Here is a 144,179-nt window from a genome sequence, read left to right on the forward strand (position 1 = left end):
TATAAGTTAACTAAATTCGATGAAAAGTCAAGAGATGTGTAATAAAAAGATGTAACTACTTTAAAAATAAAAGAAAGGAGAGTTCATTTCAAAAGGGAAAGAAAGAAGAGGAAGATAAGATAGGAGTAAAAAAGGAATAATAGAAGAGAATTATAATATCGGAGTCGTGATCTTGCATCCTACAGAGTAAAATGATAAAAGAAGAAAATATTCTAATAAAATAAAAAGTAATCTAACAATATGACAATATGTATATCATATGTATGCTTTGTGTATAATTTGTATCTTTATACTTTGGGTATGCTTATTATTTATATTTTTGATGTACTCCATGATGCCAAAGATATGAATTTCTACACAAAGTTGATGAAAGATCAAAATCAATTTGATGTCCTTATAACGAGAATTATGTAGTAGACCCATAGGCATTCAATTTACTTGAGGGTAAGCAAATTTTTGAACGGTGGATTGTAATATCCCCATTTTAAGATACAATTTTAATAATAATTAAATTAAATAATATTATTGCATAAATAATTATAATAGAATCATATATTACAATTAGCGTTAATATATTAAAAAAATAAGAAATGGTAATAAAATATTATCATAATATATAAAAATAAGTAATAATATAATCTATTATCAATAAAATAAGATCTCAAAATAAATAATAATAAAATTACAATAGATGAATAAATAAATAAAGTTAACAATAAAAGCTAATTATAAAAAGTAAATAAATAATATAATACAAATTAATATAATTTAACTAAATCTAATGAAAAGTCAAAAGGTGTGCAATTAAGAGATGCAACTTCTTCAATATAAAAGAAGAAGTAAGAGCTTCCATTGAGCACAAGTCCCTAGGAATATGAGAGTCAATGCACCTAAAAATCAATTTGAACAAATGACAGTATTTTGTTGGTTGATTTAGTTATGCAAAATATTGTTTGAAATTTGTTACTTTTGTTGTTGTGCAATACTTATTTATATATATTACCTCATTTGAATTATAAATTTTAAAAGTAAAAGTTAATTATAATGTAAGATTTAATCTAAGGGTCCGTTTGGTTCCTAGAAGATGACAAGAATTGGCTTTTTCAAAATTTGGATTTGAAAATTTTTGTGTTTGTTTCAAAATTGGCAAAATGGAATTAGCATATCGGACTTCCAATTTTGCCTCAAAACCAGGTTTTCAACTTCCTACTAGCAAGTAGGAATTGAAAATCAAAACCTAGTTATATTTTTTAAGCAGTGTAAAAACAATAGATTGGACTACTTTTTGAAATTTGCCTTCAACTCTAAGCTTGCACATAAAAATGTGTCTTCATATACATCTTCCAAGTGAAACAAACAGTTCAAGTAAAATCACAAAAATTGGAATGAAAATTTGCAAAACCTTGATTTGGCTAAACCAAAATTTGTAGAAATCCAAGTTTTTTAAATTCCATGAACCGAACGGACCCTAAGTGAATGAGTAAACTAAAGATGAAATTAGTTCATAGGGATGTGTGACAACTCAATCATATTGAGTGTAGTGAATATGTTATCTATTAATGTATAAAAGTACATCATATATGTTCTTTACAGAGGATACTTAACAAAAATTACTACTACGTGCTAGATCAACATCTGTTTTTGCAGTCCTCTATGCTACTCAATGTACCAATTAAGGATTTTGTAGAGCTAGATCTTTGGGATCGTTATGTCTTGATGGATCAACATAAAGTCCCCATACATGGGATCTTCCTCCTTCATAAACTAATGAGAAAGAAATGTTATATTTGTATTGCAATATAAGTCTGAGCATGGAAAAGATTTCATACAATGCTTGAACATAATTTTAGATATCAACTTCTACACTCAATCTGGACATTTTATTAAAATAAATATTTATAAAATTGCTAGCTCATTTCCAGAAACTTACTTAGGAAAAAATATTGTCCATTATATTGAATTGTTCATTTAGGTGAGGCCGATATTAAATTGTTTATTAAGAAACTAATGTTCCTTGATGAAATGTGGAAAAGTTGGGGGTATTTTAAAAATCATACTGTTAAACAAAAGAATCAAATTGCATGGGAAATATAGACATCTATGGTTTTCAATGTTCCTACTCTAATTTGTTGAAGTACATGAAAATAAAATTAACATTTTTTAGTGCAAACGCCTAGTGCATGGATTAGTTCCAGTGGGGAACGTGACATGTTTATAGCGTTGGGAGGATCTTTTCCAAGGCACCTTTGTACACAGCTAGTTGTTGCTTTGCTTTGCTTGCTCTTCATTTAAATGGAGAGCAAGCAAGCTTATCCCTGTTTATCATCACTTTTATTTTTTATTGTTGCTTGTATGACTCATTTTTAGGCAATTCACAGTGCAAAACAAAACTTGATGATATTTCAGGATCAACAGATTGAAAATTTTCATTTTGTAGTGTTTTTTAATGTGTATTTGTGAGTTTTTAGTATTGATTTTTGAATTGGAAGGAAGATACATTGAGCCAAAGGGGAAAAACCAAAACAATGAAGTAGTGAAGCCCACATTGTCTGCCTTCAATTTTTCAGTCATGTCTTCCATGTGGACCAATTTTTGGCCAAAAACCTCCATTCTCTCATCTTTAGCTCAGCTCCTAGGAATGCCTCTGTTTGATGTGTGCAGCAAGCCCTGTGCAATCTCCTTGCCTTCTTTGTGTTTCATGTGGAATGTGATGATTGATAGCCATAGTTAAAGACTCTCAAATCTCAAGCAAATTAAAAATAACAAATTTTTATTATAAAAAGATAAACAAATACAAATGTCAAGTACAATATAAAATTAGTTTACATCTTCCTCTTCCCCTTCCCAATAGCTCTAATAAAAATTATAGGAGTGGGAAGGGATATTGCCCTAGCAGTCCACTGTGGTTGTTGTTGTAGTTGTGTCTCAATATCTATCCTAGATGTAGTTGTTGTTGGCGCTAGCAATGACTCCTCATTGTCTATATCCTCACTCTCACTGCCCTCCTCTTGAATGTCATTCAATCTCGGTGCAAAACGACCCTCTTTTGAATCAGTATTTTTTTCAAAAATCTCTTTGAATCCACTAGCAATAAATCTACAAGGCTTCCCACCAATAGTGGCATGTTGTGATGGTTAAGTTGTTAAATTGTTATCCTTGCCATCAAAGTTCAAATCTAATGGGGATGAGGTCCCTCGTTTGTGGCCTCACTGGTTCATAGCTCTAGGTCAAAGCATTTACCCCTTTTTTAAAAAAAATCTACAAGGCTTCCCATGACTATTTCTCTCCACCAAACCCTTCTCCTCTCCTCTAAAGGCTACAAATTTTGAAATGGACCACTAAATGGTATCTCATTGGGTTGCTCGTGAGATTTTTTCAACTTCTCGAGAGAAGTATGTCACTTCTCGACAATATCTCACCAACTTCTTAGCGAGAAGTTACAAACTTCTCGACTGAGATTTTGGCACAAAAAACTTGTATTTTCTCGCCAATCCAAACTTCTCGCGAGAAGTTGATTTATCAGCCACTTATCGGCATTATTTTGAACTATGGTTTCAATAACCCTTACTCTTTTAAATGATATTGTTTTAATAACATATAAACATCATTTTGTAGAGATCAAAGTCAAGATTATTCTCATATAGAGTTTATATTGTTTTAATTAGACATAGTATATTGTAATTAAAAAAATACTACAAATATGTATTTCAATTTTTTCTCACACATTTTCAATTGGAAATGTCTATTAAATACAAGTTTTATACCAATTTGTGTCTAATTACTAAAGAAATAAAATTATTTCAAAAAAGTGATGTTTCAATAACCCTTATTTTTTTAAATAATTTTTTTTAATAACATATAAACACCATTTGTAGAGATCAAAGTCGAGATTATTCTCATATAGAGTTTATATTGTTTTAATTAGACATAGTATATTGTAATCAAAAAATACTACAAATATGTATTTCAACACTTGAGAAGATGTTGATTTTGAGTAAGAAAATAATACTAAATTATATATTAAAATTTTGAAAAGAATATGACCTTTTAGATGAGAGAGTCATTTTCAAGAATGTATAAATTTTATTTTGGTTAGAATAGGTTGTTATTAAAAATGTGGTGGGAGATTAAAACTATCAATTTCGTTTGAGTTAAAATTTGAATTGTTATAAAAGATAAAATATAAGTCAAAAACCAAATTTTATTTTTTATTGAACTAGCTATATATGTCATCTATAACATAATTTGAAATCAAAGGTTAAAAAGTATTATTTTCATATAGTTTTGTGGTGGGAACTAGACTCCTAATTTTTAGTATTTTTCAACAACTAAAAAATTATATTTAAAAGTTAGAAAAATATATCAATTCTTAATCCAAATTATTATTAAAAATAATAGTCTTAAACTTTGTTAAGTTCTACACATTTCACTAGTTTACTTCATTTTCAAATTCTAAATAATAATACCACTTTTATGTCATTGAAGCTGAACAGTTATACTTTTGTTAACCTTTTCTTTTATAAAAGTGTGACACAAATTTGTACTTTAACCCCCAGAACCTTCGATTGTATCGAAAGCATCTTCAATTGCTTCCTTAGTTGATTTCTTTCTGCCTTTGTGTCTAGGCTCTACTAAAGAGTTGATTTCTTTCTGCCTTTGTGTCTAGGCTCTACTAAAGACTACAATCAAATTTACAGCAATGTTGTGCCTCTTAAGAAGAAAAGCCAATAGCTAATAGACCCAGAGTCCTAGCTGATGTGTTGTGTAGAGGCAGCTACTAATCCATCCTCTACCTCCACCAATTGGTTTTACAGTCCACTGGAATTTTTTGGAAAAATAGAATGTTTGGGGAAATTTCTAGAATTTTATTATTTTTATTTTTCAATCAAAAAAATAATATAACCCTTGGGAAAATTAGAATTAGCCAATCAGAAAAAAGAATTTATGATTAGAAAATAATTTTAAAAAATAAAATACTATAAAAATGTCTCCAAACCTTAGAAATTTAAAAAGATTCACTAGTAGACTAGCCAGTAGCAACCAGGAACATTAGTTTCCTACCTATATAACATTAGTTTCATGCCTATATAGATAGGTACTAACCCCATGTCCCCATGTAGCTACTTAAGTGCTATTTCCGCTTAATTTTAAGTGGCAAGTGTGTTCTCATGCAATTTGTTAAGTGAAGAGAAAGAATAAATTAGAATCTTTCTCTATTTTAGTGGAGCAGCCATAATTTAGGAATTGAAATTAACCCCATCAAGCCTAAAATTTGATGGTCATATTGGTCATTTTTGCATTTTTGAACTGTATATGATATATTGAAAAATTATAAGACCATATGAATTGATAGGCTAATTTTTTTTTAAATCGTCAATATAACAAGTAAATTTATTACTAAACCATCAATATTTGTTATAGGCAACTTAATATTTTATTTAATAATATACATAAATGTGATTTTATAATATTTTTAATATATATGTATGAGAAATATATATTATATATGTTTCTTCTTTTTATTGATGTTTAAATATGTTTATGTTTTGATAATTGTATATTTATATTAATTTAGAATCATGTTGAAATAGAATATAACGAATTTTAAAATTTTATTTTTATAGTTTACAATATTAAATATGTTTCTTTATATTATTTGTTATATAATTATATTAATTTAAAAATTCTTTAAAGTAACATATATGAACTTAGAAACTTGTTTCTTTTATTTGAGATTTATATATATATTAATAATTTATAGCTATAAATTATTCATAGAGAATTTTACATATATTACTAACTAATTTTTGTTATTTTCTAAATTATAAAATATTTAAATTTAAAACTGTCTACTAAATTGTTTTATAACAAAAAATATTGATAACCATTTTTTTCTTGAAACGTAAAATGAAAGACATGGAAAAAGTTTAGCTCATTAAAAAATCATATGAGAGGCAAGGACGGCCGTTAGATTTCAAGCCTGAACCCCATGTCCCCATGTGGTTGCTTAAAGTCTTATTCTTATCAATTTTAAGTAGTGAGAGTGTTCCCATGCATATATTTAATTAGTGGGAAATGATAAATTGGAACTTTTTCCTATTTTCGAGCAGCTACTCCTTAAAAATGAAAAATAGGCTACGAAAAAAAGGGGGCTAAAATAAGCAGTTGCTGCTTATTCAGAAATAATAGCACAAAATCACTTATGGCACCACAAATGTATTTCACTCTTATTTTTCCTCCCATTTTTTCTCTCTATATTTTAATTTTAAACTTTATTACCAATAATATAATTCAAACATTCTATTTGTGATGGCTGTTAAAAATATAAGAAGTAAAATTTAATGATCATGGGGCCATTGGCTCCACACATTCCTCCCCAAATGTTTGAGGAGTGGCTGTTGGCCAAAATAAGCTTAGGAGCCTCATCTGCCCTAAGCAAACAAAAAATATGATAGGTTGAACACAAGCAGCTTATTGGAAAAAAGTAATGTAGCTTCCCAAATTTGTTTCCCTTCTTTTTTTATTACCATCATTTTACTATGACCTTTTTGTTAAAAACAATATTGTTACTAACTTTATTGAAAATGCAGTTATAGATAAAATAAGCAGTCAAATTTCCTAAGCATGGGACCACTAGCTCCACAAAATGTTACTACAAAAATTGAGCAGCAACTACTAGTCAAAATAAGCTTAACAACCACATAGGAACCTACCCTAATAGTAAAAGAGAAAATTAGATTTATTGAATTGGTCAGCAAACGTTCAATTGAATAAGGTCCAAATGAGAAACATTATGGCTTTGAAAAGCATCAGTTATATAAACACACTTCAATGTCTATGCCACTCAACCTAACCTACACAACACTAACCCTGGGGTCCCATGGGGGGGGCTTGGGCTCTATATTTAAGGAGCTGGAGGTCCCATGATAATATTTTTGGGGGGCTAAAGCTTAATTTCAAATCTTTTCCTATTAACTAGGAGCCCCTACTTTTTAGTTGAGCGGATGCAAAAGTGGGGGGGCTGGAAATAGCTCCTACTATTTAGGGAAGAATTCTGCCACTTGGCAAGAACCTACCTTTCATTTTCCCTCTAAATTGAAATCATCCTACCAAAAATTCTAAAAACAACAATTTATATTTTTAATATTTCCTTCAATCTAGGAGCTAATTTTTTAAAGCAAATTTAAATGTCATGCCCATGCGACCACTCCACTTTAAATTTTCCTAAAAAAGTTAGGCGGCACCCGCTCTATTTTTAAGCAAGCGGGTGCCCATGGGACCCCAGCCTAAGAGAGGTATTCATGATTGGAATTGTCACTCAAGTTGCAATGCTTCCTTACAACCATGCATTTCCTCTCTTCCATATCAGTTGAGAACTTCACTAATTACTTACGTGTGATTCATAAACATTCTAATGGATTGATAGTAAATATTGAGATATCTTAAGTGTCCCTTCATTATTGCATGTTTATGAATACATCAGCGACAAATAACCATGATCCATTTATTTCTAAGAGATTGAGTAGACAATTATTGGAAACAAGGAACACAACAATACTCCTCGCTACCATGCATAACATGGACATATTCAATGAAACATGGATAAAATGAAGTTCAGATGGCAAGCTTTGTAGCGATGTATACACGACCAAGGCTTGGATCCTGAAATCTTTTTGCGTGTTGGTGTTGATCAGCAAATTGTAGTACATTATAGTTCAGATAGATGATAATAATTTTTGTGTCTCTTTCAATACTTACACAGTGCACAGGTCGTATGCCAATAAAAAGGAACTGGTATACCTGATGTCCAAATAGGCAATTTACTGAATCGGCTGGATTATTTGACATCGATCATCAACAATGTAACTCCATAATTATATTGTAATACAAGTTCTAATTCCATTCCCTACATTTCTTTCCCTCCAGCAATGGATTATGGTTTGTTTTCATTTATCCCTCACAAAAGAAAATATTTTTCAAACATGACACTATCGATCCTTTGATTCCATCATGCATTTGCATGTTTGATAATCAATCTGTTACGCATTGTCTTGCTCAAGTAATTGATACATTGAACATTTTTTAGCTCTTACTGCAAAAAGTTCAATATGAAGTCTAAAGCACATTGATCTGTCTTGTTCTGCTGCTCTTTGGCATCAACACGGGCGGGTCAGGGAATGTGGGCAGGAAGAACATGTCGTTTTGGCCTCAAACCAGGAAGCTGGAAACCTATACTGGGTCACATCCAGGAACCTGTATGACTAATATGCTGCTCTACTTGGTTAACATTTTCCAGACATAATTTTTGTCCTAAATGCTAAACCCTCTCTTGATTGGAAAAAACCTTTCTGTTAAATGGTTTCTAGAAGATTTACAGCCTATGGTGAAACTTTGTGCATTATCTATTGTTTCATTGACAAATGTTACAGCTTTTCCCATATTTACTCTCCTCTCTGAAAATGAAATACTTTCAATATCCTCAACAACTGCTTCCCTCTGATGAATGCCAGTTCGCTACTCAAGTAAATGTTTGTATGTATCAGGATCCTGTTTGTTTCCTCTTTGCCAATTAACGAACCCTCCCTCCTGGGTGTGTCTGTTCACTGCTGTATCAGTTCCCCCTACTCTAGTATATGGTACATTTTCTATATCCAAGCCACCAGCAAATTCTTCGTGCTTGGCTTGTGCATCATTTGAAACGTGAAAATGAGTGTATGGCCCTACACCTGCACAGATGCACCACATTTGTAAATAAATATGTAATACTATCTGATTCTTTTTAAAGAACAAGAGTCAACTACTGAAGAGTTTAATAAAAATCTAGGAAGTATATATCTATCCAAATAGACAGAAGAATACATTGTACTTGTTTTTATTTCATTTCAATCTTGATATGAAGACTTCGAACAAATTTGATATCAAGGTAATCAAGAAGAAAACACTTGGTTAATTTCAAATTTGCCCGTGCAACAAGCAGGGAACTAAATCTTCTGAACAAGGAAATCCAGGTCATTCTGTTGATATGGTCAATTGTGGAAAAAAAATTCTCTGAAGACTATATAGCACAGATTTCCTGGTAAACTAGCATGAAACCTACGGGTCCTGCTAGAACAGCATTCCCAGTGAAATGTCTTGAAATGCAGCAACAGATACCAATGTGTACGAGGTTCTACACAAACATTAAGCCCATGAAATTTGCAATTCTGAATTTCTCAGGTAAACAACCTCTCTACGCAAACATTACAATGTAGCAAAGGAAGTTATTTTGCTGTTAACTGTCATGCTGTATGTTTTCAATGCCAGACTTTCAAAACCAGTTTTGGGGATATATTTATCTTTGAGCCTTCCAGGCAGTTGCGACTTGTTAGAATTGTAATGCTTCAAAAATTGGGGAAAATCAGAAAATTTGATTTTTAATAATTATGAACAGCTTAAGAATATCACAGTTATCATAAAGGTAACAAGATGAAAACACTATTGTAATAGTTGTATGTCCCGATGCCTATGATTTGTTCTTGGTCATTCATGGGCATAAATGTAATCTCTTGCTTTCTTATTTCAATTGATCAAAGATAAACAAAGTTGTTTTGTTGAGAAATGTGTGATGACTTTTGCATTCTAAAAGGCTAGTCCATAACACCATATGCCAACAAGCTATCATTCTATTCATAATCCTCTATATGGAATTATCAAAATCCTGAATCAAAACAGATAACCAATTATCATAACCAAGGGACACGATAAATTCCAATGGAAAAAGACATGGTAGCATATTGAAAATAGCATCTTTCTCACTTCCTTTGGACTTGAACTTGTAAGTAATGTATCTTCTCAATCAATGAGATTGAGAATAACAGATGAAGAAGCAGCAATCATTATTGATGATAACATGGGCAAAAAATATATCAATTGGTGACCTCCCAAACAACTATAATGCCAATAGAATTGAAGCTAAACCAGAAGAATGAAGACCTATGAAGCTAAACCAATTGTTTCTTAGATATTTGTGTTCTCTCATTTCAATAGTTAATATGCCTTCCCAATGCTCTCCCGATTCAGCTGTTTTCCAAGCAATATTGCACAATCTTGGCTTTTTCCAAAGACTCAAACTTGGCTAACTTTGCATGTAATTCTTGGACGCACAACATTTGTGTCTCTAGATTTTCTCCAACTATATGGATTTGAATTTTCATTCATAAGGTTAGTTAATTCAGAATCTTGCTTGGTTGCTTCTTTATTACTAGCCCGCATGTCCTTCTTCAATTGATTCTCCATTGCCTGAAATACAACAATCGTATCTAATTGATCTTGTTCATTATATCCTGCAGCTTCCTTCTGTGCCTTGATTCAATCCATGTGGCTGCTCAACCCAGAGATTTTATGAATCATTATCACCTAGTATCTTTGGATGTTGAAAGAAGCGGCTAATGTTATGACTACTTTCCTTAAGGATCCAAGTAATGCAGGAGCATCTAGGGGTGTACAAACAATCTTGCATCCCGTAAATAAAATTGTTTAATCTTGTTAGAGTTAGGGGGAATAAATTTTAATGCAAGCAACTACAGGTCTCCATGTACCTAGGCAAGCATCCAAAGGACATTGGGAGTTGAAATTATTTGACTTTTGTGGCTTTTCTAAAGGCAAGTGTAAACTTTATGAGTGAGCACATATTTCTATTACTTCTATTGTAAAATCAAGAATGTCCCCATCTTGGCCTGGATTGGGGAAGGGGAAAAATCACAGAAGAATCTTGTGGAATGGACACCTTTTTAGGTACCCACTTTGGAAAATTGAAGAGACACCACCTTAGGCACCCTCTTGGGGAAGTTGATGAGCCATCTATTGGCTATTTGCTTCTTTTATTGATAGTATGTGTTGTACATCAAAAGGGGGCATGGGATTTCTAAGAGACACAAGACGACTGTAAATTGGAACTTCAGCTAGTTATCTCTTGGGGAAGTTGATGAACCATCTATTGGCTATTTGCTTCTTTAATTTATTTTATGTGTTGTACATCAAAAGGGGACATAGGATTTCTAAGAGACACAAGAGGACTGTAAATTGGGACTTAAGCTAGTTATGTATTCATCCAAAGTTGAGTAGATCATCCATAGTGGAGTGGATCATATAGAGTTGAGTGATCATTCGAACTAGAGAAGAATTTTCCTTCATTGTATAGTTCCAGCTTGGAGGACTGTAACAGCCCATGAGGCTAAGCACTGTGATTTCTGAATATGTGTTTCATTAATAGAAAAATCAGTTATTTCTATTCTGCAATTTCTATGCGATTCATTTCTTATGCTATGAATGGATATTAGTGGAGTTACCATTTATCAAGTGTAACAAAGCATGTGTTTGGTAAGGGAAGTACCCTTTATTTGTGGTTTCAGAGCATGTGTTTGGGTGTGTGAGGGGAGTTCACTAACTTAGCATGTCATTCTTTATCCACAATGTTTGTGTCTATAGCTTTTCTCTAACTATATGGATTTGAATTTCAATTCATCGACTCTTTTCTCATGTTAAAACTTTTGTTCAAGCAGGTTAGTTAGTCCAGTAGATTATTTGTTTGCTTCATTATTTTTAGCCCGCATGTCCTTCACTTCAATTTTTCATTGATTCTCTCAATTACCGGATTCGTCCATATACCCACGGATCCGGATTTGGGTCCGATTCGGATCCGGATCCACGTATGGATCCGGGCAAGATCCGCAATCCTGCCTGTGGATCCGTAAGGATCCGCACTACGGATCCACAAGCAAGATTACGGATCCTGCCCGGATCTTCGAGGATCCACGGCAGGGCCCAAATAAAAAAGCAAAACAATAGACCCAACTTCATTTTTTAATGTTTTTTTTTTCCTAAAGGCCCTAAACCCTAAAAACGACCCTCTAAATCACAATGCAAGTTCATTTACTCTCTATTTTGCTCTCTCATACTTGCTAGTTTGAAGTAAAGTGCTTGGATTCGAAGGAGATTGGTTGTGGAGCTTCAAATACCTTGCAAGAAGTGTTTAAGGTATGCATTTCAACCATATTCTTGAGTTCTTTCATAGATTATTGATTTATTTTTAGTTTTCCAAATTTTCAAATTTTTGTGTAAGTGTGAAGCATGGTTTTCTTTCATTTTTTTTTCTAGATTGCAAGAATAGAACAATGAGTAGTCAAGGCTCAGTGGGTGGGGGTGGGACTGCATCACCAAGCTTCAAAATTGATAAGGGGTCTCCTTTATGGAGACACACAACAAGAGTCGCACAATGTCCTGGGGGTGGGGCATGCATATGGAAATGTAATTATTGCAACATAAACATAGAAGCTCCTATTCCCTAGTGAAACTACATTTTTTGGGCCTTGTGGGGGAAGGAATTCACATGTGTCAGGGTAGTGATAAGAAGGGATTACCAGCTGCACAAATAGCAGCGTTAGCAAAAGAGCAAGATGATGCTGATAGAACAGTTGCAAAAGCAAAACGTGGTGCTTCCAAAAAAAAAAATACACCAACACCATCATCCGATCAAACAAACACAAGAACACATCATTTTTTGCCTATGCCAACTACAAATGATGAAGATGAAGACCCATCTCCACTCACCCGCAGGAGAGGCCCACTGGATAGGGCATTCCAAAATGAAAAGAGAGACATTGCTGATCACAAAATTGGACATTGTTTAATTGCAAATGGTGTTTCATTTAATTTTGCTAGATCACCTTATTTTAGGGAGATGGTGGAAGCAATAAATGATGGACCCCATGGTTACAAACCACCTGGTTATGAGAAGTTGCGCACTACCATATTACATGATGAGAGGAAAAATGTAGAGGCTCAACTTCAACCAATAAGAGATTTTTGGGTTCAATCGGGTGTGTCTATTATTTCGGATGGGTGGAAAGATTGTAGAAACCATCCATTGATCAATATTATTGTTGTATGCCTTAAGTGGGCAATGTTCTTGAAGGCAGTTGATTGTGAAGGGCAAGTGAAAGATGCAGAATTTCACGCATTCTCATTGATGCCATAGAGTCAGTGGATCCTGATAATGTTGTCCAAGTGGTCACGGACAATGCAAAAGTTTGCAGGGCTGTAGGGATAATTGTAGAGTCTAAATATGATCATATCTTTTGGACACCATGCACCGTCCACTCTCAATTTAGTGATGAAAGCAATTAGCACCGAAATAGATTGGGTGAAAAGGATATATGAGAAAGCTGAAGAAATTCAAATGTTTGTGACAAATCACCACATGTCACAAGCAATTTTCAGGAGTTTCTCGGACTTGGAGTTATTGAAGGTAAATTTGTATATTTAATATATAATTGAATATTATTGGATTCCACAATTATTAATTTTCGTTGTTGTTTACATTAACATGTTTTAATTTTTAAATCTATTACTAACTTGAGTTTAACATGTTCTTAGGTTGCTGAAACCCGCTTTGCCTCTCACACAATCGTCTTGAGACGACTTATGAAGGTAAAAGAAGCATTGAAGCATATGGTCATTAGCCCCCAATGGGGCGTTTGGAAGAATTCCAATACAACAAGGGCCTTAAATGTGAGAAGAATGATACTAGATGAGGATTGGTGGGGTCTTGTGAGTTGTGTTGGAAATCACCGATCCAATAATGGCAATGCTTCGCTTCGCAGATAGTGATGAACCATGCCTTGGGGATATTTATAATTCCATGGATATTATGCTGGAAAAAATTAACATGGTAAGTTTTACGCTCTTTTACAACAATTTTTTATTTGAGAGATATCTAGATTCTAAAGTTTAAATTGAAATATTCACTAATTATAATTATTATTCATATTTCATATCCTAGGTCATACAAAGGAGGGAGAATGATCCTGAGGACACCCTTTACAAGAAGGTGAAAAAAATTGTTCATCGTCGATGGAACAAGATGACCACACCTTTGCACCTCCTTGCATATGCTCTATCCCCGAGGTACTGTAGTTCTTATCAAATGTTTGTGCTTATTTTATCCAATGTTTGTGCTATTGATATTTGATAGTGTTCAATTGTCTTTTGTTATCCCCAGGTACTATAGTGCAGATGTACTTCGCCTTCCAGGTAGAGTGCCACCATTTAGAGATGCAGAGGTTGCAGATGGGTATAAGAGGGCACTAGCTAAGATATTCCAAGATCCAGAGATTTGGGCAATTGTGAGGAGTGAATTTGTTGCTTTCAACTCAGGTGAGGATTTCCACCCTATTGCCATAGCAGACCAAAGCAGGATTGGTGCCATCAAATGGTGGTACCTTCATGGGCAAGCCTTCACATACCTCCAACCTCTTGCCATAAAGGTCCTATCCCAAGTAAGTTTGTAAAATTAAGCTTAAGGTTAACATTCTCAATTCCTTGAATTTATTATTTAATTTATTTATCTTGATTTTTGTATTGATAATTTTTAATTTCTCTTTAGGTTGTCAGCTCTTCTGCAGCTGAGCGGAATTGGAGTACTTACTCCTTTATCCACTCAGTCAAACGCAACCTGTTGGCTCCAAAAAAATCAGAAGACCTTGTGTTCATTCACAACAATTTGCGCTTGTTGTCACAGAAGGATTCTAAGTACAAGAAGGGGCCCAAAAAGCTTTGGGATGTAGCACCCGAGACTCCTGATTTAGATATGACCATCCAGGATCTTGCTAGATCCACTTTGATTGATGTGGATGATGAGGAGGAGGATTATGAGTTAACAATCCCCTCTACTACTAGTGGTTTGGGTTCCTCTACTGATGCATATGCAACACTTGCAGCTCATCAATACCCCTCTGATGCGGATTTTCTTGAAAATCCATTTGATGATTAAATCAAAAACTTTAGTCTTGACTCTTGACTCTTTTATGAGTAAATCATGTTACAAACTTTAAGTTTAATGATCTATATTTTGAATGTTACAAACTTTCACTTTCAATAATTCAATGTGAATGTGTTGATTTTCTTTATAATCGTGAAAATAGATTAATTATCAATGTCATTGATCAAGTATACTAGAGTCGTAGATGCATACTAGAATCATAGATTCATACTATGAAATGATTTAGTTTTAGAATTATGTATATTTATGTTATTTCTTAGTATATAATATGCATATATATATATATATATATATATATATATATATATATATATATATATATATATATATATATATATATATATATATATATATATATATATGCACGAATCCTCCACGAATCATAATTAGGGAAAAAAAATTCCGAATCCACGGATCCGATTCACGTGCCCGAATTGGATTCGTGTCACGAATCGGCAACTAAGTTGATTCTCCATTGCTTGAATAGTGAAATACAAAAAAATCGAAAAATCATAACTAATCAATCCTGTTCATTATATCCTGTAGCTTTGTTATGTGCCTTGATGCAATCCATTTGGCTGCTCAAGACAGAGATTTTATCAATCATTACCACCCAGCATCTATGATTGTCGAAAGAAGCAGTTAAACTTATGGCTACTCTCCTTGAAGGGTCCAAGTATCATATACAAAACTAAAATAACTTCTATGATGAAACCTGCAATACAAAGCCTGCTCATTTCAAGAAATATTATTCGAATTACACAAGATTACATAAGACAGCTTGAACTCATTTAAGATTACACAAGAAAGCTTGAAACCTGAAAAACAAAATCCAATTCGTTTGGTTGCTGGAATTCAATAGGAATAGGAATGGAAAATTAGAATTGATTTTGTATTTTTCGTTTGGTTAGCGGAATGGGAATGGAGAATAGGAATATGTATTCCCATTTTAGCCCCAAAATGAGGATATACCCATTCCCAAAAATACCTGTTATTGGAATGGAGAATAGGAATATATCAATGTTATTCTTCCTTATACTCCTAAAACTCTTCTCTCTGCTCGCCCATAAAATAAATTTCTTGGCATTCTGCCCCTGAATCTGCTGCTTAGAGAAATGAAGAACAAATCTGGAGGGAAATGGACAATAAGTACAAGATTCAGCTTGAGGAGAAAGAGCCAACAAGAGAAAGAGGCTCAGGTTTACCCTCTCATCCCCCAGCAACTCTCATTTGCATGTTAGATTGCCAAGCCCTATAGGCCTTCTCTTGTGCTCAATTTGGCAACCATTAAGGAGGAAGATACCTCAAGAATGCCTTCTTTGCAATACGAACACCATGGAGATCTTGATCCGACCAATACCCCCCTGTATTTTCCCAAGGGAAAGAACAGATCTCACACATTTCATTTTCAACGCTATGCAAAATTGATGTGGAAGGTGCATGCCAAGAAATTCTAGGTCAAGCTCAACTACATGTTGCGATTCTTTAGAAAAAACGAGCATCTTTCATGATTTGGCTTTGCTGATGTGTATACGAGGTCCTCGGTTCAAACTTCGTTGGTAACATGTAAATTCAAAGGCAAGTTGGTTGATGTAGCATCTTTGAAAATTAATACAAATTCCTAATTAAATTTTAGAGAACCAAACAAGACTGAGATTGCCAGTTTCCATTCCAATTCTCCATTCTCATTCGCATTCCAATTTTCCATTCTAATTTCCTATTCCTATGCTTGTAACCAAACAGGCCCTTAAAGTCCGAAAATGGTATTTGGTCCCATTTTAACTTATTTAAAAGAAGATTGCAAAGCCAAAAAGGCATACTTTGGACAAGCGCGTGACGGCATGCAACTAATTTAAAATATCAAAAATCTTATGCCTTGGGAACTTGTTCCTAATTGAGAAAAGACTAAGCAGTCTATGGTCATTCCAAAGGCTAAATGGCACATCCTTCATTGCCCAAACTACACATGCAAGGAATGATGACCCTTATCTCCTTTCTTGAATAATTTCAACCTTCAATTTCTAAGCATCCATACTTGTAAGAAATGAGTACCATGGAATCCTTCATGGATCAGACAGTTGCATATTACAGTTCTCTATGTGAAAGATGCCTCTAGCTCCTAAAAGACTGCTATATACTCATGGAGTAATTTTTGAATATCTAGTTTTGGGCTTTGTAATCAAAAGAATTGCATCCATGAAATACAAATGAACTATGGAACCAAAATGCCTTTTCTTTAGAAGTTTATATATCTAGCTGGAGTCAACAATCTTGATTTCCTTTGTAAGTGAGGATTTGATCATAAACTTACAAATACCACATTTGAATGAAAGGAGCCTATCTTGATGTTGTTGGAACTGTAATGTCCCCCTCTTTTTAGCCTCTCAATGGAGTTCTTAGCCTTTCATTCTTTGAAGGCTAAGTGGATAAATAAGGTGAAATAATTAAATTAATTTCTTATAAAGTCATTAAATAATTTAAAAATTAAAAGGCGACTTTATATTTAATTAATTTAATTAAAAAGTGATTAAAATAAATATTAAATCATAAGTCACTAAAATAATATTATATTATATGGAAAAGGGCATCTTCTAGAAGCACAACTAATTATTGTTGGAAAGGAGGAAGCTTTTAGAAAAGTGCAATAAAATAATATTTTATGTTCTTCTAGAAGGGGTGAAGAAATAGAACAAATATAGGAGAGAGCCTCATTGTAGGGCATCCAGATTTGATATTGACATTTGCTTGTGCACTTGTGGAGCCAAGGGTTTCTGCGGGACATTTCAATCATTGAGAACAAGAATTCTCTTTGATTGGCAACTTTGAGGCTGTGAAACTATCAGCTGATATTGTTGCATTTGTTGGAGGTGATATTTTAGTCATCTCATTGAAGCTTATTGAGTTTTTGCAGCAATTCATGAAGAAGATACACTTCAGATTTAAGGGTCATTCAATGCCCTCATTTTATCTGCACTTTGGAAGGAGTTAAGTAGCTAATTCGGAGGCATATTAGGAAGTTTATACCCATCTTCTACAGTGCCATTGCTACAGGAATTGTGAATAGCGGTATCGCTACAGTGGTCGTGAATAGTATTGCTACAATGCTGTTAACAATACCGCTACAGTGCATGACAAATTCTGATTAGTTTTAAAGCTGCCTACCAATCTCAGGTTCCCTTCATTTTATGTTTATGTATTATCAATTTTGAAGTTTGAAATATAATGTTAGTTTGCATGCCAACTGTTTGACATAATGTCACTTGGCTGTAAGTGTTAATTTGCATTGAATAGATGTCATATATTGCATCAAGAAAAAACAAAAAAAAGAGTTGCATTTCATGTTAGGTGTAGACTAAGCAGAAGAGAAGTCATTTTTCAGTCATCCTATGATATTATAAATCATTTTTCTTATTCTAAAAACAAATTGAAAATAAAATCAGTCATATATCCCTCTGCTATACAAGTATTTGACAAAATTTCTAAAAGCAAATATAGCAAGTTTCAATCAGATTTGGATAGGGATATTACAGTGGTACCAGAGCTTTCATCCTACCATCCTGTGATCACTCAAATAGCAGATGAGTGCAAGAGAAATCAGATGTTATAACAGGGAACAACGGAGACAACAATATCAAAATCCTTAGGTTGAAGGGGATACATTCTCAGAAGCATTAAGAGAAAGAGATACCAACAAAGCAGTTCAAAATATAGCAGACGAAGAAAATAGGGATGCAAGAGCTGAAAGGAAATTTGATACCATGCTTGATATGATGTCACGCTTATTAGCAAAAATGGATCAGCAAGCCATTCAAAATCAAAACACAGTTGAACATAGTGGAGTTAATGAAGAAAGGTCTATACATCGCACTGAAGATACTAGAGAATTAGCCTCTAGACCTCTTTTTCCCACCTTTACACCAAGAGAAGAACAACCACATGCTACTCCAGCTGTTTCTTTTGGAGATGAAGCTAGACAGGCCTACTTGGAGTATACCACTCTCCCTCCTAATATGAGAGAAATATGGACATTTGATCAATTCATGAAACAAAGAAATAGGAGAGGAGGAAGGAATGATCACTATGCTCCAAGAAATGACTATTAACAAACACTTGGTAAGATTTCCATGCCTTACTATGATGGAAGTAACAAATGCACAGCTAGGTCTTGGGTTCAAAAGCTTGATAATTATCTTTCTTTAAGACCAATGCCTGAAGAGGATGCCATAAGATTTTCCACACTACATCTTGAAGGAGCTACTCACGAGTGGTGGTATCATGGGTTAGTCACTCTTGGACACAACTTTATCACTACATATGAGGAGTTTACCAACAAGTTGATTGAAAGGTTTGATGTCAAAGATGCTGAGGTGAGTTTCTGTGAATTGGCACAACTAAAACAGCATGGTTCCCTTGATGCTTATGTGAATGACTTCCAACAGTTATCGGTCATGGTTCCTAACATCAGTGAAAGAAGATTGGTGGTCTTATTCATGGAAGGATTGATGGAGCCATTGAAGGGTTGGTTGAAAGCTTTCGATCCTCCCTCACTACAGGAAGCAATGAAGAAGGCACGAAGCATGGAGTTCACTGCCCCTACCAGCAAGTTTACATCAAAGGGAACATTTTCCAATCGTGACAACAAGAAGTTTCCTAAAAAGGAGGACAAAGCTAAAGGTAAGTCTACTTTCTCGTTTGACCGTGAGACTCTTAATGATTTAAGGAAGAGGAAACTATGCTTCTATTGTAAGGGACCATATGATATTAACTATGATTGCCCTATGAAACCTAAGGGGAAGTCAAATCGTGCAATGTGGGCACTAATTGAAGATTCTGATTCAGACCAGCAATCTGAAATTAATGATTTAGAATCAAAAAAATCAGAACATGATGAAGAATTAGAGGAAGAAGTGAAGTTTAAAGAGGCTCGTCTCACAAGTATTCAGTGAGAAGGGTCTTTTAGGATGCGAGGGGTTCTTGCTGGTCAAAAGATTATTACCCTTCTTGATACAAGTGCGACACACAATTTCATTGATGCTAGGCTTGTTGAGAGGCGTGGTATACACACTAAGGAGTTTGAGGGAATTCGAGTTAAGGTTGTTGATGGTTACACTCTTAGGTGTGACAAGATGATTTCAAATTTGCCGATGTGCTTGAATAATTATAAGTTCAAGACAGATTTTTATGTGGTGAACATGGGAGACACAGATATGGTTTTGGGAATGACATGGTTACATGACATAGGAATATTCACCCTCAACCTTCATAAGATGGAAATGAGATTTGAGGTGGATGGAAAAACTCATGTGTTGAAAGCACTTAGAGACACTAGTTGCAAGACTATTTCTTTCAGGAAAATGGAATGTCTCTTGCATCATGACATGGTTGAGTGGGCAGCAGGTTGTGTTTTGAAGCCAACACAGGAAGAGCAGCAAAACCCTGTTTATCCTCCTAATATACAAGAGTTGAGGATCAAGCATGATAAGGTCTTTAGCAAGATTCTACCTGGTAGACCTCCAAATAGAGGGATAGAGCACATCATCGAACTGGACGAGGGTGCTAAGTCCGTGATAGTCACTCCCTACAGGCACCCTAAGCAGCTCAAAGATGAGATAGAAAAAACTATCAAGGAGTTGCTAGCTATGGGGCATATTAGACCAAGTAAGTCACCTTTTGCTTCATCAGTAGTATTGGTTAAAAAGAAGGATGGTATTCTAAGGATGTGTATTGATTATAGAATGCTTAACAAGAGAACAATCAAGAACAGATATCCCATTCCAAGGATTGATGAGTTGATTGATAAATTGCATGATCTGAGATCGGGTTACCACCAAATTCGTATGAGGGAAGAAGATATTGAGAAGACAACTTTTCGTTGCCATTGTGGACATTTTGAGTTTGTGGTTATGTCGTTTGGGCTAACCAATGCCCCTACTACATTCCAGTCTACTATGAATAGGGTATTTCATTCACAGTTGAGGCAATTTGTGTTAGTCTTCTTTGATAATATCTTGGTTTATAGCAGGACATGGGAAGAGCATCTTGCACATCTTGACATAGTTTTGGGTATTCTTGGTAACGAATCTCTATAAGCCAAGGAATCTAAATGTGACTTGGGCATGATAGAATTATTATATTTGGGTCACATCATTAGTGCAGAAGGAGTTCGGATGGATCCGAATAAGGTCAAGGCAATTGTTGAGTGGCTTACTCGGACGAATCTGACACAACTTCAAAGATTTTTGGGCTTATGTGGATTCTATCGCAGATTTGTCAATGGGTATTCTCACCATGCAGCACCACTTACAGATTTGACCAAGAAAGGGGCTTTTGTTTGGACTCGTGACGCATAGGAATGCTTTGAGATGTTCAAGCGACTTATGACTACTTGCCCAATGCTTGCATTGCCTAATTTCACTAAACCCTTTGAGTTGCAATGTGACGCTTCAGGAGAGGGGATTAGAGTTGTCCTGATGCAAGACAAACATCCAATTGCATATGAGAGCAGGAAGCTGAGAGGTCCTGAGAGGAGCTACAGTATATATGACAAGGAAATGTCAGCCATTATGCATGCATTGGCCAAGTTCAGGCAGTACTTAGTGGGCAGTAAGTTCATTGTAAAAACAAACCATAATAGCTTGAGACATTTCCTTGGGCAGTGGGATCTTAATGGCCGTCAACAGAAGTGGGTAAGCAAGTTGCAATCTTATGACTTTGACATTTTTTTTGTCAAAGGTTCACAGAATATAGTCGCTGATGCCTTGTCTCGCCGACCACATTTGAGCTCTATGGTTGAGGTTTCAGAGGATTGGAGTCATTTGATTGTGGCAGAATATGCTAAAGATTCTTGGGCTTCATGTCTTATTGATGGGTCACTGCAAGATGATAGGTACAAGGTGGTGAATGATCTTATCATTTACAAGGGGAGGATCTTCTTGACTCTAGGATCAGAAGTAAAGAACATAGTATTGAGCTCTTTTCATGATTCACCATTGGCAGGCCATCCAAGGTATTTCAAAACCTATCGACAGGCTCTGGAGAAGTTCACTTGGAAGGGACTAAAATCTGATGTTCTATGATATGATAGGGAGTGTGTTGTTTGTTAGCAGAACAAACAGGACCATACATATCCTGCAAGTTTATTACAACCACTTCCAATTCCAGACAAGAAGTGGGAATGTATATCTATGGACTTCATCATAGGGTTGCCAAAAGTGCAAGGTAAGGATTGCATATATGTGATGGTTGATCGCTTGACCAAGTTTGCACATTTCTTTCCGATCACTATTTCATATTTAGCCACACAGGTTGCCAAACTATTTTTTCGTGAGGTGTTTAGATTGCATGGATTATCACGAAACATTGTTAGTGATTGAAACAGTCAGTTTATGAGCAATTTCTGGCATGAGCTTTTTAGATTGTGTGGGGCCGAGCTTTCTCCGAGTACTAGTTACCACCCTCAAACAGATGGACAGATGGAGATAGTCAACAAATGGGTGGAAGGGTACCTCAGAAATTATATTGCTGGGGAGCAAAAAGGGTGGGTTAAGTGGATATACCTTTGTGAGTACTGCTACAATACCACTTACCATCTTTCTATTCAGATGACACCATTCATGGCCTTGTATGGTTATGAGGCTCCTAGCTTTCTTGATTTGCTGATGAGTGATAGTAGAGTGCCTAGTGCTGGAGACATGTTACAGGAAAATCAGGATATCATGAAGGCTCTTCGTGAAAACATCCGGAAGGCACAAAACCAACAAAAACAGTATGCAGATCAGAAGAGAGTGGAACACTCTTTTGAAGTTGGGGTCATAGTGTATTTGATGTTGCAGCCCTAAAAACAGTCTACTCTCAAGAAGAGTGGTGCAAAGAAGCTCAAGCCGTGATAGTATGGACCCTTCCAAATCATTAGGCGTGTGGGTGAGGTGGCTTACAAGCTAGAGTTTCCGGCGGACAGCAAAGTGCACAATATTTTCCATGTATCATGCCTCAAGAAGGCATTGGGACATCATCTGGTTCCTTCTACAGTTCTACCACCCTTAGATGATGAGGGTAAGTTGATTTTGATACCAGAGGCTATATTAGATTTTAGAGAGAAGCAGTTCAGAAGCCGTGTCATTAGAGAATATTTGATTAAATGGAAGGACCTACCTATTGAGGATGCTACATTGGAGAGTGAAGAGATTCTGCAACATCCAGAGTTGAGATTGCTTGGGGACAAGCAATTTCCAGAGGGGTGGACTATAATGTCCCCATCGTTTTAGCCTCTCCATGGAGTTCTTAGCCTTTCATTTTTTGAAGGCTAAGTGGAGAAATAAGGTGAAATAATTAAATTAATTTCTTATAAAGTCATTAAATAATTTTAAAATTAAAAGGTGACTTTATATTTAATTAATTTAATTAAAAAGTGACTAAAATAAATATTAAATCATAAGTCACTAAAATAATATTATATTATATAGAAAAGGGAATCTTCTACAAGCACAACTAATTATTGCTGAAAAGGAGGAAGCTTCTAGAAAAGTGCAATAAAATAATATTTTATGTTCTTCTAGAAGGGGTGAAGGAATAGAATAAATATAGGAGAGAGCCTCATTGTAGGGCATCCAGATTTGATATTGACATTTGCTTGTGCACTTGTGGAGCCAAGGGTTTCTGCAGGACATTTCAGTCATTGAGAATGATAATTCTCTTTGATTGGCAACTTTGAGGCTGTGAAACTATCACTATCAGCTGATATTGTTGCATTTGTTGGAGGTGATATTTCAGTCATCTCATTGAAGCTTATTGAGTTTTTGCAGCAATTCATGAAGAAGATACACTTCAGATTTAAGGGTCATTCGATGCCCTCATTTTATTTGCACTTTGGAAGGAGTTAAGCAGCTAATTTGGAGGCATATTAAGAAGTTTATACCCATCTGCTACAATGCCATCACTACAGGAATTGTGAATAGCATTATCACTACAATGGTCGTGAATAGTATTGCTACAATGCTGTGAACAATATTGCTACAATGCATGACAGATTCTGATCAGTTTTAAAGCTGCCTACCAATCTCAGGTTCCCTTCATTTTATGTTTATGCATTATCAATTTTGAAGTTTGAAATATAATGTTAGTTTGCATGCCAACTGTTTGACATAATGTCACTTGGCTGTAAGTGTTAATTTGCATTGAATAGATGTCATATATTTCATCAAGAAAAAACCAAAAAAAGAGTTGCATTCTATGTTAGGTGTAGACTAAATGGAAGAGAAGTCATTTTTCAATCATCCTATGATATTAAAAGTCATCTTTCTTATTCTGAAAACAAACTGAAAATAAAATCAGTCATATATCCCTCTGTTGTACAAGTGTTTGACAAAATTTCTAAAAGCAAATATAGCAAGTTTCAATCAGATTTGGACAGGGATATTACAAGAACACATTCCTAATGAATAGAACATTAAGCACCAAGAGCTCCATATGCACCATAAAACTTATCCTTGAAAATACAATCATCCACTGTAAACTCCATTTTACTTAATATACCTAAACATGAATCTTTCCATAGCCTAGCTATCAACATAAAAGTCATTGTACATTTAAGTGACCATTATGAGCTCAATGTTAAATGTTTCCTAATAAAAAGTTTTGAGATATATCTACGAATGCACATCAAGGTATATAGCATAGTAACAAGAATCACGGCAATTCACGCAATTCGATTCAACCCAAACGATTTTTTGTGAATCGGTGAATCAAATCAGCGATATAGAGTTTATAAATTAAGTTACTAAATTTCAAGGGTTTTTTGAATTTGCCGATTCATGGCCAATTCACAATTCAATTCAGCCTTGCCAATTCCAATCCGATTCCAATTCTCGTTACTTTGGTACTATATAGTGATCACCAAACCCTCCAAATCAATATGAAACATTCTAAGACAACTCAAAAGGACCTTTTGTGTTCAAATGGCCAAAACTTTATTAATATTGGAGAATTACAATAATAAAAAGCACATTTTCTAACTGTAAGAAAACTATTATAGGCGCACCTGAGTACTCAAGTGCACTATTGACATGCCAAAAGAGATTCCAAATCAGGTTTACCTCACACTAGAGTTGTTCTAAGTCCCCAAGACTTCTAACGAATTAATTGATCCTATTCCTAATAAATCTAGATCAGAATTTTAACAACTCAATCGAATTTCTAATTGTAAACTAAACTATTAAATTTATAGATTCTTACCTATTATGGTGATAGATATTACAAATTGTAGCACTAAAATGGTCCAAATTCAATGGTATTAAATACACCATCTTCATAAATGGGAGATGGGATAAATTACAAATCATTCCCTTGTAAAAACTACTGCCTTCACTTTAACTAAATGTAGGATGAGAAACTCTGAAACTGATGTTAAAAGACGCACGGTATGACTGAATGTTGAAGCTAAAATGATCTCATAAGTGTCAGCCAAGGCATGAATGTCTACCAATTCAATTGCTACAAACTATTGCTCCCCTATGAAATAATCAATACCTATCTTTTTGTCTCAAAGGTAGGAGCAGAACACTCAAAGTACTTATCTCACCACAAGGTTTTCTATTTTGAAATTGTATAAAAGTGGTGTTCAATGACTATAGTAAAGATAAGTGAACTAGCATTCACAGTAGGTTAATTTGAAAAAGAAGCATTCCACAAATAATATGGAAGATGATGTGAGACCAAAGACAACAATCCTTAAAGACATACCAAGCCACCGTTAAGAATAGAGGGCAAGCATTAAGCAAAGTTGAACGCAATCTGATTATTATTGTTTTCATAAATCTTAATAAATCAACTTCAAACCTGAATAGGATTTCTTGCAGCATAAGCTTCACAAAAACTTCCATTACATTCTATATGAGTATAAGGTGCTTATTTAAAGCTTTTTAATAGAAAATCTATGTATGCACAAGGAACTCATTAATAATCTCTAAGAGAAGCTTACATGATTGAAGAGGTGAATGAGGAGTTCTTCCCATGCATCGAGATATTTTTCCCTGAATTGTAGGATCAATGCGTTGTCAAGATAAATTTGCCCGCACTCCAATAGGGATTGGGAATTTTTGCCACTGTACTATAGAAGATCAGACTACTTTGAAACCAAGTACTTGGTTATTTGTAATCAACATTTCCCTTCTCATCTCATGCAACATATATTTTTTGTTAATTTGCTTTGAAGATCGATACTCTCTAACTAGATGATGTTCGTATAAGAAAAATCCCATAGCCGAATAGTGGAATTATTTGGCAAAGATGCCAAAAAATTAAAATGAAAAACAATGCACATTTTGAGCCACATGTCATTGATATCCTTTTGCACATTCTTCAGTTGTATTTAGGCACATGCCTTTAACAAATGCAATTGTTTGACTTAAAGTTGATGAATGATATGTTTTTTACTTTTTACTCATTCTAAAATATAAACTTCACCTTGGATTAATAAGCTGAAAGCATGTATTTCCATTTGTAAATTGTTATGATTGTTTTATTGCAATTTGCAATTATTATTCTTATTACATATAAGTAACAAATTAATGCATTCAATTTGCGTGTATCAAGTAGTGTTGAGGACCATCAACCAATTGAACTTGACACGATCAATCCTAAGTCAAAATGGATAATTGATGCATAGGTTCCATTTCATGAAGACGACTGTTATCTTTAGAACACCCAATATATTTCATGAATAGTATTATGTAATGTCCCCTTTTGAGACCACCTTATATTTTTCCCTAAATTCAGAAATCAAAATGAAGCAAATAGCAAAACATAGCTAGAGATATAATCCTTACTGAAGAATAAGATAAGCCTGTTTTCGAAACCACAACAATTTAAGAGATTGTAATCAGATCGTCCTACTGTAGATACGATTGCCTCTGCTATAGATATGTTTGCTTCTGCTGTAGACATGATTCCTTTTGTTGTTCATCCCCTATATATCTGTATCGATATATACATTCTTTCTCCATTCTGCATATGGTCCTCTTCAAGTCTGCATATTCTCCTCTTTCAAATCTGCATATACCATATTCATATGTCTACTGTTATACTTCAGATGTCTGCTCTTCTAAGACCAATTGTTTATATCTTCTTCCTCACAAAATCTGGATATTTTCCTTTTCTAGTAATTGTTGTGGATTTGATGATTGTTTTGATTAAGTAAAATCAGGTTTTGATAGGACCTAAAACCTTTTACAAAGAGTGAAGCATATAAGCATTAAAAGACCAAAAGAAGCTATGCACCAGCAACCATAGAAGAAACAACCAAAAACAAAAAACCCTTTAACAAAAGGGGCAAAGAACAGAGACAGCAGAAAAACAAAGGAAAGACAGCAAAAGAACAGCTAGAAAGTCTTCAACAGGTCCACTGCCTGATTAGCCAAAATCTTCATTTTGACTGTGGATTCAATGATTGTTTCTTTGATCTTGTTGATTGATTGTTCACTTGATTTCTGAGGTATTAATGATTGATGAATGAGTGATAAGTCATCCTTTAATGCTTGGAATGACATTTACTTTATACTTTATTTGTGAAATGGTGACAATCTTTCATATGAATTGAGCCACCATTTTTTATTGTTGTCTGAGAAAAATATATTATTCCTGATTTTCTTTGGATGTCTTCCTCCAATGCAATCTTCTCCCATCTACGTCTTCCAATGTGAGGGAGAGTCACACCTCTTCATCATTTCTACCTCTTTACAATGGTCACAACCTTTCATAACTGCTACCCTTTGAGAGTCACAACCATTCATTATTTCTGCACTTTGAGAGGGTCACAACCTTTCATAATTACCACCTTTTGAGAGAGTCACAACCCTTCAGCATTTCTACCCTTTGAGGGAGTCCACCCTTGCATAATTACCACATTTTGAAAGAGTTCAAGCCCTTCATCATTTCTGCTTTTCTAGAGAGTCGCAACCTTTCATAATTACAACCCTTCATCATTGCTGCTCTTTGAACCTTATTTCTTTCATTCCTTTCTTCTTCTCCTAATCTTTCTTGATTCCTATGCTCCATATTTTCTTTGTTCCTCCGTAACTCCTTTCAATAAAATTCTCTACTCCATTTTTATATATCATGTTTGAGGGAGTCACAACTTTTCATCTCAAGCCTTTTGACCCTTCATTAACTTAAACTATTTTTAACTATGTTTTTTTTTTTTAAATTTTTTTTTTATATTCTCTTATATTTTAAATTTAGTATACTTGTTTATTATTGAATACTATTTCGAAAAGGGGGCATTACACATTTGAAAATGTCATGTCCCCTTTTTAGTGACATGTTATTTTTCAGTGAATTGGCCTATCATGGACTCTCGTAGGCAGAGAGTCATTCTGATGATAATTTGGGGATTGGATGGTCTTATTTGCTCTTGGAGAGATGGGGTTTATTATATTTTTATGCGGGGCCAAAATATTATAATTTTGAGTTGAGTTGCACTTTTTATAAAAGTGCATTATAAAGGGATTTCATAAGAATATTTTATAGATACTTCTAGAAGTTCTTAGAGGCTTCTTAGAAAAGTGAATAAATAGGGTGCTTGGCCTCGTTTTGGACATCCAAGTTATGAGTTTACATTACTTTTCTCTTTGAGCATTTGTGGCACCATCTTGGTCTGCAGATTGTCATTTGATCTTTGGGAATGGAGTCTCCTAAGGATTTGCATAACTAAGGAGGTGAAATATCCTTTGAAGGGTTGCACTTTGGAAGTGGTATTCAGCTACTTCAAGTTGGGCTTATTTGGACATTTCCAGCAGGGTTCGATTTTCAGCCTGTACATACATTTTTGCTCATTTCTCACAGTTGGCTGGGAGTTTGATTTTTATTTTCTGGGAGAAATTTTCTTGGAGTCTGGCAATTATTTCTACACCATTTTCAGCACCTTTCAGCCCAGCATTTATTTTTGCCAGGTGCCATACCAATCCGTACATGTACGGTTGTACCTGCAAGCCATACAGTCAGCAAATTGGAGGGCAATTTGGAGTTGCATTTTCATCATTTCGTCTTCAGCATTCCGTCTCCAGCATTTTCTCAATCCAGGTTCTTTCATTTCAGTTTGTAGTGCAAGAAATTCTCAGTTGCATTCAGCCAATAAGGGTGGGTTTGTAATGTGCCATGTTGTAATGCTTTGAGTTGATAAATCGCATATCATATGTAGAAGCATTTGATTATCTTTGAATGAATATATTGGCACTATTTTGCATCAGTTATTGAGTAGATTTGTTGCACAAAATTTCCTTTATTCAGCAATTTTACTTTCAGCAGTATATTTAGTTTGCATGCCAAGTGTTTGACAAAATTACACAGTTCAGTATTAGTGGTTATTAGTGGCCTATTGGGTAAGGGTCCTTATAAAAATAATTAGGATTGTACTACATAGTGTTGATGTGAGTCTTATGCCACTACAACATGCAGAATCAAATACTCAACATTCAAGGATGAAACACCAAATACGAAATCCTCTCTTGAATAAGGAAGCTCATATGCTAACAATGTATATAAATTGTGCAATCAAATGAGATGACCCCAAGGTTCCTTTTATTGTGGACTTTTACTCAATAATAATGATGTGATATGTTAAGTATCACAAAGGTACTTGCATTGTTTATTCAATGAACATCAACCACTTCAAACACCTCCAACCAAACAAACTACAAAATATAATGATTAAGGAAGATCTAATCTACTCCTCAAATGCAAGAGATAAGGAATGTCTTTGTGACTCTACTAGACTTAGTTTAAGCACCGACATCAACCAAGCTAATGGAGTATCCTATGGGTAAATTTGGGTGTTCAAACTATTATCATTACACCATCCATCGACATGTATCAATGTGTAAAAAATAACCAAATATCTTCCATTCATCTACTTCTACATAACATGAAATATAATCCTACACCAAGTGAGAAGTTGTAGAAACCATGCAATAATCCAAACATCACAACATTCAACATGAAAACCAACAATGAAGAAGGAATAATTTTTATAGTATCATGGCAACAATTTCCACAAGTCTCTCCATTACAAACGAGAGGAGTGGGGTTTTGTACAAGAGCCCCAAATATAATGAACATCCAAGATCAATTTGAAATCAATGGCCTAGATTAACTCATAAAAAACCCTAATTAGGGTTGCTATAAATATTAAATGCATAGCTTAAAAAAATGAGGCACGACCTTGTGGGCCAATAAGAAAATTCAAAAGGAGAACCAATAGTGAGATGCTTAGTCATCCAACAACTCATCCTCAAGAATTAAAATGTTTCTTTCTCTTGCAATCTTTATTTTAATTCCACTTCCTTATCGTTAGGAATTCTTTATTGTTTTTGGAGTTCCTCCTCCTAGATGCCTAGACCTTGTGGTAGTTGAATTCTTTGCACTTGGACCTTTATTGTTTGAACTTTAGGATTCCTTGACTTCTTCATCTTCAAACTTGATCCTCTTGATTTGTGGAGCTTATTCATTTTCCTTGCTTGTGAATCTTGTTCTCAATCCTCATGGAAGGTTAAACTTCATTCTACCTTGATCTCTCTAAACCAATCCCCCCCATTGCTTGGGATTCCTAGTCGTTTTCATCCTTATGGGGATCCTCCCCATTGAACTCATCCATGAACTTAGTATTGATACCTTGATTTCCTTGGAATGAGTAGTTTCTTCATGTTGATCCTAGACTTGTAATTTTTATGTTCTTAGATGTTTGAAGATGACAATCTTCCTTATTTGTCGCCCTTTCCTCCTTGCATGTTTGATCATCCTTGTGCGGTGAAGTCTTGTTTTCCCAATTGTTTGGGACATTCTTGATACCTTTGTCCTTTACCTGCTTGCCTCAAAATCCTTTATCTTGATCCCTCATAGTGACAAATTGGAGCCTCTAACAACTTGTCCTTAAATCGAATCTTGTTTGATCTTATGGAAAAGTGATGTGAATAGGGGCAAGTTGATCTCCCTGTAAGATAGTTCTTATTCTTCAAGCATTTAATCAAGTGGAAAGTTGACTTGCTATAAGGACACATCTAAGTTGCTGGTTTGGATTCAATATTGATATTTGGGTTTGAAATTTGTTCAATTTTTTTGGGGGGTGGGTTCAAATTTGTTTTGGGATCATCTATACAAGAATATGTTTTCTTTAAAATATATATGTGCGTGTGTGTGTATGTATATGTATATGTAGATATATGCAGCAGAAAATAAGTTCATACACCACTATGCTAATAGTAAAGCAACATAGCAAAATACACCACTATATATATATATATATATATATCTTTTAGTCCAAATGATGTATGTTTTACCTTTCTCGCCTTTGTAGTGGTCCATTTTAGGCTTGGAGGATTGGGTTGACTAAAATAGACCAAAAATACTTAAAAGTAAACCCGCAAATTTGTGAATTCGCCATAAAAATGGCAAAATTCGTGCCGGGTTCATCTGACAGAATTTGGGCAGACTGAAAGTTTGCAGCAGACTTTTACAAGACAAGGACCAGACTTTGGAGTTGCCACGGAAGAATTTGGTAACATAGGGACACATAAATGTCATTATAGCCTAGTCCCCATTTTGCACACCTTAGTCTCTAAGTGGAAAATCAACTCATATAGGGACTTTTTGATTTACTCAAGATTCTCTTGATTGTTCCATCCTTGTCCTTGCTTATCAATGTCTTGTGCAATCAATCCTACAAAAGATAAACAACATGAAACTAATGATCTTGGAAGGAAATTGGATTAGGAAATTAACGTCAGACCCTTAATTTTTTTTATTCTACCATGAATTTGGAACTTTATAACTTAAAAAATCGTATTTGAAGACTGCAAATGAAATCCAAAACCAAGTATGAGAGTCCTAAAGTCTCAGGACAAATCTGGAAATTAAATCTGAGGACTAAGTGTGAAAACTAAGTCTTCAAATAGGCATCATCATGTTCGCAATTTGGCTGAGGTAAGTTGATAGGAGTTGTCATTAATGGAAACATTATGGTGTAATAAAGTTGCTAAAAATATGTATTGAGTTTGGAATTGATTAACCAACAAAATTGTTGAAGTATCAACCAGAATCACAGGGCATAGTACGACAGTTTAATTCAGCGAGCTTCAAAGGGATCAAGTATAAGGCTGAAAATAGGAGGGAAGTTAGTTATGACTGTATAGATGCTATGGTTAAGGCCGCTGAACTTAATGATGTGTTTTGCATATGGTTTGGTTGAATATTCTAAGGACAGGTTTGACATTTCAGAATCAGAGTATACGGCAAAGTATTGGCAAATTGGTCAAGGAATTGATTTGACTTATCAAATCAAGAACTTGACAAGGTAGGGACAACATCCTAGATGCTAACCCTTAGCTAGCAGATTATAATTTTGGGTTTTGGTAACGTGTGACCAAGTATAAGGCCGACAATTTAAAGAATTCAGTATAAAGGGAGAAACTTTTGTTAAGCGAAGTTGTCAATTGTATTGTTATGATATGATTGCTATATGCGCACTTTATTGACATAGTATAGATGCAAGGTCGATGGTTAGAGCATGACAGGCAATTGTGTGTATGTTTTGATGCAAGGAACTACAAAGGACTGATCATATATTGAAGATATCAGGACAGTCAAAGTTTTGGTATTATCCTGTACTACTTGTAAAGTTGTATATGATTGTAGGAGCAGTGAGTTCACCTTCTTTTTGTAATTAGAGCTCCTAATAGGATTGAAGCTTCTAACAAGGCCTAGTCCTCTAACAAGGACAAATACACTATATGCATGTAATTAGACTCCTAACAAGGTCAACACCTTTCACAAGGTACTTTTGATCAATGGATCATTTTGTGGGTACCATACCCACTGGGGTTCTCCCTTGGCCAGGGTTGTCCAAGTTAACAAAATATGGTGTTATGAGTTTTCTTTATGATATGTTTGTTATTGCTTTTCACTTTACTCATTTATGCAAGTTTAAGGTTGGTAGCCTCTTAGTATTCCCTATTTCTAACACATCAGGCTGTTATGACTTCAAAATTATGATCAAATTGACTCATTTCAACCTCCAAATGTACAGATCAGACCTCACTACTTATTGTACAAACTCTGATTTTCTTAGGATAGACCTGCAACTTGGTCGAAATATTTATAAATTAAATCAGATCTCATGACAAATGCAGCCCTATAATCAACTAAATGCCCTTGACAATAGCATGAAGGTAAAATGTGAAGATACAACATTTTTCCATAAGCCAAAATTCTGATATTCCAAGGACACACTCTGAACACACATTTTCCTTGATGATTTATCCTCAAAATCCAGCGATTTTGTGCAAGGGTGACTCCTTAACAATCAGCAGTGATCTCTGATGTGGTTGGACAACTTAGAAATTTTCTCTGATTTTTTTGGAGAAAATTGTCCCACCTCGAAAAATTTCAGACTTAGGTTTGAAAACACGTACACTTCCAGCCCCTTCGTTTCTCCGATTTGATTTTGGAACCTTGCTTTCACCCTTTAGACAACCTTTTGGATTTCCCTTTGGGATTCAAAGAAAATTCTGATTTTTACATCAGCGACGTTGCTATATAAGTTTTCTTGATCATGGCTGATGACTTTCTTCATGCATGGTTTGATTTTCAGCTCTCCTTTCCTTGGACACTTATCAACTCCTGAGCTTGTGATATTGCTATCAGGATTTAACTGTGTAATTTTTGAGTCAAACTTATTGACCCATATTACATGAGTAGTGATTCACACATGAATCCATCTCCAATGAGAACAAATGGAACACTGAGCACCCATTGGATCTAGGTGATGCTCATAGAGGTGAAGCACTAGGACTTCTTGAGAGGTCACCCATCCCAATACTACTCCAACTCGAGCGCGCTTAATTACAGAGTTTCCTCCATCATTGTCATCTAATTAAAATCAATCCATCATCTACTTTGTACTTCCTTATTCTTGTTGAGGGAAATTTTAAAGGAGTTTTTAGTTGAAATCTCACCCCCACATCCAATGTGGAATAAAAAAATATTACCTTGAAATCAATGTGGTGGTAATTTACTTAATTCTCCTTTGTAATTTCATTTTATTTCACTCAAAGAGAATATTGACTAGCTTAGGGACTCCAAAGTACTTCAAATTTGTCTTGTTCCCATTTAAATAATCTTCCTTGTTCATAAAGGGGAGAATCGACCCTCATAGGGACTAATATAATCCCAATACTTCACACTTTCACTTAACTCAAAGGGAAAAATGACCCTCGTAGGGATAGGGAAACTTCACATGCATAAGGGTGAGTGGAGATTCTTCATCCATCGGGATTTTCATCACTCCCTAGCTCAAAAATATTTGAAATATGGGATTGGTGGAAAAAGCATCTTCATAGGGACAAAAGCTAAATCCTTGTCCATAAGGACTTTACAATTTTCTCAAACTTTTCCAAGTCTAGTGGAAAATTAATGCACATCGGAACTCTTTTTGCTCTTGCTTTTGATATCCAAGAGAGGAAAAGTGACCTCCATAGGGACTAGTTGTCCAACATCTGGTTTTTTTATTACAAATCTCTCCTCGTGGGTAGAAAAATGACCTTCATAGGGACTTTCATGATTTCTCAACTATTAATTCTATTTCCATAATGACAAAGTACATTTTTGGAGGGACATTCTATTTCCATTAGGACAAAGTAAATTTTTGGGGTGGAGACTCTATTTCTATTGGGATAGAGTTCATTTTTGTAGTGGAAATTCTACTTTCAAAGTGCAGTTTTATGAGGAAAAGTTGATTTTCATAAGGATTTTGCATATTTTAAGTATGTAAAATCAATTTTTATAAGGATTTTGAGGCCCATGTATAAAATATGTCTATATAAGGTATTTTGGACTATTTTACTAGCCAAAATATCAATGCATTTAACTAGAGCCGCTACAACTTGTCCTAATGAAACCATAACCTTGACACTCTATCTACACTAGCAAATTGAAAACTTAGTCACTTGGTCACTCCTTAATCCTTTTGAGCTCTAAACAGTAGCATCAACTATCAAAACCTAACAACTATGAGCGAAAGAGGGGGTCGCCATTTGCAATGGGGCGAAGGTGTGAAAAAGTTAGGTCTAAAAAAGTAGCAGCTAGCCTCATTAGCTCCAGATATTTGTTTCTTTGAGTTTACAATCTTGTAGCTTGATATTAGTATTTTGTGGTATGGATTGATTTTGAGCATTAACCTTGAAATTGACCCACCCAATATTCATTTATGTAGTGTACATTATAATCAATGATCTAAAAATTAATGAGAAAAATCTATATTTCAAAATTTATGATGTACTCTCTATCTCTATCTCTTTGTGCGTGTGCGTAGGTGCACATGAACAATTCGAATGACTTTAAACATTAAAGAAGATTTTTTTTTGTAGCTCAATATTTGTATTTTATAGTTTCTAATTGATTTTGAAGGTTAACTTTGAAGTTGACCAATCTAGGTAAACATTATGTAGTGTACTCAAAATAAAAGATTGAAATAATCAACTGAGGTATGCCCCTTTAACTATGTAATAATATAGGACTATGGTCCCGGGCAAAACTGGAGGTTTTCTTCTCTGTTATTTCCTACCAGTGCCCATTTGAACGGAGTTACTTTATTGTATTTTTATTATTATTAATATAATCAAGGCCTCTGCCGTTTGTTGATAAAAACAAAAACAAAAAACATTATGTAGTATGCATGATAATCAATGATTTGAATATGAATGATAAAAACTACATTTCAAAACTCATGGAATACTCTCTCTATCTCTTTGTGTGTGTGCATGTGCATCTATGCAATTAGGAGGTCTTTACATATTAAAGAAATCAATTATTTGTCTTTTTTAATTTCCAATGTTTTTTGGATTCATAATAGTATTCTGAGAAATTGAAAATAACATTATCATTTTGGTTTGCAAAGATATTCCTCAAAAAGATATTTGTTTCTATGATCCAAGGGAAGTCAAAATGTTCCTCATGTATCATACAATGATAGTCAACAAACACATAAAAGAATAATAAGAAATCCTAAACCTTTTATGGGGGCACAAGGCTCCCCAACTTAAATATGTATTATTCCATACTCTCTTACCCAAAAATCACGTCCACTATGAAAAATCCTCAGGGCTTAATTTGGGTTTGGCAATACAACACCTCAACCTCATTGGGGTTGTAACACCCACTTTTTACCGGGTGTTAACTAACAACTAACATATCAAAGAAATACAGTTATTACTTATTTTTCATAGGAAAACAATTATATCAGTTATGTTCATGTGAATGAGATTAACAATTAAACTCAGTTAAACAAAATTTTCATAACTAAGAATTGAAAACATCATCAATGAATGTACTAAGGAAATTAAATTCTACATACCATGGAATTTCAGATCGAAATCAATCTAGGAATGCTTCTGCAAACACCCAGGTCAGTCCACAAATACCACTATATCCATATCAAATGATGATTTCCGTTTAATACCACTTATATCAATTAGGGCATTGATTACCATTTGATCATATAGGGCATCACAAACCACTTTATCAATTAGGGCATCAAGTACCACTGTATCATTTAGGGCATCAGATACCTCTTTATCAATTACCATTAGGGCATCAAATACCACTGTATCATTTAGGGCATCAAATACCACTGTATCACTTAGGGCATCAAATATCACTATATCAGCTAACTGTTACCAATAAATGTTTGAATGCTCAACTTATCTTTATCAAATGCACATCTTGATATCTTGTGGAGAGGGGAAACATTGTCAGGGGCTTAACCACCCAACCTCGGACCATAACTTATCCCCACACAATCTTTAACGAAAAAGGCCCTCCCTACCCAAAATAGACATGGAACACCTTGTCATCCACTAAGCATCCTAGTATCTAATCACACCACTCGACTTGACAGCAGGAGAATACAATAAACATGATCATGCATGAGCTATTAAATGATTCCTTTTAAAAATGATAATCATCATTATGTCATAATTGGTTCCATTTCATGTTATTGCAGATTATTTTCTCTCACCTCTTCACCCTTTTCCATGGCTAAACAGTCGGTGAGTCCTAGGTGTTCGGAATTTTAGAGCAACACAGCTCTTATTGTTGATCCTCAACTAATGTAAAAATATTATATGTTTCCAACTCATCACAATCTGTGATTCGAAGAATGTTATCTCTAAGACTTGCAGAATAAATATCATTGATTCTGACTTTCAATGGTATAAATAGAATATGGTAGCATGTCACGGATACTTGGCGTTATTCATCTTAACTGATGATATTATAAACAAGGATAATTTGCTTCATAATCCGGAATTGTATCTTACTGCTATAAAATCAGACTACAGTAATAACTGATTAAGAAAATATAATGCCATGCTTGGATTTTTGGTTAATCACATTATCTGGAATAATCTGAAAGGAAGAATGGAGTTTTGCTGAATGTTCAGCAATCCGCCTCAAAAAGATCTTGATGCTAGTTTCCAAATTTTATAAATTCAACATATATCTATAACTTGCAGCCCCTAAACTCTATTTCTTCTTTGAAAATCTGGATATGGTCAATTGAATGGCCTTAGTCTCAACGCGCTTCAGATCTTATCGTAATTGTTTAATAATATCCTCCACAAACTTGGGCTTGTTTGAATATAACATACAACTGATGAAAATTGCATTGCTCTGCTTCAACTCGATCTGCCATTCAAATGTTTGGAATCTAAATAGCTTGAGAATGGAAGTTGGGTGCCAGAAAATAGAAGTTGGGTGCTTGGAATAAAAAAAAATACTGCCCTCTGTCTCCTTCAACCTCAAAATGTATAATGAATAATGTGACTCCTTGGCTTCCAAGAAGCCGTAACATAAAAGAAATGTAATGGCTCTAGGATGCCAAATAAATGTCCCAAGTGTTCAATCGGTTTCAAATAAGAAAAAGAATAAAAAGGATGGAAGAATATTTGAAGATTATAATTTGAAAAATATTATGGTTTATATTTATCTACATACACGTAGATATATTTGTGAGGTGGCATCATTTTATTATAAGAAAATAATATTTTAGTGTCACTTTATTTATATCTATGTGTACGTACATAGGTATATATTATAATAATATAGTAAAAGATCATTTAAAATCTTTGGAGGTACATATTATATTAAATTATTTTAATTAAATTATTTTATGTTTTAAATTATTTATTTAATAGCTCATGTGGTTTCATCGATTGTATCCTGATATTCAAGTCGCTAGGTCCTCAACCCATTTGCCCAGTGATGGTGATGTTCCTATGCCTAATTCTTTTCTGACAATGCTTCCACCCCTTCGACGTGCTTCCTAAAAGGAAATTCTCCACAGTTAAATCATATTACCAATCAAGTTATTTAATCATAAATAATCATAATGGCTAACCGCATTTTCAATTCCATGAATTCATGATAAATAATCAACTAGCATATTATCTTCACATGAAATTATAACTACTAACCATCTTACCATTTCACAGTATTATAACCAATTAAATTGTCAACTGACTTCATGTGAACCTCAACAGCTATATGAACATTTTAAATTAAGTCAAAATTGGGATGTAACAGGGGTCACCAACCCTAAACCCCACTATAGTTTTACAAAACAAAAAACTGTGCTACATTAGATGGAAAAGAAGCATATTTTTCCTAGGTATTTTCTATTTGAATCCCGTGTAATTGAATTCCATTTATACTTTTTGGTTTGCTCAATCAATCTTGATTATAAATAATGCTTACAATATAAACCTTTTGATATATCTTAACATTTATGCTTTGATAGTCGACATTGAATTATCAATTATCAAAACTGTTCTTAATTTGGTTTTTTATTTTATAAATTATGCGCAGATTGTAGTATCTCATATCTATACATTAGTCGTCCCTAAAACCTAGGAAACAATTTTCCCAGCCCTTGCCCCTTGATCCTAAATCCTAGTGAACAAACAGATATCATCATTGTCATTTGAGATTATAAAGAGTGTCAAAATATGGCTCTTTAGTTTTATATACTCATTTTTATTACGAATGTACCATGTGCTCACTTTTATTTGTTATGCAATGTAGATCAATAAACCCCTTTATACATTGAACAAAGTAGACACCAATAAGATTACACTTAGCTCATTAAAAGAATAATCGCGCAAGAATTTCAATGTCATTTGACAGCAATAAATAGAAGTCCAAGAAAACTCACTCATAAATGGTTATGGTCTGTTACAAAGTTCATTTGTTTGATTAACTGTTTAGAGAAGATAAAGAAAGTTTTGGGTTAAGATGTGGTTGTCTATCAAGACCCAAAAAAGTACTTAGGTGGCACCCAGGGTTGAATACGGTTACATATCCATGTTCCTTTCAAAGCATTCCTACACACAAAACATAACCATGGGTGTCATGTTTTCAGTCTGCACAAAAATCATGGCTTTCAAAAGGTGGATGACTAAATGACCCCTGAAAGAGCAATTTCATTTTTGTCAATAGTAGTCACAAAACCACCAATCTACATAAAGATGCAGTTTTGTAATTGCTAAAGCAGTTGGAAAACCATTGGGGCCATTAAAAAACTGTTGCTTTGCACAAAGGGCCACTTTTGTGACAATGATAGGAATGAGATGTGAAAAGAGAATGGAAAGGACCATCAATTGGAGGATTCAGAGCAAGCTAACAACACCAACCACATAGAGTGAGAAAGAAACATTCAAGAAAGAAAATCCATGTGATTGTACAACTCTATGTTGCTGAAGCATTAAGCCAGAGAGTACTAAGAACATAGGAAAAACATGGAGTCAGTTTCTTGTGCTTGTATTGTTTTCATATTAAGGAAAAGCTTGGAAGATGTGCAATTTTCCACTTCCAAATGGTTTTCTTCTTCTTGAGGTTTCCAAGAAAAAAGTTGAATATTTATAGGCTTTTGCTAGTTTCTGGCTTTCTTTCCATTTAGACTGCGTACTCTCATTCTAAATTTGTGAAGAGTTCCATTGTCACTTGAATGGAATTTTAAAAAAAAAATTATTGCTAAGTTACACAAGCATAGTTGTGTAGACAATTGTGGACTAAAAACCCTTTAGCATGAAAAATAGAACAAATTAAAAGACCAAAGCATGTTTATTTCACTGATACACAATGATGCATTGTGCATATTTCCATTCATAACAAGAACTAGAATTATGAGCGATGTAACTTACCATTTGAATCATATGGAGCTGGAAAAAACTGCCGATAGCATACAGTAGCCATAGTCAGGCCTGTGAGGTTGAAAGGGGCAGTAAGGCAATATAAACATTGTTGGCATTAAATACAAACCCAACATGGTATTAATAACATGTATTATCTCCATAGCAAAACGTACACACCTAGAAGAGCTCCTGCAAATACATCCTGCCAATGGTGCCAATAATCGTCCACTCGCGAAATAGCAACAAGGATTGCAACCAAAAGAGGAAGAAAAACGATGCATAGCTTTGCAGCATGGCCTTTGCGATCAAATATATCAAGCTTTGCAGCAAGATACAGAGAGAGGAAACCCAACCCTGAAAATGACCCTGCAATTAAATTTATTTGCAACACATCAATCTGTACATCTTAGAACAAAGATTAAGTAACCTTGGTAATGCCACAAACTTGTTTGCAAAATAAACATTTCCAAGTTGTATGGTTCATCAGTTTTGGACCAAGGACCCATAACACTTTAAGTAACTTCTCAAAGTATGCCAAGAAATAGTATCACAACAAATAAAGATTAAATAGTCGAGTATATTAAATTGATCATAAGAGGACAAGAGGAAGTTACTTGAAGAGTGGATTTCAATTACTCTCCATAGTGAAGAGGAAGTTACTTTAAGAGTGGATGTCAATTACTCTCCATAGTGTCTCATTGGAAGGGTGGGTGTCTACTGCTCTCAAAGATTCCAACAAGGTTCTGACTAGGTTCCCAGTCAATCAAATAAAGAATTATCCTCTAGAATGGTTTTGGATCAACGAATAGGTTATATAGAAGGAATATATATTTTACACCATCTAAATGTTCCTTTAGTATCTGAGGTAGTATAATGAGCACATCAAACAATACAGGGATCATTTTTCTTGAATATGATTTTTATAAGCAATATGATCGTTTAAAGTAGGATTTCATCATTCACATGTCATCTTCATTAGATTTCGTGCTGATTATTTCCAGACCAATTGGAACTCTTTTTGCCAATATTCCTGTTGAAATTTGTGTCTTAATTTATCTAATCAGTGGTGTAACTGCTTACTATTTGCATCTTACAATCAAAATCCTAAAGAGAATCTTAGGTATCTTCTAAAATTTAAGGTAAAACAGGTACTTACCTAACAAAAATCAATTTTATATGTGTCTTTGGTAGTTGAATCTGAATTTGGGAGTATATGGGAGGGACTCTTTAGTGCCGTACAATCTATGTTGAAGCCTCTAGAATTATATTTAGAAAGGAAAAAATTAAAAAACGATATTCAATTGGATTGGATAATAAGATTACCTTTGTGTAGGTGGAGATTATTGAACAAGGTCAAGTAAGAGGACTCCAACATTTGATCACTTTATATGACAACCCAGATCATAAAATGAACTAACATATCTAAATCTCCTATACCCACAAAATACAGCCAAAAAATAACTGGAGTTGCTCACAACATATGCATTCCGATGGTACCAAAATGCTCTCGATGTGGATGGCTAGGTCTGGAAATGTCAAACAGCAGAAAAGCGCTACAATAAAGGTAGATTATAGCTTTTACAAATCCCAATGGCCACCCTTGAAACCTCACATGGCTCTTCAAGAAGTGGTACAGCTGGCTAGGAGTGGTACCGCTTGATAGGGAGAAGATATAGCCAACAAATAGGAATAAACCCTCTTCAATCTCCAAATTTGTTCTCTTCAAATCTGATATATACCAAGCTCTAGAAGTCTGATATGCAATCTTCAACATGGTCAGATGTGACATTTGAATGAAATTGCCAAACATTCTCTAGATTGTATCCCAAAACAACATAAAGAATGTTGCCTGCAAGGGTTTTTGTCCTCACAAACTAAAGATGAAGAAGCAATTTCCGCTAGAACAAAAGAAACATCAAAATGAAAACTCCACAAGTCTCTTTTGTACTCTCTCCAAGAGGGTTGACTCCTTCCCCCCAAGGAAATTAATTAAATAAAGTTGTTTCCTTTGTTTCGCCAAAGTTTTATTGAATTAAACTAATCGTATATTTAAACTATTTCACTTTTTAACTGGCTCCTTTTATTGTCCTTAATCAGCTAAATTAAAATATCAATAAAATTAAATCTTTATTTAACTTATTGTTATTTAATTTAAAGTCCTTGGTAAATAACAAAGTTCGAGATGATCATCAAAAGTAAACCCACTGACAATACTGTAGATATTAAGTATGCCAACTAACTCTTTTGGTGCCCATAATTGACTTACTAAAAATAGTAAGCATAGGAGAATTAACCTAAAAAGCCTCCAATAAAGGGTTCTACACTCGTCATAACTATCTAAACATGAAACTGCTCCTGATAATATCTCCAAGATCCCCTAAACCCACTCATTAGCCTATGGAAATCAACTGAATAGAATAACGATTCCACCATGCTAAACTAGCTTAGGAAGGGGATATTACAATCTCCCCTTCCCAAAATTGCTTGTCCTCAAGCAATCTCAATTATGGGTGTTGTAAAACTTGTTCAGTCTCTCATGTCACATCTACTAACAGCAAGTTCTTCCATTTGACCAAATATGTGGTGTCCCCCTCAAAACAATATTAATATTTGAACAAATTTCTCTATCCTTGTAAATTTGTGTTTGGGCACATATGGATGTGAAGGATTTTAATTTTTTCTTTGAAGTTTCCATAGTCATGTGAAATTTGCACCCAACCGCAATTTGTCCTTTGTCAAGAATTTCCAAACTTTGGGATTTTCCTTTACAATGTTCAATATGTGTTGAGAGTGCACATCCGACCCCTTTACAAAGTCTCTTATTTCCTTAAAATTAATTGACCCTTTCTAGTTTGCACACTTCACGTATTTTGGCCTCTATTATAAACTTCTTCATTGCTTGATAATTCCTTGACTATGCTGAAGTTGCGTCCTAGGAACACGTGGAGGTTATTGGTGAAATTTCTCCTTTGCTTTGCAATCCATGACATGTCCAAAATGGCACCCTGAGCACACACGGGACCATATGATGGAATTCTTCATAAAACGTATCCCATGCCTTAGTGTAAAATGCATTGGGTGCATATGAGGGGGTATGGTGGATTTTGTGAACCTTTCAGTAGCATTTCTATGTGCATGTGGATTGGCAATAGGCGCATTTGGAACTCTTTCGTGGATGCCCTTCCCTAAGCGGATGTAAAATGACATTGCTAATGGAGGCCCATGGAGTATCTTTCTGTAAAGTTTATTACCAGATTTAGATGATTGCAGAATTTTGTTGCAGGTACAAACAATAACACCAATGTTTTTGAATCGCTTCCAGAATCTGCAAATGTTAGTGCAGTAATAACAAAAATGAAGTATTATCGAACTCAAAATTATCTTCAATCCTTTTGGAGTGCTTGCATTAATAGATTTCGATGCCAAGACTACATCGGGCAGATTGGATAAATATCAATGGAAGGGGTGTGGGATATTACAATAATAGATAAGTCGTCTATTATTAGTTAATGGTTATCTATTGTAAATATCTAGTTAGCTTTAGTTTTCATTCGTTTTTTTCTTTCTCTAGAATAGAATATTTCTGTTCTTTACGATCGTTTCCTAAGGAAACATCATTTCATTCTTTTGTATAAATTGACCATCTGGTCTCTATTAATAACAAGCAAGTATTTACCAATTACTTCCGTAATATGGTATCAGAGCCAATACTTCAAGTCTTTTTGAAAATTTTATAATTTCTTTTTGAAATTATTTGCTTCAAAAATTTTGGAATTATTTGTGCGATTTCTCGAAAATCCGTCTAGGGTTTTCCGTTTTTTGTGAAGAATTTGTGTGTTTACTATCCTTTTTTCGCTACTAAAAATCACAAAAAACCAGAGGTTCTTTCTACAACTCACGAGCTCCAAAATCGCAACTAGAACAAGGTTTGGTGGTTTTTGTTTTTGATGTTTTAACCTTTGCAAATCATGATTGGAACATGTTCGTTTCCACATAGTCGTCCGTACGATTTCCTACTTGATCTGAAATTGCAACTCGTGCCACAACTGGTGCCCTCGTTTTCTCAAGTTGCTTTTTCTTTTGGCCACATTTTCTACTGAACAAGCACCATTCTTTGTGTTCATCTCTGAAGCTGCGATCTGGAACTCAAACCGACGGTTTTGCCTTCAGAATCGTCACTTTCTTGGCCTGCAAACACCATTGTTTTGCCATTTCGACCTCCATGGCCGCTGACTGTATTTTTTTTCGAAACCCTAAATTTTGAACTTGAAAAAAAAATTGATTTCAGATTCTTGATGGGTTTTTTGAGAGCTCAACTGGGTTGTCCATTTTTCTGGGTGCCTCAATTTTCGAGCCAGTAGATCTAGAAAATGACAGCATATTCCTTTTGGGTCTTTCAAGCTCTCTTCTAGGTCACTCTCCAATTTTTCTAAGTCTTCCATTTTTTGCCTCACAAAACGTGCCTTCACAGATTTTCATAGTTTTTCATTGAAAAATCTGCCATGGCATCTCTAACAAACATTCTACTCGAGCATAACTCCAAATTCAATGGTTGAAATTATGGCACCTAGAAGTAGCAGATTATCGCAATTTTTTAATATTGAAACATTGATCAACTTGTTTTGGGTGTTACGAAGCATCCAACTTCTCCGAGTCCTGATCAAGATACATGGGATTTGAATAATCAAGAGGCAGTGATGCTTCTCAAATTATCCGTGGCTAATGATCAGCTTTCTCAGATTCCATCTGGCAAGACAGCTGTCGAGATCTGGACACATCTCAAAGGTCTTCATGAGACTTCTGACAAAAGCAAAGCCTTCTTTCTCAAAAACACTTTGTTTTCTATTGTCATGGATGAGCACACCTCACTCCAAGCACACCCGAATCAGATTCAGGAAATCCGTGATCAGTTACTTGCCATCAGTCGCAAGATGGAGGAAGAGGATATTGTGGTTATCACTCTTCAGAGTTTACCAAAATCCTATGAGCATTTTATCGAGACTCTCAACATCACATATTCTGATGTTGATTTTAAGTTCACTAATCTCTGCACATTGTTGCTTCAGCAAGATTGGTGGAAACAACAGTTCGGTAGTAGCTCCAGTTCCACCTCCACAAAGCAAGCCTTTGCTAGGAAATCCTTTCAAAAGGATAAAGGCAAGTTTCAACAGCCATCTCAGCAGAAGTCTTCTACTCTAGCATCAGATGATTCTCGAAAGAAGAACATTCAGTGCAACTACTGCCACAAGTTTGGAAACATGAAGGTTGAATGTCGGAAATGCTTTGCTACACAATCTAAGCAATCAAGTTCGCAGCCCAAAGCGAACAGTGTAGAGCACACTGAGTAGGCAGAATCTACCTTTTACAACTTCATGGCTAGAAGACCTGCAGATCATGTGAAGTTATTTGCCTAGTACATTGATTCAGATGCCTCTCGTCATTTCACTCACCGCAAAGACCAGTTTACTGACTACCAACCTTATTCAGACTTTGCTATTTTTGGTGGCAAAGAAGAGTACACAGTTGTCGGTAAAGGCAACATTCAAATTCAGTCTATTTTACCAATTACTTTCATAATATGGGGATGAATGGCCATGTCTCCAATTGGAGACATGGACATTCATTCTCACACCCATTCATTGTTAACTAATGCTCATGATTAGTTACTATCATAAACACAGTTGTAGAGTGGAAATATCACTCAAGTTCACAGAGATATGCTAATCGTACAGAATAACACAATTGAGATACATATAAAGTAAAACATAGAATGTACCATTAATACCACAATACCAGTAGGCGAGGAAATGGTTTCTTTTATTAATATCAAAAAAATGTGTACATTGACAATATTCCAAGTACTTATAGAAGGGTCGGTTGGTTGGAAACCAACCGACGCATTCCCTCACCTCCTAACTACCCAGCCCAACTAGCTTTAACAAGTACTAAACATAATAGTTACTTTATTCCGACTACATCTATCCCCTGCCCCCAGAAAAAAGAATGAAGACGACTACTGAACAAGAAAACAACAAAAAGAACTTTGACTTCAAGAAAGATGGGAGGACATCCCTGTAGCTCGAAGCTCCTCGTAGCCATTACAAATCCCTTTCAGTTATTTTTTGTTTTGCCCGAACAATTTGCAGTACCCTTAAAGCGTCCATCTTCTTGGCTTCCAATGTGGCGATCTTGCTTTCCAATTTAGCTTTCTCTATTTTCCAAGCTTCCTGCATTGCAAATTTCTCGGCTTCCCATTGACTTTGAAGATTCTGCTATCCCCATGCTTTAGCCACGCTTTTTTCTGTGCCATTTTCCCTTTGCTTTTTGTCATCTTCCTTATCTCCTTCTTTGCTTGCAATACCCCAAGTTTCTTCTTTTTGGAATCAATAATGTTTCCTCTGCTCGGGTTTCCTATGCTTAATTTCACCATTGTGTATTGGTGAGTCAATTCCAAAATTTCTTTAGTTGTTTGCATATGCCACCTATACCAACCGTTCTTGTTATGTGACTGTTTGTAACAAACTTCCACATGTGGGAATGTGGTACGGACTAAGCGTGTGTAGTATGGCCCTGAACTTTCTCCTGTCTTGGAATTGATAGGTATAGCTTTTTGTAATGCCTCCTGCTATCATACGGACTCCACACGTATGGATGAACTCTCTCGTACAGGATTCCGTACAGATGCTACTTCTACCTACACAGGCTTTTCCTCTCGTATGGATGATGTCTTAGGTGTTTCTTCCCTTGCCTCTAGTATGAATGCCTCCTGTACTCCCTCTATTGCCTGTTGTATGGACACCTCATGTACTAATAATGCTCGTCTGAAAATGTCCTATTGTACTTCTCCTTTTGCTTTTGTTACAGATGCCCGGCGTACTTCCTCTAGTGCCTACCATACGGAAATCCCATGTGCTAGCCTCTATTGTATAAATGCATGTCGTACTAGTGTTTGTCGTACGGATGCTTGCCTTACGAGAGTCTTCCGTATGGGTGTCTAATGTATCTTCGCCTGTGCTATCTACTTCCTCCGTACAGTGCCCTTCTAAAAAGTTCCCACGCTTTCCTCCTATTGTACAGATGTCCATACGACTATTCCCTCTTCTTCAAGATGTACGATCGCTGCTCCCTCTTGTATGACCACTCATATGGATGTCTCCTTCCGTACAGCCTCAACTTCCTTGTCTCATACGACTCCTCGTACCCTCCTCCTATTGGCCCCATCCGTACTTATTCCCCTTGTACGATTGTTGGTCTCCCTCTGTACAGCTGTGATTCCAGTATGTGTCGATATGGCTTTATAAGACTTAGGGTGGAGATTTATTTCTTCGCCGTTACTTTCTCCTTCTGTATTTATGAAATAACTAGGGACCCATTCTTTCCTTTCTTCGTATGTTTTTAACTTAGACCCACTAACAAAGTCTTTTACCAGTTTATTATCTAGAGTAGATAACTTTATTGCCCCATTCTCTTTATACTCCGTGTACTCCTCCGGATACCTTCCTTCCAATTGAGATTCTTGTATTTGCAACATATTACATTCTACGTGAAAAAATTCATAGTCTCCCATTTGCCAGTGGAATAATCCATTAAGGGAACTTGTGTCATCGTCTGAGCATTCCCCTAGTCTGAGTACCCCTTCCTCATCTAGTTCCATCCCTTCATTTTTTTCTCCTTCGGAGTCTGATGTCAAGTCCTGACTTAGTGACTAGTTCCTGAGATCTATGATGTACTTTCTTCCTTCAATCTCAATAGATAGCATGTTTTGTTTCGAGTTATGGGTAGTTTTTGTTGCAACCAACCATCCCCTAGCTAATAAAACATCGTACCCTTTCTTCTCTAAAGTGATAACCACAAAATCTATAAAAAATTGTTGCGTACCAACTATGACTTTCTGTCCCATCAAGGTTCCTATACTCTTGATGCCATGTTGGTCGGCTCCCACTAGTTGAAATGTCAGTGGCTAAAGTATAGGTTTCCCTATTTCCTTCCATGTTTCTTCTAATAAAACATTTACGCTAGAACCTCCATTAACAATGGTATTTCAAAGCTTGCACCCTAATATCTCCATCTCTACTACCGTTGGTGTTCTCCCCATTCCTATAGTGAATAGGGTATTGTCTTATGTTCGTACTTCTCCTTCCTTCTCTTTTTTTGAAGTTGTCCCTTTCAGGTTTGCCCCCTGAGTTAGCTACCTGCAATTGGGGTAGTGTTTCTAATAAATCAGAGATTCTTACTGGGATATTGGTTTCCAGTACTTGCCTCACAACATTTGGTACACCCCTATTGGAAGTAGGTTTTTCTGGCCTTATCTTTCCTTCCTCTCCCATGCTATCTTGAATGTCCTTTGCTTCCTGAAATCTTTTCGTCTTCGTGGTAGCATCCGGATAGGTTAATTTTCTAGCTTGCATTCTAGTAACTACAAGAATCTCGCCTTCTAGATCTTCAATATCTAACATATTTACCCCCTTCTTCCTCAGGCAATTTGCATCCTCATGATTGCCTGGCCCACACCATTTACAGAGCATCCCTCCATTTTGTCCTCCTCCGCTTTAGCAATCTCATGCAAAATGTCCCCATTCATTGCATCTCCTACATTGGATGATAGGCCTTCCCTTGAAATCATACTAGATTGGACGCCGCGGCATGTTGTTAGTGCTATTGTTGTTGCTATTATTATTACTTCCTCCTTTTGTTATTTCTATATCCCCCTAGTGAGGCTTCCATATTTGCATTCTTTGGAGGGGTGGAGGGTGGTGTAGATTGCTCCCCTTGGATAAGGAATACTTGAGCGCTCCGTGTTTTTAAATTGTAGGGACAATCTTTAATTGCGTGCCCCAGTACCTGACAAATGTCACAAAATGCTTTCTTTGGGCATGCTCCTGTTGTATAGCCTTATTTTTCACAGTCAGTGCACTAGAGTTCCCTCCCTTCTTTCCTTTCTTCCTTACTCCCTGCCACTTCCTTCATCAATCGCCTCGGGTCTTTTTTCAGGGCTTGGATGGTTTTGGATTCTTCTTCGCTTTCTTTGGAACTTTCACTCGTGCTTCCATGCCTTCTTGCCTTGGAAGTTTTGTTCTCGCTTTCTATGTCCATCACATGAGTACACGCATCCCCGAAGGTTGCTAGTGGAACTATTTTCATCTTTTTCCTAGGGGACGATGTTAATCCTTCAATGAACTATCTTTTCTTTAGTCCATCTGCAGGCTTGTTGTCAAGTTTCCCTATTAGCTCTTTTAGCCTTCTACTATAGGTTTTAACAGATTCACTCTTCGCTTGTCTTGTGTTATGAATCTCCATTACTATTTCATCATTGTACCTCAGGAATTTGAATTCTTTCTCAAAGGCTATGCGGATATTACTCCATGCATTTTCCTTTGCTACCTCTAGATCGGTATACCAGTCAATGGCTATACCCTTTAGTATGGCAGGGAAAGCTTTTAGCCACTCAGCTGGGTCATTTTCTCCGTTGTCTTGCCATATTGTTATGCATGTTTTACAGTGGCAGATGGGTATTACAATAATAGATAAGACGTCTATTATTAGTTAATGGTTATCTTGTAAATATCTTTAGCTTTAGTTTGCTTTCGTTTTTTGCTTTCTCTGGAATAGAATGTTTCTATTCTTTACGATCATTTCCTAAGGAAACATCATCTCATTCTTTTGTATAAATTGACCTTTCGGTCTCTATTATTAATAAGGAAGTATTTACCAATTAACTCGTAATATGGTATCAGAGCTATTACTTAAATTTTTTCGAAAAATTTTATAATTTCTTCGTGAAATTATTTGTTTAAATTTTTTCAAAATTATTTCTGTTGAATTTCTCTAAAACCCGCTTAGGGTTTTCGGCCTAGAGAAATTCCCGAACTCGGGTCTGCCTGTGTTTGTTCAGCACACTCTAGCCCCATTCGTCCATGCACATCGATCCTTGAAGAAAAATCTGTCATTTTTTATCAAGAAATCTGAAGTTTTTTCAAGCTTTTTTCAACTAGGGCCGTTTTTTTTCGAAACCCTAATTTTTGGGGTCGAAAAAATATTTTGTTTGTAGATTCTTGGTGGATTTTTCGAGAGCTCAACTGGGTTGTCGTCCGTTTTTTCTGAGTGCCTCAATTTTTGTGCCTCGATTTTATGAAAAGACCATGATCCTCAAGACCAACTGCAACAGTAGACTTAGTTGCCCGATCAGTGATGGTGCACTGATGTGAACTGAAGGTGACTGCCAAGTGTGGAGAATAGCACAGCAACTGACTGACCGAGGGTAGATTTAGTTCCATCCCTGGAATGTAGTACACATCAAGGAATATGAGCTTCCTTCCAACAGACTGAATTTGAATGTTGCCTTTACCAACAACCGTGTACTCTTCTCCACCACCAAAGATACATGGGATCTGAACAATCGAGAGGCAGTAATGCTTCTCAAACTATCCGTAGCTGATGACCAGCTTTCTCAGATTCCATCTGGCAAGACAGCGGCCGAAATTTGGACACATCTAAAAGGTCTTCAGGAGACTTCCGACAAGAGCAGAGCCTTCTTTCTGAAAAACACTCTGTTTTCTATTGTCATGGATGAGCGCAACTCGCTACAGGCACACCTGAATCAGATTCAGGAAATCCATGATCAATTACTTGCCATCGGTCGCAAGATGGAGGAAGAGGATATTGTGGTAATCACTCTTCAGAGTTTACCAAAATCCTATGAGCATTTTATCGAGACTCTCAACATCACATCTACTGGTGTTGATCTAAAGTTCACTGATCTCTGCACCCTGCTGCTTCAGCAAGATCGGTGGAAACAACAGTTTGGTAGCAGCTCCAGTTCCACCTCCACTGAGCAAGCCTTTGCTGCAAAATCCTTTCAGAAGGATAAGGGCAAATTTCAGCAACCATCTCAGCAGAAGTTTTCTGCTCCAACATCCGATGGTACCAGAAAGAAGAACATTCAATGCAACTACTGCCACAAGTATGGTCACATGAAGGTTGAATGTCGGAAACGCTTAGCTGCCCAGTCTAAGCAATCAGGTTCGCAACCCAAAGCGAACAGTGCAGAGCACACTAAGTAGGCAAAATCTGCCTTTTACGCCTTCATGGCTAAAAGACCCGCAGATCATGTGCAGTCATCTGCCTGGTACATTGATTCAGGTGCCTCTCAACATTTCACTCACCGCAGAGACTGGTTTACTGACTACCAGCCTTATTTAGGTTCTGTTATCTTTGGTGGTGGAGAAGAGTACACGGTTGTTGATAAAGGCAACATTCAAATTCAATCTGTTGGGAGGAAGCTCATATTCCTTGATGTGTACTACGTTCCAGGGATAGAACTAAATCTACTCTCGGTCAGTCAGTTGCTGCGACATTCTCCACACTTGGCAGTCACCTTCAGTTCACATCAGTGCACCATCACTGATCGGGCAACTAAGTCTACTATTGCAATTGGTCTTGAGGATCATGGTCTTTTCAAACTTACTAATTCTGGTGATTCTCAGGACTTATCTATGGCTGCTCGGCGATCTTCCATCAGCACACTTTGGCATCAGCGATATGGGCACTTAAATGTGCATTATCTCTCACAACTTGCTCGGGATGAGCTTGTTCTTGGTTTGCCAGAGATTCAAACCCAACACCTTGGAGTTTGTTACGCATGTCAGGCTGGGAAGCAACATCGCACACCTTTCCCCAGTGGCGATTCTTGGCGAGCTTCTCAAGTACTTCAGCTTGTTCATGCTGATATCTGCGGCCCTATGGCCACTCCTTTTGTTCTTGGGTACAGGTATTTTCTGTTGTTTGTAGATGATTTCGGTAGAAAAATGTGGGTGTATTTCCTTAAAAAGAAATCCGATGCATTTACTGTATTTCAGAAGTTTAAACCCTTAGTTGAAAAAGAGTCTGGGAAATCTATTATTACTCTTAGATCAGACAATGGAGGGAATTTTGTTCTAATGTTTTCTCCAGCTTCTTGGATACACATGGCATCCAACGCCAGTTCACCACACCCCACACGCCACAACAGAACAGTGTAGTTGAACGTCGAAACAGGACAATCACCGAGATGGCTCGTTCCATGCTCGAACACAGACATGTTCCGAATCGTTTTTGGGCAGAAGCCGTTAACACTGCAGTTTATCTATTGAACCGGTCACCCACAGTGGCGGTGAAAGGTAAAACTCCAGAAGAGGCCTGGTCAGGTCGCAAGCCCAGAATCAGTCACCTAAAGGTTTTGGGCTCTCTTGCTTTTGTTTGGATCCCTGATGCTTCATGCACCAAGTTGGATGCCAAGAGTCAGAAACTGATGCTTGTTGGATATAGCAGTCTTCACAAAGCCTACCGCCTTATTGATGTTGAGACATCTCGTCTCATATACAGCCGCAATTTAGTCTTTGATGAGCAACGAGGACCATTCATGCCTGTTTCTCCTGTTCCTGATCCAGCAGACCAGCCTATGCAGGTTCATGATTTGGGAGTTCGGCTTCCATTAGGTCCACCTGATGGGAGGGCTCCAGTAACTCCTACAACTCCAGTCCTGCCAGTGATACCTGTACAGACACCTTCGGCTTCTCCTGCAAGATCACCTCATTTTGAAGATGCTTCACCTGAGTTTGATCCAGATTCTTCTGATGAGGATCCTGCTGATCAAGCATCTCCTAGTACTACTGTTGGTCATTCTCCTCTCCGGCCTAAGTGGTGGGCTAAGACACTTGCTGATCTTCATGATGATGAGCTCATTGATGGGAGAACTGCTCGGAAAAAGAGAAAAACTACAGATTCTGTTAACTTTGCTCTTATGGCCAACATTCACAGTGTGTTTGAACCTCAAACATATTCCGAGGCAAAAGGAATTCCAGAGTGGGAACAGACCATGCAATTTGAACACCAGAGCCTGCTGAAGAACAACACTTGGGTCCTTTCTGATCTTCCCCCAGGGAAGAAACCCATTAGCTGCAAATGGGTCTACAAAATCAAATACAAATCAGATGGTACTTTGGATAAGTACAAAGCTCGTTTAGTGGCAAAGGGCTTTTCTCAGCATCGAGGCATTGATTATGAGGAGACCTTTGCTCCTACTGCAAAGATGAGCACCATCAGATTAGTCCTAGCCATGGCAGCACAGTTTGGCTGGAAGGTCCATCAGATGGACGTAAAGAGTGCTTTCCTGAATGGTGATCTCCATGAAGAGGTCTACATGACTCAGCCTCCTGGTTTCAAGGTTGCTGGTAAAGACCATCAGGTTCTCAGATTGGTAAAAGCTCTCTATGGTTTGAAGCAGGCCCCTCGGGCATGGTACATCAAGATTGATACGTACCTCAGTGATCAAGGCTTCAAGAGGAGTTCTTCAGACTCAAATCTGTACATCAAGACTACTGACAGTGACATCATCCTTCTGGTTATCTATGTGGATGATCTGATCATCACTGGCAGTTCAGCATCTTTGATTCAGGGAATCAAACAACACTTATGCCAGTCTTTTGATATGACTAACCTTGGGCTCATGCATTATTGCTTAGGTGTTGAAGTTTGGCAACAGTCTTCTGGTATATTCATCTCTCAGTCCAAATATGCCAGGGCCCTGTTAGACAAATTCCGAATGCAGGATTGCAAACCTGCATCTACACCTATGGAGAAAGGTCTCAAGTTATCAGCCAAGTCTGATTCTCCTTCCATTGATGATACTACGTATAGGCAACTAGTAGGCAGCCTCATCTACCTATCTGCTACTAGGCCTGATATCAGCTTCGCAGTCAGCTATATTTCACGCTTTATGATAGCTCCTGAGGCTGATCATTGGATGGCAGCAAAGCGTGTGCTTCGTTATGTGAAGGGCACTTCTGATTATGGACTTCTGTATTCTCAGAGTTCTAATCCTAAACTCAGTGGGTTCACAGATTCAGATTGGGCAAGCTCTGTTGATGATAAAAAGTCAACATCTGAATATGTGTTCAGTTTCGGATCCGATGCAGTCAAATGGACCAGCAAGAAGCAGCAGGCAGTTTCTCTCTCTTCTACAGAGGCTGAATACAGAGGGACTATTAAGGCAGGATGTGAAGCTGTCTGGCTTCGTCGAATGCTTGGGGATATGCAGATGTCACCAGCAGGACCGACTACTCTGTTTGTTGATAACGAAGGCGTTATCAAGTTAGCACGGAATCCAGTCTTCCATGAACGAACCAAGCATGTGGATGTTCATTGTCATTACATACGACAACTGGTTGAAGACGAGACTATAGATCTGCAGTATGTTCCTACCACAGATCAGACTGCAGACATTCTCACCAAGCCTCTTGGTCCTGATAAGTTTGTCAAATTCACAGGACAGCTTGGTGTGTTAGATAGATTAACCATTAAGGGAGGGTATTACAATAATAGATAAGACGTCTATTATTAGTTAATGGTTATCTTGTAAATATCTTTAGCTTTAGTTTGCTTTCGTTTTTTGCTTTCTTTGGAATAGAATGTTTCTATTCTTTACGATCGTTTCCTAAGGAAACATCATCTCATTCTTTTGTATAAATTGACCTTTCGGTCTCTGTTATTAATAAGGAAGTATTTACCAATTACCTCGTAATAATGGGGTCCTCTGAAACATCCCCTGTGAAACTTGGCAATTTTTGTTTGTCTATTGCCATTGTGTGAGTCTTTTTCCCTCTTGGTGGAACACTTCTTCCCGATGGCAGTCTTCCTCCCGATGGAACTCTTCCTCCCGATGGAATACCTCCACTTGATTGAACACTTCCTCCCGATAGAACACTGCCTCCTGATGGAACTCTTCCTCCCAATGGAACACTTCCTCCCAATGGAACACCTCCTCCCAACTGGAAGTTTGCTCTCAAGGAGGAAGTACTGAAAGTATCCTCTTCTTCTTGACTTTACTCCTATCGAAGATCTCTCCCTATAGGTGTCTCTGGATTTCTGTATCCCAGCTTCCTTGCTAGTGTCTCTAAGATGACCAAACTTGCTATACCTTCGATTGTATGCTCAATCAATCCTTCTTGGATTCTTGTGGAATCCCTTTTTCCTCCCCTCAAGTTACAACGTCTCTACTCCTGTTGCTAGAGACGTAGTGCCCTCAAGGCGACTTCTTCCTCAGTTTTATTGTCTTTTCTCTTTTACTCATAAAAAATTGCTTGCTAACAAGCAAGGAATCTCTCCCAAGAGATTGTACATCGCTGGTGACACTGGAAGGTCACCGCATACTGTACCTTCAAGGACCGTTCTCTCACAGGTTTCCCTTCATACATACTAATCGACTGCAACTTCCTAGGCCATCAGGTATCAACTGATCTTCCCTAGTTATTTCCTCCTCTTCCTGTCACTATCTGTTACTTGGATGAGCAGTACAAAGGCCCTTCCCATTACTCCATCCTACTAACCTCTAGGTTCAAACTTAGGCAATGACACCAAAAATGTAGAGTGAAAATACCACTGAAGTTCACAGAGATATGCTAATCATACAGAATAACACAATTGAGATATATAAAGTAAAACATAGAATGTACCATTAATACCACAATACCAGTAGATGAGGAAATGGTTTCTTTTATTAATACCAAAAACAACATGCGTACATTGACAATATTCCAAGTACTTAAAGAAGGGTTAGTTGGTTGGAAACCAACCGATGCAATTCCCCATCTCCTAACTACCCAACCCGACTAGCTTTAACAAGCACTAAACATAATAGTTACTTTATTCCGACTACAACAGTGATTAAATGTATAACCAATCATTACATCTGTGGCCCAATATAAAGGATAGATCGATCATGATCTAAACATCAAAGGAACCAAAAATAATCTCAATCATGCCTTAATGATCTCGAAACATATATATATATATATATATATATATATATATATATATATATATATATATATCATCGGTTTCAGAGTATGGAAGATACAACATGTACGTATGCATATATGTATAACAGCGTGTGCATCATGTTGTTGTACATATATACATGTGTATGTGCTTACCATAGTAATGTCAGACTGAAGCTACATGCATCAACACTCCCTCTTAGCTAAGGAAGACAAAGTGTATATATATAAGTTCTTTATATGAAAATTAATATCCACAAGATATATATATAAGAAAATCAAGTCTCATGATATTCTTTCTAGTTATGGTGTGTATACAGATATCAAGTCACATGATATCCACCATAAAAGATCATGGTACATCCATACATATTAAGTCACATAATATCCACCATGAATTTGAACATATTGATCATCAATAGATATCAAGTCGCATGATATCCATCAACATGCTCTTTTAACTATCATGATTTTTCCTTGAATATCAAATCACATGATATTCATCATGATAGTAATGTAACAATTATAAAGTCGTCACCTTATATTATCAGAATCAATATTTCATTATAAAAGATTGTCACCTTAAATAATGAACATAGGGTAGGTCCATGAGTCATAGAGTCACACATATGACAAAAGAGTTTACACTTTAAACATTTTTATTTAAATAATACAAATTTACAAAGTTGAGACTCAATCTCATAAACTTACATTTCAATCAAGCCAAGTTTCATTCTGAAATGATCAACCTTCACTTTAGGGAGAGCCTTGGTGAGAATGTTAGCTGTTTGATCACCTGTATTAATATATTCTAATTGAATACCTCTTCTTTTCACCATGTCTGTTACATAGTGGTAAGGAATTTCTATATGCTTAGATCTATCATGAAATACCGGATTCACAAATAACTTGATGCAACTTTGGTTATCACAGTGAATAGTGGTAGGTTTCATAGGTTCACCAAACAAGTTAGAAAGCAACTTCCGAAGCCACACTGCTTCTCTAACTCCCATAGCTGCTGCAATATAATTTGCCCCAGTAGAACTTTGACCAACAGAAGCTTGCTTTCTACAGATTCAAGAAATCATAGCTGATCCTAAACTGAAACAACATCTTGATGTGCTTTTCCGATCTTTTACACTTCCGGCCCAATCAAAATCGGTATATCCATGTAACTCCAAACTGGTATTCTCATATTTAAGTTCATACCCAATAGTGCCTTGGAGATACCTCAATATATGCTTCAAAGCAACAAGATGAATCTCACGAGGTTCACACATAAACTGACTTAATGCATTCACTCCATCGCAAATATCAAGTCGAGTATACACAAGATACATCAAGGACCCAATAATTTGTCTGTATAAGGTGGGATCAACTAGTCTGGATTCAGCACTTGTTTCCTTTAACTTGTTTAGGTTGGTTTTCATAGGTGTAGACATAGGTCAACAATCCCACATTCCAAATCTTTTCAAAATATCAATAGTATACTTATTTTGATGTAGAAAGATATTACCAGACTTCTGAAGTACTTCCAAACCAAGAAAGTAATGAAGAATTTCTAAATCTTTCATTTTGAATTCAAAAGCCAAATCTTTCTTACAATGATTAATGAGATGTTCTTCCCTTGTAATTAGAAGATCATCAACATAAAGAATTAGAATTAGCATATCACCTTTAGTTATTTTGAAGTAGAGATTTGGATCAGCCACGTTCTTGGTGAATCCAAGACTTAAAAGGTATTTTTCAATCCTTTCATACCAGGCCGGGGAACCTGTTTGAGTCCATATAGGGCCCTCTTCAATTTACAAACATGAGAGACAGCATCATGAGTTACAAACCCTTCTAGTTGTTCTAGGTATACTTCTTCCTTTATTTTTCCATTAAAAAAGCAGTTTTTACATCCCTTTGATGGATTTTCCAACCTTTGGCTATTGCAATGGCTATTACAGCTCTAACAGAAGTGTACCTAGCAACTGGAGCAAAGGTTTCTTCAAAGTCAATTCCATCCTTTTGAGAAAAACCTCTAGCCACAAAACGAGCTTCATGTTTTTCAATGCTGCCATCTGCAGCATAGTTAACTTTGAAGAGCCATTTTCAAGACAACAGATTTTTCCTTAGGTCTCGAAACTATGTCCCAAACATCATTTTTTAGTATAGACTAGTATTCTTCCACCACAGCGTCTTTCCAAACTTGATGTTTAAGTGCTTTAGAAGTACTAGAAGGTTCAGGATTCGAGCTCTCATACATGAAAGCATTATATGTCAATTTTCTAAGTCTCTTGCTTTCTCGGAAGGTTCCTGAAGGGGCTGCAAATCCATCTCCTTCATGCATTATTTTTCTTGCCCAAAGTGGCCTTTTAGAGTGATCAAGACTCTCTTCTTGATTCTCTAGAAGGAATTCAGTTTTAGTTGAAGTCTCTTCAAGGAACTCCCTCTGAATCTCAGGAGCAGAGTCTCTTCTAGAGATACATCAAATGTATCTAGTTCATCAGAGGTTTTGGCTCTTCTAAAAGAAATGTCCTCCTCAAAGATGACATCTCTGCTTAATTTTATTTGTTTCTGTCCAGGTATGTAGACTTTATATCATTTTACTATTTCACTAAAACCAATGAGAATACCCTTTCTTCCAGAAGGTTCTAACTTAGTCCTCTTCTCCTTAGGTACATGAACATACACAGGATATCCAAATATCCTTAGGTGACTAATGTCAGGTTTCTTTCTAGAAAATGCTTCTTCATGAGTCTTATTGTCCAAATGTGAGTGAGGACATCTATTATGAATATAGATTGTTGTGTTGGATGCTTCAACCCAGAAGGACATACTCAAATTTTAATCAAAAATCATAGCCCGAGCAACTTCTACAATAGTTTTGTTCTTCCTTTCAGCAACCCCATTTTGTTAAGGATTGTAAGGGACTATGAACTCCCTCTTAATCCCAATGAGTTTGCAAAACTCTTTAAATATTTCAGAAGTATACTCCTTCCCATTATCTGTTCTCAGAACTTTAATGTTCTTACCAGAGGAGTTCTCAGTGATAGTTTTGAATTCTTTAAACTTAGAGAGAATCTCTTCAAATTCTTTGCATTAAAAAAAGTATATCCATGTCTTCCTTGAAAAATCATCAACAAATATCAAATAGTACAAGAATCCTCCTATAGAAGGTATAGAGATGGGGCCCACATAGATCTAAATGTACTAGTTCCAACACTTCTTTAGTTTTGCTCAAACTATGAGGAAATGGCTTTTTAGTGTTTTTCTCTAAGGCATAACCTTTACATGATTCGTTGTGAATATGGTTTAACTTGGGCATTTCGGTTACTACCTTCTCCATTGATGTTAGGGCATGGAGGTTGATATGACCTAGTCTTCTATGCCATATTTCATTTGAATCTGAGGTCTCATGTACAAGTGCAAGGTTTGTCTTAGCACATAGCTCATATAAAAGTCCTTGTCTTACTCCTATTGTTAGAGCCCTTTTAATGGTTGAATTTTTAGGCCATGCTAGTACTTTCCCTCCCATGAATGCAATTCTAAACCATCATCTTCAAGTGCAGATATAGATATCAAATTCCTCTTAATACCTAGTACATAAAGAACTCCAAAAAGTTGAATAGAATTTCTGGATTTCAATTTTATGTTGCAGGACCCAATTCCATTTACAGAGTGTGTCAAATCATCACCAATTGTAACTTCTTCATCTATTTCTATTTGCATGCTTTCTAGGTTATCGTGATATCCAGTGATGTGTCTAGGAGACCCACTGTCAACTATCCATGTATTCCTTTTGGTTGATATCTAGCTGGAAAATGCTGAATAGAAGGCATATTTCTCATATTCATTGCCTTCATTTGACTTCTCAAATTTTGCAAAAGATGCTTCAATTTTAGATCTATCGCGATAATTTATTGCATAATATTCATATAGATCACATCTGAAGCATTGGATTTTGGACAAGTCTTTCTTCTGTTTGGATTGTCCTTTTCCATGAAAATTTCTTTACCTTTTGTTGTTTTTCTTCTTTCCCTTCTTATGAGCATTTGTATTAAAAACTTGAACATCTTCATCTAGGATTTTGTGTTTTTCCTAAATAATTAATCTCGATTCTTCTTGAAGACAATCTAATCTTAAATGATCTAGTTTAGGGATTTTAGACCTTGCACTTATACCTTGTACAAAGGATTCCCAGGAGTTTGGAAGTCCTAATGCTATTAAAGAGAATTCTTGATTTTCAATCTCATAACCAAGTACATATAATTGATCTCTCAAATCTATGATTCTCATAAAGAAAGCATTTATAATTTCTCCTTTATTCATGCTTACATTATTCATCTGCCTTTTAAGAGCAAGTTTTCTGCCTGTATTATTGATTATAAATGCATTTTCAAGAGCTCAAAACATACGATATGATGTGGTATGTTTTACCACAATAGGTACTATGTGGTCTCAACTCTCAAATAGCATCCACAATTATCTTCATAGCCTTTTCATTTTTCTCAATCCATTCTGATTTCTCAGGATCATCTTTAGATTCCTCTTTGTCCTCTCTTACAAAGGATTCCAATTTGTTTTCTTTTAACATCGTTAATCGAAGTTTCCAGGATTCGAAGTTATCAGCACTTCCAAGGTGATGTTCGAATCTCATTGTGTTCATCATTTTTATAGAGAGAGGGAGGACTATTATTTGAAGTAAAATCTGATCCTTATAAACTTAGTGTGATCTTTCCTTAGCCAAGCTCTGATACCATGTAAAGTTTATTACCAGATTTAGATGATTGCAGAATTTTGTCGCAAGTACAAACAATAACACCAATGTTCTTGAATCGCTTCCAGAATCTACAAACGTTAGTGCAGTAATAACAGAAATGAAGTATTATTGAACTCAGAATTATCTTTGATCCTTTTGGAGTGCTTGCATTAATAGATTTTGATGCCAAGATTACATAAGGTAGATTGGATAAATATCAATGAAAGGGGTGTGAGAATGAATCTCCATGTCTCCAATTGGAGACATGGACATTCATTCTCACATCTGTTCATTGTTAACTAATGCTCATGATTAGTTACTGTCATAAACACAGTAATTAAATGTATAACCAATCATTACATCTGCGGCCCAATATAAAGGATAGATCAATCATGATCTAAACATCAAAGGAACCAAAAATAATCTCGATCATGCCTTAATGATCTCAGAACATATATATATCTCATAGGTTTCAGACAGTGGAAGATACAACAGCATGTACGTTTGCATAAATGTATAACAGCATGTGCATCATGTTGTTGTACATATATACATATGTATGTGCTTACCACAATAATGTCAGACCGAAGCTACATGCATTAACACTTTCTTAACTTTTTCTAGCTGCGAAATTTCATGTTCATGAAGAAAACACTGCATATCATCATTTCCTTTGTATTTAACTTTGAAAGCTCTTCCAAGTCACCTACGTGATCTGACTTTATCAGTGCATATTGACATATGTGAAGAATTTTGGTGTCTTGGAATAATTTGAAGTATTCAGATACATGTATAATTCACATGCGGAATTGATTTTATATGATAATGAAATATCAAGATCTACTGAGTTGTTTAAGCACCTATAAGGCTAATATTGTATTGGTAAAGAAATATCAAGGCATATTGAACTGTTTTATATTGTCTTAGAGATTAAATATATTCCTATCATGAAATGATTATTCTAACGAGATATTATTGTGATAAGGTGGGAAAGAAAGCCCAGATTATATACATGGAAATATGGATACACTAACCATTTCAGGTGACATGTGAGACTACAAGGATGATCTACTCATTTTATAAGTACCATATACCGGATGACATGTAAGAGTGATTTAATTGCTGTGACCGAGTTATGATCTAGAACATGATAGTCAAGGAATTATGATATTTTGAATGATTATCTTATTCTTGAATGATGAACATTGAAAATTCTCTTACATAAGCTATTGGTATAGAAATTGACTAAAAACATAGTGTCTACATCAGTATGACAAGAAATGGAATAGAATATCCTAAAAACATGAGCAATTCAAAGTGATGTTGAACTAGGCACAGGTACAGTAAAGTAAGCACAGGTGAGTGTGTGTGTTTCACTTTCGATTTTATGATATCATGTAAGCATTATTTTTGAAGCGTGGAGATAAGGGAATGATAGACCTTGATTTTGATCATGGCTTAGAGTTTGATTCAAATTTGAAAAGAGATGATTTCATGATGCTATATTTGTATATCTTATATTTGGAATATTCCATTAGTGATTAAAAATTGCAGATTTCATCGACAACGATAAAACACAAGGAGGAGGGTATGTTACATCCCAATTTTTTGTTCAATTTTAAAATGTTCATATAGCCGTTGAGGTTTCATGTTAAGCCAGTTGACAGGTAAAATTAGTTGTGATTCATGTGAAGATGACATGTTAATTAATCATTATGATGATTTATATTGTTATCTTGAAAGCTTGAAAAGTTGGTTAATCATTATAAATTCATGAGAAGTGAAATAGTAATTAGCCATTATGATGCTTCATGAACAATAACTTGATATAGAAATCATGATTTCAGGAATATGATATTATTGTGGAGAATTCCCTCTTGCAGTAACGTGGCAACGGGGTGAAGCATTGCTAGAGAAGGATTTGGGTACAGGGGCACCACCTATCATTGGGCAAATAGGTATGAGTCCTAAACCACCACGGCTAAGAGTAAATGGCTAGGCAAGCAAGAATATACCATGGACAACCATGAGCTGACTAGTTAAATTAAAAACGTTATAAAAACTCAAATAAGAAATATTACCTTCATAATATGGATGGATCTCAATGTATCTTAAAAATACTCATGTCTTAGTATAATAATATTGTATTTATACTCATACTTGTGTGGGTATAAAATATGTACGTATGTACACATACACACACACACACACACATATATATATATGTATGTGAATCTCAATCTAGTGTATACATATACCTACATATTAAGGCTACTCAGGCAAGCTTGAATATAAAAGGATGACATTAATATACCAAGTCATGAGCGTAGGTGTTGTCACCACCCTTATTCTTCTATTCTCAATCCTTGACTATGATCTTTTATTTATTTAATTGTTGGGCAGCCACCTTTTTTGCAATACCCCTTCTTATGCATTGGACTTTATGTTGAACTCTATTAAATGAAATTAAAAGACCCGTGCGACATTTCTTGCCACCTCAATCTTTCTTGCATAACTGAGCATGCGCGGGTGACTTCTTGATTCTTGGCTCACTTCTTGAGAATGCTTAAAATATTTTATTGCTCGCATTCCCTCTCGGGTGCTCTCAGCATACTTTATTGCTTTCACAGAACTCTCTCTTTCATTCATGCCAAGTTCCTCTCTATTTCGTAATCAGTTCGGTGATATTGTGTTTGAAGTCTATTTTACATTGCCAAGCCATGAGGAAACTAGTACATTGAGCTCGATCAAATTTTATTGAAATAACAAAGGTGTTGGCATCATTCTACTCGATACCAACCAAATTCAACATTTGTATCTACAGAATTGGGTCATGTTCTATGTCCATACTTATTGACCATGTTCTTTTCGTGCATTTTGAACTACTACTTCTCTAGAGTCAGCCTTGCTTATTTGTATTAAAAACCATAATCGAATGGAGATTGCTAGATGTATTCTTTCATTATAATTCATACGGAGAAGTATTTATGTGATTGCCGAAAGGTTGTGCATGTGATATGTTTGGAATTCAAATGCACTTATGTACCTCTGTCATGAGTACCGAACCATACAAGGATATGCTTTATATATATCCTTGAGATGGGAAAGCTGCTCTATATGTGTAAGAAATAATATTCATAATAAAGACTTAACTATCTTATAATGCTATAGGCCAGAATTGGCATGAAGATGGCAAATGTATAAGCACTTTATTATAGACAGTCTTCATGCATCAAACCTCCCAAGCAATCATCCACGAGGACCAGCATGGTTGAGATGAAGGGAGAGCTTGCAATGAAAGAAGATATAATCAATAACAACACTCAAAATCAGTAGCCAAGTTAGCTCATAGAAATCCTTTGTATAAATTCATGTTGCCAAGCTGAGCAATGGGTTGACATTCTAATACTAGAATGCTCGGTCATTGGTTAGTGTTGTCCCAAGACAAATCCTAGGATAGGGAGGGCCTTTCTCAATTGAGATTGTGTGAGGAAATTCAAGGGTCTGCAGTTGGGAGGTTGAGCCCTTAGCAATGTTTCTCCTCTCCATTGAATGCCAAGACATGCACAAGATAGAGATAAGTTAAGCATTCAAATATCTATTGGTAATAGGTATCTTACCTTAATGAGTTTTAAGTTTTCAAGTTGAAGATATGCTAGATTTATTAATATCATTTAATTAGTTACTCCCTTCAATGCTTAGGAATCAGTTCCTCTTCAATGTATTCGGAAAACGGTTAAATCAGTTAATTTTCCAATTTAGCATGAAATGTATTTGTATGCATGAGGTAGGCTTACCAGATGGTTGCTATATTTGTCTTTTGTTTATGTGAATAATGATTATGAACGTATCTTTTAACTATATGCTATTCCCATAGTTAGCAATAGGAAAGAAAAAGGATGATATAGTGGTATTTGAGGCCCTAAATGGTATTTGTCATTATGATACGGTGGTATTTGATGCCCTAAATGGTATTGGTTGTTACAATAGAATGGTATATTTATTTGTGCCCTGAATGGTATACATGGACTAACTTGGGTTTTGCAGATGCTTCCCTAGGGGGATTCCGGTTTCAGAATTTAGGGTATGGAAAACTTAAATTCTCTATTTAGATTTATTGATGATGCCTTCAATTGTTATGATATTTCAATTAAACTGATTGTAACCATTAATCTCTTTCGCATGAACATAACTGTTATAATTGCCTTCTCATGAATGTGAAGTAGTATTTGTTTTTCAATGTTATGCTCATTGTTAGCTTAGACCCGAAAAAAGGGGTTGTTAAACTATACTTGTGTTAGCATGAATGCCTGTGCAAAATTGATAGATACTGATGATATTCCTAAAGAGGAGATTCTTAGTATGTCTAGAGAGATGATTGAGTGCTTGTATGTTGTATTCATGAAATAGTTTGTTATTAATGTCAACATATTAGCTTTCTAGATAGAACAATTAGAGTTGCAAAGAGAATTTTGTTCAGTGAGGTCAGAGGATGCAAATTTATATTCAGTGGGGTTAGTAGAGTATAGTTGGATGTATTTATGATATGTCTAACTTCGTGGAAAGAAGTATGAGGATTCGTGTTTGTTACAGCAGTTTTATAGAAGACTAGTAGGAGGTCAATGTACAGGAAACAATATGTTCTTGATCGTGTTGTATATTCTTGGCAAAGTTCAAGCTTGTTCAGCGGGCTTGGATTTTGGTCAAAGACATGTTCATGGTTATGTGTTTGAGGTAGCAGAATTGGTTGCTCATTTTATGAAGGTCTCCAAAGTGTAACGTGTCATATGTTCACTATTGTAATGTCCCACTATTAGGGTTGTTTTGAAGTACTAATACCTTCAAAATAAATGTTAGGTTTAAATACTAACAATTATAGATATATTATTCTTGTCATAGTTCTGGCCATTATCTCATTCTCATCTCTCGCACTAGCACAATAGTTATTTATATGAGGATCTCACTTCTTGCACTGGCACTATAAGATTTCATCAATCCCCGTCTTAGCCATTTATATAAAGATGACTCCTGACTCTATACTGGCACGAAGCCATTTATATAGGCGAGCAATGTCCTTATACTAGCACTATGGATTCTTAATCATTTTGTAAGAAATATATGTACTAAATAATTAATTAACTTATATTCATAAATTTTAATTTTTCATAAACATAATTAAATAAATATAATATATAAACATACCTTTCTTACCTTCTTCTTTTCTTGGTCTATGTGGCTCTATCCTTAGTCGGCCCTTCAATGAATTATTCTTTCTAGATTATCTCAACTCTATATTTACTTTTCAAAAACTCTTCATTTTCTAATTATAAGGAAAGGGAAAAATATACTTTTTCATTTCTTTTTTTCCAAGAGTCACAACCTTTCATAATACAAATCCTTTGAAAAGTCACAACACTTCATAGTTATAACCCTTTCAAAAAGTCACAACACTTCATAACTAAAATCTTTTGGAAAAGTCTCAATACTTTATAATCAAAATATTTTTGAAGAGTCACAATTGTTCATAATTATGACCCTTTTAAAAGGTTTGCATCCTTTCAATATCATTGATACCTTTTCAAAAAGTCAGTTATTTTCTTCATATTACTTTCCTCTTCCATTTTCCCTTTTTGAACTCCTCTTCTCCTCTATTCCTTTTTTTCCCTCTCTAAAATAAACTCTCCTTCCTTTTATATCTTAATTTTAAGAAATCATGTCTATTTGTTAAACATCTCTTGACTTTTCATTAGATTTAGTGAATTTATATTATTCTATGTTATATTATTTATTTACTTACTTATTTGTGTTTATTTTATTTATTATTAAATTTTATTTAGAAAGTTAACTTACTTTCTACAATATTGTCTCGTATTTAATTTTATTTCTTTCTTTACTCATTAAATTTATTTATTTTTTAATTATTTAAAATATCATACTGAATATTATTTTATTATTAATAATATAAATTAAATAATTATTATTTCCTTGTTTTATATTTTAGTATTAGTTTTAATATAACTTTATTATTTATTTAATAACATTGTATTATCTAATTATCAATAAAATTCTATCTTAAAATGGGGATATGATAGTCTGCCCTCCTCAAATTGTTTGTCCTCAAGCAATTAGATAATTTCTTTTGCTGAGTTGAAATATATATTTCGTTTGGTCCAAATTATTATCCTTTCTAATAGTCATTAACTTTCTACATTAGTCTTTTATATAAATTATTTTTTCCAACTCCTCTTGAACCCTATAAGATGGCAAGAGCATGCTCTGATACCACTATAATGTCTCCACTATTAGGGTTTTTTTGAAATACTAATACCTTCAAAATAAATGTTAGGTTTAAATACTAACAATTATAGATATATTATTCTTGCAATAGTTCTGGCCATTATCTCATTCTCATGTAGCCATTTATACAAAGTTACTCATCTCTCGAACTGGCACGATAGCCATTTATATGACGATCTCACTTCTTGCACTAGCACCATAAGATTCCATCAATCCCCATCTTAGCTATTTATATAAAGATGACTCTTGAATCTATACTGGCACGAAGCCATTTATATAGGCAAGTAATGTCATTATACTAGCACTATGGGTTCTTAATCATTTTGTAAAAATATATGTACTAAATAATTAATTAACTTATATTCATAAATTTAAATAAATTCATAAACATAATTAAATAAATATAATCTATAAACATACCTTTCTTACCTTCTTCTTTTCTTGGTCTATGTGGCTCTATTCTTAGTCAGCCCTTCAATGAATTACTCCTTCTAGATTATCTCAATTCTATATTTACTTTCCAAAAACTCTTCATTTTCTAATTATAAGGAAAGGAAAAAATATACTTTTTTATTTCTTCTTTTCCAACAGTCACAACTTTTCATAATAAAATTCTTTTGAAAAGTCACAACACTTCATAGTTATAACCTTTTCGAAAAGTCACAACACTTCATAACTAAAATCCATTGGAAAAGTCTCAATACTTTATAATCAAAATATTTTTGAAGAGTCACAACTGTTCATAATTATGACCCTTTTAAAAGGTTCGCATCATTTGAATATCATTGATACCTTTTCAGAGAGTCACTTATTTTCTTCATATTACTTTCCTCTTCCATTTCCCCTTTTTGAACTCCTCTCCTCCTATCTTCTTCTTTTTTTTTCCCTCTCTAAAATAAACTCTCCTCCCTTTTATATCTTAATTTTAAGAACACATGTCTATTTGTTAAACATCTCTTGACTTTTCATTAGATTTAGTTAATTTATATTATTCTATGTTATATTATTTATTTACTTACTTATTTGTGTTTATTTTATTTATTATTAAATTCTATTTAGAAAGTTAACATACTTTCTACAATAGTCTCTTGTATTTAATTTTCTTTCTTTCTTTACTCATTAAAATTTAATTTTTTTTAATTATTTAAAATATCATACTAAATATTATTTTATTAATAATATAGATTAAATCATTATTATTTCCTTGTTTTATCTTTTAGTATTAGTTTTAATTTAACTTTATTATTTATTTAATAACATTGTATTATCTAATTATTATTAAAATTCCATCTTAAAATGGGGATATGACAACTGTCAAGCTGACTGTGTTATGTAATTGATGTAAATTGTATTGTCGCATGTGGAACTTAAATGTAATATCTTATGATGGTCTTATATTACTTACTCATTGTACATTGGGGAAGCCTAATGGCCGACTCAATCAATTGTTTTAGGACTTGGTATAAAAGAAAGATGTTTTCCTTGGTTTAAGTGTGTAGTGTATGACAATGAATCATTTGTGATATATGAAAACTTTGGATGCAAATTTTCTGAGATCAAAGCAAAGGATATTGTTGATCTACTGAGAACTTCAAAGGAATTGTACTGGCAAGATAAGTTGTTGTATTAGTCAGTTCATTTCTTGAATATGTTATACTGAATTGTTTAGTGAGAATAATTTTGAAGCAATTTGGGCAGTGGGTTCAACTGACTTCTTATTAGCTCCTAACAAGGTTGGAATCTTCTAGCAGGGATTCAAAGTCTCCTAATAGGGACTCATATGTACTGAATGTATTTCATTGACTCCTAACAAGGTCTGATTCTTTCACAAGGAACTTTCTATATTAGTTCATCATCTTGTGGGCATCATTCACACCGAGGTTTCCCATCTAATCAAGGGTTTCCCTAGTTAACATATGTCGTGTCATTGTGCATGGTTATCATCTTGTGGTTGTTGTATATATTGCTTATATGTTTAAGTTTTGATAAAGATTATTTAAAGTGCATAAATGATTCACCCCCCCTCCCCCTCTCAATTATATCAATGGAATTTATTTTCTAACAGCTTGTTCCCCACTTGTTTGATTGTTTTCATGCCCATTTGGATTTATATGAATTGGGTTTTGGAATGAGACTTTGTGCACCATTATGCTATTCATTTCTCCATATGTGCACAAAACGTGAATTTTATTGGATAAGAGTGAGGGTGTTCATCAAGGAACTAATGTGTTTTCTGAGTTTGTAATCTTTTGACATTGATTTTATCAATGTTTTATACGCTTCGGGAGAAATCATTTACCTATGTTGGTTGTGTTCTTATATTGCGATGGTTTTTTGTTCAAATATTGTTATTGGCTGCTAAAGGTTCTACAATTCAATGGTGTTGTTGTCAAGCCTTCTTTTATTCAACTCTCTGTCTTATGTTCTGTTTCAAAGACACGATACTTATATACGATCGTGCCCTCTCTCTCTTCAGCATATAGTTCACGTCTATTATAGAGGATGGCATGTTCATATAGAATACATAATTGTTGTTTTCATGACATGTTCAATGGTCACATTTGTCTATATTTACATAGTGGCATTAAGGCTTGAGGGTGGGTGAATTCACATGATCACGTGTTTGGTTATTTGTATTACGAAGTAATTGGTAAAATACTTGCTTGCTATTAACAGAGACTGAGAGGTCAATATATACAAAAGAATGGAATGATGTTTCCTTAGGAAACGATCGTAAAGAATAGAACCATTCTATTCTAGCTGAAAGAACACTAAAAAAGCTACAACTAACTAAAGCTAACTAAATATTTACAATAGGTTATCATTAACTAATGATAGACGATTATCTATTATTGTAATACCCTGTAATGTCCCCATTTTAGCAGTTGACCAAGTGTGTGTGCGTTAGCCTTGTTCTACATAGTCCCGAAGGCTAACAAAGGGTTTAATGGGATCCTGGAGTGTTTTCGCCTAGTCATTTCCAGTTTGGGCCAAAACGAAGTTGATTTACTCAATTTCAGGCATACTTACTATTTTTAGTAAGTCGACAAGACACAGTGCAGGTCAATTTTGGTAATTGGATTCGATACTCCTCGGTGAGAGCTTTCCGATGAGCTATCACTCGCATTATTCGGAGTCCGATTGCTAATACATTTTAATGCCTGAAGTTTTATTAAAGTAACGTCTAATTTAATTGTAAAATATTAAAGTGTTACTTAAATATTTATTTTATGGTGATGTGTACCCAAGGGAGACATAAGGGGTATTTTAATATATGTTTTATATATTACACATCTTTTATCCCACATTGCCCATATGAGTTGAGCGGACCCTTGGGAATTGAATAAAAGAAAGCATTTGCGGCTTCATTAGACAAGTTGAATATGAGAAGAAATTGGTGTGTGAGTTGCAGCTCTGTTCTTGGCATTTGAGGACATCTATCCTCTCTTGTAACATTCTAGACGTCATTCGCTTGGGGTTTGGCCTTTGGAATTCTTTGTTATTGGCTTCATTATCAAACAGTTTAGTTGCATTTCCGGCTACAAGCAGATTTGGTATTTTGCTCATATCTTCTTCACTACTTGTCCGACGCTTATGCCGCTTGGAGGGAATGGTATTATGAAGGTAGTGGACTGATTGAAGGACAAAGTATTGTAGCAGCAAGTTCGTAAGCATGGGCTGGAGTATTATGTCAATACTGCTGAAGTAATTAGTGAGTTGATAAATCTGCCATGTATTTGGTTTTATGAATTTTGAAAATAACATTTTATTAGCAGCAGTTCATTTCCACTTTGCATATCATTGTAGTTTCTTTCTTGTTTATGTTGTATGATACCAATTCCATGCACGAAACACAACAAACAATAAACGTTTGATTTCCGGAGTTATAAGGGGTTTAAAACATAAAACGGAGAAATAAGGAGTTGAATGCAAACTGTTTGACATAATTCCTTTCAGCAATTTGGTTTAGTTTTTTGGGACATCTAGGGGTGCCCATTACATACCCTCCCTTAATAGTCAATCTATCTACAACACCAAGTTGTGCTTTGAATTTGACAAACTTATTAGAACCAAGAGGCTAAGTGAGGATGTATGCAACTTGATTTGTGGTAGGAACATACTGCAAATCTATTGTCCCGTCTTCAACCAACTGTCATATGTAGTGACAGTGAACATCCACATGCTTGGTTCTTTCATAGAAGACTAGATTTCATGCTAACTTGATAAAGTCTTCATTATCAACAAATAAAGTACTCGACCCTACTAATGACATCTACATATCCCCAAGCATCCGACAAAGCCAAACAACTTCACATCCTGCCTTAACAGTCCCTCTGTATTCAGCCTCTATAGAGGAGAGAGAAACTACCTGCTGCTTCTTACTGGTCCATGTGACTACACCGGATCCCAAACTGAACACATATCCAGAAGTTGACTTTTTATCATCTACAGAGTCTGCCCAATCTGAATCTGTAAACCCACTGAGTTTAGGATTAGAACTTCGAGATTACAAAAGTCAATAATCTGAAGTGCCCTTCACATAACGAAGCACATGATTTGTTGCCATCCAATGATTAGCCTTAGGAGCTATCACAAAGTGTGAGATATAGCTAACTATGAAGCTGATATCAAGCCTAGTAGCAGAGAAGTAGATGAGGCTGCCTACTAGTTGCCTGTATGTAGTATCATCAACGGAAGGAGAATCAAACTTTGCAAATAACTTGAGACCTTTCTCCATTGGGGTAGATGCAGGCTTGCAATCCCGCATATGGAATTTGTCTAACAGGGCCCTGGCATATTTGGACTAAGAGATGAATATACCAGAAGACTATTGCCAAACCCGAACACCTAGGCAATAATGCATAAGCCCAAGGTCAATCATATCAAAAGACTGGCATAAATTATGTTTGATCACTTGAATCAAAGATGTTGAACTACCAATGATGAGCAAATCATCCACATAAATAACCAGAAGGATGATGTCACTGTCAATAGTCTTGATGTACAAATTTGAGTCTGAAGAACTCCTCTAGAAGCCTTAATCACTGAGGTACTTATAAATTTTTATGTACCATGCCCGAGAGGCCTGCTTCAAGCCATAGAGAGCTTTTACCAATCTGAGAACCTGATGATTTTTACTAGCAACCTTGAAACTAGGAGGCTACGTCATGTAGACCTCTTCATGGAGATCACCATTCAGGAAAGCACTCTTGATGTCCATCTGATGGACCTTCCAACCAAACTGTGTTGCCATGGCTAGGACTAATCTGATGGTACTCATCTTTGTAGTAAGAGCAAAGTCCCCTCATAATCAATGCCCTAACGCTGAGAAAAGCCCTTTGCAACTAAACGAACTTTGTACTTATGCAAAGTACCATCAAATTTGTATTTGATTTTGTAAACCCATTTGCAGCCAATGGGTTTCTGATGCAGGAGCATCCAGAGGTATAAGGGCAATCCTGTGTCACCCAAAAAAATGTACTTAGACTGAGTTTCTGTTTCATGTGTTTTCATTTTTGGACACCCATTTGGGTCAAATAAAGGTTCCAACTCTCACAGTTCCACTATCAGTGAGCTAGAAAATCCCGAAAAAATAGGAGCATGTAATTGGACCATCATTTTGGTGAACTAGGTGTAAATTGGCTAGATGAATGTAATTGTAATTTAGAGCATTCCAGAAAAAGAATCAAGTCAAAAGGCCCCACGGTTTGAAAGTTATTGCAATTTTTCGAGTTTTGAAGACCTCCTAAGAATGCTTCAAAGTCAAGTTAGGGGCATTAAATGACCTCGAAAAGGGCCGAAAAATGGGGGACGAGCGAAGCTGGTCTATAGGGCTATAGAATGCTTCGGGAGCTTTCCGAAAATGTAAACGGTTCGTCAATCGGAGCTACGGTTCAAAAGTTATGCCTCCCGGAAGTTCGATTACCGTTTCTAGATTCTTCTAGATTTGCGCCAACTTCTAACGCAGCTTCTGGAGCCTTCTATTTGGTCAGTGGATGCCTACTAGCACCTTCTAGAATGTACCCCTAGTCCTTAACCCTCCGGGGTCTATTTAAGGAGATTTCTGGCATTGTAAAAGGCAGTTCGGAGTGGAGTTTGAGAGGAGGTACTGAAAGGAGAAATTATCTCCACATTTATGCTATTGTAAGCCCTTAAGGCATGTTTTGAAGTTTATTTTCTCTGTACTGAATGTACTAGCTTATTTTTCAGTCAATACAATTTTCCTTTTCTGTTGTGTCCATTATGTTCTTGGGTTGTGTCCCCTTTCTTCCCTGGTGGAAGATCACAAAGGGCCCAGGTGTTATTTTTCAATAGGCTCTAGTGTTCAAATGTCATGACCTGTTCCCACTCTGGAATTCCTTTGGCCTTGGAATATGTTTGAGGTTCAAACACACTGTGAATGTTGGCCATGAGAGCAAAGTTAACAGACTTTGTAGGTTTTCTCTTTTTCTGAGCAATTCTCTCATCAATAAGCTCATCATCACGAAGATCAGTAAGTGTCTTAGCCCACCACTTAGGCTGGAGAGGAGAACAACCAACATTATTAACAAGAGATGCTTGGTGATCAGGTTCCTCATCAAAAGAATCTGGAACAAACTTAGGTGAAGCATCTACAAATCAAGGTGATCCTGCAAGAGAAGTTGGACGTGTCTATATAGGGATCACTAGTATAACTGGAGCTGTAGGAACTATTGGAGCCCTCCCATCAGGTGGACCTAATAGAAGCCTAACTCCCAAATCATGAGCCTTCATAGACTAGTCTGCTCGATCAAGAACAGGAGAAACAGGCATGAATGGTCCTTGTTGCTCATCAAAGACTACATCATGACTATAAATGAGACAAGATGTCTCAACATCGATCAAGCGGTAGGCTTTGTGAAGACTACTATATCCAGCAAGCATGAGTTTCTTACTCTTGGCATCCAACTTGGTGCACGACGCATCAGGGATCCAAACAAAAGCAAGGGAGCCAAAAACCTTCAGGTGACTGATTCTGGGCTTGTGACCTAACCAGGCCTCTTCCGAACTTTTACCTTTGACAACTACTATGGGTAACTGGCTCAAAAGATAAATTGCAGTGTTGACTGCTTCTACCCAAAACTTCTTCGGAACATGTCTATGTTCGAGCATAGATCGAGCCATCTCGGTGATTATTCTGTTCCGACGTTCAACTACATCGTTTTGTTGCGGTGTGGGAGGTGTGGTTAATTGGCGTTTGATGCCATGAGTATCCAAGAAGCTAGAGAAAACACTAGAACAAAATTACCCCCCATTGTCTAATCTAAGAGTAATAACAGATTTCCCAGACTCTTTTTCAACTAAAGGTTTAAACTCTTGAAATACAAGAAATACATCTGATTTCTCTTTAAGGAAATACACCCACATTTTTCTATTGAAATTGTCAACAAACAAAAAAAAATACCTAGACCCAAGAACAGAAGAAGTGGCCATAGGGCCGCAGATATCAGCATGAACAAGTTGAAGTACCTGAGAAGCTCGCCATGAATTGCCACTTGTGAAAGGTGCACGATGTTGCTTCCCAGCCTGGCATGCATCACAAACTCCAAGCTGCTAAGTCTAAATCTTTGGCAATCCAAGGACAAGCTCTTCCCAAGCAAGCTATAAGAGATAATATCAACTGTGCTAACAAAAGAGCGTTGAACAGCCATAGCTAAATCTCGAGAATCACAAGAACCGGTAAGTCAGAAAAGACCATGATCCTCAAGACCCACTGCAATAGTAGACTGAGTCGCCCAACCACTGATGGTGCACTGATGTGAACTGAAGGTGACATCCAAGTGTAGAGAATGTCGCAGTAACTGACTGACTGAGAGCAGATTTAGTTCCATCTCTTGAACATAGTATACATCGAGGAAAATGAGATTCCTCCCAGCAGATTGAATGTGAATGTTGCCTTTGCCGACAGCAACGTACTCTTCTCCGCCACTAAAAATAACAGAATCTATGTAAGGTTGGTAGTCAATGAACTAGTATCTACGGTGGGTGAAGTGACGAGAGGCGCCTGAATCAATGTACCAAGCAAGCAACTTCACATGATTTGCAATTCTTTTAGCCATGAAGGCGTAAAAGGCAGATTCCATCTGCTCAGTGTGCTTTGCACTATTCACTTTGAGTTGCGAACCTAATTGCTTAGATTGTGCAGCTAAGCATTTCTGACATTCAACATTCATGTGTCCAAACTTATGGCAATAGTTGCATTGAATGTTCTTCTTTCGGGAACCATCTGATGTTGGAGCAGAAGACTTCTACCAAGACGACTGCTGAAACTTGCCTTTATCCTTCTAAAAGGATTTGGCAACAAAGGCTTGCTCTGTGGAGCTGGAGTTGAAACTGCTACTAAACTGTTGTTTCCACTGATCTTGCTGAAGCAGAAGTGTCCAAAGATCAATGAACTTTAGATCAACACCAGAAGGCGTGATGTTGAGAGTCTCGATAAAATGCTCATAGAAATTTGGTAAACTCCAGAGAGTGATAACCACAATGTCTTCTTCCTCCATCTCGCGACCAATAGCAAGCAACTAATCACGGATTTCCTGAATCCTGTTCAGGTGTGCCTAGAGCGAGGTTTGCTCATCCATGACAATAGAAAACAGTGTTCTTCAAAAAGAAAGCTCTTCTTTTGTCAGAAGTCTCATGAAGACCTTTGAGATGTGTCCAGATCTCAATAGCTGTCTTGTCGGATGGACTCTGAGAAAGCTAATCATCAGCCACAAATAATTTGAGAAGCATCAACGTCTCTCGATTATTCAAATCCCATGTATCCTGATCAGGACCAAGAGTAGTTAGACGCTTCGTAACACCAAGAACAAGTTGATTGGTGTTCCGATATTCAAAATTTACGATGATCTACTACTTCCAAGTGCCATAATTTCAACCACTGAATTTGGAGTTGTGCTCAAGCAGAATATTTTTTAGAGATGCCATGGCACATTTTTTATTGAAAACCATGAAAATCTATGAAGGCACATTCTTCGAGGAAAAAAATTGAAGACCTAGAAGAATTGGAGTGACCTAGAAGAGAGCTCGAAAAATCCAAAAAGAAAATGTTGTCGTTTTCTAGATCCACTAACTCAAAAATCGAGACACTTAGAAAAAACGGACGACAACCCAATTGAGCTCTCAAAAAACCCACCAAGAATTTGTGATCAGAAAAAATTTCGAACTCAAAGAACTAGGGTTTTGAGCAAAAAACCAAGTTGGCAGCCAAGAGGTCAAATGAGCAAAAAAAATAGTAGATTGGGACAGAACTTGCTTATTTTGTTTCAGGGCTCGACTAGAGCCTGAAACAGCACTAAATAGAGCTAAAGATGTGGAGATTTATCTCCACAAATGGCAGAAAATGCAAATCTAAGGTCCCGAAAGTCATCTACAGAAAAACACCATAAAAACACGACTCTTTGTGTTCGTAAATGTCGTGGTTTTTGAACGCTAGCAAAGGAGAAATCACCCTTTCCAAACATGTGGTTTAGAACGCTTATAGAAAATGTGATTTGCAAAGAGATTGCATGGTGTAAATCGCAATCTCTAGATCCTCAAACCCTAGCTCACGATTTATAGTCTGTGTTCTTCCAAAAAACCTCAGCCCAAAAAAAAACGGAATTGTGAAACGAGTTTGTGAGGAAAAAATTATTTCAAAAATAATGATCTTTAAATTTCAATTAAGAAATTATTATTTTCCGAAAAATTTAACCATGCTCTAATACCATATTACAAAGTAATTGGTAAAATACTTGCTTGTTATTGACAGAGACCAAGAGGTCATTATATACAAAAGCATGGAACGATGTTTCCTTAGGAAACGATTGTAAAGAATAGAAACATTCTATTCTAGCTGAAAGAAAGCTAAAACAAGCTATAGCTAACTAAAGCTAACTAAATATTTACAATAGATTACCATTAACTAATAATAGACAATTATCTATTATCGTAATAATTTGATACGGCGATTCATTAAAACGGACTAGTTTGAGCATTGTGCAACTATTCATTTTTGGAGTGGAATAGAAAACAACAATTGTTTTTGATAAGATAAACAGGATTTGAAGGGACCCTGAAACCCTTTACAATTCAAGAATTTTCAATGAAGCTCAACTAAACAAAACCACAGATGTAAGGAAGAACGGGTCACCAAACAAAACATAGTGACCAGAGTGGCATCGCAGATAACACAGTACTAATCAGCCACACAAACAAGTTTTGAAGGGAGCTAGAAACCCTATAAGAGTCAACAATGGTGAAACAAGTCACCAAACAAAAGGTGACCAAAGTGGCAACATATTAAACAAGACAACAACAGCCACAAAAACAGGTTTTACCGGGCTCCTAAACTCCATAAAGAAACACACTGCCAATAACAAAAGGCCAAAAGAGCCAGGGGACAGCTGGCCAAAAGCCAGGAGAGTTAGGCTTTCCCTTTTGAACCCTTCTTGTGAAACTTCAGTGCCATATCAAAAGAGGGAGTGGATGACTACCTTTTTCCTTTTACTGTAGTCCATCCATCCTCCACCAAACTAGCAGCCTTCTACCAAAGTAAATCTACACCATCACAACCATCTAGAAGCCAAGGAAGAGGATGTGACAGCAGAGACCAAAGATGGAACAGTGGCACCCCGCAAAGGTACCCTAGAAGGATCTTCCTTGGAAACACCAGAAGAAAGACCATCAACCACAACAGAAGGAGCCAAAAGTGGATCCATCCACAAGAGGTCAGGAGTAGGCACCAAAGCTCACTGGCCCCCCACAGAGACAAAAGGAAGAACAAGGTTAGGGGCAGGAGAGGGAAAAGGGTCCAAGCCCGCAACAGGACCAGGAGGAACGTCCAGAATTGCGGCAGGAGAAGGAACAGGAACCTCCTGAAACAATGGCACCGAAGGAACATCAGCTGAAGATACATCCGCAGATACAACCTCTAAATCTAGAGGCGCATCACTAGACTTAGCCAACATATAGTGTTTAGAAGAGGCCCCTGACCACCAGGAAGGTGGTCGCTTGGATTTAGTCTTCACAGCAAAACAGTGAGCAGCAATGTGACCAGTCTTATGACATTTTCTACAGCAAAAAGAGATACCTTCATAATCCAAAGATTGGGTCCAAGAGCCCCTCGAAGAATCCAAACAGACCATATCAGGAAGGCCCTTAGAAATATCCATCTCTACAAGAAATCTAGCATATGTAGAATGAAGGAGATCCGAAGTGTCTGGGTCCACATATAGAAAATCACCAATGGCAACCCCAATAGCTTCAAAAACTGAATCTAGCCAAAGATGCATCGGGAGATTCGGTAACCGGACCCAGATAGGAACCTTGTTAAATGATTCCGTAAGCGAATCAAAATCCATATGCCACGGTTTGGCCATAAGAGGAAATCTGTCCTCCTATGAGAAACTGTGATTGCACAAAATAGTCTTCCTATCTTTAACAAAATTGAACTTAACTATGAATAAACCTTTAGCCACCGGAAAGATATGGACCTCACTATCTAAAATGGGCTCCCAATGCTTATAAATCCAAGCATGAAGATTAGAAAGAGAGGGCCAAAAACCCTAAAATCTAAAGATAGCAGCAAAAGAAGAAAGCTCATCTGTCGTACCTAAAATATTATCAACTATTTCAAAGTCCAAGAGAACCCTTATAGGGTTTGAAACACATACAGGAGAAACTTCACGAGGACGAGAAGGCCCAAATAGACTAGCACGAGCACCATGAAGACCCGCCTCAATGCAACCACATCGGCATAAGAGGTAGATCTACCCCTAGAAGGCATAGAAGAAGTCGACCCGGAACCAGCAACAGAGGTAGGAAACATTCCCACACCTAGACCCTGCAACCAAAGATAGCTACCAACAGCCAGCAAAAAGAGGCACGAAGCACAGCGAATGAACCCGACCAACCAACAACCAGCGTCAGCAAACCATCTCTGATCAGAGATTCGGAGCAGGACCCACGCAGGAGCCGAAGCCGAAGCCATGCATTGAAGCTGAAGCCAAAGTTGAATCCATGTGCAGAGGCCAGTACGAAGCCAGAGGCTAGAGCCGAAGCCGAAGCCAGGCATAGGGAGCCAGGTGGGAAAAAAATTCTCACGGTAGGCTCCAAAGATGTGTGTGAAATTTGATCCAAAAATGTGTGTGAAAACGACAATTGTTACTATTGATGACTTATCTTGAATAGACAGGAGGAGCCTATTCAGTTTTGGTGTGGTGATGGTTTTCATTTTATGTCGTGCAGAGTCTGGGAAATATATATGATTTTGTGTGCTAGTGATGATTTTTTTTTGGTAATACTCAGAGTGTTGTATTGTTCTCTACAAGTGTGCATTGAATGAGTTTTTCTTCAGTGATCTTTCTACAGTGAGATTCAAACATGTGTTTTATATTCCTTTGGTGCACAATCTGAGCAGGATTATTTCAGTGAGTTTATCATTTTTTTTTTGAGTATCTACTAGATCCTTGAGAGTATTGTACTCAATTTTGAGCATTCAATAAAGAATATTTTTTTGGGTGTGGTAAGGTTTTTCCCTCGAGTAGGAGGGTTTTCCCAAGGTAGATCTATGTGTCTATTTGTTCTTATCTTTTGTTTAGATATTTGCTCTTTGGTTTTGCTATTTTGGTTAGAAACTCAACATGGTATTAGAGTGGGTCTAAGAAACCGACCCAAAACCAAAATAGGAGAACTGGAAACTAGAAGAATCGTGATGACTAGTGGGTGTCGAATATGTTGTTCGCTATTGAGGCTCCTTTTGCGACCTTATCCAAAGATTCCATTTGACATCAATGGGAGGATGCTGTCATTTTTGCCTATGCCTTAAGGTTTGGCATTCATGTCTATGAGGACAATAAATGTGTTAGTGTTCGAATTTTTCACTCTCTGCCTGCACAATAATTTTGTGATGGCACAAGATCTATCGATGGATTGTGAGGAAAGTTAGGCAATAAAGAGATAAGCATTTGAATATTGAACATGAATTTTATGTGGTTAATATTAATTCATATTATAACACTAGGAACAGTGTATGCAATTAGCATTGATCTGTATATTTCTCTTTAGAATAATTCGATTCCATGAACTTCTACTAATCTCTTTAAATATACATCCAAGACGGATCAAGAAGGAACGAGATGATGAGAGATTCCATGCAAAGTCATTTAGGCTGTAGAAATGTACATGGGGGCACTGATTGTTTCCATGGACTGAATTGGTGACACATAATATCATTTAAGAGGAAACTATAGAATTTGTCATTATGGTTCTTTTCTTGGAAGAGGAAGAAATGATATTCAAAGGGAGCTTGTGTGACAAAGGGAGAGTGTCAATTCCTTTGCAAAGGAGCACTATGATTGCAAAACCTCCATGTTTAGTCAAACTTGGGATCAGCTCTTCTATAGTGAAAATCAAAGCGGTGAAAATGTTGTCCTGTTGAGAGGGAGTCTCTGTTGAGAGGAAGTCTCTATTGAGAGAGACTCTAGAGTCACTGATTCTTATACATGTTATTGAGTTCTTCTCTATGAGGAAGAAGTTCAAAGTGCAATCTCTTGTTAATGAGTTCTTCTTTGTGGGGGAGAAGTTTGAGGTGCAATCCCTTGTTCATTTCTTCTCTGTGAGGGAGAAGTTTGAGGTGTAATCCCTTGTTAATAAGTTCTTCTCTATGAGGGAGAAGTTCACGGTGCAATCCCTTGTTAATAAGTTCTTCTCTGCAAGAGAAGTTTGAGGTGAAAGCCTTTGTTCCACCCTCTAGGAGTAGCCATGGTGGATGTCATGTGAGAGACTCCATAACTTAGCTCTTGTGCTATTCACCCTCTAGGAGTAGCCATGGCTAATGGCATGTTGAGATGACGATCTCACATTTCCAAAATTCGTTGTAAAGCTTTTTTGTTGACACATATGGGTGTAGCCATTGTGTTGGTCAAGATGAAAGACTCCACATCATGATACCTGCAAATGATTTCTCATTTGCTAAGACAGAGTGTTAATGTTTTATACACTTCAAGATAAATCAATTACCTATGTTGGTTGTGCTCTTATACTGCGATAGTTGTTTGTTCAAATATTGTTATCTGTTGTTGAACAGTTCTACCATTCAAATGTTGGACCTTTTTTCTTCTTCTCCATCTTATGTTCTATTTCAGAGGCATGATACTTAGATGCTATCGTGCCCTCTCTCTCTCCAGCATATGGTTCCCGCCTATTATAAAGAATCACATGTTCATGTAAAATACGTAACTGTTGTTGTCATGACGTGTTCAACGGTTACATTTGTCTGTATTTACATGCCAGCATTAAGGCTCGTGAGTGATTGAGTTCACACGATCACGTGTTTAGTTAATCTGATGTGGTGATTCATTAAAATAAACTAGTTCGAGCATCATGAAAATATTCGTTTTGAAGTAGAATAGAAAATGACTACTTTGGCAACTCATCTTGAATGCACGAGAGTTGCCTTTTCAGTTTTCGTGTGGCGACAATTTTCATTTTACGTTGTGCAAAGTCTAGGAAATTTATACAATCATGTATTGTCATGTCCCCACTCTAGCTCAGTCTAACAGAGACATGTGAGTCAGCTTATTATGGGGTCTTGTAGGCTGACAGGGTTGGATAGAGACCCAGTATGGTTATTCAGTGTTGGGGACTGGGTTTTCTGGTGGGTATTGATCAGTTGGGTGACATTCCTTGTTTTTAGGAGGCAGTTCCTACATTTATGGGGTTCATTCCTACTTTTTAGGAGGTATGATCATGCCCAGGGCTGGGTTTCCATGAGATGACCCTTTGGGTTCAGTTTCAGAGGGATAGGGCTTGTTTCCTAAATTTTAGGAGCATCCCTAGATTTTAGGGATGAGACTGCTAGTGGATCCTTGATTTCCGACTTCAGTCACAGACAGGTGACAGGATGATTTTATGGTTTGTGATGTCAGTTGGGCAGTTTGTGGCTATTTGGGTTATATTTTTAATATTTCCTAAGTTAGCGTTTAATATTTAAATAAGGCTAAGTTAATAACCATTTTGGAGTAATAAGGGAATTTTGGCCTCATCTGGATGCGTATCCCATGTTATGATAGCTCGTTGGAAAGGTCTTGAAATTCTCTAAATCTTCCTCTTTGGTCTCAAGGCAATTCGGTGAACGGATTTATTACTATGGTGGAAAAGGTCATTTTCTATTGACAAGGTCACTTTAAAATAAGATTTAATTCATTTTTTATAGCCAACGCCAATTGGGGGTCACTTTAGGGTTCGAATTGCTTTGCAAGGGGTTATAAGGAGATGGGCGCCATTTCTCATGATTATGCATATTTTTCAAACACTTCTTTTCAGATTTGCTCTGCTTGAGCGATTTGCATTCTGGGACGCAAACCCCAGGGTAATTGCTGGCTGGGACGTAACCCTCAACAGCATTGGGTATTGGTTTGTCAGTAGTTTCAACAGTATTCAGGAGGAAGGTAGACACCACTTCAGCTTGGGCCTACAGTTTGTTTTGTTGGGCATATTCTTTGGCGTATGGGAGGTGAATTCTAGCAGTCGTACACTGCCATTTCTTGCAGCCGTACTTGCAGCCGTACTCTGTCATTTGCAGCACTTGGATACATAGAAAAATCAGTTACTCAGCAGCAAAATCTTGCATCTTATCAGCCCGTTTTCATCAGCCAGTTGTGGCATCATTGTTAGAGGAAATGTATTGGATCTTTTATTTGGCTCTTTAATTCAGAGATCTGCCTGGTACGATTTGTATCAACTCTGACTTTACTGCATAGTGTTATTTATTTTCAGACTCTTTTCTTGCCATTTGTTACTTCTCATTTCTATGTGGAATAATCATCAAAAACACAAAAACAAACAAACTCTTCTGCATTTCCGTCTAGTTCTACAAGAAAACATTAATAAACAGGAAAAAACAAAAATAAAATAAATCTACAGCAGATTTGCAGCAGAGATCCATCAGGGATCTTTCATGTATGCTGGTTGTGATAGTTTTTGGTAATACTCAGTGTGTTGTATTCTTCTCTGCAAGTGTGCATAGAATAAGTTTTCCTGTGCAGTGATTTTTCTACAGTACGATTCATACATGTGTTTCAGATTTGTTGGTGCATGATCTGAGCCTGATTATTTCAGTGTGTTTATCATTGTTTGTTTTGAGTATACATGAGATACTTGATCAAACAGTATTCCGTCTTGAGAATTCAATAAAGAATCTATTTTTTGGGTGTCGCTGGGTTTTCCCCTCGAGTAGGAGAGTTTTCCCAGGATAAATCTATGTGTCTATTTGTTTTTATGTTTGTTTAAAATACCTGTTATCTGCTTTTGCTATTCTGGTTTGAAAACTTTACAGAAGTTTGGGTGTTTTAGGGTCCAAAGGAATGGCCTCCAAAACTAATTTTTAGCCATGTTTAGCAGCATATGAGGATTGGGAATTAATATTTTCTATGATGTTAATTGATCTGAGTGATGATTTGAATTGATGAAGCTTTCAGATATGAATTATTGCTCTCCAAACTCTCAGTTTTATGAGCAATTGAGCATGCTTATGCACAATTGTTCCTCATTGCTTGTAAGCCTTTTTATTGGTGATTTTATGTCTTTGTGAGTAGGTTTATTGTTATACATTGTGAAGTACACTTTGGGATTATTTAGGGATCCATACTCTTGGCCATGGTGCCAATTAAGTGTGTGTTTTTGCTAGTTACTTTTGAGACATTGTTGATATAGTATTTTGGAACATTTTGAAGTTTGATGATCTCTGTTTGTGGAATGTTGGTTTTATTGATGCCTTTGTTATGGGATCACTTCATTGGTTTCTTGATATGCATTTTATGGAGAGATCTTTGAGAAACCCGTAGTTGGTTTGAGACCAATCAAGTGTTCTATGTATTATGATGGAAATTATAACCTTTGAGTCTTTCTATTGCTTTGTGCTTATTGCCATTGTTTCGCATTGTGCCTCATTGTAGGAACAAGATGAACTAGGTATTAGTGTTTGAGTAGTTAGGTGGAATGGCTCTCCATGGTGGGCCATGACACAAAGACGTCACTAGGGTAACCCCTAGTTGAGTTTAAATAAAAAGTGATAATTAAATAAATGAATAGAGAAACACATAATAACAAGACATAAGAGACTACTTGGGGATCTAAGGAGAATGATTGAAGGCATCATATTTAGCCATCTTGAGGACATAGAGTGAAGGTATAGTTTTAGCCTAGCCATTTGAGGATGTAGATTGAAAGCATACTGTATATCTAGCCATCTTCCAAATGTTGATCGATGATATAGTATATAGTTGTCTTAGGACGTTGGTTAATGATTAAATTTTAGCTTGGCTATCCACAGACATGATCAATGGCTTAGTAGAGCTTCCTTGATGAGAGAAATGTTGCTCAAAGTCACATGGCTAACCATGTGCCTATGATGGCACTCCCACTGTTGATGCTTTGCATCAATCATTGTATAGGTTTGAGTACTGACCTTGTGTATATGTGACTCGGAATCTGTTTGTATGTGAGATTGCTTGGGTTATGTCATGTCCTTACTTGATTATTTGCATTGTGGTTTTATGCATCTTCATGTTCAATTTTCATGTTCTTAAGTAAACTTATGATTCATTTGTAGTTTATATGCATCATTTGGCGTAAGTGTGAGCCCATGATATTTTTACATTTGTATGCATAGACTTGTGTGAGTATATGTATTATGCCTATACCTTTTGAATGCTTGCTTCCTTATTAAGTCCTATGACTACCTCCACAAGCATACTGGGGTGGATCTAAGGGTGTCACATGGTCGGATGGCATGAGAAGCCACTATTGGGGACCAGCGTAGAGGTGGTGGACCAGATTTAGTGACATAAACATCAAGTCCCTGTGTACTCCTCTATCATTTCTCGTTGTAATATTGAGATTAGGTATATAATAATGTTTAAATTGATGGTTTGCAAGTGATTTGGCCTTTATCTTGTGCATTTACTCCTCGATAGGAAGCTAGGTTTTTCTTAGCCGTACATTGTTGTCTGTATAGGTTTTAGCTTAATTTTCTAAGTTTCAAGATGAAGCTTCCAGATCCACACCTGCAGCTGCACTCCAACGCTTATGCTGATTGGTGCCTCTGCATCACCGGTCTGAGACTAATTGATCTTAGACAAGAAGTTATTTTTCGACCGGCACCTGTGTCCATGGACGAGTGTTAGAGTTGTTCAACATCTCCATCTGCAAAGTAGTGCCTTCACATCTCTAGATTGAAATAAGATGCAATGTGCAGAATTTATCTATGGATTGACTTCTCTAGCTATCCAGCAGTGGCCCTGCCCTATTGAGTTTTTGAGCTTGATTTTGAAAGACCAAGTAGTTTGTGTGAGCTTTTACTCTAAGTTGCTTATTGTTCTTGCATCATTGTAGTGGGTTAATGAACTTGTATGCTTAACCATAATAAGAATTTTTCAGTTGGTTTTTAAAATTAACCTTGTGGATAGATAGTTTCTAAGGATTGATTTAGTCTCCTCTATTGGTAGCCGCGAGTCATTGACCAGCTTGATTTCCTTGTAGCTTGTTGTACGTTGTCCTGGCTCTTGTGGGGCAACTCAAGGAACATGCCTATTCCATTTTGGATGGGTGAGTTCAGTGTCGTGGAACCCTTGGGAGTGTGTCAAGACTTCCTCTTGAGCATGATCAGTCACATTTTGCTTATAATGGTTGCAATGTAACCTCATGCTATGCACATATAACGATACTGATTTCAAAAATATATATTTTTGTACATGTTTTACCCTTAGTTTTGAAGGTTCCTTGGCAGGGCATACATATTTCTACAAGGCTATATTGTATAATAGGTTATAAAACAGTCCTATGTCCACTTTTTTCTTGTGCATTATTCCAAATGAGTGTTCAAAATTGTGCAATGTAGCAATCAAGGAGAAAATCAGTCATTATTTCCCTAAATAGTGTTATTTTATTAATATCACATGTTACTGACTGATTGATCTAATAGCTGATTTATGTATGAATGCACATCTTCTTGTATATTCCATGCATTGTATATTTTCCACACGTTTTAAATAAAGAGAAACCTCCCCTGGTAATAGTGGAAGGACTTGGTCCCACTTGCTGCTCGTAATGAATTTCTCAAAACAAATTTTATGGATAGCAAATTAAAGCATAATTTTTACCAAAAAGTAAAGGATGCTGCACTTACATGAAGTATGCCCACTAGGAAAGCTTTTATGCCCTTCCCTTATGACATTTTTATTTCCATGACATTCAACCCTCCCAGTAATGTTATCAAAATTCTGCAACAACCTCATGCCAATTAGAAAGCAGATTTGAACCATCAACAATACAATAATAATAAGTTATCAATAAATAAACAGATCTTGCCACCAAAATGATCATTAATCAGTGAGAGAAAACAAGCTAAGACTAAAGTTTAGTACTAGAGGTCAATTAGTAGTTCTCAACTGGTATGCCATCTGGAAAACACCGCCAAAAAAAGTCAGGGCGGGGTCGGCCAACAGCATCTTTCACAGCATCAGTTACAACAGCAGTTATAAGTACTGAGAACAAAAGACCTGTCATAGATTCAGATCAAGAATCTAAATATATCAGTAGTAGTCTTAAATGAGCCAAAAAAGAAAATCATTTGTATAAAGAATGCAAGGAAAATGAGAATGTTACCTAGAATAGCATGATGTAACTCAACAATATTTCTCTGACAAAAATAGTAGATGCAAATAACAATAGATGGTACAACTACTGCAATTATCTGGTAACAGTTAACACCCGTCTTGTCAGACATGGAACTGCAGATATATAGGGAAGATGTAAGTGGATTCTTTATTTGTCAGCTTAAAATAACACTAAAAATAAAAATTGATTCAGTTTCCTGAAGAAACAATGTGTCAGTAAATGCAGTAAAATATTTCTTATGAAAATCTATTAATATAAATTATAGCATGAGACAGGATATGCAGGTAAACAATTCGAACACTTACCGGAATGGCCCAAAATGGGACTGTGTTTTCTTTGAGAGGATACATAAGGTCATCCAACATACTTTTACCCACAAAGCGGTCAAATGGATCTATGAGGTTAAGTATGCCAATACTTGCCAGAAGAATAAGAATCACGACCCATTCATGCTTATGGAACTTAATCAAGTGGACAGCAAGTGACCTTGGTGTGCACAACACACAGCTCTGCCCTCCTCTCATTCTGAAAAATCTAATAAAGATTGTTGTCATGTTAGAAAATAAGAGCAAATAACAAAAGCCACCACTCAATCAAAGAATGCAAAAAAAGATTAAATTTTTCAGGTGATTAGATATAATAGCCTTTCCCATAGTCAGTGCCACAATTATCTCCATGTATTTGAATAACAACATTTGGACATCTTTCCAATATTCACACATGGGCATGCCGATAAAGAAATCAAGATACAATATACTATTCCTATTGAAAGGGCTACACAGATTCACTAAATTCGATGGGAAATTTTGAAAATTTCAAACTTCCAATTCTTCTCTTAAGGCTAAGTAGCATGAAAATTTGAGAGAATTCACAATGCTAAGTTATTCTCAAACTTCATAGGCACAAAAAAAAAATAATGATTTGTTTTAAATAGCTTAAAAATGAATCAACTATTAGATTTTTCTATTCATGGTCAACATGCACATTATTGATTAGGGAAGTTGTGTCCACCAAAAATCGAACCTCAACAGAGTTGGAAGCAGACAGAAAAGGCACATTAACAAAATTTGGATATTGAATTCTTTCTAAGCTATAAATTTACTGCCCAATGTATATCTTCTAATAATCAGCTCCGTCAGGGATGTCCCCACTGTCCAACAGTAGTTGCAAGCCCCATTAATGGGCTGGTTGTATGTTTGAAACCCTGCAGGTGGTCCATTCAATGGCTGAAAAACCCACGTATATTTACGCTGACTGTTGACAGAGGATAGCCGACCCAACCCTAGCAGATACAAGTATTATTGCCACACAAGAGAATGTAGCGGTTCATGAAAGTAGAACACGTGCTGGACTTTCTCACCTAGTGGAGAGATAAGGGGAGTCGAACATAAACTAAGTAGAGATAAGGTGTGGTTGCGCAGAGATATAAGGGAGAATATATGGAGGGATAAGGAGTAGCTGCCTATAATGGAGTGATAAGGTGCGTCGACAACAGTAAGGGAGTCATAAGGATCTGTGCTCGATGGAGGGATAAGGTGTGCACATAAACAGGAGATATAAGGTGACACGCTAGTTGGGAGATATAAGGTTAGGTGTTGGTTTCTTCACGTGAACAACAAGACACGGGACATAAAGTGACTCATAGTTATGTTGTTGGGAGATATAAGGAAGTGATGTTTGAAGCTATTGCACAAATCAAAATCTAGCAAGGTGTACATACCTAAGTGCTTACAATGTAATCACTACAGGGATGGGGTCCCCCAAATGTGACCCCACTAGTTTAAAGCTCCAATCAAAAGGGATTACCGACCAAAAATAAAAGTACTAGTTTCCCCATTAAATACCTAAATGTTTAAAGAACATGATGATTGAATGAATGAATAATTTTAATGATGTCCACCAGACCAAACTATCTAAGGAACTGAAAGAAAAGTACGCAGCCTTAAACACTTTCCATATTCATTTCCAACTCTAATCTTCTTTTATGACTCTTAACTAGCAAACCAACAATTTGGTTGACCTTATCCTCTTCAAATAAGTTGTGCATGTTGTCAACTTTCAAGATTTCTTAGCTGTGTTTTCTGGGTAGATTGTGTTACAATTTTTGCATCAACGTTTCGGATCACACTCTGTGATCCATCATCAGGATGAGAGAGCTGAAGGAAAAAAGTGTGATGATGGATCACTTTTTTCCTTCAGCTCTCTCATCCTGATGATGGATCACAGAGTGTGATCCGAAACGTTGATGCAAAAATTGTAACACAATCTACCCAGAAAACACAGCTAAGAATTCTAATGGATTGTGGAAAACTACTATCTACAACTTTCAAGATGATTTTCATATTGAACTTGAATATCGTCATAAGTTGTGCATTGTGTGAGAAAGTGTCATTCGGTTTCAATTGCACCCATCCTACAAAACATGTAAGTTCCCTCCTCCCAAGCTTCTTTGGGTCTCTTCCATCTACATATCTCGTACATGAGAAGATGTGATCCCATCCTCAATTGTGTCATTAATGACCGAGCTTTCTTTTTAATAGCAGCCCCTAAATACGCTTTTTACCCATGCTCCCTTGTTGGGTTAAACTCTTGAATGCAGTAAGCCTTTTATAGAGGAATGTTGTTAGTCCACATGACACCCTAAAACTTCTCTATGACAAACTTTTTCATGTCCACGTTGTATTAGGACACTCATGTAGCTTAATGTTTCATTTATTCAATCACTTTTTATTTTGCTTAATCCATGTTTTCTTTCTACGTTTAAGATCCTCTTCCTTCTTGATTTTCAGCCAGCATTGGACATGCATGTTTCCAACATTCTTTATGTAACTAAGTAACCAAGTTATCATTTATGCTTCCAACAGAAAAGTCCCAGCTTCAACTAAAATAATATCATAAGACACAAAGGTCTTAACTTTGAGATTGCTCCTGATTAGGTGCTTATGAATTCTCTCTAGTTGTCTCCAACCATAGTTTGACATGCTGGCAACCCAAACCTCGCAACCATAGAGAACCATTGGTGTCCAACATACCAAAAAGACTCTTTCTGGTTTTCCAATCTCAAAGTTCAGTCATTCTACATCTATTTTGGAGTAAATACAAGGCTCTATGTTCCCCTTGTATCATTTTTTCTCTACATGTCTCCCAACTAAGTTTATAATGAAAGCCAATCCCAAGATTCTTGTATTCTTTCACAATTTTCAATGTGTTGTCTTCAAAAAGGAATGTAATATGCTTTTTTCCATTTCTCCTTAAAGACAAAATCATGATTTTGGTTTTGGTAATGTTCACCTGCATCCCAACCTCCTGGCAAAAGTACTCTAAGGCCTCTCAATGATCTTTTAACCCTTGAGCAATTTTTAGTATTAAAATAAGATCATCAACATACAAAATAAGCTTCACCACATACCCTATCTATTTTGTTTAAACAAGTTTCTAATTTATCAGTGTATAACCCAAACAAGGTTGGGGATAAAGGACATCCCTACTTAACACTAATGTCAATTCCAAAGCATTTAGACATTCCTTCATTAGTTATAATTTCAGCTCTATCATTGTCATATAATCTATGCATTGTCGCTCTATATCCATCAGGGATACCTAATTCTTTCATTATGTTCCATAGTTTGTCTCTAGGCACTGTATTGAAAGCTTTCTTAAAGTCAACAAAACAACAATAATCTTCTTTTGCCTAATTGCCCCATATTTTCTCTATTAAATGTCGAAGAGTGATGCAATGGTCAATGGTGGAATGCCTAGGTCTGAAACCTGTCCGCCATTTTCCCTTCACTTTGTTCCTAACTATTGATTATGTGTTCTATCATGCTCCCAAAAAGTTTGCTAAAAAGGGAGTTACCATAATAGTATGGTAGTTAGATGGACTATTGATGTCACTACTCTTAAAGAGGGGAATAGCCACACTAGTTGTCCACTTAGTTGGAAAACCATCGTAAATGACACGATTGAAGATTTATTTTATTTGAGGCACAAGGATCTCCACTCCTCATTTTAAAAATTCAGCTTGCAGCCCCTCACTATCACCAGATTTACCACTTGCCAACTTCTTCATCCCTATCTTGATATCCTCAACAGTGAAGAGTTCATGCCATGTATTCACTATGGGAGGAGTGTTCTTCGCATGTGGACATTCATAGAGTAACTTTGCATACTCAAGCTATTGAGCATCCCGAATAGTGTTCCCAATTTTCTTTCCCTCTTGATGTAGCCCTTTCCAAAACTTTTTGGGATCATGTTTTCCAAGGAAAATTACCTCTTTCCTTCTAGCCTAAACATGCTGTTCTTTTTTTGCTTGAATCAATTTTGTGTGCCTTTTTTCTCCTACATGATCTTTTACATGCATTTAAAGCCTTGTGGATTATAGAAATCAGCAAACTACTATTAAAATACTCACATGCCTCATTAACCCTGTCACCCACCAAGAGGTTATTCATTTCCTAAAATTGCTGGTCAAGCCATTGAAGATGTTCATGTTCTCCTGATTTAAGAGGATTCTACCATTGTTAGCTGCTTTCTTTTACATGTGGAAATCTTGTTTATTGTGTGGGCTACTTGAAGTGAAGTCCAACTTAACAAATAGAGGCATGTGATCAGATTTCATCTCTACAGGGCAATCACCAATTTCAAACTAGAGAACTCTGGCTGTAAGGATTTGTGAACAAATTACATAGTCAACCATACTCTTCTTGTTGTATGTTTTGCATGTGATAGCCACCAAATTCGACCAACCTCTCATCCCGTTGCAAATAACCAAACCACACAAACTACACAACCCCAATAATTTTGTTCCAAAAAACGAGACACCTTCATTACCATCTTTTGAGGCTCTTTTCCATGATTGATCACTGCCCTCTTCCAACCATAGAGATTTATCTTCTCCTTTTTTCACTATCAATCAGCTGCAGGGACTGATTATTAATTGTCCTGTCATTGAAGTCCCCTATCAACATTATTTCACCAATGTTGTTGAATACTAAATATCATTTTTCAACAATGCATACAGATCTTCTTTATCTAAATTTTGCATCTTATAGAACTAAGAGTTTTGCGGAGCAAAGTAGCATGCAGCCACCCTGAAGGTTATCTCATTCACTCTCATTTGCAAGCAAATATATTGTTTACTTGGGTCTTCCTTTTCAAATTTTACAATGTCATATCACTTCTCATGTATAAGCACCATAACCCCACCATGCCCTTTACCCGTCTCATTCCCTTTATTCCAAACTGAAAATTTCTTGTAGCCTTCAAAATTTGGTACCTTGCAGCCAGCATGTTCATGTGTTTCTACCAAAATGGTAACATCACTTCCCTCTACTATGGGTCCCACCCCAGGACCTCTTCTCCATGGATAACCTCTGCAATTCCAAATCGCAACATCTAAGCAATCCTATCAAGCCCCAAATTCCTATTTCTTTCGTGAAACGCTCACTAATTTGGTCTTTCCCATTCTTCAGCCAAGACCATTTCCCCTCATTTCTTTATGTTTTTACCTTTTCCCACTCCTTCCTTTGTTCTTCTTGCTGGGAAAAAGTTAGATCGTCATCTAGATAGAAATGTGTGCCTCAAGTTACCTTCTAAGGATCATATTCTTATCCTCTACATCTTTCAAAGTAACTTGTACATGTCTGTCTCTCCCTCCATCTATTCACTTACCTATCCTATATGCTTGTTGAATACCCCCCATCCACTTCAATTGATCTCTAAGAAAGTCCCTTGTCAGAGTGTCGGTTCTCTCTTTTTCTCCGAAATCTTTCACTCCTTTAATAATAATATTTGCCACTTTGCTATGCTTGTCTTGTTCTTTTATTTGTATTTTGACTCGTTGCTCAATCATTCCCTTTTGTTTGTTTGCTGATCCATTAACATTTTCAGACCAAGATTTGGCTTCTTCTATCTATGCCCTTAGTTGAGACTCTTCAAATTCTATATCAGCCAAGGCTGATTGAATTTCTTTTATTTGTGTTATGTCTTATTCTTTCATTAATTCAGACCCCTCACTTCCAACTGCTCTCCATTGCTCCATCTCTCATTTTATTGTTTCTAGTTCTTGCTGTCCTATCTCCATTTTCACCTGCATACTTGAGATTTGTTCCTTTAGAATTTCATTTTCCCTTTCTATTTTGCTTATGTACTCTATCGCTGCATACACTTTGTTCTCTTGCTCCCAATTCCTTGCTTTTATGACCTCAAGCCTCTTTTCTACGTACATGAGCTCCTCTACGTAGAGTTTTGACGAATACATAGGCGAGGTAGAAGTTGGGTTGTATAAGACTTTGCTATCTAGTTTCTTTTCAGTGCTGTCCACTTTATTTGTTTTGTCTATTTCTCCTTGATGCAGAAATGACCTAATGCTCTCTCTAGTTTCAGCCTGCTCTTGGATCCTCTCAATTACCTTCTCTTTCTACCCTGTTTGCCCCATAGTAGTCTGGTCAATCCCACCTGAGATTCCATTCACATGTGGTAAAATCATTGCAAGATGCTTCTTATGTGATTGTTTTAACTTCCAGATTTGCCTGCGTCTTAAAATACCTCTGTACTGTTTCGCATTAACTAGTATCAATCTTTCAAAAACATAGAAGCACAAAAGCACAAAAAAAAATGTGATTATACTTGATTGATTGTGAATTGGACAGCCATGGCACTTTTACCCTGAAAAAATCACAATACTCAGGAAAATCAGGTCCACAGTTTTTCTCAATTAAATCACATTTTAATAAGAAAATCAGCCCAAAAATTGCAAAGCAGAACCCAAAAAAAGGCGGAAACACTAGTACAAAAACTCTAAAAATAGTGAGCAATATTTCTTCAATAGCGCACAATGTGTGGTAATTATGGAAAAGCTGCCACATGAAGGAAAAGCCACTATTCGATACTGAGTTGCAACGGTTGCTACTATTGTAGAGTCAGGACGTCGCAGGGGAAAAGCTAAGCTTCTCAGAATAAAAATGCCTCTTTCCATGGATTTTCTGCATCTGATTCCTGACGAAAGTGATTTTAAATTTGTAGTTTAAGACTTGCTTGCACTTTTCCTTGCTCAGAAGCAAACAATAATCCATGTAATTAGAATTTCAGTTTTACAAACTAACCGAAGGTAACTAAATTATTAGGGAAGATAACAGCAAGGAGATTGTTCCTCTCTTTCAACCCTCTTTCTTTATAAAGGATTCAAAATAATCATTTCAAACAGTTGGAAATGTGTTGTAGTAGTTTGATCTAAATGTTCCTTGTCTTTGCCAGTTGGGAGTGGCTAAACTTTAGCTGTTCCACTAATTCAAGCACAAATTTTTTCCTTCCAAAGTTCTCCTTTTCTGCTTTTACAAAGTGATAATGAACCAGATTAGTAACCTTCTTGAAATGCATGGATTGTAAAAAGACTTGTCTATTTTAGTTTGAATTCTGCAAACTACAGAGGATCATTAAATCTCATTTTCCTACTCATTCCCAGGCCTAGAAAATATAGAAGGCCACTCATAGAACATATCATCTGCAGCCAATCAATTTTAATTGCATAGATTATTGTTGCTGCTTGTAGTTCAAATGACACAGGTAGATAAATGGAAGTGACTTGCAATTTTAACTTCCCAACCAGTACACTGCTTTTGCTATGTGACTGTTCATTTCACAAGCATTTATTTCAAATAAGTGTAAAAAATTCCAGTAACATGCTATATTATCCAACTGCTGGAAATACAAACAATTTCATTATTTGGTTAAGCAAATTTACTATTTTTGGTTTATAGAGAGCACTTTGTTTCACATTTGGCATTACGTTAAGGCAAACCTAGAAGTCATTACTTCACATACATAGCTATATTTGATCTCATTCACTTCACAGACTTAGCTAGCTCGATCTCAGACTTAAGACAGGTCCCTGTGCAGCTGCTTAGCTTATTTTGGCTAGCAGCCACAGCTCAACTTTTCAAGGAGTAATTTGTGGGGTCAGTGGCCCCATGAATACTTAATTTTTCCACTTATTTTGTGTTCAACTGTATCTCGAATAATATTTTTATTCTTCAATATAAAAGTTCAAGGAAGAAAAAGCAAAAAAATGGAGGGAAAGAAATTTGTGGACTTGCATGTTATTTTTTCAATAAGCAGTTGCTGCTTATTTTCAACGCCCCTCAAAACCCCCCCTCCCCCCTCTCCCCCCGCATTTTTTCCAATGCTTAATTTCTATTCTTAAATTGTAGCTGCTCCACATTAATAGGAAAAGGTTCCATTTTATCCTTTTCCCATAATTGGACTTTTGCATGGGAACACTTAAACTGCTTTGAATGCACATAAGCATCCACATGTGGACATGGGTTAAATAACTATTTAGAGATTGCCCTCTTATAAAGTTAATATTTACCTCTTTTTGTCTTTTTGCACACTATAAAGTTCAAAACATCAAGATATGAGCCCAAAAAGCATTTATGCCTTCACATTTCTTGTTCCCCTTATTGTCAAACTACACTGTAATATTATTTGAATGAGGTGCCTCCAGTAATGAAAGACAATTAAAATGCATGTGCAGATTTGAATCTTGATTTTTGTTTTAGTTTAGATAGAATAATCTGCAAAGGGTCATTTCAAATTACTTTCCTATTCATTCCCAAAACCTAGGAAATAAAATTAATAGATAGAAAGCTGCTCACAGAAAAAATAGTCTGCTGACCAATCAATTTCAGTTGCACAGATTATTGTTGCTGATTGTAATTCAAATGACACAAGCAGATATATATAAGTGACTTACCAGTTTTAAGCTCCAAACTAGTACACTGTTTTTGCTGTGTGATTGTTTGGCTCACAAGTAGTTAATTCAAATAAGCATAACAAATAATAGTAACATGCAGTATTTTTATCCAACTGTTGGAAATACTAACAATTCTCATGTATTATTTGGCGAAGCGTAGTTACTATTTTTGGTCTATAGAGAGCACTTTGTTTCAAATTTGGCACTACATTAAAGTCACGCCTACAAATTGATAGGTCACATAGCTAAATTTTGATGTTAGCTATTTCACAGACTTGGCCAATCTTTGATCTCAGACTTAGACAACTATTTAGTAACTGCCCTCTTAAAAAGTTTACTAAATATGTGTCTATGTTTTGGTCTTTTTCTACAAGATAAAGCTCAGAACAATAAGATATGAGCCCAAAAGAGTATTCATGCCTTAAAACTTTCTTGTTGCCTTTGATGTCAAACTATACTAAAAAATTGCTTGAATGAGATAGCTCCAAACATAAAAGACTGAATCAAAATGCTTTTACAGATTTGACTCTTGATCATAATGCCACATCAGAGATACTTTGCATAGACACATTGCACGTAAATCTTGGGTAGCACAAAGGTTAAATGTAAATAGTGTCAAGAAGAAATGAGTGGTGGAATTTATCTCTTCAAATGGCATTTGGAAAAAGTAGCAAATAACACCACCATTTTCACAAAATGCCCTGCAGATGCCACATATTAGGCAAAACATGCTCTTGACATGATTTTTTAGGATAAGGCAGAAAAGGCAAGAACTAGGGTTGAAATTGGTTCTAATTCTATAGATGCTAGGAGGAATCGCTTGGATGAGGAAGATAGTACATGGGAATTTTTCAAGGAATCTAAGACAACACTTTCTTCTACAAGACATGGCCCAAACAGGGTGGAGGAAACATTAATGCTTTCTTAGCACCTCATACCACAACAAGGTCACAGATCACTCTGGAGGGTACAAAATGGAGGAAGAATATCCATGAACAAGCAAAGAAGGCAGTTGCAATTTTTTGTCCTACTCTAGCTTGATATTCCATGTTGTCAAGTCTCCATATTGCCAAGGTATGGTGGATGCTATTGCAGTTGCAAATCCTAGGTTTCATGCCCCATCTTATGAGAGATTGAGGATTTGTATGGTCAATGATGCAATACTAGATGTTAAATTGTTGTTCATGAACATTGATTATAGTGGGCCAATAGTGGTTGCACCACTATGTTAGATGGATGGACAAATAGAAGGAACCAAATGCTCATCAACTTCTTTGTCTCTTGTATTATTGGTATAATATTTATTAAAATATTTGGATGCATCAAATACAATCAAATTCGGAGCTGCATTGTTCAAGATGCTTGACATAGCGGTCATAGATGTGAATCTAGAAAGTGTAGTTCAATTTATTATAGATAATGGTGTTGCTTGTGTTGTTGGTAAACTCCTGACAGACATATACCCCTCTACTTTTTTTATTCCATGTGCAGCACATTGCCTTGATCTAACATGGAGATTGGAAAACATGAATGGGCTAAGGAGGTATTGCAACTCATACAATTATCAAATTTGTCTATAATCACACAAGGGTTTTGTATATGATGTGCTCTTTAAAAGAGGGAAAGGACCTAGCTCAACCAAGGGTGACAAGATTTGTAACATGCTTCCTTGCACTAAAAAAATGTTTATTTCAAATGAGTGGATCAAGTTTAGCTTCACAAATCAAGCAAATGGCATAGGAGTGGCAAAGTACATGTATTCTACTAGTTTTTGGGATGTGGGTCAACAAGTTGTAGATTTTTTGAATCCTCTAGTAAAAGTTTTGAGAACAACGGATGGGGATAAATCCCCTATAGAATATTTGTATGAGCCATGAGGTGATGAGGAGTACGATGGAAACTAACAAGGACAAGTATATGCCATCATGAGGAACAAATGAAATGAAGATGGGATCAACTTATCCACTCTCATCTGCATGTTGTAGGATACTATCTTAATCCAATACTGTTCTACAATTCTTCAGTCAAACCTCATAACACTAAGATCACACAAGACTTGTTCATATCTATAGAGAAATTTCTTACCAAAGAAAAATTGCATGCAACTATTATAGAGTTCCCAATATGCAAATAGGAAAGGAGTTTTCCTTCACCTAAGACTACCATGGAATTTTCTTCTATTTAACCAAGTAGACTCTATAAAAATTTTACAACCTATCTACTTCATAGACATGATCATTAAATGTGCTAAGATTTTAAGATATTCGTATATCCTTATCCTTTGGTTCCGGGTTACTTCTCGATGACGGGTAGCAACTAGTATGTTGTTGGTCTTTGCCTCTATTCTTTTGTCGAGTTCTTGCTTTGGTTTTGTTCTTGTTTTGGCTTGTTCTTTCCCCGGGCACCGTTTGGTGTTCCTCTGCTTTGTACTTTCAATCTCTTAGACCCTCTTTGTGGTCTCTTGTTGGATATTTTAAATTTATCTTATATAATATCATCTCATTGTATTGTGTTTATTGACACAATGTTGGGATTTGCTGGTCATGAAACCAAGATTTTAGATGGATAGCAAAACCCACCTTGAGCCAGCCATGCAATTCATTTGCTTGTGAGCATACTTGGAGCATTTTTTTACACATTCATTCCTAGAAATGAATAACTTGGTGTCGTCTCATCAAAACCATCACTTGAAGCTAAAGAAAGCTCAAGGTTAGACTATTGATATAATTGCAATCAATTGAAATTGTATTCATTATGTTTTTCAGTTGTAAGGCGAAGACCGGTTTCTACATGGACAAAAACAAGCACTATTCAAGATGATGAATCGACCTTGATGAGATTGATCTAGAGTCTTAATGGATTGTTTTTTATGATGACTTGAGTTTTGAGGATTTTGAGATCCTTGACGAAGCCAATTTGGATCCACATGATACTAAATGACTTAGGAGAGGCTCTTTGCCGTGAGTTTCACCATTTGGACCTCCTACACTCTAGCTGATGCACAAGCATATTGGGTTCTTCGCTATCTTGTACCAACCAAAAAACTATTTTTTTTCCAATTTGTACAATCTTCTGAGTTTTGTTCAGTGAACCTTCATGTCAAATATGTACCTATCATGAACTTTGTGGCATATACCATGCTTTGTGTTAAAACCTTTGTCTAGGTTCACTCCTAGATATGTTACTTCTTGAGTGATATCCTATGGATTCTTGGCATGACCTATTTGTTCTACATGTTTCGTGGCCTACATGTATTTTCCAATCTTGTGAAGCTATTTCCTAATCAGTAAAGCCTTATGGCACATATGTCAATGTTCTCAAGTCCTTAGCCAACATCTCTCTTGGATAGTCGTTCTTCTTTCCTCAAATTGAAGGACATCCATGTGATGTAGGTCCTAACCTATATTTATAATACGCTTACCTATTCCTAGAGATTTTAATCATTTCTTTGGCCAACTTGATGTAAGGCTTTATAAGCTGATGTAATTGATCCTTCGGGTGACAAGTTCTGGTTAGCATGATTATGATAACCTCTTGAAGGTTAGGTGTAAGATTTTCTATCTATAATCAGGCCTATATGCCTAACATGTAAGACTACATGTTGTGAAATATCCCAGGCTAAGATATTGTCTCAAATCTGATTTGGGTTTTCAATTATTGATATATTTTGCTTCATTTCATTGCAAAATAGCAACATGCAAATTTGCAACTAAACATCAAAGGAAATGATATAGATTCCCAAGAAAATAAGCAATGGCAAACACAAAATCCATTAATAATGATTCTTGATATAAAACATTCATGGCTATTACATCAAATAGATTGTTGTTACAATTCTAGAACATGCATAAATTTTCCTTTGAAACCAGTTTAAAACAATGGAAATCTGCTCAATGATGAACCCAAAGTGAGTCCAACCTACGAATATCCAAGGGTTTCTATCCTCAGATATGGATGCTACTGTCAAACCAGCAACAATGGAAAAATTATCAAGTTACAAATCAACATTGCATAATAGAATGAGACTTCAAACCCCAATCAAACCTTTTATAGAAATCCCCAGTCAAAATTCTATAGATTTCCTTCTAATTTTTTTATTTAGCAACTTAGGCGAATAATAATATTAGCCTCACATTTAATAATTCACCCCCATGCCCTAGGAAAGACTTAAGTCATAACTTAAGTCGGCTCCTTTTTAATAGTTGTCAATGAATAATTAAATTCATATTAGCAATAACTATAGCATTTTCCTCCTTTAGTTTAATTAAAAACTTAGCCCCCTTTAAACTTAATACTTTAGACCATAGGACAAATAGATAATAGGCTACCATTGGTCTTTATTTATTTATTCGTGCTAGCAAAAACGGGATATTACAATCCTCCATTCTTGGAGATCGCTTTCCCTCAAGCAATCCGCACTTGCATGCTAAAACTAAATGTTGGGATCCCATATCGACTTTAGGAACACTACTCCACCAGTCCACTACACTAATCTGATAATAACAACATTATAACCAGAGTTCTGAATCAACCAATCACACATGCTTTGAATACTATTTACATCTTCTATGTTATGATGCACAAAATCTGCCCTTTGACTAGTTGCATCATCAACCCATGTCTCATGACTACCTGTCCAAACTTGAATGCCAACATCAGGTGACCCCATGTGAGTAATCCTATACGTACATGAATCTAGACCAACAATGTCATCAAGCATAATGACTATACCAAGGTCTAGTTCAAGCACTAAATCTACTAAAGTTGCAAAATAAGGATGAAATTCTTTGGCTACCGAAGAATTTCATAAGTGTATACCTTTATTAAGTCGTATTGCGAAGCATTAAGTACCATCATATGAATATATTATATCATTATCAATTCCATGTATCAAGATTGCCATGTCACAAGGATAAGGAGATATGTTATTGCAACCATTATGGAATGATTTGATTTATCCCCTTGCAGTTCTTCACTTGCAAAACCTAAATGATTTGCATATTGAGGACAAAGCTCTGATGGATTAGATGAACTTTCATGTGCAGGTTTATCATATCCCATATAAGGATGCAGAGTAGCAGATTCATTGATTTCTTTGATGTCAGTTGGGATAACACCTAATAAATCAAATTTTGATATATTCAGTACTTTTATAAGTTCTTCAACTTCCTCATTGTTGCCCATTCTTCCCCTTTTTTCACGAGGAGTTGAAACTGGAGAATCCTCAAGTGATTTTCCTCTTGAAAGGCATGGAGAAGGAACCCCTAATGCTACAGTTGAGACCGCAGTAAAATCAACAGCATATCCTTCAATAACTCCAATGTTCAACTCGTGTTTTTCTCTCATTCAAAGCTACAAACTTTTTCTAAAGAGTATTGTGCAAGCTTGATCCTATTATTCTTGTAGTCTCTTTGTCCTCTACCTCTGGAATTGGTTCCCTTTCGATTTGATGAGGGGACGTAATGGTCGACCAGACTTTGTTGTCTTCACAACATTGGAAGCTACTATGTCTTGGTTCCCATGTCCGCCTTTGTTTTTGTTTGTTGAATACTTGACCTTCTTGATCGTGTACGATCAAGTCTTAGTTCAGCATTTATTATTGTTGTATGTGTAGTTGTTGCAACTGTTGTTGTTGTTTTTGGGCAAAAACTGTCAAGAAGTCATTTAGTAGACTATTCAATTCCCTCTGTATGTTGCCATCTATTCTTTCACCCAACTCAGCTTCAGCTGGGTTAGTTTCAGCCCTTGCTTGCTGCCCCGACCTACTTGTATTATATCTGTGTGGTTCAAACTTCAAAGTAATGTCCCCCATATTATGAAATAAACTAAATTAACACTTTAGGTTTGATGGCCTCAGTATTATATTTATTATCCTTTGGACCCTTTTTTATTTTATTGTTGGTAGAATATTGGTCCTCTCAGCACTTTTTGTAATCCTTCGGGACATTACCCAAAGTCATGTATAAGGCCAGGATAGTTGTAGCTGTAGGTATGCAATTTGGATATTTTATTTGTACTCTAAATTCATGTTGAGTTCAATTGTCATCATTTCAGAAGTGAAAGATCTTCCCAATTTGGTTTTTGCAGATTTGGTGGGAGTCACTCCTTGCCCTTTTCTACTCTGCTCTTGGTTCGAGATTTTGTAATCTGAAGTGCTATCATTCTGAATCTGAATTTCTACTTGTTTTCAGCATTTATCAATCCAGTGTTCATTCTTGTGTGTTATCATGTGTTCTAAATATTTTTGTTAACCTGCACTCCACAGCCTAAAATCTTTGTATTTCCCTTCATACTCCTATACTGAGATTATCTGTGCACGAAGTACCAACAAGGGAGGACGGCTAAGAGCTGCCACCATACAAACAAGGTCATACAGCGTCGTACGGACAAAGTCTTCGAGAGGGTTCAATGCCAGAATCGCCTAACATTCATACCATACATCGAAGGAGAGATGCAATATACGAGCCATCTAGATAGGTTGTACGATAGTTGGGAAATTGCACATGGGCTAAGCAAAGTGTTACCACACGCATGAGGGGAGAGCATACAAAATGTGTTTGGGTGTATGATGTCATCAGCTCTAAGCCGTACAGCATAACACATTAAGGGAACATCGTATGGTTGTTAGGTAGCTCTTGTGCATTTGTGTTCAACCTACGACGTTGCAAATACTATACAGCACATAATTTTATTGCAAATTAAGAAACCTAGAATAATATCGCAACTTTGAATTGGAGTCTCAAAACGAATTGGAACTAAGTATGTTGAGAGAGAAACTTAGGCACTAAAGTCATAAAAAACCTCAAACCGTGTCTCTACAAGCACTAACATTACCCTTCATGTCTCACACGACTACTTGGGAATTATACGGCTGTCTTAACTCAATGCAAAATGCTGAACTTGGGCTATGATATGGATTGTTAGCTGATTATTTATCCTCTACAAACAATTTTGAATAAGAACTATGGAATCAAAGCCAAAAAATTTCACCAAAAAGCTCCATTGTGACGTTCATATGAAGCCATAGTCAAATGCACAATTCATTGGATCTTGCACCAAATTGGAGTGCTTAGAATTGGAAGAATTTACGATGCTCCAAGCATGAAGTTCCTAAAACCCTTGCCTTCAAATTCTCTTCTCACAATTCAATAAAACATAACGCATTATATGGATCGATTTCTCTATCTTTTGGCTTTTATATTTCTCAAGTAGAAAATCGGTCATGAGTCTTCTTGATTACACTTTACATAAGTTGAAAGTGTATTTTCTTTTGTTGCATTGGAATTAGAATATTTAGCTGCATCTCCCTTCAAAGTTAGGTGTCATTATTCAAAATTATAAAATAATCATTTAATGCTTTGAGCACTAACTATATGATAAGCTTTTTACTTTATTATTAATTAAGTGAAATTAATTAATAATCAAAATCCAAATAATTAGCTTATTAAATTTCTCTAAGTTATAATTCAGAATCTAGATGTTTATTGTCAGAGCCGAACACTTAAGTGCCCTACCAAAAATAGTAATTGGCCAAAATTGACAAATGACCCAAATGAAAAATACACAAATAGGATCCTGATCCCAAATATTGTTAAGAGAAGTAATGTTGCCTCTTCCAAGGGTAACAAATCAAACCAGAGACCCTCAAATCAAAACATAAGCCCCACGAGGGTCGCATTAATGGGTTAACAACTCAACCACTGGCTAAAAAGGGGACACTAAAACTAGTAATGGTGATCTCCATCCATAATGGTTTTATGAATTAGACTTTTCACCTCTATTTATAGATAGCCAAAGATATCATATAGAGGCAAAGAAATAGAATGGGGTATTCATTTTGAAGGAAAAGTGGGATATGCAGATGATGATGTTCTTGATGGGAAGGGAGAAAATTCAATCATGTAATTTAATATGGAGAATTTCAAACTGATTGTGAGCTCCCATTTGACTTCTGTAAGTCATCCTAATGGATGTAACCTTGTTGATCTTTCGTGGTGATGGATTGTGATTGGGACCGTGAGTGGTCTACACCATTGAGGTGATTGGATTTATGTTATTGTTTCAATTGCTTTAATTATATTTATAGCTGATTATGAGATTATGATGTGATTTATGGTTCACCGAGGTTTGTGCTAGTGGTTACTAGGATCGATGTGATATCATGATGTTGTTCCGTGATTACCGTGAGATGTGTGCAGAGATTGCACTGTGTACTATTACCATGCTACACTGGACTAGGTTCCTGTAGTAGTGGTTAGTCATGTTTATGACTGTGTTCGCTTATATGTTTTAAGTGTTTTTTTAATGTTTTGTAAACTACCATTATTAAATGCTTAAATAATTAGAAACAGATTGTCCATGTTGGATTCATTGGTTATGTGTTGCGGATATTTACCTTGGTATACTTTGATTTCAGTATCATAGATGTTAGACTACTATGCTGTTCAATTTGATTATATTGCATGATGATGCCATTTTGAGATGACAGTGTGTTTTATGATGATATCTAGTAAGTCATCCTGATGGATGTAACCTTGTTGATCTTTAGTTGTGATGGATCGCGATTGGGACCGTGAGTGGTCTACACCATTGAGGTGATTGGATTTATGTTATTGTTTCAGTTGCTTTAATTATACTTATGGCTGATTATGAGATTATGATGTGATTTATGGTTCACCGAGGTTTATGCCAATGGTTACAAGGATCTATGTGGTATCATGATATTGTTCCGTGATTACCATGAGATGTGTGCAGAGATTGCACTATATATTGTTACCATGCTACACTAGACTAGGTTCCTATAGCAGTGGTTAGTCATGTTTATGACTGTGTTCGCTTATATGTTTTAAGTGTTTTTCTAATGTTGTGTAAACCACCATTATTAAATGCTTAAATAATTAGAAACGGATTGTCCATGTTGGATTCATTGGTTATGTGTTGCAGATATTTACCTTGTTATACTTTGATTTCAGTATCATAGATGTTAGACTACTATGTTGTTCAGTTGATCATATTGCATGATGATGCCATTTTGAGATGATAGTGTGTTTTATGATGATATCTAGTTATTCGGTATTTGGACATATCTTTGATTATGTTATGTGATGGATTTAATGCTATGGTTATTTACTTCATTCTTGCTTCATTATGCTATATGCGAACGTGAGTGATGTAAATGGACTATTTCGGTATAATTGAATAAATGGTTAAATTAGTCATTTAATACATTTATTGCTTTGGCTATGTTATTATAAGCAACTGCACTTGATCGTGTTGTTTAGTGTGTAAGATTTATATCACTGGCAGAGGCATGTGGAGTTAGTGATTCAACCATTCATATTTACCAATGTCGTCCCTGTATGGTCGACGTATCCTTATTTTAATTGTTTAATTAATCCTTTCGGTGATTATTAAATCTAAACTCATTTGCATTATGTGATTAGACCAATGAGCATGTCTGTGCATTTAGAGTTTCGCATTGTCGCAAAATTTGTTAAGGAAATTTCTGTGTTTTTGGGTTTTCGGGCTTTTAATTTAATTGAATTTAATTTATGGCTGCTTTGCCATAGATGAATTCCTATTATTAGGAATAGCCTGTTTTCGTTTGGGTTGATTCAGGGTTTAACTAGGTTGGTTGGTTAATTGCCCTAATCGATTATTTACTCAAAAAGTGAATAAGTATCCAAAAGGAATTTAATTCCTCACCTCTTACTTTTGAATTAGAAAATTTGAGAGAAAAACCCAAAATCCTCTTCATAAGGATTTACTATTTGGTTCGTTGTGGGACCTACGGGCGTGGGATCGTTGCGAGGTTGAGCTCGTTGGATCCAACTCGGGGAGACATTGGATTGCTGTGATTTCTGGCTACTTCTACAGGATTTTTATTTTAGGTTCAGATTCCCATTTTTCCCTTTTGGCTATGGGGTAGGGCTCTCCCATTTTATCATTTCTGCTCTGTTTCAACTTCTATTTTTGGTAGCCATTTGTTAGGACGCTGAGAACTAGTGTTCCCCTCCATTTCTGTCTGTTGGTTCTGCCCGGTTGGTCAGGTATGAACATTTTCCCTATTTTCGAGATGGGTGTTTGGGGTTTCGCACCGTTATGCTAGCCATTTTTGCATACAATGTCCAAGCCCAAATTTTATTGGATTTTCGAAGTTTTGTGCTCAAAGACTAAATGAGTTTTAATTTTGAAGTTTTTGAGTTTTGAGGTTTTTTGCCTTGGTTTGTGTGCCACCCAGTTTTCTCGAGTTTTCTTGGCATGATGTTGGTCATGGACTTGGATTATCTGTAGGATGTCAGTGAGACCATTGTTTCACTTTTATGTTTGCATTGGGATGCATGTCGCATTCGTACTCCGCCTTTTGTTCTTGTATCATGCACACTAGGATTCGCGTAGAATCCATACTCCCGGATTGAGACCAGTTGAATGAGTTCATGATGTTTTGTCTTGTCGCATCATTGAGATTCATGTAGAATCCATACTCTCGGATTGAGGCCAATTGAGTGATTTCATGATGTATGGTTTTATTGTTCATAGGGATTCATGTAGAATCGATCCTCCCGAGTTTGTTTTCGATTGAGTGATATTTTGCTTGTGTTCTCATCCAGTCCTTGTGTTATGATCTTCGTGATGGTCGTGTGCCACACAAGTACGTGCACGTAAATTTGTCGAGTGACTTGCAAGTCCTGACTTTTTGTGGTATTTGTGGAAGCTATGATCATTGGGATTGGGTTGGGAATATGCATGCCTACAGGCACTCATTGTTGGATGAGCATGGGTAGTGTAGGGTAGCATATGGAGGGGGACTCTATCCCGTAGCCTGGTGATCATTGTGCCCAGAGGTTGGCAGAGGAAGTTTTAACTAGTGATAACTAAATAAAATGTGTGAGTGGTAATAAAACTTAAGATAATAATATGTGCTAGAGCCTTACCGTTGAGGGAGTTGAATCTGCATGATTCGAGCTTGGGCTTGTCGATGCCAAGCGACTCTCCATGATGTCAGCCCCTACTTAGTAGCCCATTGAGTGTCTAGCCAAGACCTATAGTTTATGCATTGTTTATATCTTGGTTTCAGTCATCATACTATCTAGCGTGAGTGTTAGCCATGGACATTGTGCTTTATGTGTGTTTGTGGTTGGATCATTATCTCCATCAACAAGACGGGAGTGGACCTACGGGTTCCACGTGGTTGGGAGGCATAGCTACCCATGCCACTGTTGGGAATCGGTGTACAAAGACAGTCTTTTGTCCCAGTGCAACCGTTGCTAGATGTTTTCACTTGATGATTTGGGTTCCAGAGTATTCTTTCTTGTGATTTATGCTTTCATTGGAATGCTTGGATATCATGTTTAGACGGTGCTAGTTTATTTGACACATTCCTATGTTATGATGTTTAGCATATGATTAGATGATGTGAATTGCTTCGTTGGCGTATCTTTTGCTTATTGGTTTAGCATGTTAGATTTCCTATTCGTATGATGTTTAAATGATAGATGATGTGGTTGGTTTATTGGATTATCTAATGCTTTACTTTTAGCATGTTAGATTCCTTATTCTTATGTTGTAGCACGTTTTAGTAATGACATCCTCATAAGATAACACCAACGATCTGGCCGGTAGTTTGGGATGTTACGCACGGGGGATGGCTAAGATCCACGATGGTCGTATGATGCTATTGATGGTTGGGAGGAACTGCGTACTTAGTTTAGTTGTTCAGTTATTGCAATATTATTTATGTACATTGCGATGTTGCTTCTGTACACTGCGATGTTGCTTTCAATATGTTCTTTTACTGCTATGGTTTAGATGTATAGATGTTCCTCTTTCTTGTTTCATGGCATCTTGTTGTTTATGCACTCCAATGTTCATTCCTCGATTTATGTGGATCCGGTAGTCCCTAGTGTGGAGGAAATTTATTTCCTATCCTTTTTACCTTTGTGTTTTTTGTCTTGCTGATTTGTATCCTTGCATGAAATTGTACTTTCTCGCACGAGAATACAATTGTTCATGTGGTATGCTGGGTTTCCTTGTGCAACTTGGTGGATCCTTGCGCGAAACCCCACACCAATGCAATGCTTTTGACTGCTGATCCCAGCATGTCCTCACACGAGATGATGTTTCCTCACGTGGCTCAATGTACTTTCTTGCGCAAAGCGGTGCTTCCTCGTGCGAGACTATCATTTGTTATTCTCTCGTGTGAAAAACAGGGGACCTCTCCGCTGTTCTTCGAGGAATGCAACTTGGGCTTTTGAGTACCCTTTAGCATTGCTTGTGGTTCCATGATTCGACAAATCGGAGATTTTGCGTTCTGATGTCGTCTTTGGTTTTTGTTCTTGAGTTGTGTGTGTCAGTTCGGTGGTGGCGTTTGGAGATTCGTTGGTTGCCGAGATTGTGGTTAAGTCTTCCGTTGTGATCTTTGTGATCCCTATATGATGTTGACATGTGCATTCATACTTTTAAAAAATATATATCTTGGCTTGAATTGAATCCTTGTTTCCAAGGATCTCCGAGCAGGGCATTACAGGTTTTTAGCAAGGAATAGTCTCTTTTACCATTTGTATCTTCACGGTAGATTTTGAATAGGTTGTAGTTCTTCTACTGTCTTGTGATAAGCATTAAGTGTTAATGACATTTTAGGATGTTTTGCATTATTAAGCTTCTTCTAATCAATAAGCTAAGTCTATTATGAAAATTTTGTATATCATGTAGAGCAATTGTAACGTTGTAAATTGCACCTCGTGCAGTTCAACATCACATGATGCCTTCAATTTAGCCAATTTAAAATCTCCACCTAAGTCTCCAATTCACCCACTTTCCTAGTCACCACAATTTGTCTAAATTCTTGACCATGTGGACTATTTTGATTTAGGATACATCCAAGCAGCATCCACTCATCCTGCAAATCTGCAGACTAGAGGCGGTTGTTGGAGTGTTACACCTGCTGTTCTTGGCAGTGTAATGACTCCTTTGGTAGGCCACCAATGTCAGGAATCCTCCAAGTTCATTCAAATCTCCCTTTTGCCTCCATTATGGATCTTGCTTGCTCTCACATCTTTTAGATCGTTCTTACAGCTTCTTGGTGTGTCTCGCAATGTTCTTGACTCCTTTGGTCACTTCCACCATCCAACATTGCTGCTCATTCATTTCCACCTCAGACCAACTTGCTCTTACCTTCATTCAAATGAGCTCTGGCTCCTTGGTTTCAAAGGGGAGTCATCCTTCCATCTCATACACAATTGTTTTCATGTATTTTGAATAAGCATATCACAGTATCAATAGTGTCTTGATATCTTGTATACATTATCGCAGTTATCGTTTTATAAAACATCTTATTTATTTTGGCTCTCTGTGCAGGTTGAAGCACCAAAAAGGGAGTCTGACTTTGGCAGGCCTCTAAAACAACCAGCCCAACATTTTTCTTGTTGTCGAATGTGTAGATTTGAAGAGGAGAATGGAGTAGCATGTCAGGCATCTTCTTCATTAAAGGGTTGTAGGCTTTTCTCATCTTTACTTTGTCTTTAAAGCATCTTATTGTTTATCCTTTTTTATTTACCTTTACCATTCTCAGCTGAGTTTACATTTTGTTCAGTTGATTAAGTTGCCTTGCACCTTTTGGCATGGCTCTTGTAGCCTATCTGTACAAGACGCACACACGCTACATTTGGCATCCTAAATCCATGTTGTAGTCCTTGACTCGTGCAGGCATCCTAGACAATAAGCTTACAGAGCCTGTTAATTCGTTTCAGTGACCTGCTCTTTCTGTCTCTGTAATCTAAACATTTTTATCATTTTGTATCATTTAATTATCTTAATGCTTCCTTTGATACATCTAGTTGCTTAATTTATTTTTAATTTAATTTACCTCCCTAGCTCACCAGAGCGCTAGTAAAATGAGGTGTCATGGGTCATCCATTGCTTGGAATTACATCATTCTCAAGGATGGCGAATCCACATCTCCAAAGTTTCATGTAATATGATATATGCCTTGTTAGTAACAAGTTCGATGTGAACTTAGGATTCGAACTATCACCAGAATCTTAATGTGTTTTGCTGGATGTAATCCATCTTCGCCAAGGTTATGATGTAGATCAATCTGTAATTAACATTGTACCTTTTGAATATCATGATTTTCTATCTCATATGTCAGAATATATTAAATCTATCAAGCGTTGTAGTTGTTAAATTCTGGTGATAATATATTAAAGATTTGCCTAACTGATGAAAATAAGAAACTATGAGTGAGATGAGCTGCTTGGATTCATTGCCCTTCAATGGGTTCCCAGTTCATGACTGAATCTGTCTTGAATCTTGAAATAATTCTCCAACTCTTGGACCCAATCTAGGAATAAATCTAGGTTGAGCTCACCCTTCAACTCTGATATATTGTTTGGTCATGGCTTCAATCAACCTCTCCACAGGATCTACTGCCCTAGCAACGTTTCACAGGTTCTCATATTCTTCTTTGGACTCATCTAGATGCAATCTGGCCTCAATGGCTTTTAATCTCCTAAGCAATTGATGAACATCTCTTTGAGAGCCTGCATTCCTCCTGCCCTGCCTCCACTAGTTAATGTAGTCTCCCCTCTGGGCAACGCAGACTGCTTAATACCAAAAATGATGCAAATTAGCCTCTGCTCCTGCACCGTATCCTCAACAAAACATACACTGCGTCCTGCACATCACCTCCAGCATGCTACTCTGTTTGCAATTCTTCTGCGGAACTAAAAGGGTAACAAGACAAGCTCCAGAAATTTATTAATGGAATGTTCAGGTATAAAAACCCAAATAAATAGCATTGCTAGCTTTATTCATATTGTAAACCACTACAGAAATGACATACACGGTACAGCAGGCCTCGGGATGGCAGAATTACGATAACTGCACTGCTCTTCCCATCGATCCAGTCCCAAAGACCACCGCACAAACATTAAACATTTAAAACAAAATTTAACCTTGATTTGATTCAATCAGATTTCTTACATTAATGCCCTAAATACACTTGCCAACGCAGCACAGAATGACAACCGAAACCAGTCGGGTAGACCGATCTTCTTTTACATCCAGAAATGGAAACTCTATTCCCCCAGTTTCCCAATGTAAGTTTCAGAAGAAAATAGAAATCCATTAAATCGATTGTGTGCGAGAAAATTTGATTTCATCTGATTCTTATAGGAGCTTAATAGTGGAACGAAATAGAATGTAGTCCCAGGTTCTAAGGCGAGTCTCCTGAAGTTTGAAAAAATAAGAACGTTAACGAAGTATAGCATGGACCCGCTGCATAGTTTGGATATTTTAAGTAATGTGTTCGAACTCCATAGACTACCAGTTTAGACCCCTCCATTAGCAGATGAAAAGAAATTCTTCAAAATAAGAGCCTGACGTTTTTCATTTTTTTAAATTCTAGATCCAACACGGCACTTGCCATGTAGTTGCCATAATTCCTCGCGCTAATTTCGCCCTCAGCTTAAATGTCTCCCAGCGGAAAAACTAAATCTCTCCTGAATTTACCCCGCAGCACACATCGATAAATTCTAGTTTTCACGGCCTTACTTTGGCTACATTGTAAAGTCTGCAGTTAGCATTGCTGAAGAAATAACTAGGTAGAATCGCTCGAAATAACTTTTGGGTGCATTTTACTTCTCTAAGTTAAAGCTATCTTCTCTTCTACAGCTCTCCCTCAAACTGAACAAATTCCCATAGGAGCAGATCTCTCACAGTAACGGTCAAACAATTTTATGTTGTACTGCTTGCAAAAGATTTCTTAAGGTCACCTGTATAAGTAAATCCTTACACATACAATGAAAACTGTACAATTTTGAATCCAGCTGAATATATTGCCTTTGAACAGATTGAAAAAACTGCATACTTCTTACATGGGATCGTTCGTGTTAAACAAAGACCAAAGCAAGAAAAAAATGTTCTGATAAGAATTAGCTAACCTGATAAAGGATGACAGCATTTTCCTTATCTGAGGAGATAATTATTTCAGACAACTCAACAGCCACTCATTCAAGTTGCTCTGTGATTTCAGTTTCAAATCAGCCATCACATTTTCGATTTGTATTAATAAAAGACAATAGATCATTACAGACAATAAATAAAAAAACATAGATCAGAACATATTCTATGGCTTGGATTGTATCAAACAATTCGTGTAGATGGGTCCTTTTTAACTTTAAATAGTATAAACACTCCGATTTTATATTTACTAGCTTATATATACTTCTATATACATTACGCCGAGAGCAATCATTCTTCAAGCGCCTATTTTTATTTAATCCCAAAGTTATTTTAATCAAAGTTGGAATTTATGAAAATAAAAATAGGCGCCTCCAGAACAATTACTCTCGGCGTAATATATAGAGGTATATATAAGCTAGTGGCAGTCGCGGCGCAATAAGAAAAATATTTACTTTTTATTTTTTATTTTGATAAAGTTACTATAAAATTGTTAATTAATTTTTAATTAGAGTTGTATGAAGTTACTATAAAATTATGCTTCAAAATATTTTTTAAATTTAATATAATAAGTTTAATATAGATTAAAAAAATATTTTTTATTTTTGGGATATTGTAATGTAAAATGTTATAGTCATACATAGATATATGGTTAGGGACAAAGTTACCATTATAGTTAATGTTAACCTTAGGGATAGAATTAGGGTTAGGGTTAGCATTAGAGTTAGGGTTGGAGTTAGGGTTAGGGTTTGAGCTATGGTTAAGGTTAGGGTTAGAGTTATGGTTATGGTTATTGTTAGAGTTATGGTTAAGGTTTAGATTAGAGTTATTTTTATTGTTAAGGTTAGGGTTAATGTTATGGTCATGCTTAAGGTTAGGGTTAGAGTTATGGTTATGGTTATGATTAGGGTTAGTGTTAGGGTTATAGTAAGGCTAAGGTTAGGGTTAGGGTTAAGGTTTGAGTCAAGGTTAAGGTTAGAGTTTAAAGGGTTAGGGTTTGAGTTAGGATCAAAATTAAGGTTAGGGTTAAGGTTAGAGTCCAATTATGGTAGAGTCAAATACAAAGTTAGAATTATGCTCATGGTTAAGGCTAGGGTTAGACTTATGCTTATAGTTAGGGTTAGGGATAGGGTTAGAATCCAATTATAGTAGAGTTAGAATTAGGGTTAGAGTTAGGGGTAGAGTTATGCTTATGGTTAATGTTAGGTTTAGAGTAATGCTCATGGTTAAGGTTAGGGTTAGAGTTATCATTATGGTTATGGTTAGGGTTATAGTGGAGATAGGGTTAGGTTTAGGGTTAGAGTCAAATATATCTTTTAATTTAATATAAAGAATTTAATTTAGATTTTAAAAATAAAAATAAAAAATTGGGATATTGTAATGTAAAATGTTATAGTCATACGTAGATATATGGTTAGGGACAAAGTTAACATTACAGTTAATGTTAACCTTAGGGATAGAATTAGGGTTAGGGTTAGCATTAGGGTTAGGGTTGGAGTTAGGGTTAGGGTTTGAGCTATGGTTAAGGTCAAGGATAGAATTATGGTTATGGTTATCGTTAGAGTTATGGTTAAGGTTCAGGTTAGAGTTATGTTTATGGTTAAGGTTAGGGTTAGAGTTATGGTCATGGTTAAGGTTAGGGTTAGAGTTATGGTTATGGTTATGATTAGGGTTAGGGTTATAGTAAGGCTAGGTTTAGGGTTAGGGTTAAGGTTTGAATCAAGGTTAAGGTTAGAGTTAGGATTAGGGTTTGAGTTAGGATCAAAATTAAGGTTAGGGTTAGGGTTAGTGTCCAATTATGGTAGAGTCAGATCTAGAGTTAGAGTTATGCTCATGGTTAAGGCTAGGGTTAGAGTTATGCTTATAGTTAGGGTTAGGGATAGGATTAGAGTCCAATTATGGTAGAGTTAGAATTAGGGTTAGAGTTAGGCATAGAGTTATGTTTATGGTTAAGGTTAGGGTTAGAGTAATGCTCATGGTTAAGGTTAGGGTTCGAGTTATCATTATGGTTATAATTAGGGTTATAGTGGGGATAAGGTTAGGGTTAGGGTTAAAGTTTGAGTCAAATATTATTTTAAATTTAATATAAGGAGTTTAATTTAGATAAAAATATATTTTTTATTTTTGGGATATTGTAATGTAAAATGTTATAGTCATACGTAGATATATGGTTAGGGACAAAGTTAGGGTAAGGGTTTGAGCTAGGGTTAAGGTTAGGGTTAGTGTTAGATTCTAATTATGGTAGAGTTAGATTTATGGTTAGAGTTAGGGGTAGGGTTAAGGTTAGTGTTAGGATTAGAATTAGGGTTAAGATTAGGATTAGAGTTAGGGTTAGGGTTAGGGTTATAGATAGGGTTAGGGTTAGGGTTAGGGTAAGGTTTTGGGTTAGGGTTAGAGCTAGGGTCAAGTTTAGGGTTAGAGTATGAGTTAGGGTTAGAGTTTGAGTTAAGGTTAGGGTTATAGTTTGAGTTAGGGGTAGACAGAGCATTATAATTTGGGTTAGGATTAGGGTTAGGTTTAGGGTTTGAGTTACCAATAGAGTTAATTTTACAGTTGGGTTAATGTTAGAGTTAGGGTTAGGGTTAAATTTTTGAGTCAGGGTTAAGGTTAGAGTTAGGGTTAGGGTTAAAATTAAAATCCAATTATGGTAGAGTTAGATTTACAGTTAGAGTTATGGGTAGGGGTAGGGTTACGCTTACAGTTAGGGTTAGAGTTAGATTTAGGGTTAGGGTTAGGGTTAGGCTTAGGTTTATATTTAGAGTTAGGGTTATATATAGAGAGAGAGTTATATCAATGTTAAGGTTAGGGTAAGGGGATTGAGTCAAGGTTAAGGTTAGAGTTAGGGTTAGGGTTAGGGTTTCAGTCAGGATTAAAGTTAGGGTTAGGATTAGAGTCTAATTATGGTAGAGTTAGATTTACAGCAAAAGTTAGATTTAGGGTTAGAGTTAGGGGTAGGGTTAGGGTTAGGGTTAGGGTTAGAGATAGGGGTAGACTTAGGGTTAGGGTTAGGGTCAAGGTTAGGGTTAGGTTTAGGGTTAGAATATGAGTTAGGGTTAGAGTTTGAGTTATAGTTAGGGCTATAGTTTGAGTTAGGGGTAGACAGAGTATTAGAATTCTAGCTAGGATTAGGGTTAGGTTTCGGGTTACGGTTATAGTTACGGTTAAGGTTAGAGTTAGGTTTAGGGTTATAAATATAGTTAGTGTTAAAGTCCAATTATGGTAGAGTTAGATTCAGGGTTACAGTTAGTGGTAGGGATAGGGTTATAGTTATAGTTAGGGTTAGGGTTAGGGTTAGAGTTAGAGGAAGGGTTATATTTAGGAGTTTTCTTATGGTCGTAGTTATAGTTAGGAGGGGAGTAAGGGTTGGGATTTTAGATTATATTTATTATTATATAAGGTTCCATATATAATAATATGTATATTATCACGCTCATGGATAAGGTTAGGGAAAGAAGTAGGACCATGGTTATTAGTGTTACATTTAGAATTTCATTTAGGAGGGCATTGTTGGCTATTTTTTCCCCCTATTCAACCCATCACTGATGTCTGATCTGAGAGACCTTAAATGGGATAGGTTCTTTGCAGAGGGTTAACATCGCAAAAGTTGGCGGCTAACATTTTGTGTTGGCTCGATTTCTTCATTGACCAAGCTGGATCATTTTTTCTTGGTCAGGTTGATTCATGCTGCGAGATTCAACAACTCTTGTTTCTTCGCAAGCTATCTTCCCATCTTCCCAAAAGTGCAAGATGTTGCCATGCATTCCCATTCTAATGTTTCTTTATACGCTAGTGTCTTCAAAACACTCTAAAGCCTAGAATTGCACAAGATGCTGCCATGCATCTCCATTCTGATGCATCGTCATGCTACATTGTTTCTTCAATTCTCTAAAGCCCAAAATTGCATCATGCTACCACACATTGCCTTTCCAACATTTCCTCACTCCACAATGCTTTCAGGAGTCTCTGAGACCCAAAATTGTGCCACATGGAGGGGGTTCGCACCTTTTGTGCTATCTGCTTCGTTCGTTGGGAGGAATCTCTTCACTACATCTTAGTCATCCATTGGAAATAAAGCCAATCTTGATCGATGAATGTGACTTAATCCTTCATTGGGAGGAGTTTCCTCGTTGCATCTCAGTCATCCTTTTTTAGGGGAGAATCTACATTGATGGCTGCAACTTAATCCTTCATTGGTGAGGACTCACGATGCATCTATGCCGTCTATTTCGAGAGGAAGACCTTCATCAATGACCATCATTCATTTTTGGGGAAACCAAATTCCCCCCTGTGGTCAACCTTGCATTTTTTGTGGGAGGTTAACACATCATGTTATCTCTTTTCGCAGTTTTTTGCCAGCGACATGAAAGTCTTTCCTCTTCTTTCCACGAGTCTCCATTCTAGCACCTCCTTACGCTGCATTGTTTCTTCAATGCTCTAAAGCCCAGAATTGTGTCATGCTACCACATGTCACCTTTCTAACATTTCCTCACTCTGTAGTGCTTTTGTGAGGCTCCAAGACCTAGAATTGTGCCATGTAGCGGGGGTCCCCACCTTTCGTGCTATGGTTACAATTTAGATTTTAGGGTTATGGTTAGAATCAAGGTCAATTCTAGAGTTTATAGAATATTTAGGGTTAAGATTAGGGATTAAATATACATGAGGGTTAGCATTGGGTTGTATGATAGTTACAGTTAGGATTATAGTTAGATATATCATTTAGATTAGGTTTTAGTCAGGGTTTAATTAGACTTAAGATTAGGGTGAGGATCAAGGTGAAGTCTATATTAGGGTTCATATCATGGTAGGATTGAAACTAATGTTAGGGTTAACATTGAAATTATGATTAGGGGTAAGGTGAAGATTTATATTTGGTCATGATTATGGTTTGTGCTAGGATTAGGGTCTAAGCTATGATTAATTTTATGATTGTACCTTTAGGGTTAGGGTTTTGTTTAAGTTTATGACTATGGTTACAACTATGGTTTATGGTTCAAGTTTAAAGTTGGGAATGTGATTAGGATCAGGGATTAGTAATTTTTTTAAGAGTTCAGTTATAGGTTTACACCATGGTTAGGACCTTGGGATTGGATTTAGAGTTTAATATCATGGTTATCCCTATAGTTAGGTTTAGGATTTTGATCAATATTGTGGAGTTTGTTTTTACATTATGGTTAAGGGTTAGATTTTAGGGTTAGGACTATAACCAATATTAGTGTGTAGGTTTTTTATTTAGATTATGGTTTGGGCTAAGATTTTCGTTATGATTAGAGTTTAGAATATCAATAGGGATATGTTTTAGTGCTATAATTATAGTTTGATGTTGGATTATAGTTAGATTGTACATCATTGTAGGGGCTAGGGCTAAGGTAGGGGTTGCTATTAGGGTTAACTAAGGATGACAATTAGGATGGTTTATCTTTTCAAGTAGAAAAAAAAACTCATATTGATTGAAAAACAAAGAAATTATACTTTGAAAATATTTTTCTATGTCATAATAGATTCATTTATTTTAATTATTCTATTAGTTAATTAGTTGTTTGATGTTTCAAAGTAAACATGGCTTATTTTATTTAAATTTAAATAATATTATTGTTTTGAACTGAATTTAGCTTAATTGTTAATGATCATATTTATATTTCTAATATTAACTCCAATTTGATCAAAGACCAAATATATTTTTGGTATTTTTTTAAGCAAACTTGCATAACACTTCCCTATTTCAAAGTTAATAAAATATCATTTCTATTGTCTTAGATTTGAGAGTAAGTATATTAAATAAGTAATAATAAATGAACATTATGATTAATATATTTCTAAAATAAAAATATATTACTTAAAAACTTGTTTACTTTAAATGAATAAAGTACTCATTTACTTGTAAATTTTAAAAATAGAAATTAATCTACATATATATATATATATAATATTTATTCTTTTTCCTATTTGCATACAAATTAATTAAAATCTAAACTTTAAACCACATAAATATTTTAAAAATATATATCCATCAACAATTAGTTTAGAATAAAAGTAAAATCTAAAAATTAGACACATATAGAATCTTTTTAATTTCTAGATACATGTTTTTCTAATTTATTTCTACAAACATGCAACTGATATTTCTATTATCCATTTTTTTTCCATTCTAAAAAAATCTAGATGTAAATAGAATTTTTTCAAATGCATGCAATCTTTCTAATTTTTTTTACATACATATATTAACATTTCTATTTTATATTTTGTTTTTACATTATGGTTATTTCAATCAAAATATCTAGATGTAAATAGAATTCTTTTCAAAAAATCTAGATGTGAATAGAATTCTTTTAATTTTTTACATACATAAAATCTTTCTAATTTTTTTCTACATACATAAAAGAATAATTTCTATTTTCTATTTAAAAAAAAAACTATCGTAAAGATTGATAAAAAAATTGATTGCATATGCATTGTTTATTTTGTGCACTAAATGCATTAATTTTTTTCATTTATCTAATGGTTTTGAACGAACTTTGTCTCATCTTGGCATTGCAATATCAAAGATGAGTAAGCAATATCAAGATATAAAATATCAAAGTTGAAAATATTAAAATGAATGACTAAAATATCAAATGCTCAGGATGCAAGGCAGAAATGAACTGTGTTGAAGTGTATTTCATTGATTAAATGATGACTTTTATATTGAATTACTAAATTACCAAATCTACCCACCCCATTGTAAAACTTAATTGCTCTGTTTCAAACGTGATTAAATAAAAAATAGACTAGCTTATATATACCTCTATATATATTACGCCGAGAGTAATCGTTCTCGAGGCGCCTATTTTCATTTTCATAAATCTCAACTATGATTAAAATAACATACAAGCCTCTTTGTTTCTTTGTTCTTTTGGGCCGAGTGAATCATCTCTTGAATGATTAGAATTCCATCCATAATAGATTTTCCTAGAACAAAACCCGTTTGTTATTCAGAGATAATCTTTAGAAGAATTAAAAATTAATTAAAATTGAAATCTAAATCAAAGTAGAATATTATAACTAATTTTGAATTTCAATTTACATCTACATCTAAATCTAAATGAAAATGTAAATAAAAAATAGAAATCTCACCTGCAAAAATATTACTCCAAAACTTCAATTTACTCCTATTCAAAAACTCCAATCTAATCTTCTAATAACCTCCACCTCTTCCTTCTTAAAAAAACATAAAATGAAAATGAAATGAGGAGCCTTGGTTTTATAACTTCTGAGAGGCTCCTCATATCCCCCAATAGACGTCTCTTCACATTCCATGAATTTGTTTCAAATTCCCCCACTCCCCGCAAAAAAAAAGCATGAATGTGCATGCAAAATTATATTTAACAAAAAAAAAAAATCATATTGAAATTATTTCGCCCCTATTTTTTCGGGCCCTATTTTTTTGGGTCCTACTTTTTTGGACCCTACTTTTTCGGGCCTATTATTTTGGCCTCCATTTGGCTTCCTATTATTTCGGCCAGCTATTATTTTAGGAATTCTTTTTTAATATTTAATTTGGAAGTTTGTAACCGCTCTCAATTCTTTTTTATTGACAAGGAATTTTGGCATATTCTCATGCTGGGCATTTGTGCTGCCATTGTATAGAACGCCTCTCGGCGTAAAAATCTACACAACATAGATATGTTCTGCATAATGCAGATTTTAAAACTATGTAAAAGATTTGTTGTTCTACATAATACAGATTTTAAAACTATGTAACAACAATTTATTCCTGACTTCCAACTATTTGTATCTTCTCTAATATAAATTATTTTGTTCATATCATACATTATATAATGAAAGTAAATCCATACCAATTAATATTAATGTAAGTAGGAAATAATTTTTTTCACATTGATAGAAGAGTATGACGGAATCCAAAATGGGTTTGCCGTTGATTTGCATTCTTGCATCAATAGTTTAAACTGATTCCGTACTCATGAATCACACCGGCTAAAATACACTAAAAAATGATCCATTGCAGGGAGGCGACAAAGATTAGTAAAGAACTTAAAGAAGACACATGGGTATACTACGAAGAGTTTTTAGAAGTGAGCATCATATTAGCTCCAAGCTAGAACCTCATAGAACAATCTATCACAGAACAATCTCTATCACAGAACAATCTAATATTCATTTAGGTTTTTTTTATAAAAACATTACAAATACTATATTTTCAAAACAGAGAGATTGATGCTATCAACACTCAAATGAAGAAGACTCATTCTTATTAACAATATTTATAGAGAAATAAAATAAATAAAATCTAAGAAGACCGAGCAACATAGGAATTTTGTCCAAATACAATGACCCAAATCAAAGTCAAATAGAAATTGAAATCAAAAGGCTCCAAAAATTCAATGTTTCAATTTCTCATGGATCTTCTGAATTCTGCAAAGATTTTAGTGCGCTCAGAGACTGGAAGATCTAAAAAAGAAAGCCTTCTCCTCAAATTCGTCATACCCATCTCCAAAACCAAAAAAATCGTCTTCATATTCCATCTGCACAAATCGTCAATATTTCACTACAGTCACGAATTAGCTTTGTATTAGCCAAAGATTAAATTACAATAAAGAAATCCATAGCAGAACCCACTAAAAATTACAATAAAGTATAAAATAATTTTGGTAGAATATATGATTCGACCACTGCAATTGTATGTGTTAACTTTATCAACCTTGCACATTCCCGAAAAACCTCTCTTTGTCATTTGTGTCTCTCCTTATCAAACGGTGAACAGAAATCATCAACCTCATTGCACATTATAAAAAATGTATCGAATCTCCTATTGCTTCACCTTCAGAATGAGTTCCACAATGAAAGATATATAGGCACAATCATAACGGAAGACTCCCCACTCCCTTACATTTCATATTTTCCAATTCGACTGCAATTATAACTGATGATTCTTCACCTTCTAAGGAATGCATTGAGATTAATATTTTATTCCAAACCATGCAATTGCCATTCTATTTCAATTGTAACGACAATTTGTGTTATGGAATATCAAATATTTCTAATATAAATTTGTGTTGGGCCCTATTTTTTGGGGTCCTACTTTTTTGGGCCCTATTATTTCGGCCTCCATTTGGCTTCCTATAATTTCAGCCAGCTATTATTTCGGGAATGCTTTTTAATTCTATGAATTTAGAAGTTTGTAACTACTCCCTTTTCTTTTTTATTGACAAGGAATCTTGGCATATTCTCGTGCTGGGCATTTGTGCTGCCATTGTATAGAACGCCTCTCGGCATAATAAAATAAACTAAACCTTAGGTTTAAGAAGTCTGTAATTATTAAAGGTATTTAGAATTGGGGATAAGAGATTCAGAAATGAAATAAAAATAAATAAATAATAATAATAATAAAATGTGAAAGAAGTTCATCTAAAATTGAGTGTGATGGTAATGTTCATCTCAGGTTGAGTCTGATGGTAATGTTTATGTATTCAATTGAATGATATGATATAGAATTATTAAAGAAGTTTATATTAGAATTAAAATTAAGAGTTTATGATAGAAATATTTATGTTGTAATATTATATTCAGGGATTCACAAATATCTTTGAGGGTTATTATAGATAGATGAAAAATTAATGATTTCTATAGATCAAGAATATTTAAAGTAAGAACGTAAATATTGATTCAATTACTAAGAGGAAGACTAATTAATTTTAATACAAATGTAAGAAGTTAATAGTCAACAAGGAAAATGATGTACTTAATATAGTTCCTAAACAAGCAACTTTACTATCTATGGTGTGCAAATCATTGAATAATGTTTATATTCTTTAGAATTCAACCTTTAAAAATGAGAGATTTGAAACTTTTATTAGAAAGGATAAGTTCCAAATATTATATAAGGTTGCCAAGTGTGGCCAAACTTGGGGTGGCTAACCCTAATAAAATGGGTTGAAGGTGTGAGGAGGTAGCAAATAAACTAGATTTGAGTGATGGGTTCAAGGATGGCATTTGCTAATACATCAACTAATTCAACAGAGGCTTTAACCTACATAAATTATTTAATGAATTTTAACATGTTTGAAATTTTTGAATTATAATATTTCATCTATTTCCCAACTTATGTTATACAAGGAATTGCCTCAGTGATCTAGAGGAGCCACAATTAGCCCTAAGAATTAATGTGTGATCAAAGATTTAAATTTAAATTTAATTTGTTTCATAAATAGAGTAACTATATTTTTTAATATTGAAAAGAAAAATAAAATGGCCCTTTGAATATACATAAAGGTTAATAAATCAATCGTAATTAAAAAATAAGATGTAATATTAAGAGTTAAATGTGATTTATGTCATGTCTTTTTAAAAAAGAAACTAGACAAAAAAAACTACTTGCCTAAAATGATGTTAGGGTTCAACAGTCAAGTTTTTTGTTGACGTGTGTTAAGTAGTTGTCATAAATCAAGAATTTTGGGACTTTTGTGATCAAAGGTCAAGCATATGAGTCGAGTCATGCTAGAAATCTATTGAGTGTGAAAGAATTGAGATGTCTATTAACCCATGCAAAGAGCCATTATAGGTCAAGGATCAAGGTTGTGACCGAACACATGCAAGACAAAATGAAGGAGAGACTTTGAACCTACGATAACAAAAGTTTGGCACACTTATAAGGTTGACCTATATAGTAGCATGCAAAATTCAAGCTTAGGCTTCAACGCCATTTTTAGTCTAGACTAATTCATTTCATTTTTATGAATAGGAAACCATTTCAATTGCGAGTGTCCATTTTATGTCATTCTATATATCAAACATTGTGTTGAAGTCATTCTAGGAACAAAAATCCATTATTTACTACAATCGAAAGATTAAAACTCTTTGATTCTTTTGTGGCATTCTCACTTAGGGAGTGAGTTGGAGCTTAAAGAAATCACAAGAAATTTCAATGAGCTAGTGTGAAAAAACTTTGTTGTTATTATGTGGCAATCATGATTGTCATAATAGTCAATGACAAATTAAATTATTATCAATGTAGTATATATTATTTTTTAACTGATAGGCTATTTGTGGGAGCTTTGCTCCGAAAATTTTACTTTTTGCCAGAAATTTTTTTAGTATTACTCAATTTTTTTATTTTCCATTGGCTTTTCTGATCATGCTCTTAAAAGCCATAATATTAGAAATTTCTAAAAATATATATTTGTAGTCTCTATAAATCAAATTGTACTTTTGTTGTTGTAAGGGAAGTTTATAATTTATCTTTAATTGATTTTGGCATGAATTTAGCCAATAGGCTATGCAATTAGAGAATGATAGTTTTTAGGGTGTGGTATTTAACAACAATGGCAATTTTTGTGTTTGGGTCATGGGTTTTAAGGCCTGAAGTTGTTGAGTAGAGGCTAGACGTTCGAATCTCGATCACCACTGTGGAGTTGCGGGTTTAGAAGGGCCTTTAGTTTTCTGAATGTTTTGATTGGAAATTTTATGTTCTTTTTTAATGGTGATGAATTTGAGGATCAAATAGGTAGTGTTTGTGTTTTGTTAGGCTTTGTGTAGGTACATTAAGCAAAGGAATTAATTAGGTTTATTTTATTTTTATTATTGTCATGTTGTTTGTAGTGGAATGAATTCAATGCAAATTAAACATAAAAAATTATGAAATCTAGATATGCTTTTTAGAAATAGTAGTTCTACTCTATTGTTTTTTCACATCTATGTGTTTAGTTTCTAAATCACTATTGATTGCTATTTTGGAAAAAGGGGTAAAAAGTTATTCAGTCAGAGCCAAAGTAATACAGAAGACCTGAGACCCAAAAGAACTAGTAACAAATCGCAATAATAATTAAATCATATCCTCTTCCACTAACTACTCAAAATTCCCAGCATAATCAGTAGGAAGTCTGTCTCTTCCTACAATATCCCAACCAACTCCTTTCTCCAACACCCATTTTTCCAAGACATCAGCCACTCCATTTCATTCCCTAAGAATATGACAAAAAGAGATCTAATCCACATAGCTACTCAGATGCAAAATCTCTCTAATAATAGAGGCTAGCTGCCAGTTAACATCATCCATACTCTGGTTGTTTATCATATCCACAACAATCTAAGAGTCTGATTCACAAATAATCTTCCTCCATCCCAAAGAACATCCCTACTCAATAGCTAGCTTAATGGCAAGGGCCTCCATCAGATTATTAGAATGAATTCCTTTATAAACAAAGAAAAGAAAGATAACTTCCCTATCCCTTACCTCTTCCAATACCTCCAATACCTTCTTGCCTTGGCTTTCCATGGGAAGAGCCATCGGTATTAATTTTAAGCATGTCAATCGGAGGCAACCTCCACCTCCCAACTCTACGAACCTTTCTTTTGAGTGGCTGAGATCTTTTACAGCTTGTGCATCCCATTACTTTGTCCACCAATCCCAAATTCCTTACTATACTATAATCTTCGGGGTCCACATGTGCAGTAATATCACACTTGGCATAGATAGTTTCTTGGAGTCTATTCAAAATCATATGCCACAATTTAGTGACTCCCAAATTGGAGTTGCAAAAAATCTTATGATTATGTTCCAGCTAAAGATTCCATATAATGCAGGTAGGTCCAACAACCCAAGCCACCTGGAGGAAAGTAGTTTTCATCGGGGGTCTACCGAGGCTTTCCCAAAATTCAATAAAAGACTCGACATGAATGCAACCATGACACCATGCCTTCCACCACTTATGCCAGACTTCTCTAGAGAGAGGGCATAAGAAGAATAAGTGGGATACACTCTCCCCATTTAGCATACAGAGGGAACAAAGAGATGGCCCATGGAACCCTCTCTTTTGAAGGTTATCCCAAGTAAGACATTTTTGTTTAGCCACTAGCCATAAGAAAAAATTACACTTAGGCCAAGAAAACTTATTCCAAGTCTTCTTCCACCAGGGAACTTCAATTAGTCCATGTCATTTTTTATCTAGCCAAGCATAACCTTGGGTCACATTGAACTTTTCTTCAGGACATAGACCCCAAGCAAGGATATCCTTGTCTTTAGAGGAGTTGCATAGCCTATCAGAGAGGAGGCTAGCAAGTTTAGCCTGAATCTCCATGGGACCACCCAAAGGACACTCCTATGGGTCCTTCCAACAAGCCACATCCACTAATCCACACCATTTGACAGTCTTGAAGTGTGCCACCTTAGTCCACCCTACAACTATAAAGATATGGCAGCGAGGCTAGAAATGGGGGTAATTGGAAAGAATGGGAGGATGGCTATACCACAAATCCTGCCTGGATGGGTCTTTTTTAATCCCTCTTTACATATCCAAAAAAGACCCTCCTTGATAAGATGGGCTCCCTTTTTAAGAGTATCCCAAATAAAGGAACCTTTCCTAGCTAGAGGCAGTCTTGGGATATCTTGACAATTCACTTTTGGGCTAGAATCTTAGCTCAATCTTGATCTTGATTATTGCACTGCCTCTAGTATAACTTAGTAGCTAAAGCCTTGGCAACAAGAGCCATAAATCTGAGACCCAGACCCCTAGCAAACTCTGGCAAGAAAATTGTGTCCCAATTGACTAAGCTCCACTTTGAAGAGAGAAGATTACTTGACCAAAGAAATTCCTAAGACAAAGCATCAAATTCTTTCATAATACCAGTAGGGGGAGTTTGCACAAGCCACTTGTAAATGGGAAGAGCTTGAAACACTATTTTCAGGAGGATAACTCTCCTAGTGGAAGAGAGCCACCTATGAGTCTAGTGACTCGCCCTACTACAAAATTTATCCAAAAGGTCATGCCAATAATCCTTCAGCTGAGCTCCCAAAGCTAAGGGGACTCCCACGTAAATTAGAGGAAGAAAGTCGATCTAAAACTTGAGAATCCTAGCAATCCTATGTTGGATCAACTATGGAGTATTAAAGAAATGAATAGATGACTTACCTTCACTAATTTGTTGTCCAGAAGCTTTCAAATAGGTGTCTAAAATCATTTAGAAGTGTCTTTCCTCATTGATTGTAGCCAAGCCCATCAGTCAAGTATCATCTATGAATTGGAGGTGCAAGTATGTTGGGACATTAGTATTCCATTTCCACCCATGAATAAGCCCTTATTCAACTTGAAATTTAATAAATCTGCCTAGGCCCTCGACCATAATGATAAAGACATATGGAGATAGAGGATCCCCCTGTCAAAGTCCTCAAGAAACAAAAAATAGCTTAGTAGGTTCTCTGTTAATAAGAACAGAAAAGGATGGGGGATTCATACAGCTGAGAATCTAATCAACCCATTCCACATCAAATTCAAAAGCTAGAAGCATTCTACTCAAGAAGTCCTGTAACGCCCTGCTCGGGAACCCAAGAGAAATAAACCTAACATGTTACAATGTTTACTGAACTATTTTTTTTTTGAAGTTTAAACAACATCAAGATAACATTAATGCGGAAGCAATATGAACATACACAACAAATACACATTTGCAATTATAGATATAGTTTCAATTCCTCAAAGGTTCCTTTACGTTGAGTCACATTTAATAATCTTAAATTAATTAGTTTAAGTTTCAAGTACAATGTCTCAAGATCATAAAGGAATAACAGATACATAGTCGCATAAGTATAAACAATACAATGAAAGTAAATCCAATCAATAACATCCACTGCACATGTCGCAGGGTATGTGAAAATAGATACTGTACAACAGAATACATGATAACATATATACTTCATCTGAAAAGAAGTCTCTGAGATAAGAAGTAAGAATGATAAAGGTACATCTTCTGCAACGAACATCCATCAGCTAGCAATGTGAAGGGGAACCCAAATGGTAAGAAGGCACTACCTCCCGACCGCGTGGTTACCTAGTCAGGCTTCCACTCCCACCATGCAGGGAAGATAATGAACGATCCACAAACGGCTATCAAACATAAAACACTCCTAGGCATGGAATACCTACTAGCCAAAACTATCTCAAAGGTAACACATACTACTCAAGAAGATAAAATAAACCAGAAAGAAAGAACACTCAATCCAATATTGACATCACATAACCAAACATCATACACAAACCAAGTATAAACCAAATACCAAGATCACAAGATAAAGTCAACAAAAGATAATCCTCCTCAAGTCAAAAACCACATGTCAAAAGTACAACATAATGAAACACCAATCATCATTAATGAAAGTAAATAACCACATCCAACAATAGATACACCACCATACAATAAGTACACCACCAGAGATACACAAAGAATACAGAGGAGACTTAGGCTACATACTAGGGAGTGTCATCACATGGCTGCTTGAGTTACCCTGGACTGATCTCTTAATAGACCTCGGACCCTCAAGCGTTGAGTTACCCTGGACTGGTTACTATGAACCCCGGACCCTCAACATCACACATATGGAAACTAGAAAGCCCTCTCAAGAAGACGAGGCACTCATCTCATTCCCATCCTTAGTCTATACAAGCACTCAAGGCATGGGTAGATCAAATATCTCTAACTTATCTTTTTAGTGTGTTTCCCCCCATAAATTTTACTTACTAGATTATCACTTATTACATAACTTGCATTAGGTTACCCTGGTACTGACCACTTTGGGTCCCGGACCCCTATTGCAAGCCACTCCCAAGTCACATACCTAGACAACCTCTCCTAAGCACATAAAAACACAGTTGTGTCCCATACCACAACACCCATAAAGATCAAACTTGGTTCCTTAACAAGCAACTTGATAACAAGATGGATCAAACTAAATCCAAATATACATAAATGCTCACAAAACAAATCTCATAAGTATAAACTCCAATTTGAATCACAAGAATCATCTTAACATCTAGCCACATAATAGTATCCAAGAAATCTCACAAAACCTCTAGTGTACATCCTAGACTGGTCGACATCTAAACAACACCAAAATCCAAAAAGAAATATAGACAGTATATAGAAAACATCATAGTCTCACAGTTGGATTTGATTGATAATATATTGTTGAATTAATGTAAGGTTTCAATTTTCGTTTTTTTTTTTTTTTTTTTTTTTATAAATTTTTTTTAATTTTTTTTTTTTATTATTATTATTATTATTATTATTATTATTATTATTATTTTTTAATTTTTTTTTTTTTTTTTATAAATTTTATTATTATTATTATTATTATTTTTTTTTTTAACTAAGTCAAATTTCAATAATTTTGTTTATTAGAAGAACAACCCTTCTAATAAATTTAGATAAATTATTATATATGAAAATTTTAAGAATTGTATTATAATTCTATATTCTTTATTTTATAATATTTTTCTCAACGAACTTCATAACAATATTATTTTGATATATACATATTTTAATAACATTTACGATATTAAACTGATAGGAAAAATAAATTGAACCCTTCGAATTTTCAATCCTAAGATTTTCATTTCCAAAAACAAACCCCTTCCAAATTAAATTTCTTAATTCCATTTTAATTCAAAACCCAAATTTCAATTTAATACTAAATTTCTTTCAAAAGTAAAACAAGGTTTTCTAAATAGTTTTTTTTTTTTTTTCAATCCCGATTCCCAGAAGAAATCAAATCGCAAAAGATTCAGAAGAAAGGTAGCAAGATTCATTCAATAAAATTTGAGAAAGCAATTTCCAACAAGCACGAAGAAGACAAAGATCCGAAAGTGTTTCTAGAATGGTTCACAAACCCTACCTTGATCTGATGCTAACAATCTGGTGAAACCCTTGCTAATCCGAACCCTTCCAAGCTTCCAAAGATTTCTTTGCTCCCCTTTCCAAAAGTGTGTTCCCTGAAAACCTGTGTGTGCCTTGAAAACCTGTGTCTGAAAAAACTCTCCCCCTAAAATGAACCCTCAAATCCCTCTAATATAGAATCTAATTACCCTTTTAGGGCTTCTATCCCCACAACTCTAAAATAATAATTACTTTATTTAATTAATTCATTCATGCACAATTAATTTTCCTTTTAATTAAAATTATTATTTTATTATTCCTTTCATGCACGTTAAGTGAATTGTTAAATTACTTTATTTAACTTTCCACTTTACTTTAATAAATTTATAACTTTTTAAATCTCATGTGCACATTATTAAAATATCTTTATTCAAGTTCACATTTTTATCTTTTAATTAATTTTATTTTTAACTCATGCATAATTCATGCAAACTATAATCTTTATGATAATTAAATATCTTTTCACTTTTAATTTCATTTTTAGAAACTTAATTGATAAAATATTTATTAACTTAAATAACAATAATATTTAGCATTTATTTAAAAATGCACTCTAAATATATTATTATTAAATTAAATAAATATAATCACGTTCTAAATTTAAACTTTAACTTTTATCTCCAATATTTAATTCTCTCTTATTTAATTAATTCATTCATGCACAATTAATTTTCTTTTTAATTAAGATATTCTTTTATTAATCCTTCATGCACTTTAAGTGAATTGTTAAATTACTTTATTTAACTTTCCACTTTGACTTTGCTTTTAAATTGATAAGTAGGACATGATTTCCACAGCTAGTCAAATTGTGATGTGAATATCAGGATTTAACTGTGTGATTTTTGAGTTAAACTCGATGACCCATATTTCATGAGTAGTGATTCAACATGAATCCATCTCTCATGAGAATAAATGGAACACTTAGCACTCATTGGATCTAGGTGATGCTCACAGGGGTGAAGCACCGGGACTTCCCGGGAGGTCACCCATCCCAGTGAAGGTTTTGCAAATGGGGTTGCAAGCTTTGGGTTTAAATGTGGAGGAAACTCCGTAGTTAAGCGCGCTCAGGCTGGAGTAGTACTGGGATGGGTGACCTCCCGGGAAGTCCTGGTGCTTCACCCCTGTGAGCATCACCTAGATCCAATGAGTGCTAAGTGTTCCATTTATTCTCATGAGAGATGGATTCATGTTGAATCACTACTCATGAAATATGGGTCATCGAGTTTAACTCAAAAATCACACAGTTAAATCCTGATATTCACATCACAATTTGCTTTTAAAGTTAATTTATAATTTTAATCTCATGCGTACTTTATTAAAATACCTTTATTCAAGTTCACATGTTTTTTTATCTTTTAAATTAATCTCTTATATTTAAAACTCATTCATGCAAACTTAAATCTTTTCCATAAATTAATATCTTTTTTTTTCTTTTTAATATATTTTGAACGTTTTAATTTGATAAATATTTATTAACTTAAATAACAATAATATTTAGCATTTATTTAAAAATGAACTCTAAATATATTATTATTAAATTAATAAATATTATTACGTTCTAAATTTAATCTTAAAACTTTTATCTTCAATTTAATTCTTTATATTTAATTAATTTCTCAATTAATTAAATATAATTAAATATTCATAATATCATAATAATTTTCCATTAAATTAAATTATTAATTTAATCTATTAATTAGACTTAATTAATAGAAAATACATCAAACACTCACAAAACAACATACACACAAAAATACTCACGGGTTTTAAAAAGGGTAGATAGTATGTTACGAGTCCTCCTTGCAGGACAAGTATTATAGGCTTATGGCTAGGATTGGACCTGATCATTATCTTCCCATTCTCACCATTTGAGTATTTGTAATAGGGCGCGCTCATCCTGGCAATTCAGGGAAGTCGATGCCCGGTACCTACATCCTGCATAAAAGACGAGCATGTACATGTATATAATATATCTAAACTAAACAGACAATGGCAGGGAGTGGTTCATCGTGTAGATCCCGACTAGCAGGTGACTACGACTCCCTCCCTTAACCACATCAAACACGTCAGACAGAAAGATAAAATAAACACACACACCATACACATGCAAGTATGGGGTAAGTATAATAATCACAAATCTAAGATCAAATGTGTACATATAATAATGCATCTCTATCAATACAACATAATCATCATTAAAGACATCATGTTAACATTTTTATGAAAGAAACCACATTTACTAACTAGGATCATCAAAATACCATTAACAACACATGAATGAAATCAACTAAGCAATAATAACCGATGCATTTGTAATCAAAGTCATGAAATAATATCATAATAATGTAAATCTAGTATCTCTAAAACTAATCAATGCATAAAATTAGCTTAAAAGAATTTGACAATGATAATAGAATGTGAACTAGGGGCAGGCACTACAAGTCCTAGCTAACCCAGTCATATGCATTTTCCAAATCTAGCTTAATGATCATGGCCTTTTCCTTGGAAGTGGCCATAGAGTAGATAGCCTCTGATGCAATGACCACCCCATCAAGGATCTCTCTACCACCGCCTCCCTGCTCCTCAGAGATCAAAGTAGCCAAATAAGGCTTGAACCTTTCAGCAATTAATTTGGTGATAATTTTGTAAGTAATATTACACAAAGCAATAGGCCTGAATTGATCCACACTATTAGCCCCATCAATCTTGGAAACAAAATCTGAGAAGGTAGTATTCAAATACTTGAGTATTTGTTTATTCTTATGTGATTCCTACACCACTTCAAGAAGATCAAATTTAATAATCTCCCAAAATTCTTGGAAGAATTAAATGGGAAATCCATTTGGGCCCATGGCTTTACCTTTCTTCATACCAAAAACCACCTTCTCCAACTCCTCTAACAAAATAGGTCGTAAGTGATTCCTATTCATATCATTAGAAACCAGGTGGGGAATACAATCTAAATGGTCCTTGCCTCCACCATTGGAATTGGTTCCTCCTTAGAAAAAAGTTGGGAAAAGTGTCTAATGGCCTCTATAGAAATATCCTCTTTGGAAGAGAATTGAGCTCCAGTAATAGAGACAAGAGAGGAGATATAATTTCCATACCTGTGGGATTTAACTGTGTTGTAGAAGAAAGCGATGTTTTGGTCTCCCTCCTGTAGCCAATCCACACGAGACTTTTTCTTCCAAAATATTTCCTCTCAAAGCTCCCATTCTTGAGTCAAGGACTTGACATTAATTAAATCCCTAGTTATTCCTTGGTCCCTCGTCTGGCAAGTGACTGTATCTAGCCTAGACTGAGCCGCCAATTGTAAAGAGTGATCTCTTAAACACATTAGCTAAAATTTGAAAGAAGGATTTTTAACAACCTTGAAGGGAGTGACTGAAAGCTTAATAGGCCAATGATCAAAGCTTCTCCAATCAAGGACCTCCAATCTAGTAGACCATCTGACATCCATCCAAAAGAAAGAAACCAAGAACCTATCCATCCTTTTAAAAATAGCCTCAGTCCTGCCCCTTCTATTATTCCAAGTAAAGGTACCATTTCCAAATTTAATATCAATGAGATTCAAGAAACCAATATTATCTCTAAGCATATTTGAAGAAGGGCCCAACCGAGCTACCTTGCCTCTATTTTCATCTAAACTAGTAATAGGATTAAAATCCTTAGCCACAATTCAAAGAAGGAAAGGATCCAAGGATCAAACAAAGGTGATATGTGACCACATAAGAGATTTACCCACCAAATCATTAGGAGCATAAATATTAGAAAACATGCACCTTTCACCAGTCTCAAAACAGGGAGCAATCAAAGAGATAGAGGACCTACTCAAAATCCACGACAAAAGTGTTACTTTCCTTGGATTCCAAAGATAGACAATTCCACTAGAGCTACCTTGAGCACCCATTCCCTATCAACTACCATGGGGCCACAACTTTGGCCCACAACTATCCAAATTTTCAACTATAAGCTTAGTTTCCTGAATGGAAACAATATCTAGAGAATGAGACTCTATCAATCTACAAACAACCTTTTGTCTAGGGATTTTGTTCAATCCCCTCACATTCCAAGAGAGAATAATCATTTTAAAGGTTGAGAGAAGTGGGAATCAATGGGCTTCACAAACCCTGACTCAACGAATATCTCCCCCATCATCTTAACCTTCTTTTAATCAGTCTTCCTTATGCTCTTGGATGACTTCTCTGAGGACCCTTTTTTAAAAGGCTTCTAATGTAATCCTAGAGTGGGAGCAACTCTGGTACCTTTTTTGATATCTGGAATCCTCTTCTGGGTGAGGAGAGTAGAAACAATTTTATTTAAATTGCCCCCAAGTTGTGCCCCCCTAGGACACAACAATCCTTCCCCTGGGATGGCTCATCCACAAGAATTTGTTGACCTTGTTTCTCTGCTACTACCAAGGTTAGGTTTCTTACCTCCTCCACCTAGATCTCTTATTGAGATACACCCCCTAAGGGTAGATCTACTGGTAAACCTTCCTCCTACACCAAATCGTCTAGAACATTAAACCTGTTAAAAGTGCCATCATTTTGTCTGTCCATCCAAGTTCTCTTCTTTCCTTTCTATTTATTGCAAGGCTTAATTGGGACAAATCCCTCCTTGTCTGTAGATCCCTCTGGCATGTGGGCCTTACCCTTATCATCCTTGGGGGTCAAAGAAGCAGAAACCAATGGATGAGAGAAATTATTTCGGGAGCATTTATGTTGTAAGTACCCATACTCATGACATATCTTGCATCTAAAAGGTAGCGTTTCATAGTCCAATTATTGAACCCATGAGGTAGGGCCCAAGAAAAATTCCATAGAGTCTGGTGGTGGATTATTAAGATCAACCTCAACACAAATCTGTGCATAAGAGATTACCTTACAATCTTGAGTTTGTGTAGCCAAACCTACATGTTTCCCAAGAAATCATGAAATTGAGTGGAGAATATCCTCTCTCCAAAATTCCAAAGGTAGCCTTGGTAAACGAACCCACACTAGTACCCAAGAGGGGATCTCCTCAAAAAATAAAATCATATGTGCTAGGATTTAATAAAGAGACCCACCTAGTTAAAGAAATATGGACCACCTTCAAACACCTTATTCATGTCTATCATATTCGAAAAAATTACTAGAAAATACTTATTTGTAGCCAAGAGAATCTCCATGTCCCCCTTAGGATTCCAAATCCAATGAGCCCATGATTCCAACATAGGAAAAGAGAGACAAAGGCCCAAAAACTTACAAATGAGTGCATGCTTGCTCCAGTATTCTACATCCTCAAAAATATGCTCACGTTGAATAACCAATACCAGTTGATCATCTGATCTCTCTTGACACCCATTCACCTTTTTTATTTGCAAAATACCCTTTGAATATGAAGCATCAACCCCTGTTGGAGGATTCTTATCTTGGCCCTTGGCCCCCATTTGCATCAACATAGAGGATTTAGCCATCTCTATATCTACGGATATAGGTTGAGATGAGGGGATTTCTAGTTGTTCGATGACCAAAAACCAAAGATACCCTATCACCAAAATTTGAAAGGCCCTTATCTTCGATCAACAACACACAATCATGCACCATGCACAACTACAGTGCATCAGACCCACACCCAAGTTTAGCCACAGCCGTCCTTGAACTCCAAGCTTCCACCAAAACCCCCACCCAACCCTCACAGTCTCACCTCCCCACACTCCATGCACTAGCAACTAGTGATAGCCAGCAACAAGGATGCCACACAACCCATGAGCAACAACAAAAGATGCCAAGGAAGAGCGGGCTAGGGCATGCATACCCTAGCCGCCCTAGTTACAATACACAGCTCCGTCACCATCATAATTTTTATTCCATTTTTATATCATTCACTCCACTATTAATTACTATTAATATATGATGTGAATTTTAATTAATTTATAAAAAAAATTAACTTTAAAAATACTTTCAAATACATTCTATTAGTAATTTTACTCTATTATTTTCTCTCTTATTATGATCAAACTTTGTTTTCTTGTTATATGAGTTGTAATTTTAATTAACTACAATAATGAATTTGTTTAAATAATGATGTAATTTCAAAATTAATTATAATAACATGATTGATTTTGAGTGAATTATAATAAATTTTTAAATAAATTATTTTGAACAATTGAATAAATTCTATGAACCAAATTCATGAAACTTCTAGATATATTTTTCATCTCAACATGCAATCTATTTCTACTATTTTTCATCATTTTCTCTTTTTATAGGTGACCCTCACAACAAATAGAATCAATCAATCCATCATGAAATCATTCAAAGTGATCCCATGAGATATAATTCATATCCAATGTTGCACAAATAATCCATTAGGAAAATATCCAAGATTTGATAAAATGTGGATGAATTTTATATATATATATATATATATATATATATATATATATATAAGGTGTTGGTGATTGTCCAAGAAAGTTGTATGGTTTTATTTTTCAAAATATTATTTAAATTTGAGTTTCTTAAGATAGATCAATAATATTATTATAAGTTTGACATGTTATTTAAAATATTATCTATTTTAATAACTGTTGAAGACAGACAAATACATTATTTTTGAAAGGATGTGATTTTTGATATTTGTTACTTAATTTAAAATAAAATTTACAATCCTATCGGCTACTTGTTGCATGCACAAAAGCATGCAACTTCTAGTGTACTTATTTGTGCAATCTTATGTGCGTAGTCAAATTTAATTGTTTACAATGTTGGATATATTTAGCAAATATGTGTTAATCTTATTGAATTGTTGTCTTTTATGTTTCAAAACAATTTTAATACTATACCAACATGAACATGTCCTTGGTATGTGTATTAGAAGTTAGTGAATGTTATAGGGACTTGTATGCTTGTTTTGTTTAGAGCATGATCCTTCTTGAGGTGTTTGCATGACCCATTCTCTTCCAACTATAATAACTTCATATTCTAGTATGGAAATGATAAATCTTTTTAGGTATATTCCTTCATGAGTATTCATCTCTTCTTATATGTCCATGATATTTTAGGACCTAGATGTTGGGGCCACCTGATAGATCTATATGTTACTATGTGAAGTACTCTTTATCAATGATTATGATTACCATAGATAAATTACTTATATTGACTAAAGGGTTAATTGTGATACCCACCTTGATGATACTACTTGTTATACTTGAGACTGGATAGGATTGTAATATGTTATCATTTGTGGATTGTGTATTCCTCCTTACTAGACTTAGATGATAAAACATTATTAGATTATGTCTTTAATTTTAATGATATGTTTTTTAAATTAAAAGCAACCAAAATGAGGGGGTCGGCCCACACAAACAAAAAGTTGGTAACCAACACATTACCGACAGAAACCACCAGTAGACAAAAGACTAACTAAGCATCAACATAGTTCCAAATGTCTACAAAAAACCAGCAGAGTTTAAGAGCAACCAAGCTAAAACCAAACAGAGATAGCTAGAAAACTACAAAAGTTCAACATAACCAAAATTGGCATAACATGCCAACCTGAGTCTTAATAATAGTTGTATACCAGCAAAACCTTAACCAATAGTAAAACATAAAAAGTCTTGGATCCAAGGATCCCAGTAAACTAAGAAACATAATTTTCCTTTTTCCCCTTCCTTTTTGTGTCCAGCAAGATCCGGGCCCAATCATCCACAAGGAACTTGAAGAGCAACTTGTGGTCCTCCATATCCATACTCGTGTCCTCCCTTTCCTATGCCAGCAACTAGAGGGTGGTAGCCACAGCATGTGTGACTTTGAGGCCAAATTTGAATGATATGTTCAATATCATTACATTTTATGTTCACTTATACATGATTTTGCTTGTCTATTTGATTGATTATGGGACTCTTCTTGCTAAGTAATGATTATGAAATATTGATTATATCTTTAATTACACTTACATGTCAATTTTGCATTGTCATTAATGGTGATTCACCTCTTTCATTGCATTTACATAGTTATGATTATCTATATGCTAGCAATACTAACAAAGCATATTTAAGTATTAATCATATTTGATGTTTTTGTAGGATGAGGGGAGTGTTAGAAATAGGGAATAGTGAGCGGGGGTGTGAATCAATATCCCACAATTTTTGTCCAAATATGGATATCAAAAATTAACCTTAAACTTGCATGAATGATTAAACTAAAAATAAATATTAAGAAAACCACAAAGAAACTAATAACACCATATTTTCTTAACTAAGGAAACTCTGGCTAAGGGAAAACCCTAGTGGGGATGGTACCCACAAAATGATGCACTAATCAAAAGTACCTTGTGAAAGGTTTTGACCCTATCAAGAGTCTATTACATACAAATAGTGTAGGTGTCATTGTTAGAGGACTAGACCTTGTTAGAGGCCTCAACCCTATTAGGAGTTGTATTACAAAAAGGGTGAGCTCACTACTCTTACAACAATATACAACTTTACAAGTAGTATAAGATATTTCCATAGTTGTGATTGTGTTGATATCTCAAATATTTCATTAGTCCTTTGTTATTCCTTGCATCTAACCATTCATATAAACCTCTACTTTTCTCTATCTATCAAAATAGAATAAATCAAACATCAATAAAATGTGCATAACATTATCTTACCATAGCATGAGCATTGGCATGTTTGCTTAATCAAAAAGTATATATTTATACACTCTTCTTTTTCCAATAAACCTTGCACTTTACCACACATTACCAAAGCCAATTATTAATTTTTTCTAGTTGAGAGTTAACATCTAGGATGTCGTCCTCGACTTTTCAAGTTCTTGAATTGATAAGTCAATTCAATTCCTTAACCAAAATGATTGCATTATACCATATGCCTTATTTTTGTGATAGTAAATTTCCAATAAGATTTCCTACCAAATATGTGCCAAATATAAAATAAATTTATGTGTCCTTAGGCATGCCGTCTAAACTATCTATAATAGCATCTCCCAAAATTGGCAATCTCATGTCTGCTTCTAGTGAAGCTTTTTTGTTGTTTTCCTAAGTGACACTTAGACAAATTCCTTCATAAGAATATACCAAACTAAATAGTTATCCTGAGTGGTCTTACCTCTATATAATGTTTCCATTAATGACAACATCTATGAACTTACTTTAGCAAACTTTCCAACAATCTCCCCCTCTAGCATTGATGGCAACATTGTGAAAAAATGGCTAAGTAATAAAAGGTGTCTTAAAAAATTTCAAAAACTTTACAAAATTTGGCCAATCAAAAGGTAGATCATATTTACATAAAAATTTTATGTATACCATGCTATGTACTATATACTCTCCCTTTGGTTATACTTGCATACTATATGTATATTCCCCCTTAATATATAATTGTTACTCCCTTAACCTTATAAAAAATTTAATTTTTATTACTACCTTCACTCCCCCTTTGACATCAATGACAAAGGTGAGTCAAAAATTTATGTACATGTCAAAATTGTGTTTCCAAACTACTTTTCAAAGGCAAAAATCTAGTACAATCTGAGAAATTTATTCTTAATGTCTCGTATTCCACATCCCATGTTTTCTTCATAGACTCAGCTATGTGTATTATTACACATATTCCATATGCAACAACTTCTACTCAATTTAGGTCCATGTGGATGAAATTATCATATGATTTCTTTGCCTTAAGCAAAGCATTCAACTATTTTTGTGACATGTCTTGTTGAAATATCTTAATGGAAAGAATGCTTCTGAGAGGGGGGGGGGGGGGGTGTGGTGAATCAGAAGTACTAGCTTTTAACCTATTTTTCACAAATCCTTAATAACATAATATTGAAATGTACATGCATGCATATCAACATTAATAAATTATGAAAAACACATGTGCATCACCACATAACACTTGAAATTTTGGTAACCCAGAAACCCTCCAGGAATAAGAAGGTAAAACTGGGGTGGGGATGATACCCACAAAATTATTACAGCAATAATGTTTGACCACTTCTGATGATCTGCCCTATTAAAGGCTACAACACATTTTTTAATGTGACCTTGTTAGAGGATTTACAAACACTTTACATGAAGTGTTACCCTGTTAAAGGATTTAATCACCTATTTAAAGGATCTACAAAATAGCTATTAAGCTAACCTATCAACATAGGGTTTCCTTTCTAATACAATTGCTAGAGAGTATTAGGTGTAATAAACCTGATAGCTTACAATCCTTTGATTGCTAAATACAGGCACTTGATCTGCTTTCTCTGATTGTGATCCTCTGAGATCTGATATTCTTCACTCTGAAAAATAGTCTTCCTTACACACCTTCGTCCATTCACATATACAATGAGTTTTAGTCTTCCTTATAAAGACATTCGATGACTTAGGGTTAGATGTGGATCTACGATCCATATTGAATCTATGTTTCTCGCTCATTCCTTGCACTTTTATTATTGGTTACATGCCTTCTCCATTTTTCTTATTGGTTGCATGTAGATTGCATAGGAAATACAAAAGATTTGATCTTATCATTTTAATCCTTCAAGATTCATCATATGTTGGCCATGAAAAATAGTTTACATCTGAATTAGTGAAGTTACAAACTCTTATGTGTATTCTATGTTACTCGACACTTACTGATCCCAGATGCTTGGCACATATAACAAACTAGCTTACTCGGCTTTTGTTGCATTTCTGTATTGCTCGGCATCGTCTGTGACTCGGCACTCAAATATCACTGAGCACTTGTATCATGCTCGGCACCTAAAGTCATTCAGCACTTGATCTTCACTTGGCACCTGGTCTTCACTCGACACCTGTTGTATTTCCTGACTCGGCTCATGTTGTGGCTCGACAAACATAGTGTGCTCAGCTCCAATGTAGAAAATGGTTAAGTGTGGTGGCACTCAAATGTCAAAACCATTTTGAGACTAACAATCTCCCCCTTTGACATGAGTGTCGAAAACACTTAACTGACCTTATGAGTACATTCACTAATCTACTCGGTATATACAGAGGTTTTAAAACCTCGATCAAAATTTTGTAACTTATAATATATACCTCAAAAAGTATTGTAACTCTCCCAGAGTTGATTGTGCCATAATTTGCGCTATCTTGGTAACCAAAATTTTATGTTGTATATCATGCTCCCCTTTTATCTTGTCTCTCCCCTTTTTGACTTGTCTCTTTGCCTCCCTCATTCATCTTGTCTCCCCCTTTCATCTTGTCTCCCCCTTTTTGACACTTATGTTAAAGGGTTTTAAGGGTTAAGACCATATTTCGCCAAAAATGTGTTGTTTACCTCCATAATTATCTTGAGAGTTGTATCCCACTTATGCAAAGCAATTTCCAATGACTTGTGTTGGATGGTAGTCTCTTTAGCAAGGTGAATAAGTCCTTCTGAAGTAGAAAGATTAGGATCTTTCTTGAGAACAGCTTCAGCATAGACCTGATCTTTATGGAGTACTTCTAAATGCGGGGTAATGGAGGATTGGAGCTGTATCAGTTTTGGCTTGATGGTGGCCTCTTCTGCTGTTAATATAGCTATTTCTTTCTAAGTGTGAAGCGTTTGAGCAAAATGCTTCTCACTTTGGTTGAATCTTTAGGTAGTTGCATGCTTGAAATATTCAAATTCCTCTCCATGCTCATTATCTTTTGGCTTGTCTCCTGTGTGAAGTATGAAAAGTCACACAACTTTTTGTACAATGAGAATATATTCTCAAGTACCTTTTTCACTTTGTCTATGACCTTTGCCAATTCAATCTGTGAAAGTGCTATTTCACTAGATATTTTCTCATTAACTTTCCCTTGAAATTTTCTTTTAGACCATTCCATAAGTTTTGCATTTGTCTCTCGGTCTACATTTGTCACTTGGTCAACAATATCTGTCAATTGTTCCATTATATGCTTGGACTCATCTGGTGATTGAATACTAAAAGCATCCATAAATATGTCTTTAATTTAATGTAAAGTTTGCTTTTGTTTATACTCCTTCCTGAGTATCTATTGCCTCTTTCTTCTATTTAATGCTTCCTGCACCTCATTGATTTGATCAATGCTTATTGTTTTTGAGTCATAACTTGGTATGACTATCTCCTCATCTAGTTTAGGGTCTCCATAGTGAAGTACCCTTGCAACTTTTGTAGAACTTGATCCTAGTGTAGATATTTACAGTGACTGTTGTGAAGGAGTCCCCGAGGTAGGAAAATTTATCAATGTTTGTATTGCCTCCTGCTCTTTAGGGGTTTCCTTTGTTCTCTCCTCCTACTGTCTACCTTGATCAATTATAATAATTTTAGGAAGTGCACCTTGTGTTTGTGCTGTGGGACCAGATGTAATAGTTTGTCCTATTTGTTTTACTTCTTTGTCTCCTACTTCAGTCAAATTTTGTACTGTGTTGTCAACTATGCCTAATGAAACAACTGTTGGCATTTGAAGTTGACCACTAGTAGCTGTAGAGATGAAGGAAGGTGGTTCTTGTGGATTCACCTTATCTCTAATTGTGTTTTCTACTAGTTTTTTGTAACTCATCCATACTGACCAATACTATATGTGCACAGAATCTTGCTTGTTGTGTGGATTGGTCAAGAATTCTTTTGAGATCCTCTGCAGTTAATGGATTGATGTTCTGAGCAGAAGTGTCAGGAACATCTTGTACTATTATAGTTTCTGCAGGTGTGATGGGTACATGAGGAGGGCTAGAAGGTGGAAATTATGTGTCTTGCACACTCTAGTCTTGTTGCTGCTCTAGCTTAGCTATTTTCATTTCATCTTGCTTTTGTGTCTCCTCCTCTGTTTCTTTCTTTTCTTCTTCCTTCTTCTCTTCTTCTTGTTTCTTTTCTTCTTCCTTCTTTTCTTCTTTTCCTTGCTCTACTTCTGTCTTCTCTTCTCTCCTTTTTCTTCTTTCTTCTCGTGGAGTAGTAGCTTCTTCCTTGTATTCTTCTTCAAGAAAATCTTCAACCTTTTTATACAAGTTCTTCCATGATTTTATTGTTCTTTGTACAATTTCTTCCATTTTGTTTTGGAGAATGAAGAATGCCCTGTACTTAGGTGTAAACCTAGTATTATGCCTTTTGATTGCTTTCTTTATTTGCTCCTTAGTCAAATTAGGCAGTACGATTGCTAGGGTTGATTCTCTCATCTCCTTCTCCATTTTCAAACAAAAATGCCATCTGTCTTCTACAATTTTAGACAGTTCATTTGGCAATTGTCCATCTAGTTCAAGAGGAGTATACTTGAACTGTGCCATCATTCCATAAATTGAATCTTCTCTTTTATTTTGTTCATCTTTAGTGAACTTATTGAAATCAACTTTATTTATGTTGCTTAAGTATCCATTTCCAATATTTTTACATAATGTATCAACTGAAAAATGGCTTACCTTTTTAGATTGATCTTCTTCATCAGTATCAGATTGAGCCACATATTTTCTTCTTTTCCTTGGCTCTTCCTGTATTTTCTTGATTTTTTTCTTCTTTGTGGCTTCCTCTTTAGCTTTTTGTGTGGAGGCCCTTGTTACAGCTCTGGTTGTTGGCTTTTGTGGTGATGGCATGGCAATTTTCTTTGGTTTGGGCTGAGCTGGAGGCTATTCTATTGCCTTTCTCTTCTTTGGCTCAGCTTGGGTTGGTGCTTCCTTGGCTTCTTCTTCCTCAGCACATTCCTCCTTATCTTCACTTAGGCCTTGATTTAATTCCATTGGGCCTTGCTCTTGTTCATCATTGTCATCATCATCTTCTACTTCTGCTTCAGCCTCTATTCCTTCATGAAATTTCTTTTTAATTTTCTTCATCAATTTGTCTTTCTTCTTCAATGTGGAGGCAATTTTTAATTCCATATTTATCTTTGACCTTACCACATTATAAGTGCCAAAGTGTGGGGCACTCTTATCTATCTCTTCTATCAATAATGCAGTTATTACTACAAATGCTTCATCTATGTTGATCTCATAACCAAATGGCCTTAGCCATCTCAACCTTGGAATTGCTGCTTGGATATAGGTGAAGTCAATATCAACTAAGAAGCATATATGATTAATATATTTTTCCACTAAGGAACCTGGTATTCTCATCCTTTGCTTCATGGATTTCTTGAAATCCTCGAAATAGCTTGTCATCAGGGTATCAAAATTGTCTCCCATTTGTTCTATATATTCATTAATTTGGGATATGATAGTTCTATCACTTCTTCGTGTAACTTTGCCAAAAGAGGGAAATTCATTCTGAACATATAAGAATACACAAACTAGAATTGCTCCAAATTTGCATTGAGCACCCTTTGTCCTTCTTATGGCTGCTAGGTTTTTATTAATTTGTTGTAGTTGCAGTTCTGCAAGATCATAAGTATGATCCTTTTTCACCAATTTGTAGCCTACATCTACTGCAATACATGGCACATTGTTGAGTCTACTGGATTGGTAGAATTTGTGGGCAGTAACTCTAACAACAAACTCAACTAGAGGATCCTGAATGGTGTGAATTTTCATTCCTCTTTTGTTCCACTGAGCACCTGTGTTCTTTTCAATAACCTCCTTGGATTCACTTCTCAAGGTCTTGAACCGATCTAGGGTAGGATATCCAGTTACCCTATGAATGATTCTTTTTGTGATTTTGACAAGGACATCTTCTAACCACAGACTACCATCATGAATTCTGCTCAACACAAGTCTGATCCATTCTATTTTAAATATGGTGGGAAAACTCAAAACTCATGTTAAACCCTTCCTTTCAACAATTTTGTATTCATCTTTCAAGACTCCATCGACACACAGCTTCACAAAGGCTTCTCTTATTTCCATGTCTCCTATGGCTCTTATCTTGCAATTATAGCATCTCCTTACATCTTGAACCATAACAACATTTGGGGGTATTCAAGAAAGGGCTCCGACGGGATCATTTTTGTATGCAACTTTAGGGATAGGGCAAAAATTAGGCTACCTAACCTCATTAGATACTAGTTGGACTTCAAACGATTCTTTGTCCTAGGTTGTCTTAGAACTTGAAGCCATTTATGCAAACTAGGGTTTCCTTTACATAGAAATATGAAACTACGTAGCTCGGCACAAATGAAAATACCTCAAGGTCGATGAAAATGCATTGTAAGAGGTTGCAATCTACTTGGAATGTTGGATTCGCTGTTATGAAGTCGCTCTGCTCTCTTTCTCTTCTTTGCTTCTTGATTGCGATGAAGAAAAATGATTGGAATCGCGATAATATACCCTATTTCCTTCGCATTAAATGCTCAAATGAAAACTTGGCCTCTGAAGGATTTTTGACATTACTCTACTTGCACTACATTTCCACTTCACTCAACTTCCATAGGAGTTACTCAACTCGGCATCAGTCATCAACTCGATCGCTGTTAGGAACTCAGCATGTATTGGAGTTTTACTCGGCATCCAAAGATAGCTCAACATCATCAATTTTTTTTATCTTGGCATCTTGTTTCATGCAGATTTATTCTTTGCATTGCTTCTTCATGGTTTAGGGCTGATATATGATACTTCCTTATATGTATCAGCCCTGTAGGCTCTTTCTTGCAATTAATTATATGAGAAATGATCACTTGACCTTGTGGGGGAAGTGATCCTTTCATTGGATGAACTTGATTCATTCTTTTTCTGCCATGTTTTCTTCATGTCTTTTCTTATTTGTTCCACATCAATCTTTTCTTTGCCCTTATTTTCTTTGTTGGATTCAGTTTTTGATGCTTTGGACCTTGTAGGACAGTTTCTGCTGATATGACCAATTTTCAAGCAACTGAAACATGTGGTTTGGTTCAACCATCTTTTATAGTTCCCTTTGAAATGTGTTCTTATGCAGTTCTGGGTTATATGTCCATATTCCTAACAATAATGACAGCTATACCTGGTGTTGTAATCCCAATGGTACTGACTTTCATTTCCTTTTGTTTTTGCTGGTTGATTTGATGCCCGCATAGGCTTTGATCTGCATTCAAATTCTCTATGTCCATACTTCTTACAATTATGAGAATGTCCATCAAATCTTTGTGTCCTTGTGACTTTGGATTTCCAATCTTGTGTCACATGTCCTTGTATATTGCACTTGTGACTGTAACTCTTGCTCTTGGGTGTGTTTTGCTAATTGAATCTTCTACTCCTACAAATATTAGCAATATGCCCCTTTTTATTAGAGTAATGAAAAATGGGTTTAGAATCCTTACCTTTGTCACCTTTTTGCTCAACATTCTTTGATGA

The 144,179-nt window shown here is 35.6% G+C and overlaps 1 protein-coding gene across 5 annotated transcripts; it reads right to left on the reverse strand.

Annotated features, from left to right (window-relative positions):
* Positions 1–7,438: 7,438 nt before the first annotated feature.
* On the reverse strand, positions 7,439–111,523 carry LOC149567281 (lipid phosphate phosphatase 2-like). 5 transcript variants are annotated; one of them, XM_089820442.1, is made up of 8 exons: positions 111,274–111,523; positions 86,886–87,114; positions 86,569–86,656; positions 86,353–86,462; positions 86,090–86,183; positions 40,225–40,413; positions 40,057–40,116; positions 7,439–8,726 (listed from the first exon to the last, which is right to left on the reverse strand). In XM_089820442.1, the coding sequence occupies exons 1-8, from the start codon at positions 111,291–111,293 to the stop codon at positions 8,515–8,517; spliced, it is 1,002 nt and encodes a 333-aa protein (XP_089676568.1). In that variant the 5' UTR covers positions 111,294–111,523; the 3' UTR covers positions 7,439–8,514. The 5 variants fall into 5 exon arrangements, with proteins under 5 accessions (XP_089676568.1, XP_089676570.1, XP_089676569.1 ...); XM_089820444.1 differs by having other exon boundaries at positions 40,225–40,401; positions 111,274–111,480; XM_089820443.1 differs by having other exon boundaries at positions 86,886–87,105; positions 111,274–111,420.
* Between the last annotated feature and the right edge of the window lie 32,656 nt (positions 111,524–144,179).

Source organism: Cupressus sempervirens, chromosome 3 (assembly GCF_028749045.1).
Source record: "Cupressus sempervirens isolate cs-2001-9-10 chromosome 3, ASM2874904v1, whole genome shotgun sequence".
NCBI lineage: Eukaryota > Viridiplantae > Streptophyta > Pinopsida > Cupressales > Cupressaceae > Cupressus > Cupressus sempervirens.

Excerpts from the sequence above, each read along its gene's own strand:
- LOC149567281 (XM_089820442.1), bottom strand. The coding sequence starts at position 111,293 with ATGCTGTCATCCTTTATCAG. Across the intron at positions 87,115-111,273 it reads ATGCTGTCATCCTTTATCAG|ATTTTTCAGAATGAGAGGAG; the intron begins GTTAGCTAATTC and ends AATCTTTATTAG. Across the intron at positions 86,463-86,568 it reads GTTACATCATGCTATTCTAG|GTCTTTTGTTCTCAGTACTT; the intron begins GTAACATTCTCA and ends AATCTATGACAG.